This window comes from Apostichopus japonicus, chromosome 14 (assembly GCF_037975245.1).
Source record: "Apostichopus japonicus isolate 1M-3 chromosome 14, ASM3797524v1, whole genome shotgun sequence".
Lineage (NCBI taxonomy): Eukaryota > Metazoa > Echinodermata > Holothuroidea > Aspidochirotida > Stichopodidae > Apostichopus > Apostichopus japonicus.
In genome coordinates, this window is record NC_092574.1 from 20,086,213 (window position 1) to 20,207,167 (window position 120,955).

The following is a 120,955-nucleotide window of genomic DNA, read 5'->3' on the forward strand; positions in this document are numbered from 1 at the left end:
ACATTTTTAGTAATTTTTGTCTTCTTTTTGTGATGAATTCCTTGATAAATATTCAAGGGCCCCTTATTCTGTATAATTACAATATGGTATATAATGTACTTGACATGATAAATAATGATCAAAAGTTAAGTTGTTATTGCCTAAAATAGGTGATGGAAAGGAATATGTTAGAAATGCTCCACCAAGTTTGCACAGTGTGGAATTAGAGCAAAGAGAGAATACTCAACGCCTGTAGGTTTTAAAGCGTTCCAACGCAAAATCTGCCATATGGCACGATACCTATACTGTGGGCCTATCTGTTTATTATTATTATTATTATTATTATTATTATTATTATTATTATTATTATTATTATTATTATTATTATTATTATTATTATTATTATTATTATTATTATTATTATTATTATTATTATTATTATTATTATTATTATTATTATTATTATTATTATTATTATTATTATTATTATTATTATTATTATTATTATTATTATTATTATTATTATTATTATTATTATTATTATTATTATTATTATTATTATTATTATTATTATTATTATTATGATTATGATTATGATTATGATTATGATTATTATTATTATTATTATTATTGTATGCTGTTCATAACACTATGAATATAGTTATTTTGTTGTGATCGCCGAGGAGCTTTAGTTCAAATATTTGATATGACTAACTTTTCTGTACACCTTATTTGGTCCGATCAAATAATCATATTCAATATCCTTCTTTTTTCAAAGCCTAAAATCGTGAATATTTGGATAAGGTGTGAGGTTGATACATTATAATTCTTCTTCTTCTTATTATTATTATTTTTATTTGATAGATAAATATTAATTAGGCAAACCCAAAATAGCAAATCCAGAAACAACTAATTGGCTCGAATGAGATTCGAAAGCAGCGACGTCAGAAAAGAAAAAAAACCCCAAACAACAACAAATCTTGCAAAGATCTATGAAACAACGGAACTATAGCCAAACTCTTAAAAAATCAATCTGTGGTGATTAAATAAGTATCCTACGAGCTAATCGATACTACTTGGAAGAAAAACCTCTTTGATTTGATTATCGAAGATAGATGGTGAACATTCTTTTACCTAATCAGTCGATGATACTAGAGTTTCCTAATCAGTCGATTATACTCGAGTTTCCTCATAATCTCATTTGAAAGTGATCCTTTAATCCATCTGAGGTACCGTAACCGTCATATAGACGCCAGAAAAAACTTAATTGTCTTGTATTTAACTATATTACAGCATGGAGTTGTTACGGGGGACTATAAGAGTAACCCCCACCCCATCCCCCCCCAAAAAAAACCAAAAAAAAAAACAGGGGGATCATTTCCTGGGTCTTAAAAGTCAGACGGAAGACTGCCTTGCTTATAGTGTTTATCAAATATATAGGTTTGTGATACCTCGGTTAGCAGGCCAACTATTTGTCTGTATGTATATGACTTTTTTCTTTCTTTGAGACCATGGGTGAAAATACAGCTGGCTTCAAACTGGTTCCAGGGCTATAGAATTCACATTATTCAAGACACCAACATTGTTTTTGCTTCTTATGCCAAACGAAATTCACCCATCCTTTCACTTTAATAAAAACCTGCTAGCTAATAATTAATAATTATAATATTTACCTAATATAGGCCTACTAATTCTGGAACCTGGCCTTTCCTGGAAGGTCTTCAGTATTGGCCCAACATTTTATCACGTTACAAATTTGCTAGCATTTTTTTCAAAAGGATTTTCCTTGATTTTCTGGCTCAACTAATTATTCCCAAACATTGAGGAGTATTGAAATAAACAATGAAATATGTTCGTGTGTGGGTAACTACGTTTACGGTGTCAGTAAAAAACAAAACAATTATTGTTGAAAATTTGAACATGGGTGACCATTTTCTGCATGGGGTTTTGGGGGAAGAAATTTAAAGTCCATTTCAGTCCTTTTCAGTCCTTTAAAGTCCTTTAAAGTCCCTTTAAGTCCATCAAAGTCCTAACTTTTAAAAGTCATTTTCTTCAACACGTGTTTCTCAGTTGTTAATTCTATCTAACCGAGTAGGTCTATAAACCATTGACCTAGTCTCTAAGAAAGGCAAGTTCCAGCCCCCTCCCCCTTCCCGCGACCTCTCCATCACGAACCTTCACCTCCACATTCCGAGTGCAGTAAACGTCAGTCACCCCCTATTGACCCCCTTTTGTTGGCACTGTTCTCTTCGCATCGCTTTTTTAATTGCCTGGCAACAAAAAGCTGAGAATGCTGCCGCTAAGAAATGTCTGAGAATCCGACCCACATCTTCAGGGAGAAAGCCTTACATAATAATCTTACACAACATAAACAGAGATCTTTGTTGAAACGAGAAATATTTCAAGTCAAGGAAGTGAGAAGACAAGTACTTAGATTGGTGAATAGATGGTTTATGCGAGTAATGGAAAGTAATGAAGCGACAAATTACGTTACCACGATCATTCACTTCATCCTCGCTCTCCACTTCTTTTTTTTTATATTTTCATTTTAAAGAAAAGGAAAAGAATAATTTCGTGGAACTGCAGCGGAAGAGAATAGCGAAAAAGATGACGATCAGAACGAAGGGAGAAAACAGAAAGATCGACTGGTTGTAAAACTGAGTTGTGTGACTGTGGTTATACTGACACACGCCAAAGATGTGTTGTGCATGATCTATTATGTCAGTTTGATGGTATAGTAACTGTGATCATTGATATTAGATGATAGAATATATATATATATATTATGATATATATATATATATATATTATGATATATATATATATATATTATGATATATATATATATTGAATATATATATATATATATATATGGAATATATATATATACCGTACAACGAATCATCTGAAATCAGGGCTATTTCTGTATGCAGCTGTAGACAGGGTGTATATTTGTGTGACGAGAACAAATCAATGGTAAGATTCATTGATGACTTATTGAACAGAACCAAGAATCAATCACTAAGCCGCCAAGCATAACGGTGAGAGCCCCATCCCTCCCCCACCCCCACCCCCAAATATCTATCTATTTATATAAATAAATAAAAAATAGCCAACTTCTGTCAAATATATTTACCTTTCTAACTCGGCCAAGTTGCAACAACTTTCTATTCATGATACTGTTTGGACCGTACTCCATTTCTGTGAATAAATTAAATGTTGATCGTTTAAGTCCGTCGCCAACTACCTCTAAAGTCTTGCAGTAAATCTAATCAGGTTTCCATTTGAGGGCAAAAGTTGTACCTTTCATTTTTCGCTGTGATACTTTACTATTGTTCATTTGTAAAATTTTAAAGCTTCTTTCCGTTCATCGTTGTCAGAAATAGTGTTAAGCAGGTCTTACATATTTAGGCTCATCTCTGTTAATGAACTGATGAGAGGAGAGGAGAGGAGAGGAGAGGAGAGGAGAGGAGAGGAGAGGAGAGGAGAGGAGAGGAGAGGAGAGGAGAGGAGAGGAGAGGAGAGGAGAGGAGAGGAGAGGAGAGGAGAGGAGAGGAGAGGAGAGGAGAGGAGAGGAGAGGAGAGGAGAGGAGAGGAGAGGAGAGGAGAGGAGAGGAGAGGAGAGGAGAGGAGAGGAGAGGAGAGGAGAGGAGAGGAGAGGAGAGGAGAGGAGAGGAGAGGAGAGGAGAGGAGAGGAGAGGAGAGGAGAGGAGAGGAGAGGAGAGGAGAGGAGAGGAGAGGAGAGGAGAGGAGAGGAGAGGAGAGGAGAGGAGAGGAGAGGAGAGGAGAGGAGAGGAGAGGAGAGGAGAGGAGAGGAGAGGAGAGGAGAGGAGAGGAGAGGAGAGGAGAGGAGAGGAGAGGAGAGGAGAGGAGAGGAGAGGAGAGGAGAGGAGAGGAGAGGAGAGGAGAGGAGAGGAGAGGAGAGGAGAGGAGAGGAGAGGAGAGGAGAGGAGAGGAGAGGAGAGGAGAGGAGAGGAGAGGAGAGGAGAGGAGAGGAGAGGAGAGGAGAGGAGAGGAGAGGAGAGGAGAGGAGAGGAGAGGAGAGGAGAGGAGAGGAGAGGAGAGGAGAGGAGAGGAGAGGAGAGGAGAGGAGAGGAGAGGAGAGGAGAGGAGAGGAGAGGAGAGGAGAGGAGAGGAGAGGAGAGGAGAGGAGAGGAGAGGAGAGGAGAGGAGAGGAGAGGAGAGGAGAGGAGAGGAGAGGAGAGGAGAGGAGAGGAGAGGAGAGGAGAGGAGAGGAGAGGAAGAAGTCTCTCTCTTTCCATTTCATGAATATCCAGTAGAAATCGTTAGAGGAATGGGAATGGGAAATGTTGCCATGGTAACACTTTATGCTGCCTGAGGCTTATCTAGTGCTTCAATTTCTTTCTCGATTTGAAATCCAGTCAAAATTGGATAGAGATCCTCATGAAGTTGACTTGCTCTAGCCAATTTCAGGCTAAAGCCCGTTTATTGTTTTCTTCAGGACTCATTCGGTTGATCTCCTCTGTTTCTGTAACGGCTATGTGGACTGGGGTCATCTGATCCTCTATAAGTGTTAATTTTAAAGTAGTCTTTTATCGGGGTAAATTAATGTTTTAGGCAATGATCAGGGTTAATTCACTAATAAATATAGTATTGCATGCAGGGGCGTATCCAGGATTTTCCAATAGGGGGGGCGCCAGGCATGAATGATCGCCGTCCTGGGGGTGGGTCTAAGGGGAGGGGTGTACAATTTTTGCTTTCAAAGAAGGGCTGAAATGCAAAATGGTGTTATATGCATTGGCGGCGATCCGTACTTCTGAGTGGGGGGGGGGGGGGGATATGACCTTGTTGACTATCTAAGCGTAGCGCCACCATGAGTTGGCGCGAAGCGTACAAGAAAATTTTGGGATTAACAAACCCTCTAGATGGCCGGAAACGGCACTTCCCGACGTTTCCAAGCGGCATATACCCAACTTTAAAATAGGGATGTCATGTCCGAAATATCTCATAATCAGGATCCAAAATACTTTTTTTTAAATTTCGGGTGTTATTTTGGGAAAATTGCAACGTTAGAATGTTCGAGAGCTCTGTTATATTATTCGATGAAGAAAATGGCCTCATGCAGGCTATTATAGGCCTATATGTCACCCACAAAAAGAATGCAAGTGGCAATGCGACACATTCGCCTAGCGGCTATCCAAAATCAAAATGCAATGTAAAAAAGAAATACTCCAACCAACTAATGATGCAGAACAAGTTTTATAAATTCAACTTCTTAAGTGAATAGGTATTTATTGAGGAGGAACTTTCTCCTTAAAATAATAAAAAAAAGGAACATGCAAAATAAAGGTTACAGCGTCCTGTAATACTGCTTAGGAACACGTAGGACTCCTGAATACTTAGAGATAACAGATTGCTTTGGCGCAATCTTTACCAGAGGATAACATATACTAGATTTAGCTTAACTACTGAAAAGGTTAAGACTTTCCAAAGTTTTGATACCCCTGGATCTTTTTCAATTGCGAGAGAGCAAACTGGCACGTATAAATTTAGTCTTAATATGTATTAATTGGATATTCTTTTCTCTATAAAAGAATGAGATTACCTCTTCTAGTCTGAAGAGCTTTCCCCCCTTTACATCATGAAATTCTGATTTAACATTTATCTTAAAAAAAAAATGAGTTCTGAGTTGTCACTATGACGAATATTGCCTAAAGGTGTTGACAATACTTGTTGACACGTGGTTGCTGATATCAGGTTGTGGTAGGTGTTATAGTCGGTGATAAAACTATCCTCAGAAGCTTCCGGTCTTCGACCCAATGTGAGAGGAAAGTGGCACTGTATCGGAACAAAATACACAATCAGATTCTCTGATAATACTTTGTCCAAATACAATATACTAAATATGTTGCATAAATTTATAATACAAAATTTGTAACAATAAGCCATATATGAATCTTGAACAAAGTTTAGTTTGTTCCACATACAAACAAAAAATTGGTTAAACTCAAACATATATACATTCCTACTCCAAAGCTATGGTGAGCACATCATAACTCTCCTTTATGCACACTAACCTCATGTTCACTCCACTAAACATATAACCCCTCTCTGCCAAAATCACTTGAATTAATTTGTAATGCTATAAAAGTTACCATCACTATTACAATCATAGCAAACATCCACTTTCTTAAGGAAAGTCAATTAAGGCGTGACTTTTACTATCCAACACAATGAAAAATTACTACACAAAATTAAACTGACTTTTGTATGCATATTCACCTCCAAAAGTATACAAACTTTAAAGTGATTGCATCCTAAATATTACATATACAGAACAGATTAATATAACAAGTTTCTACTTACAATGGTTCCAGTTCTTAAACTGTCAGACGAGCTCTGCAATACAGCTTTACTTTATCCGGTCAGGTGATGTACTTCCATCCCAACTCTGCCGACAAGCTGCCCTATCCAGAACACTAAATATTGTGTGATACTGGAATCTCCAGGGAAAAATTGTGTTTCAAGCTTTCACAGTTAAATGCCAGATATTAATTAAAGTATGCCAGCCCAGGCTTCAATACAGGTATCCTATATATAGGATCCTGTGCCCCATGATATGAAAATCACAATATTGTAGCTCCGTCTTTTTCAGCTAAGAGATATAGCAGGACTCAATCCGATGATGGTATTTTGGAGAGTGAATAAAAATCTTATCCAACACTCACTTCACTGGCTGGATGTGATGTCACACATAATTACTAGTGTATCAATTTGCATAACTTGGCAATACAATACATTGTCATCTTGACTATGTCCTGCCCTGGTAGGTTTCTTTTGTGTGCACTAGCTATGCTATGCTACCCTGTACCTTTGTATTATTATACTATGCCCTGACCTGGTGATGTTTCTTTTGTATACATACTCAATTATGCTACCTTGTATTTTTGTAGTGAATAGAGGGATTAGGGTTTATGTAAATTGTCCTACATCCTTGGATACTACTTTCCAACATCAACAACAACCAGCATTGACTAAAGTAAAAGTTATTAAAAAAAAACTTTCTAAAATAAACAGCTGACAGATTGACTTCTTCTGTCATACAAATACAAATTAACTAAATTATACTATTCTAATGTGACAATTAACTCCCTCCTTTAATAAAATGTGTCTAACACATTTATACACATCTCACATTAGGATATTTGTTTCAGCCTATCCTGCACTGAAATCTCCTTCAATTTCCTCTGCTTCTCCCTAAGCTCCCTGAAATCACACATTTCCATACACTATTGGAAATGAATTTCTTACAGCTCTTTGCTGATGAAGGATAAGAAATTGGCTTGCATTATTTCTGTACTTCTACTCAAGTAGTCAGCCCCTACATTATTGGCTCCCTTTATCACTTGGATGCGGTAACGATATGGCTGTAATGCCAGTGCCCACCTCATTATCCTTCCATTTGCCACTTTCGACTTCCGAATGCATGTCAATGGCTGATGGTCTGTCTCTATTACAAATTCCTTGCCATAGAGATATGGCTCAAACTTGAGTACAGCCCAGACTACGGCCAAGCATTCTCTCTCCATCACTGAGTATCTCATTTGACTCTTGTTCAGCTTTTTGCTAGCATAGGCTACTGGAAATTTTTCACCTGCAAACTCCTGAAGAAGGATCGCACCAACTCCTGTATCCGAAGCGTCTGTCCGAAGTGTGAATTCCCTGTGGAGGTCGGGGAGCTGAAGAATCGGTGAGCTTGCAAGCTTACTCTTCAGTGTTTGGAACGCCTGTTCCTGGCTCTCGCCCCATCTAATCACGTTTGGTTCCCCTTTCTTCGTACAGTTAGTCAGTGGTACTGCCACGGCTGCGAAGTTTGGTACAAACTTCCTGTAGTAACCTACCAACCCTAAGAATGATCTCACTTGAGTCTTTGTAGTTGGTCTCTCTGCTTGCTGAATGGCTTTAATTTTGTCAGGTTTGGGTTTTACTCTACCTTCTCCTATAATATGTCCTAAAAATTCCACCTCATTGTACCCAATGAAACATTTTGTAGGTCTAGCCGTCAAGTTGGCTTTCTTGATTCTTGTGAAGACTTCTTTTACTCTCTGGAGATGTTCCTCCCATGTCTGAGTGTGTATCAGGATATCATCTACATAACTATGGACATTCTCAATTCCTTTAAGAAGCTTCCTCATCACTCTGTTGAATGTAGCACCAGAATTCACAAGACCAAATGGCATCATATTGAACTCGTATAACCCATCATGAGTCACAAATGCTGTTAATGGCTTCGACTCTTTTGCCATTGGGATTTGCCAGTAACCTTTGCTCAGATCGATTTTACTGAAGTAGCAATCCTTGGATAACTTTGCAAAAATCTCTTCCTGGTCTGGAACAGGCTCAGCATCAAACTCCGTGATCATGTTAATTTTGCGTGTGTCGCAACAGGCCCTCAAAGATCCATCCGGCTTCTTTAATGCTACCAACGGACAAGCGTATGGACTTTTGCTGTGCGATATTACGCCCATCCTCAGCATACTTTGGATCTCCTTGCGGATATCATCTCGAAGAGCATGTGGTATTGGATAAGGTTTACTCCTTATAGGTGTTGTATCGCTGACTTTGATGACATGTTCACCGAGCTTTGTCTTCCCCGGTAGGTCAGTCAAACTGTCTTCAAACTCTGTCAATATTTGTTGTACCTGTTGAGTTTTTGTTTTTCCTAATTGTCCGCTGATATTCACATCAGTACTTCGCTCCTTCTGAAACATAGGTGGAAGATGTATAAGATCATCTGTGGAAAATGATTTGAGTTCAGATATACCAGATTCCTCTTGTGGTTCATCTTCTAGAACCGATGTGCAGACAACTTCATACATACTTTGTATTGGCATCTCGAACATAGTAGCTGCCACTTCACGTCTGTTATATTTCTTTAGCAGGTTGGCGTGAAATGTTTTGACCCTATGGCCAAAGTCTATTTTGTAGTTCATTGTACCAACTTTCTCCACTATTGGAAATGGTCCCTTCCACTGCATAAGTAGCTTGTTCTTATCAGTGGGGAGAAGGAGGAGGACTTCTTCTCCTACTTTCATGTTTCTTACTCTTGCTTTCTTGTTGTAGTACGTTTTGTACCTTTGTCTAGACTTCTTGAGCTCCTCACGTGCTAGTTGACATGTTTGCTCCAAACGTTCCTGTAAGTCCAACACGTACTGGTACACAGTCTTCGTCTCACTTACTTCTGATTCGCCGGTCCATAATTCCTTAAGAATCCGCATAGGACCACGCACGGTCCGCCCATATAGCAGTTCAAATGGCGAGAAGCCTGTGCTTTCCTGTGGCGTTTCCCTGTACGCAAACAGTAGGGGATCTATATATCTGTCCCAATCTTTAGGCCTTTCATCGCACATCTTCTTTAACATTGCTTTCAATGTGCCATTAAATTTCTCTACCAACCCATTGCACATGGCATGGTACGGAGTCGTGGTTAATCGGCGAATTGACAATAATCGGCTAACTTCTTTCATGACGCCAGAGACAAACTGAGATCCTTGGTCAGTTAATACTTCTTTTGGGAAGCCTAATCTTGAATAAATTCCAAGGAGTTCCTCAGCTACTGACTCAGCTTCAATGGTTTTCATTGGTACTGCTTCTGGGTATCTAGTTGCGTAGTCAACTAAAACCAATATGTATCGATGTCCACGCTCTGTGGCTGGCTTGATCGGTCCTACTAAGTCTACTGCTACCCTTTGAAATGGTTCTTCAATCAGCGGCATACTTCCTAATGGTACTTTAGTAACACGACCTTTAGGGAGGGTTCTTTGGCATACATCACACGACTGACAATACCTGGTAACGTCTGCTTGCATTCCAGGCCATGTAAAGTCACTCATTACTTTATCACGCGTCTTTTTGGATCCTTGATGACCCCCTAGAATCGATTCGTGTGCTACCTTTAATACATGATCTCTGTAGTCAACTGGAACTACCACCTGCCTAAATCTGTTTCCAAATTCCACTCGAGGAGAACTAAATTCTCTGTAGAGAATGCCACTGGACTTCACATATTTATGAGTACTCCCATTTTTACTCACTTTATCATCTCCTGTTTCGGCTAACTGTCTGATTTTTTCCAAGGTGGGGTCCTGTTGTTGCTTTTCACGTAGCATGTCTGCAGTAACCTCTTCACCAATCGGGGACGATACCTTTAACTTTTTAAAGGGCTTCTCTTTTGCTTTGCTCTGACTCCTTGTCTGTGCTGCGGCAACTGTATTTGGGTCATCATCATTCCTTATTGCCATAGGCTTGGTTACATTTGGTGGTGGTTGTACTGGTTGATCCTGTGTCTGTGACTCTTCCCAATTCGGGTCTGGATTGGTAGGTTCTCGTACACCTGGGACATTCCCTAGAATTAAATCATAGACTGGATCATTCATACACAAGGCCGAAACTGAACCTGAGAAGTATGGAGTATCCACGAGTATGTTGGCAACGGGATATTGTCGTACCGTACCGTCAATCAGGATGCAAGTTTTAACGTCACCTGTCATTTGGCTGGGCTTGACGTACTGAGATCTTACAACTACACCACTGCATCCACTGTCCCGTAATACTTTAACACTTTGATTCCCTATCTTACCCATTTGAACAGGCATCGACGATAAATTCTGATCTTTACATGCGGCTGTAACTTGAGTCAATACAGTTAACTTGTGACCACAATCTAATGTGAAGAATCCCTTCTTACTTGCTTGGAATAGATGAGGATCTGGCTTTACCATCATGAATGCCCCAATGTCTGTACATGCACCGCCAGTTTCCTTTTTGTCTGGAAGGTTCTGTTCGGTCAAAGTTGAGGCGCGTTTCTCCATCATGTCACTAAATACATCTGTCATAAGAGCCATGGTTTGCATTCGCTTTGTCCTACAGTCTCTTGCAAAGTGGCCTGGTTTATCACAAATATAGCATTTCCTGGGTTCACTTCTCTGCCCAGAATACGTTTTCCCTTTCTGATTTTGTTGCTGGAACTTCTGATTGTGATTGTGGAATCTTCCGTTGTTACGATTCTGGTTCCTCGTGGAATTACTGTTTTGAGTACTTCTACTATTCTTGGAGTGACCAGGATACCAACCTCCATGTGCTTCTACATATTGATCGGTAAATTCACCCATTGTTGTGATGTTCTTCGGCTTTCTTTCTTTCAGAAATGTTTCCAAATCTTTGCTACATGAGTTCAAGAACTGCTCTCTCAATATTATGTCTTGGAGTTGTTCATAAGTAGTTACTTCCTCTAATTCCATCCATCTATGGAGATAATTCTTTAATTTTGTGACATACTTGGTTCCTGTATCTTCATGTGCAGGTCTAATATCACGAAATTTCTTCCTAAAACCATCGGCTGTAAGGTGGTATGCACGTAATAAGGCTTGCTTTACCTTGTCGTAATCTTTGGAATCCTCAAGTGAAAGTGATGAATATTCAAACAATCCACAACCTTGAATAAGTGCTGAAAGACTTGTGGCCCATACAGTATCCCTATCCCAACCTTGCAATGTGGCATAACGTTCAAATCTATTGATATATGCATCAATGTCGTCTTTCTCTTGGTTGAATGGTGGCAGTTTAGGTGGTCTACTTCTTGCTGCACTACCATTACCATGATAACCTCCATTGCCTATCTGTGCTTGTGCCTCAGCTTGGGCTTGCTTTGCTTCTTCTATCTTGAGTTGTATTTCTAACTGCTTTGCCTTTTCTCTTTCTATCTTTTCTTGTCTCTGCCTATCTTCTTCTTGTTCGTGTGCATCAATCGCCCTTTGCTTAGCTCTTCGATCTCTTTCTTCATCTCGTTCTTGCTTAAGCTTGTCCCTTTCATCATCTAAGAATTGTTTTAGTTCTACACCTTTGAGACCTAACTTTTCTCCGATTGACACAAGTTTTTCTAACTCTAGTTGACTAGTCATGACTAATGTATAACAATGACAATGTATTGAAACCAATTACTGATGCCTGCAGTTTAGTTTAGAGTGCGCGCAATTTATAGTTACATCCGACAACAATGTAATTTCATATCATAGGTAACACAGTTGTACGATTAAACAACAATGATACACTAATTGTGTAAGTGGATTTCACGTCTGGCATAAAACATGTAAAATACAAAACACAATTAACTACTTGCCAACCAACATTACATTAGATGTTGCTTCAGTTCTTGTCGGGACCGCCAGTAAGACGCTAGAATGGAAGTACACGGGTAGACCGACCAAATAAGAGCTGCTCTTGCGGAATTCGTCTGCGAATACAAGTAAATACAAACAATTAATATACATATAATTCACAGGTTGAATTTTATGACACCAACCAGTTATGTATTTTTCACTTCTGTCAAAGAAAATGCTTATGCTTAAATCTTGGATAGAATTCCCGGATAGGCCCCCATTTAATTGTCACCCACAAAAAGAATGCAAGTGGCAATGCGACACATTCGCCTAGCGGCTATCCAAAATCAAAATGCAATGTAAAAAAGAAATACTCCAACCAACTAATGATGCAGAACAAGTTTTATAAATTCAACTTCTTAAGTGAATAGGTATTTATTGAGGAGGAACTTTCTCCTTAAAATAATAAAAAAAAGGAACATGCAAAATAAAGGTTACAGCGTCCTGTAATACTGCTTAGGAACACGTAGGACTCCTGAATACTTAGAGATAACAGATTGCTTTGGCGCAATCTTTACCAGAGGATAACATATACTAGATTTAGCTTAACTACTGAAAAGGTTAAGACTTTCCAAAGTTTTGATACCCCTGGATCTTTTTCAATTGCGAGAGAGCAAACTGGCACGTATAAATTTAGTCTTAATATGTATTAATTGGATATTCTTTTCTCTATAAAAGAATGAGATTACCTCTTCTAGTCTGAAGAGCTTTCCCCCCTTTACATCATGAAATTCTGATTTAACATTTATCTTAAAAAAAAAATGAGTTCTGAGTTGTCACTATGACGAATATTGCCTAAAGGTGTTGACAATACTTGTTGACACGTGGTTGCTGATATCAGGTTGTGGTAGGTGTTATAGTCGGTGATAAAACTATCCTCAGAAGCTTCCGGTCTTCGACCCAATGTGAGAGGAAAGTGGCACTGTATCGGAACAAAATACACAATCAGATTCTCTGATAATACTTTGTCCAAATACAATATACTAAATATGTTGCATAAATTTATAATACAAAATTTGTAACAATAAGCCATATATGAATCTTGAACAAAGTTTAGTTTGTTCCACATACAAACAAAAAATTGGTTAAACTCAAACATATATACATTCCTACTCCAAAGCTATGGTGAGCACATCATAACTCTCCTTTATGCACACTAACCTCATGTTCACTCCACTAAACATATAACCCCTCTCTGCCAAAATCACTTGAATTAATTTGTAATGCTATAAAAGTTACCATCACTATTACAATCATAGCAAACATCCACTTTCTTAAGGAAAGTCAATTAAGGCGTGACTTTTACTATCCAACACAATGAAAAATTACTACACAAAATTAAACTGACTTTTGTATGCATATTCACCTCCAAAAGTATACAAACTTTAAAGTGATTGCATCCTAAATATTACATATACAGAACAGATTAATATAACAAGTTTCTACTTACAATGGTTCCAGTTCTTAAACTGTCAGACGAGCTCTGCAATACAGCTTTACTTTATCCGGTCAGGTGATGTACTTCCATCCCAACTCTGCCGACAAGCTGCCCTATCCAGAACACTAAATATTGTGTGATACTGGAATCTCCAGGGAAAAATTGTGTTTCAAGCTTTCACAGTTAAATGCCAGATATTAATTAAAGTATGCCAGCCCAGGCTTCAATACAGGTATCCTATATATAGGATCCTGTGCCCCATGATATGAAAATCACAATATTGTAGCTCCGTCTTTTTCAGCTAAGAGATATAGCAGGACTCAATCCGATGATGGTATTTTGGAGAGTGAATAAAAATCTTATCCAACACTCACTTCACTGGCTGGATGTGATGTCACACATAATTACTAGTGTATCAATTTGCATAACTTGGCAATACAATACATTGTCATCTTGACTATGTCCTGCCCTGGTAGGTTTCTTTTGTGTGCACTAGCTATGCTATGCTACCCTGTACCTTTGTATTATTATACTATGCCCTGACCTGGTGATGTTTCTTTTGTATACATACTCAATTATGCTACCTTGTATTTTTGTAGTGAATAGAGGGATTAGGGTTTATGTAAATTGTCCTACATCCTTGGATACTACTTTCCAACATCAACAACAACCAGCATTGACTAAAGTAAAAGTTATTAAAAAAAAACTTTCTAAAATAAACAGCTGACAGATTGACTTCTTCTGTCATACAAATACAAATTAACTAAATTATACTATTCTAATGTGACACTATACACATGCAATACACAATTACACATAGTTACATTCCTAGGTACCGATTGCTAGGGCATCCAGGTGAAACGTGTATTAAGCATTACCCTGGTTACATGAGATTCTCAGCTGTTCGAAGGAACATGGTGTGTAGGCCTACTATAGGGCCTATATGAATACTATGAGGGTGCATATATGTACTATATCAATACCGTGGGCGCAATAATACATTTTGTTGTTATAGGGCCAATGAAGCCTACAGTCAACTATTTTTGCTTTATAAAGACGCTTTATTTGAAAAGATCGCACTGCGTTTATGGTAGGCGAGAAATGAAGCTAAAAAAGAGCCGTACATTAACGAAGATGCATAAATGTAGGCATGAAAATATTCTTATCCCTGACATTTGGTGGGTGGGGGTGGGATATGGTGCATTACATCCCCTCCACCCATTTTCATGGGGGGATATATCCCCCCTCCACCCAGGATCGCCGCCCATGGCCATATGTGATCCATTTTTCGACCTTAATAATAAGCAACATTTCCAGTAAATATGGACACAAAATGCACAATTTAGTATGGCTGGCATGTCATTTAGTGTTTATAGTGATAATACAAACACAATTACCATCTATGTTTCTAAAACTATTATGCCGCCGAACTTCGCCAGAACCTTTTTTTGGCAAACAAAAACTAAAGCATACGGGGGGGGGGGGGGGGGGGAGTTGAGCGATCACCGACATCTCACATAAAGGTCGTCATCAATTTTTTTTTTTTTTTTTTTTTTGCTAAACATTTTTTTTTTGGTGACGGCCAAAAGGGGGGGCGCGCGCCTGTTGCGCCCCCCCCTGGATACGCCCCTGGCATGTATATATACTTTTCCTTCTTTTCTTTTCCTTTCCTTTTCTATATATCAGGGATTTTTTTCTTTATACCTCTGTCAGATATTGAAATTTTGTTTCAAAATGTAAATTCGTTTGTCAAAACTAATAATATCGCCATCTCTGCTTCATTTGGACGACCATGTTTTTCAGCAGGAAATTTGTTTTCCCAAATTAAATAAAAATGCAAAGAGTATACGGTACGTTTTAAGTTCGTATTATAAGAGAACGAAACTTTGGCAAAGAGAAAGGGTTTGTAGTTTTTTAGTATAAGAAGCATATCCAAATATATTAAATAAGTTAAATCCTAGCAACCCACACGTAGATCAGGTGTGAGATAGAGAGAGGTGGAGATAGAGAGAGAAGGTATGTGTGTGTGTGTGGGAGGTGGGGTGGGGGGGGGAGTGAGTGGACATCCCTAAATTCAAGTGCTCTCAACTGAATTTTTACTTCTATAATGTTCAAGCTGATTAAGCAATTACTATTGTAAACATTCACTCTTGCAGAAGTATCCTTCTCTTTGTCGTTTGGAAGTATTTTACAAATAAAGCTTGTCGAGAAAATTATACAAACTGTGATATATATTGTTCATATTTGAAAACACCGTTCATAGCTTGTCCCCCCTCCTCCTCCCCCCTATAATCAATTAATTGACGCTTCCATTCGACTTGCCTTTTCGATGCTGTTTCATAACTTATCGAACTGATTAAGTAGCCATTTGCTATAGGTGTTCTATAAAAAAAAAATGCAATAATAAGAAAACATAAAACGATACTCCCTCAAAAAATGGCATTTCGTTTGACGATCTTCACATCCAGGAATGATTAGGTCTCCCTCTTCCTCCCCCTCCTCCGTACCCCCTGTCGCCTCCGTTTTCTAAGGCTAAACGAAGGTATTATAACATATTTTATTGAATAAAGTGAGGTATAAAGTATTCGTCTTCTATTCCTTTTTGAATTAATATTTTAGTATAGAGGTAAGGATTTCCTTATTGTAATTTTTTCTCCTGTAGTGAGATAAACTGTTTTATTGGAGGTCGATATGAAGATAAATTATATATATAAAATCACTCTGAAGACTATCAATACTCTTGAAAAATGAATTCATGGAAAATAAGAAACAAGAGGCCACATAAGTATCAACTTTTATTCGGCTGGTAAAAGCCATATCTATACCGTTTAACTAATCTTTGTAATTATCAAGGTTTATTGCAAAAATCCCCTCATGCATTTTATAACAATTTAAATGATATTTTAATCAAAATAATGATGTGAAAATAATATATTTATCAATAAAGTCATTTAATCTGAGGAACAAAGAGGTACCATATGTCATGTAATATTCCTCAAGGACTTCGTCCTGTCTTCAGATTGATAGAGCGGCCCGAATGAAGACTAATTGGATTTATCGATTGAAATATTCTGAGAGACGAATTTCAGGAGAATTTGTTACAAAAATAAGAGGTTCGAAATTCAATGCGGTTATGGATGCATGAAAAGAAGGCGAAAGAAATGCTGACTTGGCGAACTGGTCAGTATTACTAAAAACAGACAAGTGGAGAGGGATGAAGGTAGGGTGGACTGGGGGGTGGGTGGAGGTAGGAGGGTGGGGAAGCAGGGGTGGGGGAAAAGCCAGATCAATGTCTTAATTGTTACTCACACCCACTGATGGGTTTAAGGACAAACAAGAGGAACTCCATGAATATGATGGGAACGATTCTCCGCTAAAGAGGGGAGTGGGAGGGGAAGAGGGAAATGGAGGGGTGGGTGGTGGCGGTGGGGTGGATTAGGGCATCAATGTCACAAAATAGTTACCCATACCGAGTGAGACGGTTTAGAAGGTGAAGCAAGACTATCATATTAACACTTCTTAAAAGATTTCCGTGGTTTAGTTAATTTGTAGTACTCTTAATTATACTAGAAAGAAGCATGTAAATTGGTCAGCTAGTGACAAACTTTGTGTCTTTTCGGATTACATCAAACCTACTAGTGACGTGCACATGGTTCCATAGGTGGTTAGGACACATTATAAACTAGACTGATTAGGTATGAACCGTTATGGATTGGCGTCCTATAGGACCGGAGCCCCGAGGAACTGTTCAATTCTTCTCCTGCTGAAGTCAAAAGTCCTCTGACTGAACGACTTTAGCCCAACTGGCCGCGATAGATGTGTGCATGGGGGACGTTTTACTACATATAGTATATAAAATGTCCGGAAGATCCATTTTGACGTGAAATTTGCGGTTAACTTCTCAAATCAAATCAAATAGAAGCCACTGCCCTTGGAAGTGTGTGCTCTTTCTGATTTCCCCATTCACAGTCGAGGTGTTAGTTAAAGGGTAGAATTATCGGAGGAGAGTGGAGGGGGGGGGGAGGGGCCGGGGAGAGGCGTAGGTATTTTGCAGGAACTTGAAAACTGTTGAGTATGTTGGAGGCAATTACGGATATCATTTTAGCCTTTATTATTAGATAAAACGTTTTTCATCTTTAGAAATTTTAATTATTGATCAAATTTTGAATGTCAAATGGCCCTTGCTTTATATAGGAACAGTGGTTTTCATAAAACAGTAATGATAAAAGAAAAAACATGACAAGAGAGATAATTACATTAATTCATAGTATTTGTTTCCTCAAGCATTAATAATGAATTGCCGCCAAATAACAGAAATTTTTACTTAATCAGTCCGGGGCCTTTTTTTGTAAATTTATTTGTAATCGCCGGAACAGCTCAACCATGAAAATACGTTCATACAAGTAATGAATGCGTCACCTTACGTTAAGCGTTAGACACAAACTAACACTGCACAATGTTCGACTAATTCTATACTGATGTTCTCCATAAGATGATATAAATCTTCATTTGTGATTATGTAATTTTGATCTTAATGTAAATTAAAGTGGATGCTTCCTTATGTATACCGGCACTGTAATTGATTTTCATTATTTGAAATAGCCATATCATATAACATACCCGTACCAAAAAATTACGTAATCATATTAACATCATTACATAACCCACATTAAAGTTACATTATCATAGTAACATTACATATACCACATTTAAATTTACATGATCGTAGTAATGTTTCATATCCATATTTAATTATATAATGATCTTAATATTACATAACCATATTTGGTTATGTAATGATATTAATATTACATAACCATATTGAAATTACATAACTCTTTGCCACTTCGTGCCATTGTCCGTCCGCATAGCCTGAAGACCATGCATTTATTAACGTAGTATTTCGTCTATATGTTATCTACTATTCGTTTTATCCTCCTCATCAGTCATGACCAAAACAACTTGAGACCCAATTTTAATATGCAAAGAAGGGGCGTTATCAATATGTCGTGAAAGTGGTGAAAACCGACATTAAATTAACCTATTCCATCAGAACTTATGAAGATTTTATACCATGATGTTCCTGCATCAAGTATATATCGTTGAATCGTATTACTTTATCTAGAGGGGTGCACTCGCTTAATACCCCCTCCCCCTCCCCTCCCCCTCCACCGCCCGATGTCCTCGAAGTTTGACTGGGCAACTCCAAGGGTGAATGGTGTTGCCCATATCATAATATCTGAACAGAAAGTACTTTGATTGAGTTATTACAATTAATAAAAAAATAATGGATGAAACTTTAACATTTAAACCGGTACTAAGCAAGAAAACTTCATAGTCACTTTAACATTAATGAAGCAGTCCAGAAATTTAACATACTTATAATCCGAATGTCTTGAAAACAGAAATAGCTTATATAGATGGACATATAATACTTGAAGCAATGTAAATGTATCTCCTTTCTTTGACGATGATATTTCAAGACTAAACATCTACCTGAGGTCATCCTTTAACATACCATTTGATATTACTTATTCCAAGGCAAACCAGTTGATTGGTCGACACTAAAGAGAACATTTTTACATGTCTATTTGATTAAACAAAACATCGTCTCCACCCACCCCCCACCCCCCCAAAAAAATTAAAACGACAACTAAAAAACACGTGACCCTGGTAGTTTTCAAAAATGTCTTCAGCAAAACATGTGATTCAACTTTTATAGGGTGACGTGAAAGTTAAGTCTCTTCATTAAAAATGCCATTAAAAAACCCATCACCACAGGTACTGAAAAAAAAATACGAATATTCTTTACCATAAATATGTTGTTATTTATGTCTTTGTATTTGTTATTAACAACCTCCATCAGACGTTTTGCTATACTTTATACAATTTATGCAATATATGAAGCAGAAGAATAGTGACACACCGCAAGGCAGACATAAAAAACTAAATGTGTATAAATGGTGAATGCAATTTTGTATCCACGTACATTTCTTCGGCAAAAAATAACTGAAAACAATATAAAACAACAAATATATATCGGTTCGCTGACTTTTGACCTACATTGTATATAACTATAGAGCAGGGGTTCCCTAACTGGGGTGCATGAACCCCCAGGGGGTGCGTGAGTCTTTCCCAGGGGGTTCGTGAGACGTTTCTGAAAGTCAAAACTAGAGTACTTTTTGCTGAACTAAAATCTGATATATCATATAATTTAGTAAGTACAAAAGTCGACAAACCCTTTTCGCGTTCCATAAGCATATGTTGCCATAGTAGTACCGTACCGTGCAAGTAATAAATAACTGAATTAAGAAATATTTGTTCATCTCTTGTTTTTTTCCATTACAATATTACACTATGAACTTGATCTTTAACGAAGCACTGGTATGTGTATTATAGTATAATAATGACTCAGATCGTGTCTCAAAAAGTTTGGGGTTCGTGAACAGCTCTGACATCCACAGGGGGTTCGGGGGGGGGGGGATAAAGTTAGGGAAACCCTGCTATAGAGATAGAGATTCACCAGACCTCAAAATATTTTTTAAACTGATAGCGACGTTGACTTGCAGGTATCTGACTGATGGTGGTACGGTTTATTCGTAAAACTTTGAAACGATGTTTGAATTTCTCTCTTTTTTTTCTTCTTACAGAACGCTCTTCTCAGATTTTGTCTATATCGAGAACCGAGCAGGTAAATCGACAAGGGATCAGTGCAGGTGTTGAGGGTGTATATGAGGGACCGGAAGTATCCCAAGAAGAACATCAGATTAGGCACGTGATCTTTAGCACCTGTATCCCAAAGCACTAGGAAAAGATAGAACGGTAACCAACAGACTGCAAAGGAGACTACAAGTCCGCAGACGATCCATGAGACACGATTTCTTCTGGCTTGGACGTGTCTGTTATGGTCGCCTTCCTGAAGAGACCGTGCAGAACGGAGAAGCGTAACGGCCATACATAGATAAAGAACCGCGATTAAAAGCAGTGGACACACATAAAGAGTCACAGTGGTGAAGTAGATGGCGAATCGAAACACGTCCGGGTTGGGTTGGTTCTCAGCACCGTCGTATTCGTAGACGAACCAAAATGGCGCCGACAGCAGGCAAGCGAGAATGATGACTAATACAACCTTAGCGAAAGTCGTTTTGAGGTTGTCTCCGCGTGAACTCATCGGTCTAGTGACAGCGCAACATCTCTCGTAACTCAAGACTACCAAGGACAAAATCGAGAGAGCGCAGAAATATACATTAATGGTTTGAATCAGCCGGCAAAAGAATAAATCCATGTCGTGAACGTTCTGTTCAGAAAGTTCAAGAGGGACAAACACTATAAGGAATACAGTATTGGCTGTGCATAATATCCCGATAAATACATCAGAGACGTTACGGAAGCCGTAGACGACCATAAGTATGACGATACTTGAATTAGTCAGGACACCAACAACCAATATAACGCAGAGAACAATCTTGAGCATTAACAGCAGAAGAAGTGGCTCTTCATAAAATTCTTCGGTTGGGATGGAACTTTCCATCACGTTAGTGACACCTTCAAACGCATCCATCTTGTATAGATAAGCAGGAGCTTCTATTTGAGAAGTCGAAAAGATAGGAGAAAAATGAATGAATTAATTCAAGCAAATCATTTATTTTAATATTTATATGAATGTTGCAATTATATTAAGTTTTGTTGTTGTATTTATCACACACACACACGCACCCACGCACACACACACACATATATATATACATATATATATATATATATATACCATCGCTTCCTTCAATAACCTTTCTTTGAAACTTTCATATGAAAGCAGTGAAGTGATGACATTACCATAACGCTTTGTAAAGGAGGTAAATCGTACTGACATAGGATGTTACATACCCAGAGGCATGCTGGTTAAAGTGTGTCTATACGATACATCCATATGCGTAATGACTTTAGCACACCGCGACATTTGCATGAGAAAGTATGAGTGAGGCGACGAATAACATCTAACATGACATTTATATGCGGATGTAGGTTATATAAGTATTTGCCTTTTTCCAGTTTATAAACTGTGAAGTTGTCTAGTAAAAGTTCCTTCAAATAATAAATATGAGAGGGACATCCCGGGGACTTCAGTAATTCCCCCAAGTATGCTAAAAATCAGATAATGGTCATCCATGCTCAAATTATATTCCCAGCAACATTTTACCGCCCACTGTAGAAAGTGCTTACCCACATGTATATATACTGATGTATTTTCATTGTCTAATTTTAATGATTCTTAATAATAGCTGGCAGTAATTTGGAGGATCAAAGCTTGTAGGGAAGGACATTTAAAAGATTTCTCTTGCAGCCAATACTGAAATATTTTAAAAGTCAAACCGCATCTTTCTACGCGTCTTTTGCCATCAGAAATGTCTAGTCTGGAGTTTTCGTTTTCATTAAGGGTTAGGATATATTGGCATCGAACTGAATACTTTTAAAGGGTGGGTATTGGGGTGGAGGGGGGGTGGGGTGACATTAAGCGGAAGAAGAATGAAAGCAGGAACACTTCAACAATGCTTTTAAGAAAGATTACACAAACATCTTGTGAGTATATGCTACAAATAAAGTTTTTCTAAAAGGCAATCAGGTATACTAGACTTATTCAGAGATGTAATTGTATCGTGAAATTGACATGCGAATTCTGAGAATTGAAATGCAGAGGTATAAATGCAATGACACTTTGAAATGGAAGGTTGCAAATTGTGATATCTTTTGCTAGATTAACCAAGGCTTTGTTTCTGCTTACTGCATGATTTAACGTGTACCATTGATTGACCTTCCTAAGCTATTAAGACATGCGTAAGGAACCAAACTTTGTTACAATATTTGCAACATCTGTCTTTATAAGCATCCATATGTGAAATGAGGCATAGAGCAAAATACGAAAGTGCTTTTCAGAATTCCAAAATGTCTTATTGGAAGAATAATCATCTTCGGACTCGTCTAGCCACTTACTAACTCAACTTACACCATTTAAGAGTGTGTGTATATATATATATAAATATATATATATATATATATATATATATATATATATATATATATATATATATATATATATATATATATATATATATATATACATATGTTATATATACTTTTACATTGGGAAGTTTACTTGTCTCATTTATTTAGAACAACATTTATGACCCTCACCCAAACCCACGACATATGAATAAATTGCTGCCAACTTGTGAATATTACTATTATTTCTTTTGTTTTTACGATAACCTTGTATCTACCAATCCACATTATCTTACTTACCATATATCCATCATACATACACCCCATTAACACAACATTAATCAAAACTAACCTATACATAGGTTATAAGTTTACCTACATCAAGTCGTACTTACCTAATATACAAGATATACCTAGCTATATGTAAACCTCCCTCTTACCTAAATGTTTCCACTCCATCGAGGCCATCTGATCAACCATTCAGTTTAACCTCTTTGCCCACTATCATTTTGTATTTTAAGTTAATTATGACGGAAAAAAAGGAATAAAACAAACACTAAGCAACTGAATAGATAATATTGGTGAAAAAATGAAAGTGTAAAGTAGGTCGTATCTGCAGCAGTGTCTTAACATTAGTGACAAAAACAAAGACAAAGCATTTATGCATATATACATATACATATATTCTTGGAATACTTGATGTGGTTGAAGTTTGAATACGTAAATGGTTAAATTTTTCCCACTCATTTTAGTTTCATAGAAACAACACCCTATTGGGATAAAAATGATGTCAAACTTTCATATGGAAAGTAAAACAAAGTTTTAAAGCAGATATGTTGAACTTTTTAAAAGAGAAAGCCATTTGCAAATGTGTTGTTGGTCATATATGAATATATATGTTATTATTTTAATTCATTTTCTTAAATTTTGTTTCAGTTACCAATTCTGACCAAGCTACTTTGCCACAATATCTAATACGACGTCAAAACTAAGTTCTATCACGACATCTTTCTCACTTCATTACTAAAAGTACAACAATGAAATTTCATGACAGACTTATCGTTTCATTTTTACTAAAAAACAAGAACGGAAATGAGGGTACAAAGGTCCCACCCCCCAAAAAATATGTCATTCTTTTGATGGATATTTGTTTTCTTTCACTCCCCCCCCCTCTTCTTATGGTTTCTAATCATCACTCATGTTTATACATGGAAAGAAATCTAAAGCGTTCCTTTCAGAAATGAATTCGAAGCCCGCGAATGCTGAACATTATTTTCGAATTCATTCCCATGAGATATATACTGCAACTCATAATTCTGTTGAAAAGAAAAGCAGAATTCTCCAGGGATGTCTTACGGAATATGACGTGAACAATGTACACTCTCTATTATACAAAAGAGGTCATTATACGAAGCAGAAATAGATCACCATTTTGCTTTAGTCTGCATTATTGATCTTATTTCTCTCTCTATCTCTCTCTCTTTCATACATTTCACTTGGAAGGATGAACGGCGTTGTTATTTCGTTTATATCAATATTTTAGGCCTTGAAGGTAGACAAAATCCTTTCGCCTTGTGTATAGACATCGACAGGATGTCCATACAGGTGTGGCCGGTTGAAACTTTAAACTTTATTCATCTTAAGTAGACATGCTTGCCTTCGGAAGAACTTTGTTTAATTCACCGTCATGTGACAAATTTTCTTTTTCTTTGAGACTTTTGAAATTTCAAATAAAGAATGAAAACATAATTTGTTTTGTCACACCAAGTTAGTCTGATGATCAATGATGGCGTCACATCCGTGCGGGAACGCTTTTGCTGTGAATCCTGAGAATTTCGCACTAAAAGTACAATATTTTGGTACATAAGATTATGTGACCGGAATGAGGTGATAAAAAATATTTCAAGCAGTCAAGCGAGGCTTCACAAAAGTGTTTTTTTTTTTGTGGCCGTTTTGACAATATAACTTGAGGTAACCAGATGTGTTTAATTTAAAAGCTATCAGAGAAAGTGTGATGTGACGAACGTCTGAGCGATCGTCAAACTTTCAAATATAGGCTATGTATAGGAATAACATAAATAAATGTAACCTAGCAACTAATATGAAGTTATCAAAAAAAGTGTCTTGCATCTTGTATAGTAGGAAAGCATCATTTACAGATGAGAAAGTATTAAACATTTCCGAAACACAAAATATTGACAGATCGGTTAAAGTGTCGGCTTGTGTGATCAGTTTTAGGATAATACATCTCGACTTCAAACAAGCTAGGTTTGAAATGATAAAGTTTCATTTCGTAGATCTCACACGAGATGCTAAATGTATTCACAATGTATGCAAATTTACCGCAAAGCGAACGTCGATCCTTAGTCAAAACCTACCACAATATCATAGCAGATTTACCTAGCCTTACCCATTTTGTGTAGAGAAAAATGGTGGCTCAATAGGGACCTCAGAGGGTGATTAAATCTGAGAGAGTGAACTCAAGTCGGGCACGCAAGTCAAAAGCTGAGTCGGGAATTTGTGTTTGTGGGGGTGGGCTAACTCAGAGGAAAATCTCAAAACTTCTTTACAAATCTAATCTTCTATATGCATAGAGTACCAACCATACCTGTGCGATTGAGTATTTGAATGTAAAATTCATGTGAGAAGGCATTTTACGTTTATTGAAGATGTGGTTCTTTTTTGTTGTTGAGAGTCGTCCTGGGAAGGAGGGGGGCTGGGGAGGGGGAGGGGGTCTGGAAGAGCTCGATGTGTTAAGATATAAGATCGTATCATATGTTACAACTATATCAATTTGTTTTTGTGAGATTATATCCAGTTATGGGGACGAAAGACGAAAGACCATTCTCTGCCCAGGAAAAGTGAAACTCTGAAGATAGCAGAAGAGGGGGGAAGAGAGGGGATGGAGGGAAGGGAGGGAGGGGGTAGTACAAAGATTTACAAAAAAAATGATAACATTGACAGAAATAATCAAATACGGAATGTCGTTAAACAGTAGCTTACATAAATAACTCTGTACAGTATACAGACTTTGTGTCTTACAACATGGAGCTGATCCTTAGTCCAAGTAGTAGACCTCTGCTGACAATGATGGTGGCCTTCTCATGGAGCCATTTCAGATCTTGTTCGCGAATCCTAAAATTACATATTCTCTTTTAGAGTAAACAATCCATCGTTACATTAACAAGAGAAGCAAACTTAACAATCAGCTATTACCCATGTTCTAGAGGTAATATTTTGTACAACATCTCCACAAAAAAAAAAAAAACTCAAAATAATTTGCAACTTCGTCACGTCTAAGGTGCCTGAGGTGTCTTCCTCGTTCCCTCGCGATCATTAAACACAGGTATCAAACCAAATTTCAAAATCTAGGCTAAATTTAACTTCTTTTCGTTTCAGTGTCTCTGTGCAAATGGATCGAAGCCTCGACCGAATTACATTATCCCGAATCCTATTAAAAACATCCGTTGCTTTCACGATACGACAGAAGACACAGTGTAGGACCTGAAGAAGTAGTATTGGAAGAGACTGATATGTCTGTGCATACTGACCTGTTGACATGTGACGCATTATGTATATAGGGCTATATAGGCGTTTATAAAGAAAACTTTCGGATAGAATTTTAGGACACCTATCACGATGTAGCTAGGAATTCTGAGTTGGTTTTTTTTTTGTACAAATGGTGGTGGCACATAATTATATTATACGTATCACAGAATTTAGAAAATGACGTTATAAACTTTCGTACAAGGAAAAGAACAATTCATCCGTTTCAACAATTTCATTTGGATAAAGACACAGCTATACGGATAGAATTTAAAGTTTAGCAAACAAAAGCGCAATATTGTATTATTTCTTTGTTGTCTATACAACTTGTAACCTGTTTTAATGAGTTTTAATGAATGTAGATCTCTTAAATGAAACATATAGCTACCAACTTATCGTTTGCTTGATTGTATGTTTATGGCGAGACAAACTATGCTGCATAGGCAACCAGTTGCTGCTTTAAATGTCGCACTTGTCATCAGTTTGTCATCAGTAATCTTGCAATGTTCTTCACAAGCCATACATGTAATTTCCACACAGAATCGGATACCGCTTTATCTGTAAAAGAGCGCGTTGTAATGTCAGCCAGAATAGCTGTTCCTTATTACCAATTAATGAACGATTTACGTCATTGCAACAACAAAAACAAGAAGAAGAGGAGGAAACAAAGGTATGAAATGTTTCTCCTTATGTTGTTATTTGTGTGTAAATTGTATTATTGTAAATTGTGATATTTACACCTGATTCCATTGTACCTGATGTAATCTAGGTCAGGTGCCAGGTGAGTTAATATATGTATTTTTGTATTTTTTGTTTAATAGATCCTCCTACAAGCAGGAACTCGCGAAGATGCCACATTGGCCTATATATATATATATATATATATATATATATATATATATATATATATATATATATATATATGACTTATATATATGATTTTAGTTACCAAATTTGGAACAATTTAAAAAAAAAATCTTAACTTTACCGTGTGTTTTGGGTTCACTTTCGCAATAGGCTTGTGTTTTTTTTTGAACTGTAAGTATGTTTATCTATAATAATATTTTATGTATAATATTCTAGCTATAATAATTTATCTATAATAATACAGTGGTATTCATTTTTTTAATTTTCCCTACAAGCCTCTTGACAAGAATTCCATACACGCTGAAATCGTGATTTTGATTTGATCTAGAATTGTTTGTGTCCGGAAATAACCAGAGAACACCCTAAAGACAAGGACATTAAAAGCTAAACACTATCACGTGATGCAGGGATTTTTAAATCTTTCTCCCCGTTGAACACGGATCATCGAGCGAAACTGACCATTTCTTGGACAAGGAATATAGAAAAAAAAAACTATACTTTACCATCAGAGAGGTGCCATGGTATCATGTAGACATTTTCCAGACAATATTGATCTTTCACATAGAGGTCCGTGCTCTATTTAGAGGTTCGTGCTCTATTTCTTTCAAACAGATTTGTAAACCCGCCTCCGCCTCCGTCTCTGACTTCCCACTCCCCCCCCCCCACCACCGACACATCTCAACACTTTTACTTTTAAAGAAGACAGCAGTATGCTTTATTACTTGGGAATTCGTATCAACTTCTAACTTTTCCAAATTGTCAATATACTCACTCTCAAATATTCATGCAAGACAGATTTTGTTTTCTCCGGATATAGCCTTAGTTTTGTACCTAACTATATGAGTAATTAGGTGTTAAAGGTCATGATCTAATGAATATTCACATATTTAACGTGTGTACTCTGAAGAAGGGATCGCAATTATCAAGACTAGTACATCAGAAAGATGAAGTTAGTAGCCTACGTACGGCACACTGTAATGTAATTTCCATGGTGCGCCATTCGTGTAAGATTTCAGGCAGTAACACTCAGGGAGTAAGCCAGGGAATTAAATGTGACCATTACTGCCGAGAACTCTATCAGAAAAAGTAAAAATATTAGTATGGCATCATAACTGCATGTAGTACATCACACATATATATGTAGGCCCATTGCATTCCCACCAATACTCTTTGTCATTTCCCACATTATTGTTAACATTTTTCTACCCGGATCCTAGTTACTTTCCAATGTTGTCCTATATTAGAAATTATCCCATTAATTACACTGCTGTGGCAATACTCGTTAATTTTCAGGACTACTTTAGGAACTAAATGTCACCTGTTAGCTGACGGGGTTATGGGTTGAATCCATAAATAATGAAATGATATTTAAGTAAAAAGCATAACATATCATATTCCCGATCTTGAATTATAAAAAGAAGAATAAAATATCAACATTTTATAAAGAATTTTATAAACACGCTGAAATGCCAAATCAATGTTGTTTCTTATTAAAGCTTTTTACGATAGTAAGCTTTCATTTCAAATAATTACACAAATTTGAAGCTTTCGATTTAATTTTCCTATGTGATAAACTGTAATAACAATAAACGTAAATGGGTAACTTACTGTTGAGAATAGAATAAAATAAAAATATAATTGAATAATTAATCATTCGGTTAAAACGAAACAAAGTCGAAATAAGTATTAGTTTGTACTATTGAAATATTAGTTTTAGTAAATTCCTGTAGGTTTGGTATTTGTTTGTATAACGAACTCTGTTGTTTTAAGACGTATACGATTCTTAAGCCTATAAATGCCTAGAACAAACTTAAAGACTATAGCTATAACCATGAACAATCTATATATCTCAACTTTCTATTGCTATAATATACCTCTTTAACTTTACCTTGTAAATATTGTTGCTATGGAGATGGAATCCTTAGGTGTGAGCCAGTGAAAGTCTGAAAGTTGGTGCTCAGAGAGGTCAGGCAGGTTGAAGGATAGATAAGGGGAGATGGGGGTCAAGAGGGGTTAGAGATGTATGTGTGTGTGTTTCTACAGTGTATACTATATTTAGACTACTTATGACATTGTATGAGAAGAAGGGAGTTCACTGTTCACTTTTACTTGGAATTGGCCTTGTGTTGTTGTGCTGGCTGTTGGGAAAATGAAGGGTGTGGCTGAGTGAAGTGACTGCAAACTGATGGAGACCTGAGAGATTGAGTGAAGGAGTTGGGACTGGAGTAGTGAAGGAATAAAAGTCACAGAACATTATAAAAATTCTCCATCTTATCTTTGGAGTTCCACGCTTCCGCAAGAAACTTTGCAGCTTTGTCGGGACTAAACAAATACATCGATCCTCTACTCGACATAAATCGTTTACCAAATGGCAACAAATTCCGGTCATCGACACTATAGAGGTCAAACAATGCCTTAGTGCTTTGCTTTTGTGGACTTATTAATCAAGACAATCTGTTTTGCAAAACATTAATAGAAATACATAAGCTCTCTAGATCTCTCTTAGACTTAACAGAAATAGTTTCATCCTGTCTCTGCGATATTTTCAAGATTTATGACTCTTCCACCGCCTTTAATCCCAGATACAACCGAAATCTCCAAATGTTTGGCGGATTTAAAAAGAAGTTTGTCCGAAATCTCATAGATTTAAAAGTACGTCCGCACAAGACACTGACATTAATTCTGAAGGCGTACAATGCCTAACAAACACTATAGTAGAAAAAAAATAAATGTGATACTATATAGGGTGTACAACATAGCGCAATTTGTTATGATGTCAGGCTGACAGAAAGAAGACGCCAACTTTAATTCTGGAAGCGTTTAATATACAAACAACCACATAGTAGAAAATATAAATGAGATACTATAGGGTGTACAAATATAGCGCAATTTGTTATGATGTCAAGCTGACAGAAAGAAGATGCCGACTTTAATTATGAAAGTGTATAATAACAAACAAATACATAGTAGAAAATATAAATGTGATAGGTGTACAATATAGCGCAATTTGTTATGATGTCAGGCTGACAGAAAGAGTATACGTTTTTGAATTTGTGTTATATACGGTGTCCTTCAATTACACAATATTTACTCTGACAACAATATAACAGACTATGATTTAGATGTCCATGTTCCAAGAGAAGTCAAAATAGTGTTGGCATGTAAAAGGAAACACAGAAAAATTCATACAGTTTATGTCCATATTGTTTTTGTTCTCTTTTCCGGTGTGTTTTTTATGTTAAAATCAAAGATGTTTTGTATTGAATTGCTTCAAGTTTTATCAAATGTTGGAACAGCGCAAATTGTTGACGTTTCTACGTTTTTTCCCTTTACCTTATTCCACATTCCGGAAAATAGAATTATTCCACATTCCTTTGAAAATAGAAATAATCTTTCATATTGCTTTTCCTATTCTGGTGACGGTTTCTTCTGTTTATGCTTCTTCCTTCTGTTTGTTTATAAAGTCACTAAAAGTATCGTGTTCTTTCCTCTTTGTGATTTTATTTCCCTGAGCTATTACGATAGTCTAGAATACAGAGGAGTATTTCGCCTAACATTGCCTCCGTCTGTTTTGTTTACCTTAAGCTAACGGTAGCGTAGATATTCTGCATTTGTAAACGAAATTATTAAAATACAACCAACTATTTCTATGGGCAGATTTTTTCACGTTTATATAGATCTTGTTACATAACAACAATGAACATATAACGATGTGTAAGGTATATCTGTATTAATTTTAATATTCACAATTTCCACCATTAAACTATGTTAAATATGTTGAAAGCCTCTACTGCGAAACAGAATGATGATGACGTCATCTAAGTGTTCTGATCTCATTGTTAGTGATGCATTTATGCGGAAAGTAAGTTACATGTCATTATTTTTTTTTAAAACAAAGAAAAAGGAAAGCGTAAATATATGGGTTAATGTATCTATATCTATTCTGCTATATTCAGGATATTGACCTTTTTATATCTTAAGTATTCGGGATGTTCGTGTATACCGAACAACTCACATGCCGGCTCTTCTGTCAATACCAATTTGTTAATGTTAATCCATTGTTTTAGAATTTGTGTTTACTATGGCAGACAAAAAAATCGTTAATTAAATTAAGACAGAATTGTTCCTGTAGCTTAAAATAAGCAACAGAGCATCAATTGGAGAAGTCGATGATGATTGTGTTTGATAACAGTTGAAAGCCTAATGTGTGGCTATATTGAGTTTTGTGTAGATTTTCGAGAGGCTGACCAAACGGTATATTTGCTATGCATGAGATATATTGAACCGCTTGCAATTATATAGGACCTGCTTCCCTAAAAAAAAGAGAAAAAAATGCAGCCTATAATCGAAATGTACCTATAGCAATGCTGTAAGTAATTTGATTGTTTTAAAACTGAATACATTGACCCGTTTTTCATCCTTTTAATTAGTGTTCATGTTTTTTTTTATAACATCTTTATTATCGAATGATTTCAACGAAGAGCTCCATTGGCTTCTTGTAATGTATGGCTCCCAAATGGAGTAATACAGTTCATTTGTAATACAGGACATGACGAAATTTATGTTACTCATAAAGCAAGTGACCGCTGTGATTTAACAATATCAGACATTTGTAACTTTCTTGTTGTTGATGTGAACATCAAGATTGTTTCAAATTCCGTTATCGATGTAATTTAAATAGCGCTCGAAACTGTTAAAATCATATGTTAAGTGTATTTGATGAAAGTTATCTGTTTTTTTTTTTAAAGCTTGTCATTTTATCATATCTAACAATCTGCCAGTTGTCGCAATTTAGTCTTTAAATGGTGAGTTATTTGACGCAAACTGTCTAATATCCTGATTTAAAATAAAATTTGCTTTCAAGTTCTCTGTTTGTTTTTTGAGTTTTCCATTTGATCATATCTACCTTTTTTTTCAGTTATCGCAATTTAAGTATTAAATATTAATTTGATTTGATTCAAACATTTTAGGGGGTGGTTAAGTTTCGACAATTTGCTATCTAGTTTGCAAATTATCTTACAAAATTAGAACAATCGTAACATATTTACATAAATATTAATCGAATGTGTGGGCTAATTTTCGTATCAGGGTAGAGTTATAACTTTCTAAACACGATCACTTCATGTCGTGACTTTGTTCTGACAACTGGATTACAGTGCGGATTACTGACAATATTAAGTTGGATAAGCTAATAATCCTTCACTTATTAGCACGATTGGATTAGATTGTCTTATATTACGATATAAATTGGATCAGTTAATTCACGGAATTTGCTTACACCATTAAATATACTTTGGATACTGATTTTCCAGTATATTTACCACACTAAAATAGGCCCTATAGATTATAAACGATATAAATTAAACGAGCGAGTTAGCAACGTCTAGATTTTTGACGATATTTACACATTTGATTAGTTTTGTTTTGCTAAATTCTAAATTCTAAATAAAACGTCACAATGTCGTACTGCATAGAAGAAAGACTAAACAAATTGACCATATGAACAACACTCTCAGTATCGACGTAATAAAGAGAGAGAGAAAACTACACCATCGGGCAAATGATTATAAATGAAAGACACTTGGACGAGGAACCGACACATTCACATCGATTTTGATGCAAATTTGATTTGTACCGCCATCGCCTGACAATGCTAATAAAAGCCACATGTGTAGTACATATCACGGAGAAAGAACGAAAAAAAATGAAAAAGACAAGCAAGTTTAAACATTGGCCGCGAGGTGGAATGACGAAAAGACGCGTGACATTAACACTTTGTTTTCAAATACGAGAACATAACAAGCAACAAGAAAATTGAACAGCGAAAGATTACAGACATTACAATTACAAAAATGGAATAATCAAAGATTATTTAATTTACCAAACTGAAAACAAAATAATGATAATAATCACTAATGCAGAATTGATGGTTTAAATGCAGTAAAAAAATGGCAATAAAAGATACGCAAATGGCAAAGACGAATACAATATTGCAAAGTACAATGAAAATGTCACAATAGTAACAATGGATGGACATTTGAAAGAACTACAAAGGAGAGAAGGAAACAATGAAAGCGGACAACTTTACAAAGACGATGAATACAAAAGAAACGTAAACAACAGGCAGAAATCATGGATTGAATTGAGTTGGAAAATAACAACGAGCTTACACAATGACGGAGACAAGAAATAGATAAACAATCGATTGAATGAAGGGGGAAAATACAATAGAGAGATTGTGCAAATGACAATGACGAATACGACATTGAAAAGAAAGATGACTATGAGGAGAGAAAATATCATAACAATAACAATGGATTGATCAGGGCAATTCAAACAAAGGAGAGAAAGAAACAATGGAAAAGGAATTATCTTATACAAGCGATAAACAAAATGAAACGAAAGCAACATGCAGAAAAAAGAAAGAATTGAATAAAATAAAATAAAATAAAAGATAATTGAGAGATTGTTTGAATGACAATCACGAACAAACATTGACAAGTAAGATGACAATGAAAATATCACAATAGTAAAAATATGATCTGACTCGGTAAAAAGAAAGAAACTTTAAGGGACAATGGAAGTACTTAACACGAAATAACAGTATCACACTATAATAAATATGGGGATATAAATGGACGTTTCTTATTGTCGATACGTAAGTCGATTTGTAATTTAGTGGCGACACTGAATTAAGCAATATCACCAAAAAACAAAAGGTGTTGAGTTACAGTATAAAACAAAGCAACAAGAACAATCGCAACACTCGAAATCAGTAAGCAGTTGATATCTAATAAAAGCCGAATCTTAATTATGCAGTTATTATTACTATTAATTAAAAAAATTGGACTATGATGATTTGTGTATCAAAATTATACAATACTGCTTATAATATGTGCACTAAACAACACTATTAGGTAAGTATTTAGACATTTGTACTTTTATACATTAGCACGTCACACAACATAAAACGAAATGAAATGAAAAGTGTAATTTCTGTACAGTTCATATAGAGTTTAATGGAATAAGCTGTCACACACACACCTATGATGTTTTGATGAGGTTCTCAGGCTGATCAATAAAAGTTTAACAAAGAATAAAGAAGTTAACATCCCCAACAATTAATCCATGAATGATATATGTTATGAAGTGATCATACCATACTAAAAGTAACGTTATCAAGTTTCATAAGTTTCTGTGTTGTTGAATGTTCAAAATCAAATATAGCAAATATGATATGATATTGTAGTATGGATTTTACCGCTTGCGTTTTTTCATTTTTGTTAACATTTTTGCTGTAGATGTACAAACATATCTTTACTTTTGAATTAATATTGCAAGACAATAACATCATATTGGTAGTCTTTGCAACTGCTTACAGAAAGAGAGAAAGGTAAAACAATAAGAAGTTTTTATATCAGAGCCGAATCTAACATTAAAGTAAAATAAAAATAAACAAACTAGCTAAAGATGATAATAATAAAAAAAGTATACAAAATGTATAGCACATAGAACATTGATGACTTTGAATTTGCAGCCTAACCAATAACATATCGATATATGAGCTCCACCTCCCCCATCCTCCTCCCGATAGAGAGATGAATTACATGTCTTACCTGGAACAGTTGAAAACTATATTATTGAAGAATAGATGACAGAGACCAAATTTAGTTTCTCGAGAGACAAACAGGAAAACGTTAGCCGTTGCTTGTTGATAAATGTCGATTGATCCCTATATCAAGCCATTTTTCATCTAAGCGACCAGTTTCCAATGAATTAAACCTTTAGTAGCAAATATCCGCGGATAGTTTCACTTGAGCCAATGAAAATACGAGAATATATGGCATCCAGTCAAGCGTGTGTCTGTCTGAAGACAAATTGCCCGAATGGAGCAGTGAAATGACATCTACAAGTATTCTCACATCGCAATTTAATGCAATTCCGGCTTGTTCATCTACGGTAGACGAACTTAGTTTCTGCAGCAGTTTTTTTTCTTTTTCTTCTTGCATATTGTGAACAGTAAAACTGTATATTTCGTTACCTTGGTACCTTGCAATCTAGGTTCTTAGTTTTGACATAGACAAGGTAGATAAAAAAATGAACAAACAAAACCACATAACAAAAAAGGTCATCCTTATCAGTACGGGCTATACCTATATATATACAAGGCTGTTAACATCACATGCTACAACACATTATTTCTTTCTCGTTTTACGTGTCAAATACGTCACAAATTTATCGACTTTATCCTAAGGGTGATTAGACATCAAACAATAAAATATCCAACTTTCGGAGAACTCTAAATGGTTTGTTGAGAATTATTTCGGTCCATTTCATGACGAACAGCTGAACTCCATCAGATTGTTAAGAACAATCCAAATTTCTTTCACCAAATATCACGTAAAGTTTTTAAGAAATATTTCAGAAAATTTGCCATTTTAAGCTTTTATCGGGAGGGAAAATGAAATGAAAAATGTAAAAAGAAAATTAAAAAGTAGGAGCAAAGAATATTTTGCTGCAAATTCAGACCAGTGACCTTAGGATCCCAATCCACAATAGGAATTCGTCAGTTTAATTATAAATATATAAATAATTGATAAAGAGGAATAGATAAAGACATTGTAAGAAATATCAAAGGGCAAATACATGGCCAACTAAAGGCTAAGCTAGATCGCAATTCGAACCCTTATTATTATTATTATTATTATTAATATTATTATTATTATTATTATTATTATTATTATTATTATTATTATCATTATTATTATTATTATCATTATTGTTATATGATAAGACAAAGCCATCGAAAGCTGGAGTTGTGATTTCGGTCATTTTAGCACGTGTTTAAACCATCAACATCTGACCATTGACCTATGATGTCATCAAGATGTTCATCAGCCCCTGCCCTTACACCTTTGACATTTAGATTAGCAATTAGTTTCGCAGACTCGTATATATACATTCGCTTAACGTTTTGACCTCTAACCCACAAAGGGTAATTCCGTCCATGTTATATGTTTTACCTAATAGTATCCCGTCCCTTCTATCGCATACTAACCCTGAATATTTCGGTCCAGGGCCTCAAAGGGGCGTGTAACAATTTGAGTAGCATTCTTGCACAAGTTGTTGATAGCGTACACAATATCCCCATGCCCCCAGTCCTTAACATAGGAAAGAGATAGAAATTCACACGAGCTTGTCATCTTAGCTATAACCTGACACCGAACGATTTTGGCATACACCCTCGGGCATTTCAAACACATTTAGGGATTTGCTTTTTGTCCTTTTGCATTCTTATAGTTTTCTTCTTGTAAATTTTATTTTGTTGAAAATAGTTGTTGAAATACGTTTTTTTTTTCTACGGTGGCAAATTTGCTTGCACCAATGATAATGTCGTCCTTGGACCTCATCGGATGTTAACAGTACTTCAGCAGACATTTAATCCAAAGTAAACTAGCCTCTCTTTCTGTAGAAGATATTCTTTCCACAATTTGAATGGTTCACAAAATTCTAAAATATCAAATCCAAGGCTATCACTTCGCCAAAACATGATAAAAGAGGAGGAGGAGAGGGAATTATCATATTTCCCAATCTTCGACAGATATATATTTGTTAATGCTGTCCTTGTTTTTAAAACCCCAGGTACCTAGATCTGCATAATTGATCTCAATGCAGAAGAAAACCTTGCCCCTTTTGTATGATACAAATTAATATGGAAGGTGAGGAGGGAGGCGGGCTAGTTGGGGGGGGGGAGTATTGTGGTGAAGCTGTATAGACGATTTGAAAAAGTTATGTAAGACATGTTTGATAAATATAATATGATACATCGGGTCATTAATTATACGGTCTACATACAACCAAAAACATATTCGGCTTTGTTCCAGTTTATTATAAATAGTATATCTAGTGTCTTGGGGAGTTACTGGATCAAACATGGTGTTGTTATAACAACATTCCAAATGAATGAAATTGCAGTCTAGAAAGATTTGGAATTGCTAGGTGGGAATAATTTATTGACCTTGAAAACGAGCAAAGCGAACGAAAACTGTTTGAACGTATGGAAAGTTCTTATACTTGATCTTGATATATACTTGACGAAGAACCATTGAAATTCGAGTGATATAACATAAAGGACTCACTGCCCATTGGATGTATATAACGTCAATCTAACAAGTATACGTGTTCAGGAAGCTTGTCTTCGAAATTAACGTAGGTCCACAAATTATGAGACACTACCCAGACAAAATTTCGCGCGAAAACTTCTCAGTTGAGTCCCAGAATTTCTGTTCTGTGCGGTTTTTTTCGGAGCTTTACCGTCGGAGATCGATAAAGTTATCTTTTTTTTTATACCATTCCAATAGTCCAAGTTATCTTTCATGCATGTTTCTGACCTTCGATTCTGAAGGGGGGGTGGGGGGGGGCTCCGGGCCCATAGCCACGAGGGTTGGCATTCTGGGCATTACCCCAAAATTTCGAATATGTCCCCTCCAATTTCGTTTCAAATTTGTGTTATCAGTAATGGACCCTTATGGTGGATCCATGCAAACGCCCCACTGAGACAAACATTATGCCCCTCCAAACAAACACTCCTTCCAACCAAATTTGACAAGCTGGCTAAGAGCCCGCGTGGCACAGTACTCATAGAAGAAACTGTGTCGTGGACCAAATTGCCTTCACTTCAGTCTAAAGCTGGGGTGGGCAACCTAAAGTCCGCGTGCCACATGCGGCTCGCCAGCGACTTTTTGCGGCCCGTGAGATGTCTCAAGAAAAAAAAAATCAATCTATTTTACATCATCACCTTTAATTTTAAACTGTACTGTATTGACATTATGTTTTTGTGAATACAGATTAAGTACACACACGTATTGCTTGAAAGTCATCGGAATCAAACGTTTGAAATCAACAGCAGGTACTTGGTAATGTGCGGCCCAGACAATTTTTCACTCCTTTTATCTGGCCCATTCATTCAAAAAGGTTGCCCATCCCTGGTCTAAAGAGATATTTCAGGATATACTCATAGGGCTGCAAGTTTATGCATCATTCACTACAGTACCGAAACATTTGTGTTCAACGCATTTGTAATAGCCTATAATGAAAATATTGTGATTTTTTTGCAGTTGGAAAAGTCTATTCATGACATTATAGATACAGTTATTTAATTCACTCGCCCTAACAAACAGAGTGAATTCCAACGGTTTTTATCTCAGAACATGCTATGCAATTTTAACCTGGACATCTTTGCTGCGTTCTGTATAAGTCCGTTTTAGTAAACATCTTGAATCTCGACGTTGCACCGTTCTTGTTTCCATTTTGCAAGGTTTGTGATAATCTTATTGTTACTTATCTTGTATCGCCCCTAAGTCACATATTTAAATCGCCTTTTAAGCATTGCTTGCATTATACGCATGGCTGCTCTCTGCTGTCCGGTAACACTGACCTCTCTAGTAATTGCCGAATGAAACCTTTTTCGATATCTTTTGATAATTTCGTTCTATAAACTGACTCAAGTGAAAACGATATTGTTTCTTATAGCTTTGTTTTGGTTTTCACTTGGTTACCTGAATGTGCGTCAAATCTTCACAATCTTTAATTTGCCATTTTGCTTTCCTTGTAATAAAATAATTGTTGTGATGCTGAAACCTTGGATTGGAGAGAATGGCCTGCAGTCACGACAGAGCGAAACGTGACAAACATATATATATACTACTAAAGTAAATTGACGTGGAATCCTTGAATACAAATTTTTATCGTGTCTAACGTTCTGTTTTCACATAAAAAAAGAAGATAATTCACAGTTTCTGGTGTGAAAAGGTCGAGGTATGAAGTATTTGGGGTCAGCTAAGGTATCAATATACTGTAATTCCTTTCCTGATCACATTTGTTCCAAATGATTTACTAAACAGTAAATAAAAGTGCAAACTGTTGTTTATAGATGGCCACGACTTGCAATTCATACGAATAACATTGAAATCACTTTAATGGGTTTTTTCTTCTTCTTTAAATATTTCATATTTTAATATATAGATAATTTAAATTTACCTGTTTAGATGTAAATTGTGCAAAAAGAAACATTTGCTTACATTGGACATATTAACACTATATAGAAAATTCAAAAAAATATCTCAGTGAAGATTTCATTTTTTTCAACACTGTAGCGGAAAGAAATCTTTATAGCGTTGGATAGTTATTTTCGAACATTCGTCGTCGGTTGAAACCACGACGAATATCAGGCAAAATCAAAGCAGGTCTTCTTTGAAATTACAAAATACAAAATGTTTCACCTTTGAAAACGTCGATCATAATTTTTCCCTGGATAAGCCCCTTTAAATTTTCAACCAATTGGCGTTGCAATGGGAATCAAAATACTATTAGAAGCAGTTGCAATGGATGGTTATTTAATGCAAAATCCTTAGGATGTGTTGAACATTTCCTCTCTCCATCTCCATCTCTCCACTTCTCTCTCTCTCTGTCTGTCTCTTCCAGCTTTAAATATTTTCACTTGACTTAATCTTTTGCAGGACGATTATATCATTATGACACTAAACAAAATAATAATTGATCGTGTATAGCTTTCAGCATTTTTCTTAATTAACTGTCAAAATCCTTTTTTTTTTTGTTGCTTTCTCTTCCCCGTTTTATTTATTACTATAATTTATTGTTTTATTACATTTGTGAGTTATATAGAATCGAACGAACAAGAATAATTATTCGGGGCATATTGTCCTAGAGCGAGAAGTTAAAAGTCACTTAACACTCAGAATTACAGTTCGGTGACGTTTTACCCGTTGAACTTTTACTCTAAATGTCAAGTAACCAGGGGAAAAAGCTACATGGGAAACATCTCGATTAATAGTTGTTAAAGTAAAAATCGCGCTCGCGTCAGTTTTACTTCATTCTTGTTTTTTGTTTTTTCCCTGTCCGTAGGCTTTAAAATTTAAAGCATGGACTAAACGGCACTAATCATATTCATTGTTCTTTTCGTTCTTTTTCTTTTCCAATTTTTATAAAACAGACAAAAAAGCAACTGTAATACAACGCCATATAGAACTACTCTTTTAGAGGAATTGATTTCGGTATTTTAAATTCTGCAGACCCAACCACACGTGTTTAACTACGTGATACATACAATAGCGCAATAGCAAGCTGTGTGGTAATTGTCATGGTTACAGCAGTCTGTATAGGAGTGGTCGTCGGGGAGAAGAAAGCTCTCGTTTACCATGTCATTAACTGTAGTTGAAAACAAAAGGCCACAATTTAATAAGACTATTAAACGGAAAATATCCCATTCCTAATTCGATCCCCACCTCCCGCCCCTACACCCCTCCCCCTCCCCCTCCCCGCCAACACTCATCACTTGCTATCATGATATGTTAATGATTCGAAGGTGTCGCGTTTTCATATGCTCCTTATATTCATGATGGGTGATTTGGAAGAAAGTATGATATATTAATATATTTGTAAGAAAAGAGACAATGGAAAAGACTGATCTTACTGCTTCATACATCTTTTAATAAAACTCTTATCTGGAATAATGGATTTAAAAATATAATACAGGAAACTGTAAACTATCATGTAGTGTCCGTACAATGCATTCTCAAATAGATCATGTGGCATAAAACAACCTAAGTAGATCAGACGCAATCATATAATCATACATACACACATACACACACACATATATATATATATATATATATATATATATATATATATATATATATATATATATATATATATATATATATATATATATGGCCATTAGTAAAAAACGTCATTAATGATGATATTTTTGCCTTTACTATTATATAATGATACACAAAAGACGAATCGGAAATTTTCCTTTTACCTTTTCCCAAGTAAAATAAGAGTTGTAAATCAGTGGAGTGGGTTTTTGTCACAAACATGCGTCAAAAATAATTATTTCAAACAGCTGTGAATTCCGAAATTACTTCACGTCGAAGTCTGTGACTGATAATCATCATAAACTTTGCCGTTAAATGGTAAAGAATTGTGCCCCTCAGCAAATGACAGTATGATCCCTTTGTTTCCCCAATACAATATCCCATGACATGGAAGGCAATTTGACCATTTCTTCCTAGAGTCTCATTTTATGCCTTCATCAGATAAAGAAGACGTTTAAAGAAGCTATCTACCCTACTTTGAGCCGCCATGAGTGGGTCATTTTCAGTGATAAATTACACTTTTGTCCACTTATGTGTGCTATAATTGGTCACAAACGATCACACCTCAAACTCAGAGAATATCGTTTGTTGTTTGGTAAACCGAAAATAAGCTTGAAAGTGAATTTTGTGATGTAAATAGAATGTAGAAGACACATAAACAGATGGCAAAAAAAGGGCTTATTCTTATTTGACTGAAACCTGAAGCGCCAGTTTTAACTTTTCTTGAAAAGACTATAAAAGGTAAGTCAAAATTACTGAATCTTTAAGCGGTCCATTGCACCAGGTGTGGCATTTATCTCTTCTAAACATAATTGGCATAGTTTTGGAGAATTTATGCCCAGATGTCCTTGGTTATGTCTGAGATTGTAAACAATAAATAATGCCATGTTATATAAAGCTTAACTCACGTCCATTTTAAATTATTCTCCTGATCGATGGGAAAGTAGAGTAATTAACATAAGATTACCATCTGCAAAATGTTCGCCTTTTTTCTTTAACAAGATATAAAAGTCAATGTCACCTTCGACATATGGAGAGGGAGAAAGGTTTCTTTATATCCAACAACCAAACACAATAACAATATACAACCTCAATTGAATTTAAAGACGGAACGAGTGACCACTGTCAACATTTGTTACTGATTTAATCTAACATGCATATAACCTGAAAGTTTACAACTCTATATCTTTGCGTACTTTTATCTCATTTTATATTCACCTCAAGATGCAAACGAGATTTGAATTCCAGACAAGCTTACTCATTTAACATACTCTTAGTTCGAAATACGGTTAACGAAAAGGACCAAAAAGTGTGTAAAATCAATGAAAATAAGCATATAGTTCCTTTCATCAATTTTGTATCTGTTTGAATATTTCCCTCTGTACCGCAACAAAGATCGTGCACTTACATATTCAATTACATGGGGAAGTAGTATCATCATAACTGTAACTTTACGTACTACCCGGAATCTACATTGCTGGCGTTGAGATGTTGAGAGTGGGCGAGGTGAGAAGGGCTCTTCAAAAAAAAAGTGAAGATTCCTGGGCACAGCTTTGAATGTCTGCTTGTCAAATTGGCTAGAAACATAGTTTTGTGTTCTAACTGGAAATCGCCAATATCATATCATATCATATTTCTATGCAATATATATCTCTATTTTATCTATACTTGTCATTTACTTCATTCATCATTTAGAAACGTTGAATAAATCTCAAACAGCAAAGATGGTGAAGAAATAATCCTTATACAAAAACTTGTTATCCTTTCTTTATCTTATTATCTTAATGTATTATTCTTGTCATATAGACATTTTTAAGATCAATGAAACTGTACATGTATGTCTCTCTCTCTCTGTTATAACCAATCACTTTAATTTAAATTATTTTTGGAGTCATTGCACGTCGATGAATCACTGATAATCTCATGATGTCAGTGGATGGGAACATATCACATATTGTTAATCTTCATTCGAGATCGGCAGATTGGCTTGATTTTCTTGGACTAGGTACAGGCCGTCCCTGACGTGGAAGGAATACCGGTGGGTATGTTTCCAGGTCATCTCCAGCAACCGTATCTGTTGGTGTGACAGAGGTCGTCTCCTTAGACGGATCATCGGCAAAGGTACTCGCAGAAGCCTCAGAAGGTCCTGCTTTACCTTTCACTTGCATCGCTCCAATTAAATGATTTATAAGCGACTTCCCAGCCGACCAGATAAACATGTGCTTACCTGTGACTACGATCTTCTCAAATTGGTAGTGGCATGAAATTTCTTTGCTCCAGGCATCCATCAGTGCAGGGCCGACAAAAGGGTCATTCTTACCAGCAAAACTAGTTAAGTGGCACGGTAGTTTGTCTTTGTGTCGATATTTGTACTTTTTACAGAGAAATATTGCTGCTTTAATACTTGGAGTCATTTTGAGGAGTAGTTGTGGTGAATTTAACAAAGATTGGTCCAAAAAGCTGAACTTGACAGGGAGACACTCTGGTGTTAGTCGGTTGTGGCCGATATAACTTGTCAAGGTCCTATTAAATTGGCGATAAACGTCGTCTGAAAATTGAAGTTCTTGTGGATGAGGATAAGGCTCACTAGGAGGATACCATCCGCCTACAAAAATATGATTGGGGCAAAGATCATGATTTCGACGAAGGAAGTGACTCAACTCAAAGCTTATTAAAGCACCCAGACTATGACCAAATATGTAAAATGGACCATTCACCAAGCATGGAAGAAGGCTATCTGCCAATCGGTTAACCAACTCTTGAATATTACTCATAGGTTGTTCACGTTCCCTGCTCTCCCAACCTGGAATCTTTACTACCGAAACCTGTATCGAATTAGCTGTCAGTTCTGGAATCCACGGAGCAAACAAAGATGGACCAGATCCCACGGAGGGAATACAAACTAGTTGAGCGACAGGGGAATCGATCGTATTCATTACTTTATACCACAGATTGTTTTGTCTGAATGGTGGTACGACATTTAGACTAGCGTCTTGAGTGTCAGTACTTTCTTCTACTAGAACCTTCTGATGTATCATTGAGCAGAGAGACTTGAGCGTTAGGGAATCATTAAGAAGATCCATTGCCGTCACTGACACGGAGAACTTGTCATAAATAAGAGTACTGAGCTCGGATGACATGTGAGAATCCAGACCAAGAGATATCAAGGATGAATCAATATTAACATCTCCATTTATCCCAAGCCGCTGTTTTAATGTATCGGAAAGAGTCGCGATTATCATATCCAGAGCTTCATCACGTGGAAGAAGTTTTACTTTCATCCTAAGACTACTCTCTGACTCAATGAATGACTCCGGGGATGGATACAAGTTTTTCAGAAGCGAGAAAATTCCCGTTTTATCACTAAAATGATGGGCAAGCATCATACTGTTAGATTTTGCATATATTTGTCTGTCTACAGCTCCAGTAATGGCCAGATGTGGAAAATCGGTCGCTAGAATGCATCCGAGACCTTTCAAAACCTCTGATGGTGAAAGGCTCGATAAACCAACTGTTTCCCATTGTTTATCAAGGCCTTCACGGGCTGCATACCCGCTGGTATGAATGACACCAGGGGCAATGACAGTCGCAGGAAGTCCGAGCTTTCTCCTAGCAATTGACAGACCTGTTAGGAAAGCATTTGCTGCAAGGTAATTACCTTGTCCCCCATTACCAATGACCTCGACAATGGAAGAGAGCATAACAAAATAGCGAATGTGAAAGCCGAAACTGACACTAATCTTGTGAAGAAGCAGCGCGCCAAATGCTTTTGTCATCATCACGTCATTCCAGGATTCGTTGGAGACATTATGCAGAAAAGCATCATCGTAGCATACTGCACAATGAAATATACCTTCAAGTGGCAAGTCTTCATTATCCCTAATTGACGTAAGTGCTTTTTCAACATCCTTCTCTTTGCTCATATCAACCTTTAAATGTGTAATTCTTGCACCAGTGTCTCTGAATTCCTTGAACTTCAGAATCGCTTCCTCTTCCGGTGTTTTTCTGGATATGACGTAAATGTGCTTGGCTCCTTTCTCTACTAGCCATTCAACAAGATGTAGACCAAATCCTTTCGAACCCCCTGTAACCAGATAGGCAGATTTTTCATTCACAGAAAAATTTATGTCATCAAAGTTCAAGGTAGCCGGTACACTATCTTCGTCGATGCAAACCGTAACTTCGTCAATGTGCGCATGAGGTGATCGAGACAGCTTTGATATCGGAACTGTTGGAATGGCCAAAGACTTCAACGCTTGGAAACCGTTGTGGACACTAAAGAGCTGAAGCAGACGTGACATGGCATCTTGCATCGCAGATTTCATGTGTCGAAAACGATCTAGCGCCATATCGATTGACAAGTAGTATATGTTTGATGGCAAAGAGTTGAGCTTGGTTTCACTGTTGCTGCCTCGTCCGTGAATCTGAACAATATTTCCAAATGGTTTAATTTTGGCTAACAATTTCTTTAAGCTACTTGAGTCCTGCATGATCTCCCCTGCAAACAGAAGGACATCCACTGAAGTATCGTTAATCATGGTATCAAAGTTATCATTGCTAGTGAGGACAACCCTTGAGTCACCAAGAATACCAAGAAGTTTCTCCACCGGCAAAATGTTGCCATCGTCACTATCAATGTAAAGGAAAACGCTCGCCCCTTGCTCCAAGGCGATATGTGTAGTTGCAAGACCGATTCTGTCTCTCAATGAAGAGAGACTTATTATTACAGATCCATTCTGTGTCAGCCTCAATGAATCATGAAACGCTACGAAAGCAGGAAGATAGTCACGTACGATGTTAACAGCCTCCACGCAAGTGATGTTTGACGGTATTGCTATCAAGTCTTCAGTCTTAACTCTCAGTGTTGAACCAACTTCCGCTTCATTCCTAAATCCTAAGACATTGCTTCGCATTCGGAAAAGTGCCTGAACTTCTTCGTTACATGTTACAATCCTACCTGCAAACAAAAATCCAATACCTACATCCGAGACTGGTGTTTGCTTTGGTTGTTGCATTGCAAAGGCAGATACTTTGACAGAGATTTCTTCATTCTGAAAGGCATGAGTTGATTCGTCGTGTCTCTGCTTTACCCGCAATCGCTTCTGTTTGATGGTTTCGTTCAAGTCTACAAGCCAACTTGATGAAAGCGTTGGTGCAGAAAAGGTTGACTGGGGTTGTATGACTATGCGTGGAGAATACACTTCGAATGCAAACTCCCTGGGATCATCTTCACTCGGTGTTGGAACCCGCCTCCTTAAAGCGACATAATTCTCATTATTTGGAGCAGATTTCATGTACTGATGTAGCCATTCTGCCGACTCCTTGACATCTTGGTTACTTGGGATATCCACCGTGACGACCGGAAACTCGGGATCTTCATGCATAAGTGTGGTACCGAACGTGCCAGTTGCTGTCATCATAGGATCAACAGAGTCCACGTCAAGGACAGACTGGCATCCTTGGGTAATCAACCATAAACGGGGTTTTGACTTTGTGTAATACGTTCTTATTGCCCGGTACAAGTATATTGGTGTGAGAGAAGTTACCTTTTGAGCCTCATTAAAGTCAGATTTAGAGATTTCATTCAACTTGGGAAGCCCTTGAACATCCAGGGAAGAGAGTAGGATGACGTCTGTCACTTGCCCAAGGGACCGTAGGACTCGTCGGAATCTCTCGTCGCTGTCAAACAAAATGCGTGAGTCTAACACACTCACAACATTCTCTATTTCCATTCTCTTTCTTAAATCAGCAGCAATACCACGTTTGTCTTTGATGATGATTACTGCTCCAGGATTCTCTGCACCAATTGCACTCAGTGGCCGTGTCAATTTTGGACGCTTTGCGCGTGACACCATAGATTCGTCAGGACTTAAATGAATCAGACTCCAATCTCGCCTCCAAAGTTGAACTTTCTCCTGCTGTTCATTCGAGTTAACGTTTTGGAATACTATGCTTTCCCATTGGGCGAAAACTCTCTGACTTGTCGTGTCTGCTGCAACAACGTTTCCGATTGATCCACTCGGAGTTGATTGTACTTGAACATGAAAAACTACACTTTTGGGAGCTTTGCCTTCCATCCTGACCTTTTTGACGGATCTAGGGACCTGAAACCATGTCCTGAATAATTTTTTCGAATTTCTTGCTTTCTCAGTTTGTCTGAACATTTCACAAATTCCAAAGCCTTGAAAAGCTACGTCAAGTAATGCTGGATGAAAGTTATACCTCTTGAATTCTTGGTCAAGTTGATCAGTAATGGAAGCGTAAATCAGTGCTTCACCATAATCTTGACTGAAGTATGCAACCTTCGTACATTTAAACATTTCACCGAGATGGAATCCACCTTTCCAAAGTCTCTTGTAAAAGTCATGTTTACCAACGTCATGGGGGCATCTCCTACGTATATCGTCAGTACCTAATTTATAAGTATCCATTCCATCTTCAAGTTTATGGAAGGAATCTCGAGAACTCCCGACTGTATCAAGAGACGCTTTACAGTTAGTAGTCCAGATTCGTTCTGTTTCATTAAAGCTCTTTATGGTAAGATCAGCATCTCTTGGTCGCCCCTCAATTGTTGTTTCGAGGCTACCTGACAATTCTGACGCAAAGACAAACCTTTCAAACTTAACATCTCGTAGGGTAGTAGCGCTTTTATTTGTAAGATATTTCCCTGATGCTTCCAGTAGTGCCTCCGTGAAGGCTGCGGCAGGTAAGACTATGCTCCCTTGCAGTTTGTGGTCTTGAAGCCAGGGAAGAGTATCTTCCGAAAACGTTGTTGTCCAAATGCTTGGAGAATTATCTGCCGATAGATGAGAAAGAACAGTTCGCTTACCAAGCAGTGGGTGGTTTTTTGCTGGAAATCTGAACAATTCCGCACTCACGTCAGTTGAAGCAGAACATAACACTCGTTGCCATGGGTACGTCGGAAGCGAAACAACCCTCTGACTTCGAAGCTTTCGAAATAAAGGTCTTAAGTCAAATTCGTAACCTTCGACGTGTAGTCTTGCCAGTGAGCGCATAAGGAACATCCGGTCGTCAGCAATTTCTCGTGTGTCAGTAGATCTGCGTAGTGTTGACGTAACGACTACCTTTGATGGTTTGGGATCCATGGAAGATATGGTGTCCCGTACAGCAGATGAAAGAGAAGGGTGAGGGCTAACCTCCAGAAAACACGTGTAACCATCAATTGTCAGTTTCTCAATGGCATCTTTGAACAACACTGGATTCCGGATATTTCTCCACCAATAATCGGCCGTAAGAGCTTCCTCTCTCCCTAGGTAGTCTCCACTGACCGTTGACACTATCGGCATCTGTGGAATCATAGCTGACGATTCCTTGGTGCTCTTTGCATCAAAGAACTTTGCCCGTTTCATGAAATCCCTGTGTATCTCCTCTTGTTGGTAACTGTGATAAGCGTTATTAACTTTAAGTGTAACACATCTGATACCGTCCTTCCGCAGAATGTCAATAAACTGATTCAAAGACTCCTTTTCTCCTGACAATACAACTTGCTTTGGACTATTGATGCAAGCTATATCAATGACACTTACATACTCACTACTCTCTAACTTCGTACGAACTTCGTCAGGTGAGTGTAAAACAGCTACCATAGCTCCACTACCACTAGTCTTCCGTAGCTGTCTTCCCCTAGTGTATATCAACTTGATGGCAGTTTCCAGTGACAATAAACCCGCGACGTGAGCTGCAGCGACTTCCCCGACACTTGCACCAACAACAGCATCCGGCACGATACCCCACATACCGTAAAGCTCCGATAGAGCGATTTGAGTAGCAACGATTGCGGGTTGAGCAATATCTGTGGAAACAAAAATTAAACCATCACATGATAATCGAAATAAGTTTCCTTAAACAAATCTTGGGTATTCATGTCATTTAAAGATATTTATTTATTTTTATTTTGTAAAACGTGATCCTCATTTACATGAGATATTCGGGTAATATTTTATATACGCAAGATGCTTCGGTATAATGAATGTTTCACATTCCCAATGAAACAAAACGATGATGTTTCGCATGTAAATCTTTCCCAGTGATTTATTTACTTCCGCAAAACTATATTCAGTTCGATCTCAGATGTGCACAAGATTGCACATACGCTGGAGATCAATAAAATGTTTCCATATTAGCACAAGAGCCGTAGCAAAATGACGCAGAAACCTTAATGTTTGTGTATCTTGTTACGAATTCAAAATTCATTTACATAGATCGAATGAATGTAAATGAAAACCGCAAGCGCCACTTCATTTTCGATTCAAAGTAGTTAATCAACTCAAATTGTGCCACTGGCGAAATACCACTCTAAGATAATAAAAAAAAGAGGTGCGTGACTGATACCAGAGGCTGCCTTTCATGTTAGAGATAATGCCGTTCAATAAAATAGATTGTAGAACTGGAACGGGAATCCACAATCATTACTACTTTTTTGATCCTGTTGAATTGCAATAAATCTTCAACTCTTTTTTTGTTCTGTTTTCTGGTCAAATATGCATTCTACCATTACAATTGCTTAGAGTATAATACTCAACGCTCAAAAGAGTGCAGTTCGTTAGTAAGATAAACATTAATGTAAGGTCGATGATTGGGTTGTTATCTTGTAATGATTGAAAAACGTTGCCAAAGTTAAAACATATTGTCAGACGTCCTACTTCGCATGCACTACTGCCTATATCAGCGAAAGACAACACTACATGTTATAAGTGTGACGCAAAAGGGTAAGTGGACGCCTCGACTACAATGTTCCCTCTTCGAATACTTGAACTGTCACCCAAATAAAATTAGGCCATATTCATCACTGTGTAGCGTGAAGCTGACGATGGTACATATCGATGCCGAACCTGATTGATTATCACAATATATCTTGGATCACTGTCTTTTTATCAGGATATGGCATTAGGACCTTGTCCATACAATCTAGGACAACAACCCCCAAAATGAACAAATGCGACATTGCGCCTAGGTGGTAATCGAAGTACTGGCAAAGGCGAACAATACAGCGAAGAAAATCTTGAGGGGTGGGGGAGGGATGTTTTTATATTCAGTTTATTCCAAACATTCCATAGGAAGAGGAATCAGACTCTAAACAATGGCATTTTACAATACTATGACATTATAATAAAATTAATAAAGATACCATCGACTACAGAAGCTTATTGAAATGAAACAGAGGTCGTAAAGAAAATAATACCAGCAACTGAATAACAACACTATAACGATATGAAACATGAAAAGCAAAATGTGCTCTAAACTGAAATCAAAATCCACATGTAAGAAAATAGACTGATAAAAATTGCTATGGGATAAAGGGGTTCCACTATGAATGAGAACTACCGTTGACGACTTTTTTAGGCTTGAGGGAATTCACATGTCCAGTCAACCTTAATTTTTTGCAATATATCACAAGTCACTTTGGTGCATTGGAAACTTTCCCACAAACCACATGCTTCAAAGTAGCATAATGTTATTATGAAATTACTTTATTTTCTACTGTCCTTTTTATTTATAAACTTACCAGAAAAATGAATTTTCTCTTTGTCTCCTTCATCGGTAAGTAAAGACAGTAATGACCATTTCGCTCCGCATTTCCGCAAGATTTTGTCAATACGCTGCGAGAGATAAAGAAAGAAGAAAAATAGGGCGGGTTAAGGTTGGCTTCGAATCCGTACTAGATTGGAATATCGATTTTAACTGAAAGAAGAATTAAGTTTGTTAACTATCATTATTACCCGAGAGTATCGTTGGTTTTATCGCTTGCATTGTCAAATCGATTTTAAAGGTGACAGGTCGGCCAGAAAGAAGAGGTCAGAGTTTATGTTACATAAATGTTACATGTTGCTTGCCATAAATTGTTTTGCTCTAATGTGATTAAAATGGTTGCAGTCTCAAGGTAAGGGGACTGTGAGTGAGGAGGGATCAAGCTCTCTGTTTTTTCGTGCCCAGGAATTATCGGATGACCTTTCTTTAAGAAAAAAGAGTATATTATGTGTTGTATGATCTCAGAATATTGCACGTAGTTAGGCTACAGGTTACCTTTTAGATATTTTGTTTCAGACCGCTTTGACTTTATTTTTGTAATATCATACTACATCAATAATACCATCAACCCACCATATTTAAACACGTTTGACATCAACTTGAGCAAATACCTGTGTCAAGAACACTAACACTTTGAAAGTCAAATGTAGGAGAGAGCAGTTCTCGCCACAGATGGACCACTTATATCTGTCATCTTAATTTGAAATAAAATGACTGCTTACTAGAGATCGTGACACAAAGTGTAAATGAGGATTATCTACTATTTCTTCCTGAACTAAAAGGGTATTTCAGGAGGACAAAAAGGTAACCCTCGCTTATAAAAAGGACGATTAAAATCGCAGGTCAGTCGTACACTCATAAAAGTAATTGCATAGCATAAACGTGGGTGGTTTTTATAATGAAATATTTGAAGGCAGAAAAAAAAACTTTATGCGCTATACAAGAAAGCATGAGGATATTGTAATAGCTAATTCCTTAAATATTCAAGTTTCGATAAATGTATTGAAATTTGCTACTAAGAACTGAATAACAGGTTATTACGGACTAACCAGGGATCAACTAACCACGTACGTACGTAAGAAGTAAGTAATACTTATAGTTATTTCCCAAATACCATCTTGAGATTCACACCTTTGTAACGTGTATAGTCTTGAGTAGTCTTGAAGTATTTTACTTATGGTAGGAGAAAAATGAATTGTGACAAGGATTCAATATAATAACATCCCGTTCGTTTTTAATTATGTATATTCTAAATTGACCGGTTTTATCATATATAATAATTGTGTTTATTTCAGTGTCAGTTCTATTATGTCCAACCCGTTATATCACTGTAGCATAGCACTGCATATTCTTATATACGTAAATCAAGTTCTTAACACTTGGTTCTATCAAGTTTTACACCTTTATCAAATATTTTGGAAGATTCTCCAACGCCGCTTTCTATCAATGTCGTCAGGACTTTCTTTGATCCAGGCGGTTACGCCTGAAGTTTAGAACGTTTATACCAACCTTTATGACACTGCTAAATCTCGGTTCATCCAGTGCGAGTTGTCTGGCCATTCCCCACCACTGTGTTCCCATACCGGAAAACACGAACACAAGTCGTTGAGTACCCGTTCCGATACCGCTAAGAGACTTCCCCTCGATAACATTGTACGCCACACGTGGATCATGTTCTATTTTAAGTCTCAATTGTTCTGCTGTCTCTCTTGGTGACCTAGCAAGAACACAGAGCCTGTACTCTTGATGTTGCCGTCGAATCGCTGCCGTCGTAAGAACATCACTGAAGTAACGTCCGTCATTGCCCACGACATCCGTCAAGAACTTGTGCCAGTCAGACACTGCTTGTTTCAAAGCACTTTCTGTTGTAGCAGAAAGGAATAAGATCGCTGGCGAGCCACTGTCGGGTTCACTTGAACAATGCGAAGGGGACCTGGAGAGTGATCTTTGGAGTGGCATGCGTTCAGATACTTGCTCGAATCCCTCCATTACGATGTGGGCGTTTGCACCACCAAACCCAAAGGAACTACATCCCGCGAATCGCTTCGCACCCTTTGGCCAGCGAGTAAGCTCGGTAGGAACTCGCATATTCAATTCGGTCCATTCAACTTGCTCATTTCCTTTGCTAAAGTGAACGACACGAGGAATTTGGCCATGGTATAAGGTTAGAGCTGTTTTAATGATGCCAGCGATACCAGCTGCTCCCTCACTGTGTCCGAAGTTAGATTTAACGGATCCTATATACAACGGAGGATGCTCATGCCCTCTCGTCAATCCTAGGGCTTCTCCGATGGCCGATGCCTCCGTACGATCACCAGCCTGTGTACCTGTGCCGTGTGCTTCAATATACACGACTTCATCTGTTTGGACATTTGCGACGTTGTAAGTTTTCTCTAAAAGTGACATCTGAGCATCGAGGCTTGGATTAGCGATTCCTGCGGTCCTACCGTCGTTACTGAGAGCACTACCACGAATAACTGCATAAATTCTGTCGTCATCTTCCAATGCACGTTTGAGCGGTTTAAGAATGACTGCTCCAACACCTTCCCCTCTTGCATACCCATCCGCACGTTGATCAAAACTTTTGCACTTTCCGTCAGGCGCCAGCATCCCAGCTTGACAAAATCCGATACTGGTAACGGGGAGTAAGGAAATATTTGCTCCACCTGCTATGGCCATCTCACACTGCCCACGTTTGATAGCTTCGCATGCAAGATGAATGGCATACAATGATGACGAACAAGCGGTATCGACGGTGAAACTTGGTCCTCTGAGATCGTATTCGTAAGAGATACGATTCGACGACATGCATGAGTTGGTTCCCGAGTTAGTGTATTGGTTAATATTGCTATTAGGCATGCTAAGAAGTACACCATATTCACTGGCTGTCACTCCAACATAGACTCCAGTGTTAGATCCCCGAATTGTTGGAGGGGGCATTCCAGCGTCTTCCAGGGACTCCCATACCACTTCTAAGAGCAGTCGAACTTGTGGATCAAGGTGACTAGCTTCCTCTGCAAAAATCAAAAGTCAAAACATATAAAGAGGTTGCCCACATAAACAATATACTTTACTCAAATCTGCATAGATCATATATGATTGTTTTAAGTCCCAACTTAAATCTCATCTTTTTTTGTTATGTACTTTAATAAATGATTTTGTATTTATTTGTCTTAACCTTTTGTATATTAGTTTCATTAAGTGATTTATTGATTAACTGATTTTGCTTGTTAACTTTATTCCTTTTATTACTTTGTATGTATCTTATATTTGTACTTCTCATGGAAAGTGCTATGAGATATACTTCTATGTAAAGCGCTATATAAATATAAATTATAACCATTATTTTTATTATTCGAAACCTTTATAAAATCGCCAGAACCGAGCGAGTCGATCATGGCCCATGTCTGATGCTCTCTACCCACCATCTGATTGGTAAATAATAACGTCTTTTGTTCCTAAATCTGTAATGTTCTATTGATAGTTCCATAAGCTACCTATTGAACCGTTTTTGTTCTGCATGTGGTATTTACAAAAACTTATTCATAAGTTTTGATCATGAAACATTTTCTGTTCCGAGAACCAGTCAATTTGCTTTATGGTATCGACCTCCCTCCCCCATCCCCTCCCTCGACCTCTCTATAAATGTCCGCATCACAAGATAGGGAAGAGCTAGTATCGAGAGGGTAAATGTGGTGTACGTTTGTCGTAAACGAATGGTGGCGAAGTCTACAGTTGATTGAACGTTATACTGCTAGTATTTTCAGCCTCACCTGGTGATATTTTGAAGAATTGTCTATCGAAGTGTTCTGGGTGCTGCTTGAGGTATCCCGCTGTGAGGTTGTACATCTTTCCAGGTAGTTTATTACCAGGATACAGATAATGAGATGCGTCGAATCTTTCTGGTGGCGGTGGTGTGGTACAGTCCAGCCCTCTGGCCAGCATGTCCCAGAAGTCATAGACACTATCAATGCCGTCAGCATATCTGCATCCAATTCCAATTATCGCAACTTTCTCTTCTATAGGCATTGTCGGATCATCCGTGACCACCTGAGATGTACCACGACCTTGCTTCAAAATCGTATTCTTAGAGGACGCAACCTTTGACCTTCGGTGAAAGGTCGACAGTCGTTTCCGGATACTCATAGCCCTTGATCTTGGGCCTTCAGATTCAGCCATGATGTTTGTCGAATCCTGGTGTGAGAGAAATATAATATAAATTATAGATTTTGTTAATTCAGAAATAACCTTATTTTATTTTAAATATAATGCATTTTGAAATCCTAGAAGAACTAACAACAATGTTGTTCATATTCATATATGAATGTGTTCTTTCTACTATAAGCATAGGTCTCACACTCGTGTTTATTGGCCTAATTTCATACCTAGTTAGCCCAATTGGAATCCAGACTTGGATAATAATGCCATATAAACAATAAAAAATATATGCGGTAAACACTGAGGAGACATACTCAGGCATTTACCAGAACTGTAATGTGTGTTGGCTGGTTGTTAATATAACTTTGTTCATGATTGCGATAATTAAGAAGTGTAAGGAGAAGATCTCACATCTAAGTAACAACGAATCTGTTATATAATATGTTAGAAATCTTAGATGCGCAAAGAACTAGGCTGTAAAATAATGGTACTTTTAAGAATCATTCTCCTTTCTCTTGCCATTCTGGGAACATTTGCGACGATCAGTCTCCAATCTTGTGCTTGAAAAAACAACAACATTTGATACTCCTGTAGAATGCTTGCCAACATATGTGTAACAGATCATGAATCAACAGTTCCGTTAGTGTTTCTTATCTTGTTGATCCTGTTCATCGTTTCTCTCTCTCTTAACCATTAAAGGATCGTTCTTAAATTAAAAATTACATCAGCCTGATAGAACCGGGAATTATCCTCAAAGGTAACCACATGTGACGTCATAATAGTGAAATAGTGAAGAATAGAACTGAACAGTAATCGCTTAAATAGTCCATCTAATGTCGCTTCATGTCATGATCAACAAACAACTGTTAATTGGCTGTATTGAAGCATCCTGTACACATCAGTGGTATATTCGACTTCACCGGAGGGTGAACCCTGACAATCATCGTGTTGGAATAAAAGTATATTGCGGTTTTACCGCAAAATATACCAGAGAGAAAGAAAATGGTCACATTTATATGTTCACTATATAACACAGCTTTAAATAAGCACATACATCGAATTTCATCACCTAAAGACTCAATGGAATGGTTTTGGTTCTCCTTAAGTTTGACTTTATTTGAGAGTTACAACATGCAGGCACTTTTTCTTTCTTTGTAGAACAAGACTACAATTTGGTGGCAGCATTAACGAACTTTAAATATTAGGCAACAAGTTTAAAGAAAAGAAATTAAAGCAGGCAGTAATAATCAGCAGCTGTATACCTTCCAAGTTTCCAAAAGGGCTTGCCTAAAAAGTTTTGTCTATGAAATTTCAAAATATATCTTAGAAACAGTATAGTGTAGCGGGTAGGAGGAATGATGGAGGTGGTGGGGTGGGGTGGGGAGGGGGAATGCAGATGAAAAGAGCATCCCTGTCAAACTATTTAGTCACCAAGGGTTTGTATCTCTCTCTCTCTTTAGTAAGGTGGGAAATTTTAAAAATGATGACGATGATCACTAACTATTCTAGTAATCCCATCGTTGGTGAGAAGAGTGAACCTCACTGAATGACCTTTGAAAATCCAACAACATAAGCGTATCTAGACTAGGGTTAGAGAGAAGTATGAGACTAATGAGAGACGGTGCATTGGATGGTGATACACATGGTGTTCGATAACGATACATTCACAACCGACATAAGCAAAAGCATAATTCCCTCTGATCCAGGTCTACCCCCATTCCCTCGCCCCAACCAACACCCTCTCCCATACACCCATCCTCGCCCCTACCAACACCCTCTCTTCTACCCGCATCCTCGCTCCTTCCGCACCACCCCCTACCTTACCCTCCCCTACCCCCACCCACTTCTATCTGCAGTCGTTATGATAATATACATGTTACGTCATTCATTAGACCGGTCTTTGAGCATTTAACTCATTTTGTTGAAATTTAGGCTCAGTTGGTTCGGCGTTAACTACTTTGGTAGAGGTCACAGTAATCTCATAACAGCTATGAAAACTCTCCGAGAGTTTTAAACGAGATAAAATACACAAAAGAAACACACAATGTGGGTAGTTTCAATAATGAAAACATAATTTATAGTCGAATAAAGTAAATTTATTTTGCCAATCATATCGCCATCGCCGTTTCAAACCTGGAATTGATTAATTTACTTCTTTTTCACGCAACTCTTGTCGTGCTAAGCGTATACGCGTACATGCGTCCGAGCAAACACTTCAAGTAACTTTACAGTTCGATGCATCAAGGAAACGAAATAAAAACCCTAATTGCCGGATGTTTTTGGAAAGGAACAATTAATTCAGTCCATTAAATTAAATTGCCAAAACCCGTGACAGGTTAGTCCTTAACAGTAGGCTTCTGTATCATTTCTAACCGTTTTGAAACAAGTTGACGTCTATCCTCTCCACTATGGACAGAAACAAAATCCGAGTAAATCCCTTCATCCGCAGTCACTTATAGAACCTTCAGTAAGGTTAAGGTCTAAGGGAAATATAATTTGTAGGAGGGACGTTCCCTTGAAACAACTATATTTATTTTTTCCGGTAATTTTGGTAATCCAATATAACCCAGTATTAGTCCAATTAAATCACAACAGTGACATGCATCCTTCAAACCCTTGTTTTCCAAAAGTAAAATAATTACAATTTGTCTATAATTAATAGATCTAATTGAAATATGTCGTAGCACATACTCTAATTATACATACACAAAGGTAAGATGGATATTTCCCGACTTTTCCCCCCTCATTTATAATGAATCTATCAAGACTTTGATCAAAAATGAATTCAACCTATGTATGTACGTGCTACCTACGGTAGTCCATAAGGGACGAGCTCTACACTAACTGTGATAGTATAACACGAAACACACGTCGAAACTCCGATACTTGTCGAGTTGACAAGTAACGTTAACATGATAAGATACCACGGTACTTGTCAACTCGACAAATACCCCCACCCCACACTCCCACTCCTTCCCCTTTACTTGTTGTTCGAAGTTACGCGCAACGCATGCCTAAAACTAGACAATTTGGCAATTTTCGTCAAGATGTAACGTAAGCGTAACTAAATCGCCCAAAAAACATTACACATTTATGTCATGTTATCAAGTTAATTGCAACATAGCAACAGGACAATTTGATAAGTTTTGTCGAAATGTAACGAAAGGGTACACGATATAAAAATATATAAATTTTGTCGAGATGTCGCGTTATACTAAAATGCTAAGCCTATTCAACTGTCCAAGAAAAACCACTGCGGCTATCTGTATAATAAAATAATTTCCACGAGAAAATCGATAACATTAACTAACTTTAGTATCTTATTCCAAATGAGGATGGAGTACGGGTGGGGGGGGGGGGGCTGGCTGGGCGGGTAGACCCTCTTGTGGCCCTTTTGGGGTACCCTATAATCACTAAGGCATGGGATGTGAACTAAATGGGTAGTTCATAATATTTATATATTATCAGCAGCAGTGTCATCTAAAATAACCGATGATCGTATGTGCGGCGTGCTAATGTTTTTAACTGACAACAAACCAAGGATTGTGCCTACAAATCGGGCAAAGATCAAATTCAGTGTGGATGGATCACCCCGACAAAATTGTTATTTTCCCGACAGCTGAGAAAATGTTCCGGTCAAACAACAAGACTTTCTCCTCAAACCACAAAAGGTTGCCCCGTGAATCGTCGCTCTAATGACCCTACCACATGCATTCCTCATATTTTTGAAAACAACCGTCCGTATTCATACTTTAGGAAAGACATTTTTTAGAATATAATTTCCGGGCTAGGTTGGGTGGTAGGGGGGGGGGGGGGGGTGAAGGTCGATACGGTACTATAAGCTTCGTTCATACGGACGCCCCTGATTATGAACCACTGTGTCAGTCTTACGTGTATCTATTTGACAAAATTTGCGAATGTCAAATTTTCACAAAATTGTCAGAAAAGTTTGTGATTTGATCTTGATCTGTCTTAATCGATTGAAATGATCACACCGGGCTCAGAAAACAAGACATAACATGATAAAATTCATGCTATTTAACAAACCCTACCAAGTGCTATACGAAATAAAGAGGATAAACGCAGGTGGTTAAATTAAGGCATCCTTCCCCCTGCCCGAGTAATTCTTTGTTTCTTTTCTAATTATGGTCGTTCAGTCTCTTTTATTTACTCTATGATTCATTACTTACAAAAAAAAACCTCGGAATTATATCTGTTTTGTTCCAAGTATTAAACATAACGTTGTTTATCAAGCTTTAAGAATCACCGAAATTGCATGATCACGGAGGGAGGGGGAAGGGGGAGTGGGAGGGGTGCGGTAGGACTCCTCGCACCTTAACCCTTCTGTTCTCTTTAACCGTTTGGGAGAATGGCGTGTGCTATTTTGGGTGACATTTTGTATACATCGTGATATAAATATAGTGTAGTATAACAGAAACTGGTCTCATCGCAGTTGTAAAATGCCACCATCAATATATTGTGAATAATTGGTAATTCAGCTATAAGGGACGGAATACTTAAACGGGCAACAAGGGACATTATTGACAAATAAAACGTGCCTTGAACAAACACAACCTATACGTAACCACATAAGAAGAATAACAAAGGTGACATTTTCCTAAACACTATCTTTTTTCTTTCCTTTTTTTTTGTGCGACCCGACCGAGAATTGTTCACCTTTTGGAGAACTCCCTACTTTGAAATAGGACAAACAAAACAAAAACTTCCCTTCACAAAAAGAAACGTCACGATTTGTTTGAAAGTTCAACCCTGAAGGTGGTAACATGCACCAACATGACCACATTAGGGATATATTTACTTTCATGTTCTACTTTCGAAGTCAGTGATCACGTCAAAACAAGTTTAAATTAAAGAAGTTGGTGGAGTTTACAATGTAAACGGTTTTGGTAATGCAAAGTTCTTGAGAGATCAGGGATTAAATGTCCTGTCAGGAGGACCGCCATTTTGTCAAATCTTTAACAGACCATATGGTAGCTCGATATGAACATGAATATAATTATATAATTACATATTCATGCTCGAATATATTTATTATTATTATATATATATATATATATATATATATATATATATATATATATATATATATATATATATATATATATTCGAGTATATATACTTTCGAAACGAATTAAACTTTGCATTTCTGTGCATATTAACTGAAATTGAAGGCTACCATCTATGGAGACGTACTTTGCCAGCATGCCGAAATTCAGCATTTCGAAAATTAAAAAGTAACATCAAGATAAGCAAAACAACAACAACAACAAGTTTTTTAAAACATGCATGGGTTGAGATTTACAAATTTAGAAAAGATTTTTGAATTTTTACCGCGTCTGTAATTCATTGACGTCATAAACTCTTGTACGGTCGGCATGCTTTGTTTTGTAAGACCCTAAAAAAAACTCCTAATTTGAAATAACACATGACGTATTTATAAGCACATTTTCCGGTAAGTCTGTAAAGCATTCCCAAAGAGACAGTGTATACTAAATTTAATAAAGATATATGGAATTATTCCCAAAATGGTTGTAATTGAAACTCTCTTTAATAAATAATGATCTCGAGATCAAACACATTATTTCGACATGCTTGAACAGTTCAAAGAAACAGAAATATAGAATAAATAAGGACTCAGAAGCAAATTAGAATGAAGGTTTGCTGACATTTAGATGTCATCAATATTGATATTCCGTTTTTTTAATCAACATATTGAACTGGATTAAAGCGTTCACACTCTTTTCATACTCTATCATTCATGATTTACAAAAAGCAATCGGAATTATTCTGTCTTTGTATTGAATTGCTTAAAAGAGGAACAAAACGTTTGATGTTCTCAGTATAAAACATAATGTCGTTTATCAGCTTATGAGTCACCGAAATGTAATAATCAAGAAGGGAGGGAAGGGGGGAGGGGTGAGGGGTATACTTAGTGTATACTATATTAATAAAAATGTATGGAATATGTTTCCAAAATTGTTGTAATGAAAGTAACAGAAATATAGAATAAATACGGACTCAGAAGTAAATCAGAATGAATGTTTGCTGACATTTAGATGTCATGAACATTTAGATTCTGTCGTTTTCCTATCAACATATTGAACATGATTAAAGCGATGTAGTTTTTATCAAAACCGAAAACAAGAACAAAAACAACACAACATAACTTACCTCCGTTACAAAGACATAGTAAAATCCAGTTGTTCTTCTTTAACACGGACCACCAGCCTCTGTCAACGTCAGTGGGAGAAGTAACGTCAAGGAATCAAGAAATCACCTGCCTTCTGTCGTAATACTGTCCAAGCGGATGTTCTTCATTATTAGGAGAGCAAGTATAAAGTATAGGCTGTTATGTAATTACGTATTATTCCCCTATTATAGATATGGGATATGTTTGTGTGTGCAGGATATGATAGGATAACTTTGTCCACGTTGTAGATGTCTAATTAAACTTCCCGCTGACTCATTCACACACACCTTCCTCTATATGATCTTATAACTCAAGAATTACAAGATGTAACAACATACAGCAAAAATTAAATATCATTTAAATATGGTAATGTGCTCTCGCAGATCTTTCCAGGGTAAGGGTAGACTACAAACAGGAAATTAAAAATAACACTCATTTTCATATTGATAGGGCGTATAGGTCAGTGCATATATGTATATATATATATATATGTATATATATATGTATATATATATATATTTATGTATATATATATATATATATATATATATATATATATATATATATATATATATATATATATATATATATATATATATATATATATATATATATATATATATATATATATATATATATATATATATATATATATATACATTTATATATATTCCGTGTGTTTATCGAATGTGATGGTGAGTCAAAATGATTACCCACGACAAAACCTGTTACTTAGAAGTGATATTTGACATATTAGCAGACATTAAGCAACTATTATATCAACTTTTCTAGATCATGTTCTTAAAAAGATAATTGTATAATTTTAACACAAATGTTGGGACGCAGACGATTTCAGGGATGCATGTCTGGCCGCTCAGTCATCTATGTATTCACAACATAACAACGTGGCATTTACGCCATTACCAACAGAATTACAACTGACAGAAGTTACCAATTTTCTTACACAACAGAGTTAATATCAATAAGCTCATCGTGTCACATTAATATGATGAAAAAAGGGAAAAGGACGAATAAGTTTAGGAGGGGATGAAAAGAACAAAATACTCTACTGAACGCGGCAATTATGTCATGTTTAAGACTGTAGAAGAAAGTAGGTTGTCAGTTATACTATACTATAACGTGTACGTTATCGTTTGCTTAGTTTCCTGTGCGTCCATATCATTACTCCGGGGACACTCATTGTAACGCTGTAGATACAGGAACGGTGCCGACAATTTTAATTTACAAACAGGAACGTTGAGCAATAGACGAATGAGATTGTTCTCAGACAGATTAATTCACAGTGACATGTTTACCATCAACTGCGTACATAGTCTTTTGTTTCAGCTGAGTTCTGATTAATAAGTAGGAAATGCCAAAGGTAACATATTACTTCATTAGCACCACAAGATCCCCCTCCCCCCCCCCCCCCCCCACACACACAAATCTTCTTCTTCATGTCCAGGCAAGTCTAGATAAAGATAACATCTGCTTATATATGCCCTTTGTACGCTAGAAACCCTGGTGTACATCGTCGTTTTCTTTGGTCATTTGGCGTATATACTATATAGTGGCATGTAGGTATAGAAGTCTATGATATCATTGTGTTGCACATATCTTTAGCCGCGGTTCTGCGAGACAAATTTGTCATTCTTGAGCAATAGCGTAGCTATGGTTACAGGGGCCCCAGCTCAAGAGTGAGAGTTGCATGAGTCCCTTCACCTTTACTTCATGTTAACTGCACTTGAAAAAACTATAAATGTCAAAAACACAAGTTTTCCCGGACTATCTTATACTTTGAAAGGCAGTTGTGATCCGTTAACTATAACAATTTCGGAACTAACCCTTCCCTGGTTTTTGGAGGCCCTGGTTGAGTGTCAAATTTTGGAGGAGGCCCACCCGGTATGTTGTCTGCTTCAAAGAAAAGTCTCCACACTCAAGGAAACACGAAACTTGACAATAAATAAATTAATGATCATATTTGAAATTTTGAAACATAGAATTCCTTATTTAAACTTCATTGCTGTTAGTAGCAAATAATTAATTTATAGCACGTTCCATCACAATAATTCAATTTTCATCACTGACCCACTCAGATTGATTCATATAAGAAGTATCAACTGACCAGACAGTATCTGGTAATTATGTATTTGTTTCTGACATTAACAGCTTCAGTCCCAATCACTATATGCAAATCAGACTGAGCTATACGCACATCTGCTACGAAATTGTGGTAGGTCTAATTCTTAGTTGATCTTTGCATTTAAAATTAAAACTGATTTCTCAAAGTTTTAAGCATTTGTTGTCACATTAATGTAATGAACAACAGATGTAAGAAATCATGAGGTATATAGAACCTGTTGCTTAAAACAATACAGGCAGTGTTGACGGGGAGAGATGGGGGGGGGGGGTCGGTGTGCTACAACCCTGGTACGCGGGCTCAATAAGGGGCCGGGGGATGTGTATGATAAGGAGTTATGTATTCTCATTTAATAACGTACTAAATGAAATAACAAAAGAGAGTAGGCTGAAATAGTGTTCCCGGGTAGCGACCTTCATGACCGTCCTCGAAACCCCTGCATTCATGCTAGCTACACCTAATTACGTTGTTATTCATAAGTGAAGTAATCTATGTATCCAAGATTAACTTGACGATCGGTGTCCGGTCAATGAGGTCAAGGGGGTTTGAATTAAGACCTTCATTTTGTGACTTCCTATAGTGGATCTAATGAATGTAATTAAAACGTCTATTGAGGTTTTCCTCTGGCATGTATCCATTTATCAAGACACCAAGAGAACGTTATAATGAACAGGCCCACCGACTACGAAAGTATTCTGCATATAGTTCTTGCAATTGCATATAGATATAACCAGCAAGTATTGTACCAATATAACTTAACAACGACGAGAACAAGAGAATCCCTTAAACCATGTACATCCATGGAAACCACTTCACAGCTGTAGCAGACGACGAAAGAATCTATCCGATTTATATTGCTATGTTGCATAACAGTAGTTTCGAACAATACCAGGATTACAGGCGTTATAACAATACACACACATGACTGACAATTAGCCGCAATACTTCGTTGTGTGTCCCTTTCTAACGCCGAGTTCCTGATTCAATCAAGGAGATTGGAGGGGGCGACCAGATAAAATGAAGAGGATGAGGATGGTAAAGGGGCATATGAATACCATATAAATTATTAATTAAAGAATAAATAATATAAGAAGTCCGTCCTTAATTTACAATACTGCATGTAATGGCATATAAAATGTACAGTTATTTCTACAGTATAGGATAAGATATACTACGTACCAAATATTTAACTACACGTTATCCAAAGATTGTAACATCCATGTTCTCTGCATTGACCATTTCAAATCAATTCTGGACAGTTTTGATTAACTGTGGGGTGCGGGGGAGTGGCGATGGCAAAAAAAGAGCAGATTTATTAGCATAAAGGTCTGGTTACGTATATATAAACTTGATTAAAGGTTTGTGTGTTCATTTGGTTACGGTATGGTTGTTTATAATGTCTGCAGAAATTATGCTGTTTTGTTTAGCCTGATCAACTCAGGCCAACTGATCAGGCCGATCAGGACATCTGATCAACTCATGCCTATGTAATAATCTTTACTTTGTAACCTTTTTAACTCTTTCTTAAACCATGTTTTTGTGAGGGAGAGATTGGGGGGGAGGGGGTAGTTTTCAACAGTAATCGATACTAAGATCCCGTGTAACAATTCTGTTCACCATATCTATATATATTGTTCTTAATTTTGAAAAATAACAGACGATTATAAAATTATGAAAGCGTGTATCATCTGGTGTCATTTGTTTGTTTTGTTTTGTTTTGTTTTGTATTGTATTGTATTGTACAGTATTTTATTGTGTTTTTTTCTTTTCTTATTTTCTTCTTATAATTTTTTTTGGGGGGGGGGTGGGGTGAGGGTTGAACGGAATCCTTAAGTTTTCACTTGAATTAACGCTGAATTCAGTGTATGAAATACCAGAGTGTGAAATTTCTTCTGATTACTACTCGATATGTTTGCTATAAACAGGATAAAATTTTCAACCAAAAGCAATAATGACAGTTTAAAGAGACGTACTGTCTCTCACATTAAACACAACTTATCTATAATCGACCCCTTTTGTCGCTATATGCAGATGTCAATCTTGCCTCGTTATTTAATTGCCAAAATTATCAAATTCACGTACGATATACAGTTCCGTGCAGTATATGCAGTAGTTGCCTCTTTAAACCCTTTTTTTACAATGTGTTCCTTTTTAAGAAGGAGACACAACATACCTCTTCGAATAGAAGATACTAAAGATAGATAAAACAGAGGCATAGCATATATTGAGTTCAGAAATTTGTGGTAAATAATACTGACAAGCCAGCAATCAGATGATGACAGTCAATACACAAGTGTCAAATGTAATTATTCTTCTCGGACATTAATACAGTTTACAATTCGATTCGATGACATAACAGTCACCCACACCCAAACGCAGACAAAAAACAGGTATAAAGGCACTGAATGAAACATATTATCATTCTAAATCAAAACTTGATATAATTTGCTGCATGACATCTTGACAGAAATCTAATGATGCTAAGCAAATGCCATCATAAAACAAGAGTGGATACTGCCTGTAAGCTGCACGGCTTTCATATATCCAACATGTAAATAGGTGACACGTGTTCCAAGACAATCGTTACACACCTATACTGTCTTATCCTGAACGCAGAAAACCATATTTCTTAGCTTGTCTTGAGAGGTGTTCATCACTGAGATAATTAATTATCATATAAGTTAAAGTTGATAGTTGGGTATATGTGTCATCTGTAATACCTCGACCAAAGAACGGTGTGAAGCTGAAACGAGAATAATCCAGTACTTGAACGCCTATCCTATAGCCCAATATATAACACTAGGTGATGTACATATACGTGAAGTAATCATTTCGTTTTCAGGATGGGGAGGGGGAGGGATAGGGAGGGGGACTCTTATCGATACACGCTCTCCAAAAGGGGAAGGGAGGATGAGGTCTCTTGGAAGCGTAACGTTCCAAATCTTGAATATTCATGAACGCAACTTGAGATGGTGTGCACATGGTCACATAGCCATGGCCTATTGATTATTCACCGATTCGTGCAAAGGCCAAGAATCCCCCCCCCCCCCCTTGGACTCTTAGTCTATCCTAATTTGCATATAATAATCGTGTATGAGTTGAATTTTTAATGAATTATTAAGACCAACATTCGGCTGCTTTATTTGCACCCCCTTGGGCGATACTTGGAAGCGTCGGGAATCGGAACATTTTACTACAACGAATCTCCGTAGAAAAGTCAGTTCTTAACCATAGTTACATGTCAGCTTGGTTATAAAATTGGTCCGGCCATCATGTTGCGTGATTCTGCACCTATATTCGTTTCAGGATTGATCGATATAGGGATAGTATTTTTAATATACATAACCGTATTTAAAGTCTCATTGCAAGTTAATTCGAAACACACCGCGTAAATGACGGGTCTACCCTTTTGGGGATCCCCTCCATTTTCTACCTATTACTGATTCTTTTTGCCGTAGGGCGAAATAATCTTTAGGTTCTGTGATATGTTTATATGTTGCGAAAACCGAATTATAACTAGAGATTAAACTGAATTATTGTACAGGCCGACGGCTCTCAACCCCCCCCCCCCTCTCCTCCACTCGAAAATAGACTAAGTGGTGTTGAAACATATAGAGTAAATGCGTTCAAGAATGCTTAAATTTAGACCGTGATTGTTAAAGCACTCGGGGTTTCTAGGTTAAGGTTCTCAGTATAAGGTCCTTGATGGGGACTTCTTTTTTATCTGGCCGAGTTTTCTGTCTTTCTACTCAGGTGCGTAGCCAGGAATTTGCCAAGGGAGGGGCAAAACTGTAGATTTGCAAACTATCTAAGCGTAGCGCCACCATGAGTTGGCGCGAAGCGTACAACAAAATTTTGGCTGTAAATGCCTCCCAGATCGCTGGAAATGGCACTTCCCAGGCCTTGTAAGTTGCATCTAAGCATTTTCTCTTTTGAAAATACTAGCGATGTCATAAAACCATTATTTTTTTTTAAATATGCTCAAGGGGGGGGGGGGGCGGCTGCCCCTTCGCCCCCCCCCCTTGGCTACGCGCCTGTTTCTACTATACACTGAACTGGAACCGATGCCATGGATATGCCTGCAATGACGTGTACTAACCTCAACAGAACTGTTTCCGCCACGGGGAGCAACATCCTTTGCTGTACTGGAGTGGAGGGTGGAGGTGATGGGGGTAGAATGTTACGTCGTCACCCCAGTTAAGAAAATATTTGTAGAGTGTGCTGAGATGTAAAATGGTCTCTATTTTGCACCTTTTTAAAAAATGTTGAAATATTTTTTTATATAAAATTTAATTTTGTGTGTGTGTGCATATTCTGTCTGCCAGTTCGGGAGGGGGAGGTGGGGGGGTTGTTGCTGGGTTTTTATGAAGAGGTACACTTGGTGCGCCCCTAATTTACTCCCTAATTTACTCCTAACATACTCCATTGATATATCGTGTCGTCTAGTTTACGTTATTGTTGACTTTATAGTAACCAAATTAATTTGGATGTTTTAGACCTTTAAACACTTTTAAGCCATAATTTATCACTCCAGGTGTACTTGTATATCACTTTAAACTTCTATAAGTGACCCTTAAAAACATTCGTCTGAGACTTATCATTAATGTTGGCTGGACTTCATAGATCTGTGCCTCAAAAGGAAAGCAAATACATCTATAAACCTCAAATAACACGTTTATATAAGTCATTCCATATGGTGTCGGTTATATGCATTTAGAAGTACATTTTGTGATTGAGTTCTTAGAATTTATAACACAACGGATTAATATTAACAGTAAGACCTGCACTGATGAGTTGACGTCATCATTATCTTGCCTTAAAGGAGCATTCCAGAGATTCAGAACCTTTAAAAGCTGAATATCCTGAAAACATCTATAGAAAATTAATAGGGCCTATCGCTCAATTTTATACAAGGGGCCATCTGTCCACAGCGTGCTAAGGTACACCACAGTGTACTGAGGCATACAGGGGGCCACCTGTCCACAGTACGTGTAATGAAGCATACAGGGGGCCACCTGCTGAGCACCTCATGTTTAGAGTAATAACAAATCCTGTTTAGGGTAGTAGCACCTCATGTTTAGGGTATTATCGCCACCTTTTTACGGTAGCAACGCCACCTCTGGTCCTTTTTGCGTTCCATACTGTTTAGGATGGCAACGCCACCTGAAGTCCTTTTGGCGTTTCGTAATACTTTTGGCGTTCAATGCACCAATTTCTTGTAGAACCACAGTGCGATGTACGCGTTTTCGATCGTTATGTTACTGAGGTAATTTTCGATTAAATCATTAACTGTTAAATTCTTTATTTAATTCCACATTACTCTATTACTGACAAAGCAATCAAATAACTATTTCTTTTCACAAATTTTCATTGGTTTAATCAAACTTGTATTCTCGCCGCAATTAAAAATACTGGTACCAGTTCTGCGAAACTAAATTAACGTAGGCCTAGGGCCTACTGTAAGTATGTTGCAAGTTAGGCTCAGAATAAATTGTGAACCGGTTAATGTTAGGTTACCAGCATTCATGAGAGAAACGCATTGTGACCGGCAGCTGGGTTTGGTGCCTTCAATGTTTTTCTGCATGCCAGGCGAATATGGACTAGCACATCCTGTGTAATCTAACAGTAACAGCTGGACAAAGATGGAATTGCTTGTTGAAGAGCTGTATTTTCTGTGTTTAGTTAGAATGAAAACTATAATATACAGTACAGTACGTAGAATTGTAAACCTGTTATTTTATGTTCGGATAAAGAGCTAGTGGAGAGAGATGGTTATCGAAATGGCACCAAAAAATGTACGAGAGTCGTATTGTCATCACCATAATTTTTTGAATTGTGGATGTGGTATTTAGTCTTGAGATGTAATATAATTATAGGCGTAGTGATATAATTTTAGTTTATTTTCGAGTTGAAAAAGGATTTAACTCCCTAGAACGGAAGATTTTTCCTTTTATTTTAGAGAAGGAATCACAGAGGTGTGTGTAATTTCTGTCGCTTCATTTTTTTTTTTAAATTGCAGATAGAACATGGCCACATAAATTAAGGGGATTTTAGCACAGTAGAGTGTTCAGACATAAACATTAAATGTTTAAATTCAAAACTTTGTGAACTATGTTAATCATGTACCAACAGCTGAGCCGGTTTCACGGTTTGTACCCTCTAGAATTCTTTATTTTTCATTAAGCCATGTCTTTGTTTCCTAGCCAGATTTTGATAGAAATATAAGGGAAAGTTATCAGCATCATTCTTTTTGTTTTGTTGTAAGTATATTAGTCCCTATTTCATTTATCATAATCTTGACCAAATTTATACAAAGAATTACTGTCACTTTATCAAGATGGACACTGCTTCATCAAATATGTCTTTGCTTTCTTATGATAGACCTGTCTATTTTATTAATTCTTTTTATCTCTGTTTATGAACAGGTCCATGGCAGCATGAGTTACTGATGCAATTTTGAAGTCTTAGAAGGGATATCTGGGTATTTTGCCTCTTTATTAGTAATGTTTAGTTTGGACCAGCATAGCAACTAAGTCATCAGTTCCTGGCACAGATGGTGATATAAGGTACAGTACTCCCTCTTGGAGCTTCTTCACATTTATATTTAATGACTTGAAATAGTATTGGGCAGGTCCAAGCTATTTGCACTGTGACGTACGGGACATTTCAGAGACTTAAATGTGTCTAAAAGTTATAAAAAATCTATTTTCCAGAAACTTTTTCAGGTTTTCATATTTGTTATTGCTGCTACTTTATTACAAACTTATGAAGATTTCCTACACTTGCTTTAATTAGGTCCCATCTTAATTAATGTACAGTGTGACGTACGGGACCAGAGAATTTTGTGTTTTTTTGGCTAAAGAGCAAAGCTGAAATCGATCTGAAATTAGGAGGGCAGTGATCAAGCTGTTATAACTAGTGAATAGCCTAACCTTCCAAGGGCTAAGCTGTAACATATTAGAAAAAAATATGAAGCCATTCCAGTTCAGTGATTACACAAATGAAAATTGTCCTGTGACGTACGGGACATGTGACGTACGGGACAATTTGTCCAAATAAAAATTGACTATGAAAACTCATATTTTTATTCCTGAATATACCATAACAAGCTGATTTCTACATAAAAACATTAATTTGGATATGCCAGAACAATGTCATTGATAATTTCATGCCATATTTCCTTCTTTCTGGGATAGAAAAGAGCAGTGACTGTACTTGTGAGATCATTCCACTACATAAAACATGGAATACGTAAAGTATAAATCTACTCTACACATTCATCAAATACTCATAACATCAATTCTAGCTTTGTTAGACCACAAATAATTCAAGATGCAAAGTTTTGGTGCAAAACTGTTTCTGTATATATACTGTACAACACTGTATCACACTCCCCACTATTGACCCTCAAGTTGAAATATGATCCATCCCATTCAAAACATATCAAAATGTCCACAGTAACGTCCACATAATGTCCATCTATGAAACTAGTACAACAAAGAAAACTCTATAGACCTGATACTGGTTACCAGACCAAATACTCATAACATCAATTCTAGCTTTGTTAGACCACAAATGATTCAAGATGCAAGTTTTGGTGCAAAACTGTTTCCGGTGTATACTGTACAGCACTGTATCATACTCCCCACTGTTGACCCTGAAGTTGAAATATGATCCATCATATTCTACCAAAATGTCCACAGTAACGTCCACATAATGTCCATCTATGAAACTAGTACAACAAAGAAAACTCTATAGACCTATAATACTGGTTACCAGACCAAATACTCATAACATCAATTCTAGCTTTGTTAGACCACAAATGATTCAAGATGCAAAGTTTTGGTGCAAAACTGTTTTGGTATATACTGTACAACACTGTATCATACTCCCCACTATTGACCCTCAAGTTGAAATATGATCCATCCCATTCAAAACATATCAAAATGTCCACAGTAACGTCCACATAATGTCCATCTATGAAACTAGTACAACAAAGAAAACTCTATAGACCTGATACTGGTTACAAGACCAAATAGTTATAACATCAATTCTAGCTTTGTTAGACCACAAATGATTCAAGATGCAAAGTTTTGGTGCAAAGCTGTTTCCGGTATATACTGTACAACACTGTATCATATTCCCCACTATTAACCCTCAAGTTGAAATATGATCCATCCCATTCAAAACATATCAAAATGTCCACAGTAACGTCAATGTAATGTCCATCTATGAAACTAGTACAACAAAGAAAACTCTATACAGGTAGATCTAATACTGATTATTGAACAAACTCATGAGTGTTTGTCCTCTGCAAAAATTGGGCGAGCAAAACTCTACACTTGTAACTAAAAATCTCAATGTCTACTATCTAAGTTCAGGACACAAGAACATTGTTGCACAGTCATGATAGTCACACTTCACAATAGGCCTACGTAATGTTGAAATGCAAACTCAACATTCTTGAAGTTGTCCTCATTCAATGTCAATGTTGAATAGCATTGTAGATGATTCTGTATCCCACACACACACACAGTTGACTTCCCGATAGTATATTGAACAACACCTGGGCTGTTGGTGGTCATCAGTCAATGGTTTATTTGAAGCCATGTTGTTCTCTTCAGGCATGCAGGGATTATAAGTTGCAACTACCATCTTTCAACAAAATAGATTTGCAAGCATTGAAAGGTTTCCAGTAGAGGTCCCCATTGGAGCCCATGCATGTTTATTATGTATAAATACAGGGTTTCCCCCACACTATGTCCCGTACGTCACATTTTGTCCCGTACGTCACATTTTTAATTTTGATAATTAGATTTGCTGTGAATATTTTTTCAATTTTTTTGGGATGGATTTTGTTGAACAATGTTCTTAATTAGAACTTTACAGAATATCACCAAAAAAAATTGTTCGTCCATATCAAAACTTGAAAAAAAGTGCTGAAAATTGTGACGTACGGGACATCAGTATTTGGACACTAGCTAATTAGCATATTTAATTGATGAACCCCCAAACATAATATGTCAAAATTATTGGAAGGAAGGGTGTATCATGTCCCACATAAGTTATATTCAATAAGTTCATGTTGCTGGCAGGGAAATAGAATTCCAAATGTCCCGTACGTCACGCTGCAATTTGAATTTATGCAAATTAGCCGGCTGTAATTGTTCAAATAGGCAAAACAATTAAAAAAAATTATGAAAATCTGAAACTTCAATAATTCAGCTTTAACATGACACCACATTTAGGGTGCTTCAGTAAAGTTTGAAATTTGGCTTCTAGGGATACAATAGCTTGGACCTGCCCTATTCAAGTAATCTCCAAAATTCTTAAAAACGAATTAATGAAGGTTTCCTTATATTGTCTGGTTTAATATTTATGTGTTAATTTCTTGCATTGTTTTCTTTGAAATGCCCTACAAATTATTTTTGGGAAACCTCATACATATTGGCCATGTTCTGAGTATCCATATGTGCTACTGTAGACCTGTCACATATGGTCAAAATTTTAATGTTTTTAATTTCTCAGGCATTTGATTATCTATATTTGCAAAAACGTTCAGTTTGGCTGAAATTGGACTGGAGCCCCAGGAAAAAAAAGTTGGTGTGCAATGTCACTGATGTCCGTAAGTGCTCTTCTAGAGCTCATACAGTGACAATTTGTTTTGATGTTTCCATTACTCAGTTTCTTACAATTATGGGGTTATCTATGATGGATCTTACTCAGATATATTTACCAGTGGATCCTAATTGAAATCAATAAAAAAATTCAACTTACTATATGAAAATTCATTCTGAAAATTCTGCTTTTTTTAATATTTCACATTATTTTGAAGTTTTGCTTTCGACTTGTGGTAATATGGTACAATTCTTACGATGATAGGATGAAAATTCTCAAGTTATGTCAGTCAGTAAAATTTAGTAGAAAGAATATCAAACAAGACACATATCATGTTACCTACTTGTTACATTATTCAATACTCTGATCTTCTTCATTGTTTTCTTAATTATTTTAGGTAGTAAATAATGTAACAAAATGATATAGAAAAATGATAAGAAAACAAGAAAGCAATTTCATTCTTTGAAATCATTTGCCTAGATGCTCTTTGCTGTTCAATATTAAAAGTAAAATGCTTTTTCTTGCCTTGTGCATATATAGAGATTCAATGGAATATGCTTGATGTTTTTACTCATTTTTGTTTATTTTCATTTCTTATTAAAAGAGTCATGGAGAGCTCTCCGCTTACATCTGCCGAAGGTAGTCCTCAACATGTGCAGGACGCAGAGACAGTTGTGTTCAGGGGCTGTCGGTCTGGGCTAGGTGGGTTTAAGAGCACAAAGAAGTGTTGCTTGCTGCTAATGTCAATAGACTTTGTAACATTGAAGGTATTCTCTGAAGGTTTTATGCTACTGGGTTGTGGCTAACCTTCTATCATCTTACCTTCCTGTACGCACATTACGTTCGACAAGCAAACCACACCTCTGTGTACCTAAACCTTGTGTGATGGCTTACTGATTCAGAAGTTTTACTTACTCTGCCACAAGTCTTTGGAATCAGTTACCAGACCATCTTCGAACTTGTTCTAAATCTATCCACATTTAAGAGTTTACTGAAGACTCCTTTTTTCTGTTGTGCATTTTAGTGTTGATGCTTTCCACTTGTTTCCTGAAGTGGCGCTATATAAATCTACATTATTATTATGATTATTTGATTGTTTGGAGGCTGTTAGGTAGTTAATAAGTAACATGTAATTAGTGATGATATTAGTTTGATATTAAATGATTTGTATTAGGTCATGACTATTACATAATGTGTCCTGTAGTGTTATTTAGATAGATGTCTTCTGGCAAGTCCTGTGTGTACATGACGTGTACATTGTCATTGGTGTCTGAGCTGGTTCAAGTTAAAAGTATAAGAGTTCTATTGTTGCTACTGTTGGTATGTATAGAAAGTACACTAAAGAAGCCATCTGGCTCATGTGCCCTCAGTGCAAATCATTTTTTACCTTGACTTGTTGAAGCAGAAAGTACAATGGACCAGCACAGAAAATGTGTGGTAAAGTTACAGTGTGCTTAGGAATGTGTGTTGACTCAATTAGTATTAGGTCATATAACTAATGTACATAGGTAATGGTTCATGTTGTGTAATGAGTGTTAGGTTTGCAGGTAACATGCCAAGTTGTTTCAAATTAGCTTAGTTCCCATTTGGGTATATAATATGGACAAATGGCTCGCCCTCTCTTTGTTGTTTGGAAGACCCCACAACTTCAGCCTTGCCTTTGATGGAAAGAACTGTTTCACATGGCTTTATATCACCATGATATCTCCCCCCCCCCCATCCCCACCTTCTTCCACTCTGTTAATGGTAATCTGCATTATGTTTGCTATCATATATATTTATATGTAGTTAGTTACTAGTCTTTCCAACATTAGTATAAGAATCTAATATTTGAGTCAGGACCAAATCTGTGTTTGTCCAAAATTGTTTACAAGAAATGGAAAATAAGAACTTTGAGTGGTTTCAGCAAACAAATACTTGAATTCTCCAAAATTTTAACAAACTGCTGGGTAGGTTTATGAATATAGAATTTCCCTTTGTCTGTGTTCTCAGGGATAAAGATTATCGGAGGCATCAACGAGGAAGAAGATGATGGTAAAGACCACGGGGTCTTCGTCAAGAGGATCATAGCAGGAGGAAGAGCCGCTGAAAAGGGTAAATAGTGAGGCATTTAGGTTTAGGGATTTAGGTTTCTCATTGTGGATAGCATAATTTATTTTAGTTTATTAATTTCATTGAGTTTCTCAAAATAATTTGAAAAATACTATTATTCTCTGTACATGTGTAAAAGTAAGTTGGCCTGACGTTTCGATCCTAGCAGGATCTTCTTCAGAGGCCTCTGAAGAAGATCCTGCTAGGATCGAAACGTCAGGCCAACTTACTTTTACACATTCTATTACACAGGCTCTCTAGTGGATAAGCAGTTTGCTAACAGTTTTATTTCATTTTGATTCTCTGTACATGACGGTTGTACATCTTTGCAATTTGTTTAGCAATATGCCGGCTCTTTGTTAAACAGCTGATAATATCTGCTGTAAATGAATGTATTCGTTAAATCAGCGGTGGAGTTTGTAAGCTAACTCTTTGCAACCTTGCAACAGTGAAGTAAATAAGAATAGTTTAATTGTTGACTCAGGTAATATGTCATTCACTACTACTGTACTAACCTTGCAAGCAATTTGTGAGTACAAGTTACAGCACATTTCACGAGAGATCTTTATAGTACCTAAAGAAAGTGTGTCTCTATTCAAGATAAATCTGAAGTGTACCATGGGCCTACCACTAATTTGCATAAGACCTTGTGGTGAAGTTTTCATCGTGATTGATAGATAAAGCTAAATACTGATTGATGACACCATTATAGCAGGAAAGATATATTTATATAATTATGTACTTTTTTCTTGTAAGAATTCACAAATTTTGTGAATTATTAACTCTCAGAGCAGCATCATCACAGGACACATTTAAAAGTGTCTCATAATATGATGCTAACAGATTCTCAGACAGTTGGGATGATTTCCTAATGGTAATACCACTCTGTACTGTCCTCCTATATCATGCTTCAAAGCACTCTTACTGAGAGTACAAACAGTTCCTTTACTTTATCTGACTGACCATGATTATCCGAACTGCTCATACTTTCAGTAGGAGTACTTTGAAGCTTGATATGAAAGTACAGTTCAGAAAAAAATTGTCCCCACTGGGTACATGTTCTGAGATACTCTTTAAATTATTCATGTGTCAATAAATAGTCAACAAAACAATGCCTGTAATTCTCTTTTGAGAATGTATGTCACGTTAAAACATAATGCTTCCCCACGATTCCATACAACATTAAAAAAAAAAAATCAGTTGATCAAGGAACCATAAAGAATGTTTTCTTTCAGGTTCCTTGAAGGAAGGAGATCAGCTGTTGAGTGTAAATGGAAAGTCTCTCACGGGAGTATCCAACCAGCAGTAAGTCATTTGTCTCTTTCAGAACTCTGCATTACAAAATTCAGAGTAAAAACAAGAGCTTTACTTTTGTAAGATGAAAAGGGAGAGAAGGAAAGGATTTAAAAGAGGTATTTCCTGTGAGATATCAATATAGATAGATAGACAGACACACAGACAGACAGATAGATACACATTTATACATATATATACATTAAAGCTGACCCCAAGTGATTTTGATGACATGACTAAAAAATATTGTAGTAATAAGTATTGTCACATTGTAATTAATCAAATATGAAGTTTGTATCACCTTATATTATGTAAAAATCAGTTGTTGAATTACAAAATTACGGACTGGTTTTATATTTATGTATTATAGCACTTTGTATATTAGTCACTGCTTGTGTTTGGAAAAGTGTGTCTTTAAGAAAGTTGTTAAAGTTACTGTACAAAACAGAAACAGACCGGAATAGAGTAGAAAATGTTTTGCTTACAACATTCTTTTCTTTTCTTTTCGGGATGAATATTTTATGCTTCGATTTTAATGGCTTTGTAGGAATGATCAGAGATGAAAACATTGGCGAATTGTTATCATCATATGTGACAAAAAATATGTAAAAAGCAATTAGTCAGATGCCAGCAAAGGTTTTCAAAGTTTGTCTTCATTATTTTAAGTGGGAAAGTAAGACTTGATCCTTTGGTTTTATATTATGTGGTGAGTTTTTTATTAAAATAACTGGTCATTTAAAACATAAAAATGCGGTAATTGATCTTGCTTTATGATATCTATATATATATCTTTGTTTTCTCATGATATCTTCTGTTACTCATAACCCACACCGTTTATCTTTGACAATGTAGAGCAGTTGAGTACTTGCGGTCAGCTTCTGCGACAAACCTGGTTACCTTGGCGATATTGAGAAGCAGTGTTGTCAAGTAAGAATATGTTGTTTTGTTCCCCTTCTTTTGTCTCATTGATGTAACCATTCTTAAACCTGTCATGATGCATTCAGTGTGTTCAAAAGGAAATAGGATGAGAGAGAAAGAATTGCTTTATTTCTGTAATAACTGGTCACTTTAAATTGTTGAAAAAGACATTCCTCCAAGTTCTAGCTGAAGTTCTAGCTGAAGTGTCACCTTCACCCCCAACCTCCCCCCCCCCCCCTCATCCTTTCTTCAATTTTCATTAACAATCTCCTTTTTGTTTATATTCCAGTGAAAGATACAATGCTCTTCTTGATAGTAAGTTAGCTGAGATGTCGGGTGGAAGCCCTTTAACCTCCGATCATGACAATAGTAGCTCAGAAAATGTTTCCACAGGTTTGTTTAAATCTTTGTTTCATAGTTAGCATTAGCACCAGATTAATGTATTGTATCACCGATGAAACTTAAAGGTCAAGCGACACGTAAACTTGACTTTGCATAATATTAAACTTAACAATTCTTACATTAACAAAAACCCAACACCGCGATTTTTTTCCGTCTCCAAAGGGGTAGAAATCGGTAAAAAGTACTATTACGTAATAGATTCAGTGACGTCACGGGGGGGAGCGCAGAAGAGTGCAAACTGTATATGTTCTGCGCAGTGCATTGGGTATGGAGAAATCTCAAACTTCTCGAAAATATTACCTTTTTCAGCAGTCTGTTACAAGAAAGTTAAGATTGGGATTAAGATGAAAAATCACAAATTGATACATAAGACATCGAACAAAACATCCATTGACTTCTTTTTTCATAAATTCCTTGCATTTTCTTCCTATCAAGCAACAAAAAACTCCGCAAAAATCGGCTAGATTGACTCGTTCAGGGAAAGCCGAAAACAAATGACGTCATTTGTTTACCAAGTCGAAAGTGAATGATATCGTCGCATACGATATTGCTACCACATACAGTTTCTATACACGCACTGTAGTACGCATATATACACAGCACAGCATAGCTTATACATATCGCGAAATGGCTGCTGGTGGCATTGACACACAGTATTTAGATAGCAACGGCGAAGAAGTAAGGGAAATGGAGGACATGGTGGACGATCGTGGGGAAGTTTTTCCCTATATGTTCGAACCGGAGACCAGCGAAGAGGAAGCGGGATCGGACAGCGATGTCGAAATTGATCGTCTTGACGGAATATAACGGTAACGTTACGCCAAGCGTACTAGGCTATACTTTATATAGGATAGTTGTGTCACTACCTAGTTAGGCCTAGAACCGATAAATGTTTCCTAACTTTGCTCATACACTTAGCTAGCCAATTTGTTGATGGGGCAGCAAAATTAACATGAATGTGCGGTCGAGTAAAGTTAAGGAAGTTACTATTTTCCTTAAAAGTTGTGGCAGCACATGCCCCAGGAACATGTCACACAGACATGTTTCATTTGGTTAGTAGATTGAAGGAGCCAATTGGAAGAGTGCACAACAAATTCAGAGGTGGCCTATTATTAATTTCCTAGCAGTTGTAGGCCTAGTGGCAAATTAGTGAAGTTACCACAAATCAGGGAAAGGGTTGGGGGGGGGGGAGGGAGAAGGTGGCACCTCACACCAGCTTTTTGTCATTTCTGCTTGAGCTAATTTCATAACCAGATTTTCTCAATCTAGGGAATGGATTCAGAAGCGGGAAAGAGTTGGAAACGAGGCAATATCGGCCTGTTTTATTTTCCTTTGCAGCATTGTCCCAACAGAGGCAAGACTTCTAAGAAGAGGCTACCCCTTCCTTACTAGTGATGTTACTTGTAAGGAGCTTCAACAGTAGATTGCCCTTCAGAGGTGCCCCTTTTCTATTTTGACATGTTAGTACAGTATGCCCCAATAATTGAGGTTGGTATGAAGTCATTGAATTGGCTCTTTATTATTTGAACTGGTTTGTATTGTTTACAGGTGTCATTGTAGCCAATGTGCTGTGATGCCTACAGCAAGGGAGTGTAGATGCTGCAGCGAAATAGATAAGGACTGTGATGGATGAAGAAGGTGCTGCATGCATCACCTTACACCCAGGTTTTGAAGCTATGTGCCTGAACCCATTGTTTCTTCAGACAGCCTACTACATGTACCGTCAACAGTATGGTGGACGTGCACAGGAAAACAGGATCCAAGAGTAAGTATAGAATACATTATTTTTGTTGTATACCTTTATTCATTGCTCTGACCTGCTGTTGAAAGATGTAACAATACAGAGGGTGTATTCATAGTTTAGTTTTGTTTTGTTGTGAAAGGAATAACATTAAGATATAGATTTGATCAAGAAAATTTGTGCACCATGTTCCAAACCTGCTTCTGATTAGGTCATTTTGACCAAAAACTGGTGTAATGCCCTTGAGGTTAACCCTTATCATGCTGACTGACATAGTAATCATTAACACTGAGCCATGGAACCAAATGCCACAAAAAAATGTCCACCATGCTTGTGCACGATCCATTTACAAATTTTAGTCCCCGAGATGATGACAATGATCAGTTTGTATAAATGGCATAGCTAGGCTTACTTTAGGGGAGGCAGATTTAGGGGCCAAGCAAATTCTGGAAATCATATAGAAATTTATTTTAAAATTGACGTCCCCAGATGGCTACCAAGCTTTTGTGTGTCTTCATCTTTTATAGCTGGTTTTCATATGATTATTTTACAGGAAATACAGACACAGAGCATACAGACAACTTGCACGGATGAGCTAGCAATATTTAGGGAAGGATATTGTGTTGTTCTCCCATCCTATGCAGTAAGGAGGATTAGAGAAGCTTTACCATCTGAACAGCATGAAGGATTTAAATTATCAAGACTGTGAGAATGTGGACTGTTTATGCCAAGTCATAGTATCATTTCTGCAAAGTTTTATAGAAACAGGGTTCAGTCCTGTCTGTTTTGTGGCTGAATGGTGAACATTTTGGAATTCCAGCTTACATTTTTCTGGTTCATGGTATTAACTACATTCTTGGATGAAATTTTACATTTTCAAGTTTGGGAAGTACATAACAGTAATAAATAATAAAAACCCAAGTTAATTTTTTGTATGTATTCTCTCTTGTAAGCAAAGCTGTCACTTCTAGTAGCCTGCCAACAAAATCTGGATGATTGAAACCTCAAATATACTAGGTTAAAATAGAAGAATAGTTTGAATAAAGTACCCTAAACCACTATGTCAATGGGATCTGGAGAGCTTAGGCTTTCATTTTAATAAAAGTGTAATGAGAATCAATCTGAAATTGTTCATTAATCCATGGAATATCAAGGTTACTTGATCATAAATGGGATAAAAGAAATCACATTTTATCCCATGTGGGGAACAAACAGCAAATTTCTGTCAATTCTTTTTGAGAAAAACAAAAAATTGGCAATATGTTTGAAACACCAAAGTTGCATACAAATAGTAAGTCAGCATGAAATTTATATTTATGAAGTCTAAGCTCTCTAGAGAGGAATACTTGTCATTGGAACTTTTTTTTTAAATATGATGTTATCATCTAGTTAGTTAGAATGGAAACCAGATGTAAGTAAAGCTTTAATGTAAACTTTTAGCAACTTCCCTAAAGGCTGGTAGCGACCTGTTAATTAACACTGCTCTGCAGCTGTGCCAAAACATCATGTGAACAGACGATTCACAGAGTCGATTGCTCCCCACTACAATGAAACAAAATTAGAAATTGGGAGGCCATCAACTACAGTACTTCAGCAAAGCTTTTGAAATCTGCTTCTGTGTTTTATTATGGCATCCTGTTCGGATGAATATAGGAGCTTGCAAATGGTGGGAGCTCTTTTCTGACAGGAACAGGACACTCCTCTCCCAGAGTTCCACTTCTGCAGAAGTTGTTGCAAGCAGTCAAGAAGTTCCCATACATAATCTGTAGAATAGTAAAGATATGAAGAATAATATAATAATAGTTCATAAAAACATACCATTTAGATAGAGGCATTCCAATCACTCCATTTTGGTCAATAGGCATGGCACAGTTGTCAGTCAAGTCTTTGGATGCCCAACTAAGGCGACAGCTGAGTACACCTCAATTGGTGTGGATACATGGGTCAGGTGTAACCTGACAACTTGTGCCTGAACAATTCCAATATATTTTTTACTGATTACAACAAAAACCCTTCACCTGTTTGTGCACCTAATATTATGGATTATGTAATCTTCAGCAGGATGTGTGGTCATTGTCTCAGTAGCTTAACCACTGATTATGTAGTAAAGTAAACATGTGGACAGAGTAACATCCTGTCCCATCCCCTTGTAATCCATGGTAAAAGAGTGTATAAGATGCTACTTTCACCAATTGTATTCAGTAGCAGATATCCAGCCAAGTGAAGATATAATATACTCTGTTAAATCCAACTACTTGTTTGTGCCTTTATTTCTTGTTCACATACAGCTGTGACAACTCTACCAGATACAGTATGTATATGCTAATTGAAGTAAAGACTGATGGCCTCACCACACATTCCAGACTACCCCACAGTGTTGGTGTCAAAATTAATAATGATCCTCTTTCCAGAAAGTTATGGCACCAATTAATTTTCCAGACTAGTCTACTATCAATCTTGAAAATTACCTTGAAGCGTCATCTTTGTCATGTTCAGATGAGTTAACTGATGGAGTGTAGTCCGGACTACCTGGCGGTTTTTCGGTGTATCCCGATGTGGATGCCACAGCAGCAGACGGACCATCATCGCCACTGTGAGATGGCCCTGGTTGCTTTGATGGTGTTCTTGTCTCTGTTGGTCCAGTCAGCAACTTCAATGGTGGTAGGGGGACCAGTGAACACTGGACTTCTACATGTGTTACATTCACTGAAAATTAGAATAAACGCTTATTATACCACACACATACAGTAGGCTGCTCTTGGACAGGGGTCAGCTGCCTAGATGGTTCACTTATCTTTTCTGAAGGAGAGCATATCCTCCTGCTTTATGTGGCTGCAAAAATATGGGCCACTCACACCATGAGCATTGCAGATGACTTCAGCTTGGTTTCATATAGTATATATAACTACAATGTAATCTCCCTTCTCTCAGTAACTATAGATGTAGCCTTTATATTTTCCTGTGAAGCCATCAGGTATAGCCTCCTCAACCACTCTCGTCAGGCAGGCGGATATGATGGATAAAATACAATGTATATTATCCCCTAGTCAGCCTGCCCAATGTGCAGTTTTAATTGCTATTTTGCTTTCAACGAGTACTGTTTCTAAAATTTTGGCCCCTGTACTCACTTCTGCTATAGAATACTCTATAGATGTATGAAAGTTTTCCATTCTTCCTTGTATTACCCTAGCTTACACTTCTGTACCACATTTTCTTCCCCCCCCCCCTCCCCATTCATCACTCTATTAAAACCTATTTATGGGGACCTTTTGGCCGTAATACTGCTGCCTCCTTTTTGTCTGGTAGCTTGCCCCCCATATACATGCCTCGATGTTTTACTGGTGGAGATTCCTTTATCCCGTTCAAAACTGACTACTTAAATCTTTAATGCCTGTCACCACCCTCCCCTCCCCCATTTCCCAACTGCTTTTTGGTAATATCAAGCACATGTCTATAAGATCATGCTACCTTTAGATGGAGATGTACATTCTGCAGAATCCTGCCTTTATTTTCACTGCAGTTGGTTGGGGAACAGCTTCTAGATTAATCTAAGTATTGAAAATTGGGAAAGAAAATAAGAAGGAAGTTATGAAAGTTCATTTAAGAAAGCAGTTTGATATGTTTGAACTACCTGTCACAAGCGTTTTCTCTTGTAACAAAAATTGCAGCCCTACCAACAAAAATGGCAAAATATAAGGATGTCATTTACTGTGAAACATATGAGCTATGACTCTGAGTATATAGATAGGTGGGAGCACATTATAATATTGGGCAAAATGACATGTAAACATCTTATGCTTGTTATTCTGGATTTTTCATGATGTACCACAGATAAAAGTTAATATAGCCCTAGCCTACACCTAACTTTATCGTCGCCGTACCTAATTTAGGGCCTAACTAACTGAACGAAATTATAAGAATTGGCCTACTGTAAGTTAGTAATAATACCAAGTTAGTCCTTGTTGTAGTAGGCCTAGGCCAGAAAATACACTTACTCTTTTCCGATCCAGCTTCGCAACTACTGGTCTACTTGTTTCTATATCACCTGGAGATTTGAAGATACTTTCTCCAAATAGAGAAGGAACGGCATTGTCTTGTAGACGGCAATTCGTTCGAAGGTCCAAGCCAATCTGTACTTAGACAGCTACAGTAGGCTGGCTGAGTGCACTGGTACTAAGCTATCGCTGTGTACAGTGTTTGACGAACACGAAACTTTCTTGTACTGTTGTGCACCCATTCTCATCTGATATTTTGTTTACTGTCCGTGACGTATTGTTTACGGCTTTGATCTCGGTTAGCATATTAGGCATATCTAGCTTTGGTAACATTGGCGGTTCCCCCCGTGACGTCATTATCTTACGGAATTAGCTTGGTTATTAACTTAATTAAAACAGCAAAGAAACAATTGTGGAACTCCAAATTTGGAATATAGGGTTTTGATATGTAGCTTCTCAATTTGTGCAAGTTTGAAGGAAATCTGTTACGTGTCACTTGACCTTTAAAACAGTTTACTTAAGTACTTTTGGAATCTCTAAATTCTTCTACTTTGCTCCATATTGTTTGTAGAACACTTGCAGATTATTTCTTGATGGACAGTAGGTTTAAGTTAAATTATTTATTGTAACTGATTATCACGTCTCACCACATGAAGGATCAGAGGAGCCTTGGGTGACACATAAGCCATGTAATACTTTCAGCTCCTTGTGAGACTTAACACATCTTCATGAATAAACATGTAAACTGTGCCCTAATGCACACGATTGGCACATTTCTTTCTATACTGTACTTTCATTGCCTGCATCAAAGCACTTGTACTGTTAGTATGAGCAGTATGTTACTATCAGGTTAGGAACTGTTCATACTGTCACTTCATGTGCTTTGAAGCATGGTATTAGAGGACAGTACAGAGTGGTATTATTATTAGAATTAGATACAGATTAGGAACTGTTCATACTGTCAGTTCCAGTGTTTTGAAACATGATATGAGAGGACAGTATAGAGTGGTATTAGCATTAGAATCATAGATAGGCTAGGAACTGTTCATACTGTCAGTATGAGTGCTATGAAGCATGATATGATAGGACAGTACAGGGTGGTATTAGCATTAGAATCAGACAGATTAGGAACTGTTCATACTGTCAGTTCAAGTGCTTTGAAGCATCATTTTAGAGGGCAGTAGGGAGTGGTACCTAACTAGCCTTATATATTTCTTTAAACATGAGACCTCGCATTATCATAGTTAGGTACAAATTTGGGGTTAAATCCAAAGAAAAATGCATAAATTTCCAAGAACTAAATGAACTCATTTCCTTCGCATGTATCCGTCACAAACAAGAACATTTTTCTATGGATATTTGCGAGAGAAGGTTTGGATAACCGGTGGCGTGTGTGAGGATACTGTAGTTTCATGCATATTCAGTAGCCCCTTGACGATATCAGTGCCCCTTGTGTCATGAACTGTGGTATCAACTCTTGAGTGTTATTAATTTCAGAAATAAAAACGTAAAACTTTTTTACACTTCCAACCAATGCAGGATCGACTACTCCAAGAAACGAAGGTACGACCACCGATGGGTCTTCTCCAAGGCCATCGAGGTATGTGAGTTCACGAGAATACACTCCCAGGGACTAATTTATCCATCGCAAAATGCCGTAAAAAAATAGTCAAATTGGTATACAAATTGCAAAGTTGTATTATTAGTATTATACTCAGGAACCATAGTCATTTATACGTGACCAGATTCAGAGCCTTCAAAACTGCTAGACAAAATTTCAAAGCTAAATTTATTCCCTGACACCTGCTGTAGAATGATGACTGGAAATGTCTTGCAAAGTATGTTGTTGTTTGTCGTAATTCCAACTTGTTTGGCATGATAATAATTGCACTTACAGCAGGAAATACGGTCTTGAAACAACTTCTAGAATGATGTTTAGGATATCAATTCAAAACAATGACAGTATCAATTGAGAGAAACATATTTTATATTTAATACAGAGAGGGAACTTAGGCCAAGACATTGCAGTGTCTGACTTTAAAAAACAATTTTGTGAGACAAAAACAAAATCAAAGGTATATACAGATTTTGCACATAGAATGATGACATATTTTGTCACTGCATTGTTGTACTTAAAGATATTTACTTATGCAAACAAGACAGCTGGCTTTTGGGTGGAAGGTAGCAAAGGCCATTAAACAAGGTTTATAATATTCGTTTTCAAATAAAATTGAATTGGATGTGCAGAGTGAATGAGTTAAGGTCATTTGTCATATTTTGTTGCAAGACTGAGATTCTCACAGGAGTAATTAACATTCTTAATCTGATCAAACTTTAATCAAATTGTTCTCCATTATTACCTCAGTCCACATGAAATTATCTTGAGCAAGTCTGCTGGGCTAGGTATAGCAATAGCTGGTGGTACCAACAGGAGAGGAGAGGGAAGAATCACCATCACAGATATGATACCAGGTGGTGACTGCCATAAGGTAAATAAAGGCTCAAGTTACATTGACCTGCCAGTCTTGATGTTGAACTCTTTAGTTGACACAGTTTGAGTGCTTGGTTGGAGAAAATTGCCCAAAGTTTCAGTTTCTTGGCGACTTTTGAATGGAAAATGAAAAAAAAAAAATAGTTGGTGCTGCTGGGGTAGAGAATACACAGAGGGTCCAAGAGTTTTGAGTTCATTTTGCAGTTTGCTCCATGAAATCAGTGTGAGATGTCCCACTACCTTGCAATGTTTATGCTCCATCCCCCCTCCCCCCTCCCCACCCAGATTGAATCCTCTTCTACCGCATCTAGTATTCATTTCCATGATGTGTGTGTGCACTAGAGTTTAAGCAATGAAACACAAACAGGTCTGAAATAACCAGATAGATGGAACTATTACTCCAACATCTTTACACCAAGAAGCTAAGAAGTAAGTATATATTGCGATATTGACTCCTAGCGGGTGATACATCAGAGTCATTTTGACTTTATCCGATCATATTTTCATGTAGGACAGTCGTCTCTCTCAAGGAGACATCTTGCTCTCAATCAATGGAGAGTCTTTACAGGGAGTCAATCATGAGATGGCTAAAAACATCTTGACCAGGATAAGCTTGAAGTGAGTTCCAATTTCTTCTTGTTCGTTGCCATACTTGCAAAATTCATTGTATCATCTGCCCACCTACCCCAACACACCCCCTCCCCCCCCCCACCAGCTATATACTCTATCCAAATTTAACCTGTTATTTAATATTTCCACTCACTTAACTGTTACCACACAACTATTGCACCAGGAGTTTCACAAAATCATAAATATAAATCTCAGTTTAAGCTCATATAAAGGTCATTATAAATTTATGATTGCAAATAGGTGTAAGTATTCCAATGTATAGAATAGTAAGGGAGGCAGTCCCACCTCTCTCCCACCTCTCACCAATGGTCAAATGGCTTCACAGCCCATCAGACTGTGAGTCTTATTTGTAGTGTAAACAATTTTTCAAACTTACATAAAAAGGAATTGTTTTCCTTTGCAGCCGAGATATCAAAACTGTTGTGTTAAGATACATACCTTCAGGAAGGGGTGCAAGAAAGACACCTGTCGATGAATCAACAGGTTCCTATGGTTACCCCACCGGTACTTCACACAGTTCCTCTGCAGGAACTGTCAACACTCCACCTTCTACTGGTAAGAGAGAGCTACCAAACCCTCCTAGGAATTCTCAGCGAGCCTCAGATGTGAAAAGTGGCAATAATACTACTGGTGATGGTAACAGCATCTATGATCATAGTAGACACGCTGGTCAAAGTCCAGATTATCCTGGAATCAACAGAGCTTCAACTCTTCCTCCTCCACCTCCTCCTCCTGTCATCTCACAAACAATGAACAATAACATTGGAACAAGAACTCTACCACTCCCTGGCTCCAGGGGCGGTCGACTAGACAACAACAGAGTTGAAGCCAGTAACAGGTCACCGGGTGATGGAGGAAGTTTGCTGAATGGAAGAGCAGGGCCTGTAAAGCAACCACTTCCGGGAAGAGTTTCTCCTCAAGTACAAACGCAAATGTTGCCTGCTTCCGTCTTAGGCCAACAGAATCCTGGTAGGTTGAAAAAATGTACCTAGCTAAATACAGCTGACACATTTTAACTGTGAAATATACTTCAAGTATATTAGTGGGTTTTCATCTTACAGGGCCTCCTTCAATAGCTATTAATAGCAGACAGAGATTTCTTCGAATAATAGATGCAGAATATACATGGAGTAGACCTTTGGTAAGGTGATTGTGGGAGGGTAACAAATGACATGTAGGTTTAATAAGACAATGGTGTCCAATAAAGACTCCTTTATGTGGTTTCAAGGAAACTAGATTCAGATGGGTTACCATGCTCACTGGGCATGGAAAAGGAAACTTGTTTCCTAGGAAACACAAAATCCTTTGATCTGATATCTATGGTAAGTGAACATATGCTGTGTGCACCTACAAAATAGATACTGCAAAAAATGTAAACTTAATACTGCTTTGGTATTCATTTAAGGGAAACAGCAAGTAGGATTTTAATTTTAAGCAGTAGATTTCATAGAGCACTTGCAATTTTTTAGCAAGTGGCTTTATATAGTAAAATTCTAGGCATTTACATTTTAAAAGTAAGAAGAAGGCCTGATTCATAAATGTGTTATTCTTCAATCAACAGTTTCATCTCTCCCTCCTCACATGCAGAGGTTGGCGTTTCCAGAACCCGCTTTGCATTCGACACCTCAGAATGCCTCCGGAGGTAATGTTTGGTATTTCCATTATATAGCAGTAGTTATACCCCGCATGAAAAGTCATGTGGGTTCGGATGTGCCAGAAAGGGTACTGTTTATAAGTACATTTTGTTGTAATCATTTCTAAGTTATTAATTTATATGTGGTCCAAAGATACTGACTCGATCAAGGTTTGACTAAACTGCAATGGTTATAACTCTCTGACAGTCTTGCTATGATATGAACCTTCATATCTTTGGAGCCCAAAATTGAAGGCTAAGCAAAATGATAGAAATGTTGGCCTCTTTGTCGCTGTGTAATTATTAATTTTTAATGATCATTTTTTTTTATTGATTATCAATGTTTAATTCCCTCAGTGCCATCCCTGCCAACCTACCAACAACTTGACTTTTTGAGACCCACGTTGCATTCTACTCCTCAGAATTTTGCTCAGAATGGTAAGCACCATTGTAAGCCTTAACATATAATATAACACAGAGATTTCATCGCAAAACAAACAGTTTGAAATTCCCATCATCTCGTGCTTTAACTGTGTTTATATTTTCTTCCAAGATATTTATCACATTACCACATTGTTTTTTCTCTCTATATGTTTTCACATTGCTTGCCACTGAAGTCATATCCACACTGTCAATGAGATAATTTGCCCTCAGCTGTTGATTTAGTAGACTGTTTGATTTCTCCTCTGGTCGCAGGTACGCAGGGCTATCTTCCTCCACCACAGTCCTTTCTCTCGCCGGTGTTTTCAGAACACCATCATCATCATCCCGAACGTCCTCCCGAATTTGACCCGCACTCATCCTTGTCCTCCTTCTCGGCTGCTCATTCACCTCAACCTCGGCGACTTTCCATCGACCCTAGCCTGAAGTTGAAAGTGGAGAAGTTACAAGTGGTGAGCTACGAATGGAACATTTTTGCATGTGAAGTTCCCAAGTAGCGGCTTAATTACATCCTTAGATGCCACGAGATGGTTTACCTCGAAAAAATGTAGCAAATGTTTCACATTTCTAAGACTCAACAAGACTTTATACTCCAGTTAAAATCAGGGCAACTCAGAAACAGTCTGGTGTACTATTTTAAGCTGTTTAAACTCACACTAATTTTATACTCAAGATTAAAATACAGAAGCAAAAGAAGACGTACAAAGGCACGACGTCTGAACTTTGTGAATCCAGAACTTTTGATGATAGATGACATATGATAGCTTATATATTCCATAAATATCAGCATTTATATGTGTCATGTCACAGAAGTTCCATACAGTCCAACAAATTGCTGTTGCTTTTCTTTAGAAATGAAAAGGTTTTGTAATTTTCGAAGTTTGACAATTACATTGAGACTTATGTTTTATTTGTGGCCAGGAATGATCAGGTCACTTTGTGAGAACTTAACCCTGAATACAGCCCCCACCCCCAATTGCATTTGGAGGGTGGGGGAACAAACACTCAGACACCAGCACAGGTACCAGTAATCTATCACTTACACATTCTAAGTCATTTAACTCAAATTTCATAAACATTTCTATGACAATAAAATACAAGATCAGGTATGATCAGTGTGGAGACTTGGGAAGGCGGAGAACAAAAACAAGACAAACAAGATAGTGTGATATGTTCAAACTGACCTCTCACAGACAGTATACATATTTAGGGGTCAACTGATTATACAATCAAATGTGTGCCAGTGGTGGCGACATACAAGATTAACACGTTAACAATGTGAGTGCTTCACAACAAGACTTCACAACAACCAGGGGCCTTCAATTGCTTTCAAAACAACAGGACAAAAACACACACAGATATTCACACAAACAAATGCGATTTAAAGATCAGCTTTATTGGCTCCAAATATAGCACGCTATAGCTAGGAAAGTTTCTTGATTATGTAATCGACCTGCCACAGTCGTAAATCGACCTCTGGCTGTACAATTAGCCTGCATAGCTTATTAACACCATTAGGCTCTTTGTGTAAACACTGTGTGGAAATATGTTCATGTCTAGAGTTTAGTTAAGCATACAGCGTTCACACAAAGACCCTCATACAAGAAAAAATAAGTGGCAGGCGTTGCAGACTAATCGGTAAAAAGAGACCTTCAAGGTTTTCAGTACCATGCATTTTTGAAGATACCATGCATGGTTAAGTTTGAACAGGTCACTTCAATTTCAAGTGAACCCTAATTACAACTCTTTTTAGCATTCAAAAAGAAGAAAGGAAAAAATCATAACAATACGTTTTCTAATATAACATTCATGAACTCAGTAACAGAAAAGCTTTATGGCATAGAGCTGACCCAAGAGTTGGAAAAACTTTGGTGAATTTCTTGCAAACCATGTTTGGGTAGTACCACCGAGTTTTCCCTCTATTGATCGCGAAGGTGGACAACAGAGCACTTTGGTGCATAAGTGTACTTAATTTACGTTGAAAAAGAAAGAAATTTCTAACACTCCGCTGACAATTTTGGTTTTGATGTAATACCGCTGGCTGTTTTCACTTTTTTATATTTTTACATGCTATATCTTATTTCCTTTGTTTTGTTAAGTTTTTTGTTCAAGTTTACTTTGAATTTGTTGACTGTTACTATGCATTGGTTTCCAAGGAAACGAGATTTGGAAGATTTGCATGGTTTTTCAAACCTGGCTGAATCAACGAGTTTCTTTCTACATTATAAAATATTATATATTGTTTGTTTTTCTCTGCACTATTGTCCTCCTTCAACTATTTCAACCCATATTTTGCTAAGGATAAGGAAGTACTAGGAAAGGTCCAGAGGAGGGCTACTAGGATGATTAGTTCCTTAAAGAGTGTTCCTTATTATAGGAGGTTACAACTGTTGAATCTCACCACACTGGAGCTTAAAAGGTCACGTGGGGACTTGATTCAGGTTTTCAAGATTGTGTATGGTTTTGACAATTTATTCTTTACCGACTTTTCATGTTTGCTAATAATAGTTGTACCAGAGGTCATTGTCTTAAACTCCAAAAGACACAAAGTAGGATTAATATTAGGCATAACTTTTTTTCTAATAGGATTGTGAATGAGTGGAACGGTTTGCCTGAGAAAGTTGTACTTGCAAGTAGTGTCAATGGGTTTAAGAATGGACAAACACTTTAAGCATTGAAAGCGGGTCTGAGTGTATGTGCCTTCAGTTTTTTTTCTCTCCTATATGGTACTTGATAGGGACTTGAGTGTCCCTCCTTTCTACTAAACTATACTAAACTAAACTACCTAGGAATCAATTCCAATGATAGCATTTCGTACTCTTATCTTGTAATTTCACACTTTTTATCGTGCAGGCTCTGGAGTATCTTGGCCTGCAGTTAAATGACGAACAAAAGCAACACCTGAGGAATCATTTGAACGTTGATAGTGATGGCATGGTACAGTATGGAGGTATGCTCGTTAGTCACTTGAATTTTGGCTGATATGTTACTATAGCAACTAGTTTGCTACTTTTGTAGTAAAAACACTTCAAAGTTTAGCGAATATATGCATCGTCAAAATTGTTTCAAAACATTGTCATATCTTGAGAGCCATTTGGTGATTGATAATATCAGATGTTATCCTTTGTATGCTTCAAAAACTACTTTTCTCTTTCTTTTTGCAGAATTTGTTGCTGTTGCTAAGCAACTATTTAAGATGACCCTAAATGAGACTAACCTGGGAAGCTTGTCAATGAAGAGCCACGATGCAGTAGACTTTGCCACATCTCCGACAATTAACCAGCAGGTGCGGTCTTGAGAAAATTCTAGCTTTCAGAAGTTTTCATTTTGTTTTTTATTCCCCTTTTATCATTGGGATAGAAGGGACATCAACATTTTTCAAAAAGGTATTCAAATTATGGTAAATTAATCTTCCTTAATTTCAAACTTTGGGCTCTTGATTTTAAGTTTTTTCATGACTTGGTGATGTTTGTGGTGATGTATTAATTCGTATAGTACAAACAAGAATAAAGAACATTGCATTCTTTCATTTAATCTCAAGGGTCTTATTTCTGAGACTTGAGATAACGACCTAAACACAATTTCGATTTATTGCCAAATTGTTCCCCAGCCGCATTGTTACGTACTGTAAACATCAAGCCTTGATGGATCAAGTTTTTTAAATTTATTTTGTCGCATCGAAAAAAATAGAGAGAGCAAAAACTGTCAACAAACTGCGAAAGGCATGTGTGGGTTAAATGTTTAAAAAGTTAAGAGGTCCTGACATTTTTATCATGATAACAGGATCTTCTTCCTGTGGCTATAACTGAGAGGTAAACACATGGATAAAACATGTAGGGTATGTAAACAGAAAAGACAGACACTTCAATTAGAATCTGATCAATTTCAGATCTTTCTTATACAAGATAACAATTGTATAAATATACAAATTGCAATTTATCACAGATTTTGCTGATAATGTATGCTCGGTTCATGACCGGTTATAAACTGAAAGCTAACAGGCAGTGGCGGCGGAACCGGGGGGGCTTGGGGGGGCTCAGCCCCCCCAATGAAAAAGTTGAGGGGGCAAATGCATGATAAGCCCCCCCAATATTTACCAAGACTCCGAAACGTGCATCTGCCCATTTTTCAATGCATACTTGTCAATCTGTTCGATGCACACGTATACTATATAGGTGTAATAATTTTAGTAATTGCTGGGGGACCCTCGGCCCGTCCCCTGGCTATAGGCCACATTGTCACCCCAACCGCGTCTTCACGCCCCGTGAAAAGTGGAAGCAGTGAGTGTGAGTACCAGTAAGCGTAACACAACTTCGTCTTAGGCCAATGACTTGCCTCATTTCAGCCAGTTCTCCAACATCCCCTTGCTTAGTGGCGGAGCGTCCATATATACAGTCAGGGGGCGGATGCCCCCCCCCCCTGACAGACTCAAATGGACCGCTGGTCCGACAAAATGGCGACGACACCTATTTATTCTCCGTTTATCTGCACATTAGCAAGGCCTGGAAAGGGTCATTTCCTGCAATCTAGGGAGTATCTTTACTCAAAATTTTTCTGTACGCTCCGCGCCAACCTGTGGTGGCGCTCCGCTTAGATAGTGTCGAAAGCGCCCCTACAGACCATTCTTGCCCCCCCGACCAATACCCCTAGCTCCGCCACTGTCCTTACTACACTCAAAAACGTCTTTGCGAGTACACTACGAGTATAATAGCTACTCTCTTAAAACACCATCGAATATACAAATTACAATGTTTTTACAGACTTTTACGTGCAATCTGAGAAATTGCAGACTTGAGACCCATATTTTAGGGCTAGGTATTCACAGCATAAAACACACGGGAAGTGCCGTTTCCGGCCATCTGGGGGTTTGAAATAACCCAAAATTTTCTTGTACGCTCCGCGCCAACCGATGGTGGCGCTCCGCTTAGATATTCTCCACACATTAGCCCCCCCAATAATTTTTCCGTTCCGCCGCGCCTGCTAACAGGCAGTGTTTAGTATCTCATGCAACAGCAAGTAATACATACAGTTTATCTGTTTCTTTACGAAAAGGTTGTGTTAGATCATGGGTGGGCATGGAATTCAACTGGTGGGCTACAGTGAAATTTTTGTATCTACTCCTGTGACATAATGGGCACTAAATGAACAGACTGCTCCACATGTTGTTTAATGTGTTATGTGGAGATATCCTGTCGCGTGTAGGTCCTATAAACATACTCCCCATAGGATACACTTTTCATGTTTTCCTTGCTGTTAGGTTCAGTGGGCGGCGTAGATAAGATCTTTCGAACCCTCTCAAAGGCGGCAAATAATTTGCCGACGGGCCACACCTTATCCACCCTTAGTCGTAGGGGGTACAGTGAGAAGCAATTGAGATAAAATCTGTTTGTTGTAAGCAAATCATGAAACAGTTTCTTTCGTTTAAAAATAAAACATGCTAAACTGTGACTTCCTTTTAATCCTATCAGATGCCTTACATGTCAGGAGTAGTAACCATACCCGTAGCAGAATTAGAATCTCTGAAGCGAGAGAGAGATAATGCCGTACTAGATGCCAGGAAGTGTAGGGTATGATTTTTCACTTTCAAGGAATCGTTTGAGTTCACATATGTAATTGGAAAAGATGACTCAAGTACACTACCACTTCATAGCAACATCTCTTTGTGGAGAAGTAATTTACCTTTTAGTTTTAGCCAGTTTGATCATCTTCTGGTCGTTACCACCAGATATATGAAAACCGAACAAACACCTAGATTCTGTCCATATCTAGCTGTGTTGAGGACGGCAACAGTTACACAATTATGGCCATTTGCTGCAAAATGCTATTTGCTCAAAACCCTACTCACAAGAATCAAGTTTTCACTGGCATTTACCTGAATAACAACACACATCAGTTTACTGTTCAGGCTTTTGAGAGCAACGCAATAGTATTTGCTGATAATAAGCAGTAATACAGGGCTTATGTTAGGTACAGATATCATGTTGATTTTTAACCAACTTATCTTGTTATTTATCTTCTTAATGTCTCTTGGCAAATTTGGCAGAAGATTTTGAGTGCCTTATATTCTTTCCTACTGGCAAATGGCACACTCCAATGGCATTTAGCGATTAAATGAACCACATTACAAGGCCTGATCGATTTCACTAATAATTTTCTCAAAATTTCTATTCGCGTCGTGGTCAGGGGGCATTGTGGTCAAGTGGGTAAGGCAGTAGACTTGTGATCTAAGGATTGCTGGTTCGAGTCCTGACCAGATCATTACGTTGTGTCCTTGGGCAAGGTACTTTATCTCCATTGCCTCTCTTCACCCAGGTGTATAAATGGGGACTTGCGAGGTAACTTGTAAATATAGTTGTGTGCACCGGTTTGTGGCTGCACCTAATGGGAAGTACCCGGGAGACACATGGTTGTGATGCACTGTGGTGCCCCAGGAGAGATTGATTGAATTGTCATGCACTTTGGTGTGTGGGTGTGACAAGTTACCAATGACCAAGGTTAAGTTATAAAGTCATGTGAGAGGGCCTTGGCCTTGAACAAGACTGTAAACCTTCAACTTATAACTCATGTTCTGTTGTGGTTCGTTGTTTGATATCAAACAAGTGACATCAAGTTAAACCAAAGAGATCAGCTAGGGTTTTCTATCAGTCATCATCATCAAACTTGTTGTCCCGATTGAGGCCCACTGTACACTCTCTTGTGCCCAAGACGGCATCAGGTCCCACCATTCTCAATTTTCTGGTATGACTGGCGAGTGTCCCAACAAATTTAACATATTAGGAAACAAAAATTGTACTCATGGGTGAGTTGTAGGTAGAGGATATTATTTAAGTCATCATTAAGTGGAACTGTTGGCATTTTAGTTGTGAATTTATTTGTTTGAAATAAACAGAGCATTCTACAGGAAAGAGAAAGGTCATTCAATAGAGCTGAGGAGGAACTCCTGAGAGTCAGAAAGGTGAGCTTCTTTACAAACATCACGATAGTCGATACTGTCTGCTAATTTCTAGATTGCTCGGTAGACAGCTATCGTTGAGTTGCTTCACGGGGTTTTGCATTGTTCTAAAAGACAAACAGGTTCAAAATAAAAATAAAATAAAACTGTTAGCAAACTGCTTATCCACTAGAGAGCCTGTGTAGGAGAATGTGTAAAAGTAAGTTGGCCTGATCCTAGCAGGATCTTCTTCAAAGGCTAAATGACAAGTAACAGTAACAGACGGGACAAAAACACGCACAGAATACAGACAGGTTAATGAGCATGGTAAAACACAAAGAGATAGATGTAAGGGGATTAGTAGACAAGGGATGGAGAGAAGAAAGAAAGAAACCGACATGGAAAGAGGAGAGGTAGGAGATAAACAGTGGAGGGACAAAAAGGTTGGCAGAAGTGAGGAGGGTGAGGGAGAGGTGACAATGTATTGGCCAAAGTTATTTCCTTTTACCCACTCGCATGAGTGCAAGAGCAACTCTTTGAACAGGTCGACTCTGACAAAAAACAATAATGTAGCGAAATTTCGCTGATGTAGTTGTTTGGTTTATCTTGATTGCTTCCTATGTTTATACTTTTAATAGTTCATGACCGAAGCAAGTTTGCAACGATTTATATGAGCTGGAAAAGAAAATAAACATAAAAAACGGGTGGATCATTGCCGAGATTGTAATCCATCCTATAAAAAGGAAGGAACCATAGATAATTTTAGGGTTTCATTTAGCCTTCAGAATCATGTTGAGAGGTTTTTCCTAGCTACAGATCTTCTTTCATTCTGATGTGAGCAAATAAAAAGCAAGGTACTGTGCCAATGTATGCAATGTTATTGTGGTTTGCGACATCATGGTGATGTTACTGCAACTGTCAAACACGACAGACCCCTTGTATGAAATACTGCCGAAGGTAAACGAGAGGTTAACGAAACTCAGACCTTCACTTTCAATTTATTGTTAGGACAAACATGTTTATTATTACTAGTGCAATTTGGTTTCGATTCTTCAGATATTTCATAAATAAGCCGTTTTATATAAAGCAAAATCATTTAATCCCAGTTGTAGTATAAATTATGTCAAGTACCAGCTCAAACAAAATTGAGTTGTGAAATATTTCCGGAGATGTATTTTAAGCCATCTGTTAAGTTTCATCAATGCTTCAAAGTCGTCATTTAAACAGTTGACATTGCTCGTTAAGATAATTAAAAATTATTTGTTGTTATAAATTTGTCAATTTAATGATTGTGGATACCTGAACTGCCACTAGAGCCTGAACCACTAGATGTAATGACATGTTTATATCCCAATTGTTTCTTTAAATAGTCGATCCGATAGATACAAATTATACCTCGTTCACTAGATATTTGCAGTTTTTTCTTCTTTTTTTTGTTAGTTTCTCTTGATTATTTCAATGAACATTGTAATCAGTAGTGCATGAGAATGACTAAAATGGGTGGAGTAAAATAATGATTTCAACTTATAATCCTCCTTTTACATGATTACGAATGTATTGAACGGCAGTCACTTTCTAATCTACAATTTTCATAACGGAGAGAGGTGATGTTGATATTCCGATTGTTATTTCTAAGGATGCCCAGGGTGCCATACATGAAAGTAGAGCCTTAAAGAGCAGAGTGCATCTCGCAGAGGCCGCTCAAAAAGAGGCCAGAAATATGGAAATGGATTATGAGGAGGTGATGCGTCTGTTAGAGGGGGAAGTCGCAGACCTGAGGGAGCAGTTGAAAGAGAGACCTCTACCAAAGAAGGTAAGTCATATAGGTTAGCCTGGTATCACCCTTAATCTAAGTTTAGGAACCTCTGGTTCTGGAAAAAAAATATACTACTACTGTATGACATGATGGAAACTCCTAGCTACACTGCCATACACCGTACTGTTGAGGATGTAGAATTAATGGTGTGAAGATTAGTTACATTTCCTTGCTTTGGAAGTCCTTTAACTAAGTTTAAAAAATAAATTTCCCCCCTCATGACCCTTCCTTTCAAAATCTGATTTGTTATTCAGAGCTTGGTTTGCTGCTTTAAGCCATGCAGTACCTGGTTTGCTGCTCTGAGCAACTCAGTATCTGGTTTGCTGCTCTGAGCAATTCAGTATCTGGTTTGCTGTTCTGAGCAATTCAGTATCTGGTTTGCTGCTCTGAGCAATTCAGTATCTGGTTTGCTGCCCTGCGCCATACAGTGAATAGCTGATTGTTAATAGTGTTTCTTCTCCCTTTGACTAGTGTTCCAAAGAATTGTAGAGCAGAAGTGATAAGGGTTTCCATCATTCCTGCTCACATGACTACCACCAATCTATATGACACAACTACTCCTGACATCTGATCATGTATTTGCAAGAAACTGATTCCATCATTAGACACAATATGAGATATCCACACTTTTATACTCAGCTAAAAGCCAACAAGTCAACACGTATTTCTCACTAAGAAACATCTTTCCATGTCGAACCCCATTGGAAGGGTTGAATTTCAGCATTGTCTTTCTCTTGGATGTGGTAGTCAGGGCAACTGTGATGCTATCAGTAACATAACACTCATTTCATCCGTGTCCATACAGGAGCCAACTGAGAGCATAGAGGATCTTCGAAAGAGACTAGCAGTATTGGGAGGGGAACTCCGGAAGTCAGACACAAGCAAGAAAACCTTTGAAGTAGCTACCGAGAGATTACTTCAGTTTGCAGAGGTAAAGACAGCACCTTTGTCATCGTATCCATGTTTTTATCCCGGCTTTTTCGTTGATCTTTGTAAATTTTGGATTCTATTTAACGCTACTAAACTTCTAGGACAAAGTTGCTCATGTGCTGCACTAGACTGTCAGGTTTCATTTCAAATAATCAAAAAAGGTAAAAAACTTTGAAACATTCCAATTCCTTTCTGCGTGTGACTTCTATTGAACAGAAAAGTGTATGGGTGACAAAGGTTGTAAAATTGAGTAGGTGTGGGAGGAGGAGGAGGAGGAGGAGGAGGAGGAGGAGGAGGAGGAGGGGGGCTTGAAAAGAGTTTTAATATGGTGGCTAGTTAACTGTGGACTTGAAGGCAAGAAGTGGATAATTAGTTTGAATAATTACAATCTAAGTTGAGTATTATTTGTTAAATTTGCTGGATCAGCAGACCAGATACATAATAGCAGCATAATTTGTTTAATTGGAATAGTTTTATACCACATTTTCAGTTGATAGTATATTTTTCAACATGAACTCGCTCTGCTAAAGTTTCCATCTGCAAATGGCAAAAAAAGGAGAGAAAAAAAGATAAACATTTTCACATTTGAAATGTACAAAAAGGTTCATATTTAGCACATTTTATTCAAAGCTTGTTGAATTCTTTAGAAACATTACATTGGACAAGCTTTGTCAAACAGCTATTATGAATTGTTTTCACAGGTATTTTTTGAGTAGTTATAAGAAAATTCATCGCAGCAAAATATTGTCAGGCAGCTCATATTGTTTTTGCTTTTATTTCAAAATACTTTAATAAGAAGTTTAGCAACTTTTTGAGATACTGCTGTCTTGTTTCCACTTCAGTTTATCCATGACTATGCTGTAGATGGTCTCCATGGTTACCACCAAGGGTAAGTGTGCACTTAGAAATGTAATATAAATATGATTAAATTGTAACCTCCAAGTTAAAATGATCAATGACAAGAAAAACTGACAAGAAACTGTTCACTTCCAAACATTAATGTTGTGTGAATTTGTTCTTCGGTGTTTGACGAGAGTTGTGTTTCACAAAGATCTCTGTTATACAAGCCAAGGAAAAGTAACTGGTAGGTGCAATCTTGGCACTGCTCCCTGCAGTGTGTTAGGTTGCATTCTGGGTAACCAATTATGCACTTCTTCCAATACAGGGCCAAAGGAGAGACAGCTCGCCGAGGACAGAATGGGGTTTACTATCCTCCTAGTTATCTTGCCAGACACCGGAAGAAAGGACAGGTAGACCTCTCGGCTGAGGCCAAGGATGTCGTGAAAGCAGTCAAGGCTCTGATTGAAGTGGAACGTAAGCATGCCGTAACACTGACACTAAAAACATATACAATGACACCCCATCAAAGCAGACACATGACGAGTGTAATTCATCGTGAGGTTAATGGTACAACTGTGTACTGCAGTCTATATGAAAGTTGCAGTTTCATTTATTCAGCTATTCATTTTGCTGATCATCAAGATATCCGGGGTTGATGGCACCGTAATAAGCACTTAATGTTTTATCTGAATTTTGTTTATAAAAATAAAAAAAAAACATTTCATTTAAAGGCGGGGTCTTCTTCAGAGCTTTAATAAAATTGAACTCTGCAGTTCAAAGGAAAATTTGTTAATGTTTATGTAAAAGATGAACTTGATAGCTGTGAAGTTAGAAGAATTCAGTTTCCTACTTGTTAGATGCATTTTTCAGAATATCCATATGCACATGTTCATTGTGATGTAACAAACCCAAAGTGACATGTGGAACTGTATGTAATCCAATGTCAAAACAATAAATGTAAACTTTTGTGTTTTCAATATTCATTTATGACATCACTCCTGCTTCTTTCAAGTTGACTTTTGGCACGAAACATATCAATTTGAAATGAAGATGTCCCAAAAGACATGTAAAACTTAAATCAAATTTGTCACTAAGATGTGTAAATTTGATTCTTCTCTTACAGGAAACATTCCATTAATGGAAACTCAAGCTTTGTAGCTATTATTTTAAATCATTTTACACTGTCTTTGCAGCTTTACCTTATGGCTGGGAGGAGACTTACACAAAGGATGGATCAAGATTTTTTACAAAGTGAGTTTGAATTTTTTATTTTTAACAAATAGCACCCATTTTTTGTGTCAATTTGTTATTTTGCCACCACGATACTAATTACCATTCCATATATGAAAAAGTTTGTTGACCAGGAAAATGGAAATTGTCCATCAATCCACATTCAACTTTGAAATTTTAACACCCTCATATTAACCATGGGGCATGTCATTCAGAGCTAATTTCATATTGAGTATGCCTACTTCTCTTTATACAGGGAACAGTTTAATGTTCATATTTTGTGTAGCAATTTGCAGGTTTATGGAGTTTGTTACTCATAAAATACTGAAAATTGTAAATGCCTCAGTGTACAAACACTGTGTTTAATACATATTTGTAGTTTGTGTAGTAATTAGCCCATTTTGCATAGTATTTTGCAATTTGATACTGGATACCAGTTTTACAATCACCAATTCATTAGATAAAAAATTACATATTTATTAGACATTTTGCAACTATGCACTCTTTTCCACCATAAATCAAAACTTTTGACAATTACTCTGAATAAATTTGAAAATATTGACATATTTCCTATTCTTAAGATTTGATATAGTTTTTTTGTCATTCTAGGAGAGTACAAACGGGACGACCCAGGATAAAAAAAATGGAGGAAGTGTAGCTCTGGGGTTGTTAAAGTTGACTCCCATGTAGGGAGAGGCTGGGAGGGGGGTGTCATCCTCTTGAAAAAAAATTTAGATGTGAAATGGTGGTGCTTTCTGAGGTCTATTTAGGCAAAAGGTTAGGTCTATGCTTACGTCTAGATGCAAGGTTGTGCTAAATAACTACTTTCATTTTTTTTTCTCCGTTGGTTGGTTTGTCAGTCTGTTTCTTGTCATGTTTTTACATTTTCTGTTCTTTCTTTTTCTCATTGTATCTAGTCATGTAACACAGACCACCACATGGGTACATCCAGTATCCAACATCAACCATTCATCTGCAATTGGGATGACATTGCAAGATCTTCCGGAAACGGTCACATGACAGGTCAGGTGACCATTCTGCTGAAAACTGGTAGCAGAACTGTTCAAATTCTCTTTCTGAATTTGTCAACTTAAAGATGATGGACATAGCCTCAAGCCTTCAAAGATGATGGTCGGAACACTATGGTTGGTTGTAAAGAAGTTTATTTGAGGATGCAAAAACTCTGGAGTGCAAGATGCAATATTTACATCCTAACCTAGTCATTTCTGACAAACTTATTGATATGTAGAAAACAGTATTTCAACAATGACTTATCCTTTGGCTACTGTGGCACTGAATTTCTGTTTAAAGGAAGTAAACCCATTTTGTGCTGCAAGGGATGAAGGGAGGGAATGGGAGGAGGAGGGGGCAAGTGGAATAGGGGCAAATATGGAATGAAAAATAAGGAAGTTAAGTTGATGAAAGATGTGCATATTCTAGAGATAAAAGTCGTATGTAAGTTCTTCTGTAAGATAGCTATCATGTTATTAACATGTTCATGAGAAAGTTACACATTTTGAAATCAGAATTATATTGTTTACTTTTAATTTATATAGATATCTTCTAGGTCATCCTGTAGTATGTGTATTTTTTTTTTGTTTTTTTTGTAAATGTTGTAAATGAAGTGATAGTCCAAGAATATTGGGATGATTTTGCTGACAGGTAGCAGAGTACTAAAACAGATACTGTTCGATCAAGTGTGAACAATAAGGTAAACTGGATATCACAACAGGGAAACACATAATAATTGAGGATATTGCTTTCTGTAACTGATGACTTTAGTCAAAATTTAAAGAAGGAAAACTTGGATCCTGAATCATCCTGGTCATGTTTCTTTACTGTTATTCAGGTTTCCAAGATATTCACATGTGAGATATGCTACAAATTTTTGGAATGAACCGTTTTAAGGCCAAGTAAGATGATGATATTGGCACTTCACTTCAAGTCCAAATGTTCATGTTTAACCTTTTTTTTTTTTAAAGAAATTTTAAATATTTTTCTTTAATATATTAATGAATTATGGTATTTGAATCCATAAAAATTAGGGTTTCCATCCACTTTTGTTGTGGTTATAAAGATGGTTATAAAGATGGTTATAATGAGTTGAAGTTTTGAGCTGTAGTGTGCTAATCTTAGAAGGCAGAACATTCTGATTGAAGAGTCTCTGCTATTTATATGAAAATGAATAAAAGTTGTTTAACAACACAACCGATACTGATAGCAATGGATTTTGTTGGTGAAATTTCAAAGTTTGAGAGTTATTGCTTGTCGCTTGTGAAAGGTTTGAATTATAACTGCTTGGAATATCCAGTTTTGCCAGTCTTTTCCTTGTTGTTATATAATAGGGGGATATTTTTTTGGGGTAATATTGTAAAATAATTGTAACTTGATTACTGTACAAATACAGTTTCTCATGATCTTTTTCAAACATTTTATTAGCTTCAGCCACTTTTGATATGATTTGTTATAGAAATGTTGAGTACAGGTATTCTTTTTGTATCTTCCTTTCTTATTTGCATAATATAAAAATGTATTTTATGCCTGTTATAATCCTTTAAGACAGAGTTTAATGAATATGTGATCTTCAAGGTATTGTATTGAATGGAATGAGAGTTTTACACATGGGGATACAACTGCAATATTGCACCTATGATACAGGCACCTCAGATTTCATATTGTATTCACAATATTTTCTTCCTAAGTTCAGTCATTATATAATTTGCTTTGTCATTGAAAGAAGCCTTGATTGTTGAGTTATTACGTACCAACTGAATTGTAACCACCTTGAAGAACGTTACTGAAATATTTTTTAAATTTTTTGTGTGCTCCATTTGTAGTCTTTGTTTGGGTAATGTTCTCCTTGAATTATTTGAAGTATCACCTTGAAAAGATGTCAAAGAAAACAAAAGTAAAATTTCTCATTTTCCTTTGCATTCATTGTGTTGCTATGCATTTTAACTCCTTGCGACTATTCTACCACGTATCTTCTTGCGAGTATTGAAGTACCTAGCTGAGGAATTCTGGTGAGGGTCTCAACTGTGGATATCATGTTGTGTAATTTGATGGAATAAACTCCAACTTCAGTATAACAGAAATATTTGGAGATGGGACTGGGGACAGTGGAGAGATATGGGTGTCATGTAGATATGGGATAAATGAAACACATGCCTCATGGATTCTTGTCTAAACCAGTTTCCTCTCTCGCCTATAAACAACAATTAATGTAAAAGGTACCAAAATATTGGTGCCAACTAGCTAACCCCTCCCACTTTAGTAAGGGGTCTTGTCTTTCTTTCTGTAGAAAGATATCTGCTATAGTTAAAGACAATTTATTCCGTTAAGACAATGCACATCATATGTGGGCCCACCATCCATCTTTTTGTTCAAGTCTGAAGTAGGAATTTCAAGTGGTACTTATTTCACAAACCATGGTATTAACTTAAATCCACCATTAGTTGTATGAACATGCTTGTATGGTTTATCTACCATTTAAAAAGTTATCTGAAGTGTCTTATCAACGGACGTGTATAGCAATAAAACCACAAAAGGTTTTGAGTTTTTTATCTGACAATTAAAAAACACTAGTGGTGATGGCACACCCTTCTCCGCGGGGTCAGTTGAGTTACAAAAACAGCCAGCGCGTAGCAGACTACAGTAATTATATATTGGTTACATACTCTGTGTGTGCCTTTAAATGCAGTACAACCTACAGGTACGGTATGTAAACTTAGACTGTAGGCCCCGGCGCTGATGTACGTAAGCTAAACTGACGTTTGACAGCATAATTTACACGGAAACAATTGTAAGTGAAGGTTAAATGTAACAATTACATATGATAATCACCCGAATATTAATTCTAACGACCGATTAGCATCTTGTCGAAGTGACGATCTAGGGAACAGTAGCCTACCACAAGGCCTTAATACTTACCTGCTGTTGAGGCGCGATGCAAGTCTTACTCTTAGTAATAGTAGTACTTACAGTAGGCTAGCTTGTTGCATATTCAATTCCGAACATAGTTTACAGTGTAACTAGGCCTAAGCCCTAAAACAGTTTTTCTTAGCTCGGAGAGTAGTTTAAGTAAATAAAGCTCAAACTATTAGTGTTAACTAAACACATGCACCTCATAATAATTGTGGCTAGTCATTATTTTAGACCAGTGTTGTGGTTTAAAGTCGTATAGCATTTTCCTACAGTATGCTACTTGCTAGTACAAAAGAGGGACCATATTAATAAAGTGTGACCTTGTATAAAGTATGACCTTACACAAAGTGGGCAACTTGCATGTGGAATTGAGCCCTATACTAAAGCCAGAGCAATCGCATTCATTTACCCTCTTGTAGGCTTAGCCAAACTTCAGTTAATTTTCAGTTGACATTCCCTGCTCTGGGTCCAAACTGTTGAGGTCTCTATTACCATAACCATTCGTAATTTGCAGGCTGCATTTTGTTCTTCTTTCTAGTTTTTAGTTGTATGTTTGCATCTTCTGTTTATTACATACTTCTATTATTGTCCATCAATTGTATCGGTGGGGTCATGGAGGGCCCATGCTTATCCCCACCCCTTTTTCTAACTTAGGGTGCATTCCACCAAGTTGCCAGGCTAGATCATTGAGCTGGATCCTCTCAGCATAAGTCCTATGCCCAAAATAGACTACATCTACCAAGCATGATTGTTTGCAAACTAAATTTATGATAGACATGCTAGATTACCTTTTGATGATCACACCAAAATGAATATCACTTTTCTGTTTTAACATTTTCTTGTCGTAGGAAAGCCAACAGTGTGGACCTTTTATGGATGAAAGATGTTGGATTTACTTTCAAACAAATGCAAACTGTAGATTTCAGGCTGAAGATCAAGTAACAGAAGTATTGAATGTTGTCACTCCAGAAGAGACAGCTGTGTTGGTAGAGTTGTGTTCATGACTATCAAGTTGGAAGCCAAAGCTACAGTACCTGGATGAAAGTAAGCCTAAGAGGTCAGTCATAAGAGGTCAGACAGAGGTCAGACATAAAACAGCACTGTGTGCAATGGCTTCTAAAATATGCTGAGTTTGCTTCATCATCAAGAGTGAATTAGCATTATTATTTCTTAATATTGTGTGAGAATATTTAACATATATTGCAAAATTTGTGATCCGATGAAGATACAAAGAAAAGCACACACACACAGGAAGTGACCAAATCGTATCCCAGTATTGCAAGGAGCCACAGGTTGGGAGTGTACATTGAATCAGGATTCGGAACAGAAAAGACAGTGGAACGAGTGCAATAGGGAGAGAGGCTTACTGATGGAGGGATCAAAAAATACAACTGGTACAATATTAGAAGAAGGAGAGTCATCGACCGCCTCTCAGGAGTCTCCATCTCAACGGAGGATCTTCAAGGTCATCGTTCTCGGCGACTCCAACGTGGGGAAGACCTGTTTGACGATCAGATTCTGTGGAGGAGATTTTCCTCAGAAACCAGAGGCTACTATAGGAGTTGACTTCAGGGATAAAGATGTAACGGTTGATGGAGAGTCCATCAAGGTAAGATATTAAATTTAATACCAATCTTGAAAAAAAAATCGTTTCTGAAATTATGGATGTAACTTGGTACTGTAAGGTCATGTACTAGCAGACTTATTTTATTTTTCTGTTCCTTATCTGCAGTATATACTTAAATAAATGATACTATATAGGCCTGTTGCATACTGTCTTTAGGAAGGGAACAACTGGGAGTCAATATAGGAACATCAAGGAGGAGAATAATTCTTACTAGAACTGAAATTGAATTTTTAAAAGATGCGTACAGTGTCAGTTTTTGAACATTACATAACCTAGAATCGCAATTTTTACTTCATGAAAAAGCAAAAGTCATGATGAATCCTCAAGACCTCTACCCAATTTTAGGTATACATGTGATCACTACTGTAAGCAACATTTATGCCCTGTTTGTGAGAACAAGGACATATTGAATGATGTTTAATAGAGCTCTATTAGTACTGGCAATGGCCTTCATATTAAAAGTTCAAACCGTAATTAATTGTTTTTTAGCATTGAGTTACATCTCATTGTTCGTAGGCCTACAGTATAGTATATTGTGCCTTGTATTTGAGTCGCTACACAGTTAGTAGATTTTAGGACTGCCTGGTGTTGTTAACAATAGCATTATTTTTGTTGGCACCAGTAATGCAACATTGGTATTTTCAACCTTCATGTTTATTTGATAAAAATTATGAATTGTATGCTTGGCAATATAAAGGGCTTCTAATTAATAATAATAATAAATAAATAAGTTGAAGGTTTGTACTATAGTCTTGTTCAAGGCCAAGGCCCTCTCACACAACTTTACAACCCTTGAAGAAGTACTGTCAACTGACACAACATTGTCATTGCTACCCGTCCCACAAGTGTCTTTTCGAGATCCTCACTCTCTCCAACCCTTTCCTTGTTCTTTCCCCCTCTCCTCCCCTTCCTCACTCCCCACACTAGCTCATTTTGTAGGTTGTCGTCCTGCAATTGGCTCATTCTGTTGTGCATATTGTTAAGGTCTACAGTATATACTGTAGCTCTGGAGCCTTACAGTCTACAGTAGGTATACAGAAGTTTGAAACATGTTTGTCATTCTTGTACATCCTGTTTATATTTGCAATACAGAAACATTGCCATGGAGACAGAATTAGGACATACAAACTACAAAGCCAGACTAGGTAATATTGTTTGTATAAATAGTCTGTCTGAGCAGTGCATTGTATTCTGCAGGTTACAGAAATTCAGTCTTTAACAGTTACTGTACGGTACTAAGTTGTGTCATTCATACAACCTACTCAGATAGCAAACTCAAGCCTAAGACTTTCTACCAACAGAAAGGTGAATGGTGATATTTGCTTCAGTTTGCCTAGCTTTATTGTACTTTGTGAGTTTGAACTTTTAGTTCTTCTTGCATGGTGAAACAACAAAGCCCAAAAAATTAACAAATACTGTATACTCTGTGTTTCTGAAGCGTGTACTGCAGTAATAGAGATCTTTGTGATCTAACCAATTGTTTCTTAATTTTAATGGTTCCATTCATCTGTTGGATTATAACAGTTTATGACCCATTGTTTCATGCTATTTTATAAGGCCTGTTGTTTCTGGTTGTAGGATATACTGTATATGTACTTTACTGGGATGAATAATCTGACTAATATTGTTGAAGTGGGTATATTAACTGGAGTGTCAAGGTTTTAAGTCCGAGCTGTTTAAATTCCTTCAGTGATCATGAAATATATGAGCATGCATACATGTGTGTACTCCCATTGTCATGCATGATCATCTCGATGTGAGGGGACTGGGGCTGAGAGTGGATCAGTTTAGGTACGCTTGGTTTTCATGCCTGGGCCTATCTTGGATGACTTTTCTCCAGAAAGTTACAGTACATGTAGGTAAAGAATTAGATCATTTAAGCCAGTTTACACTTACAGTAAATACGGGTACTAAAAGGAGGGCATGAAAAGGAGGGGATGGGGAGGGTACAGTCTACTTAGGAATGACCAAATGAACTTATATGGCAATCAATTGCAGTCATTTTGTGAAATTTGATTCAATGTACTTAGCGTTCCAACTTCCAAGATAAGTTGTATTGTACCAGTGGACCAGTCGCAAAAGTCCAAACATCACTGATTGCATCAATGCATGCTTGTACTGTAGTCTGGATTGGTCAAATCTTTCAGGAGCTATAGTAAGTACTGCAGTGCATAGTAACCAAGTTGGCCATCTGAAACAATATTATCTAGTGTCTTTTTAAATCACAACAATGACAATTGACCTTCACCAATTAGCTAAGCTACAGTATTGTGTAGACCTGGCTTTATAACCATGTGCAGCAAATGACCATTGACCTTCACCAATTCCTACAGAAGGCAACAGTAATACTGTAACAGTATTGTATCTAGATGTGAATTTAAATGTGACCACATTCAATACAGAGAATACAGAACAAGATCTGCTTAAATCTTGTTATTGAAATGAGATCTCTCAAGCTGCTTTTTGTGAGATTGCATTGTTTTTATAAGACTTTTATGATTCACTGAGAGCTCAGCTCTGTGTTTTAAATCCTGGACTAAGGCTCTGATCTGGAACAAAATCTCTGAGTATAAAACTACAAGAATTTAATTTGGAGCTGATTGTTTTAATATGAAGCTCTGTGTTCTGATTATGTGTAAACAAAGACTTACTTTCAAACAAATAAACACAACTTAAATGTGATGTGCAAACTTGGTCACCCTTACAGTACTCCCATGTACTGTAGGAGCAGTACATTCACAATTTCACAGTGGTGTTACAGTATGTGGATACACTATTTACAGACAAGAGTCCACCCCAATTGTGACAGTAAACTAAACCTGAGTGAGATGCAGGCAGTACTGGACTGTAGTGTAGTACATACCCTGTACATGAATTCTTACAAATACACAGTGGATCCATCACTCGGTACTGTACATTGCAGTGCCATCCGTTTTACTGTGCGCCTCTTCACAGTGCAAGTCAGCTGAATACATGTAGGTTGTCAGTATCAGATGTGCCATACATGTAATTCTTTACCAGCACTTTATACATATTTTTCCCTTTCGGGGCAATTTTAATAATCAGTGGGTGTAGTCAGTCTCGAGTGGTGGCGGTGTCTAACACAAGTATATACATACACTGAGTGTACTCACTGTCGCTTTGTGAGGGTCACTAATTTTTATTTTTGTTAGGGCCTACAAGTTGTTCCTACAAGTTGTACAGCAATCTTTTTATTAATGGAGATACAAACACAACCATCATCAATCATTGATATTGTAAATTATATGCAATGAAGATAACAGCTGTCATGATTATCTTCCACAAACAACTAAGAAATGTTACAGTATGTTCTATTTGGCAGATATCACAAATTAAATATTCCTTTGCACACAAGACTTTCATCATATATATTTCTTCACTACTGTATTTGGGAGAGTAGTGGATCTCTCTTTCATTTTGAAGCTGTTTAAGGTGGTGGTGGTTAGGTTGGGTCGCCTTTAAGTACAGTATATAAGTGTATAGGTCTACAGTTCTTCTGGTTCAACACACTGTCCTGTACCTCTCTATGTACAGTACTGACATTGTACATATGCATGCCCTACATTCATCAATTTACAGGGACTGTGTATCTTACATTCCTAATTTTTATACATTTGAGCTACGGGGAAAAAAAATCAAGGTATTTGTACATGTACAAGTGCAACTACTATACTGTGTATGTACACACAATTTATGTAGTATAAATTATAACCTTCAGTACAGAATGTACAGGTACCTTTGTGTTAATGCAACAACTCAGCGAGTCCATATAATATGTCGTAGAGTACTGTAAGTCATGACGTATACAGGTACAGTACTGTATATTTACCAAACAATATTTAGTGCTACCACAGGGTACCATGTAGCTATTACCCATTGATGTTTAATGGTTTGATATGTTATTCATTAAGTGTTGCACAAGTTTCAAAGTGTATTCATATGGTACAAATAATAATTACTATTATGATTACCACAAACATTCTGTGGATATAATTTAAATTTTTGTGGTTTTTCTTTTACAAAGTTCTACCTTAGATATGCATACATGTACATAAACAGTACATGTTCTTACGGTTTACTTAGAAATTCTAATGAACAGTACATAACCCCAGGCTGTGGTGAGCTGTGCATACATACAGTACTTAAAAGAATAAATAGGCTCTGCTTTGAACCTAAACAACTCTCAGGTCTGATCTTGAACCTGAAGTACTTACACTAATGACCTGTTCAGATTGGTATGGATAAAAATACTGTACATACACTAGGGACTAATGGTAAGGTGCATTGTGTACATGTATGTGGGTACAATAGATTGATGTTGATACTTTTCCCTCGTGTTGCAAGACTGGCACTTTTGGTGCCTTGGGATGGTACAGTACCAAGCTATGTATGCATTGTGGTGACATTGTGTTTACAATTTTCTTAAAAGGCCCTCAGCATACTGTACATTTTACAGCTACTATAATATTGTAGGCTATGGTTTGAACCTAAAACACTCTCATCTGATCTTGAACCTACTGTACTGTAAAGTGCTTACTGTACATTGATGACTTGACTAAGGTTGGTATAAAACACACTTGAAAGAATGTTACAGGTAAAAATTTTTTTTTGATATGTTACAGAGGAACCTAAAATCTAAAATTCTTAGCATTCTTGTGAAATTTGCATTCAATTCCCATGTACCCTGTTTGAGATATTGACAGTTGAAGCTATAGATCTGATCATCGAGGTAACACTTTTACCTCCATGATCTGATATGCTACCAAATATAGTTGCACACTGACAAATAATGTTTGTTTTTTCTTCATTTTTCAGTCTATTGATTTGACCTTGGATTGGATAGGGTTACTAGTTTGTCTAAAGGGGATGTGAAGTTTATAAAATACCAATACCTATAGATGGTATATTCACATTATGGATGCATCCAATTGTGGAGTATAAAATTAGACGTAAATTTCAAAGGAAAACAAAACATTATTTATCAGTGTGCAACAATGACGTCACACCTGTTTGCTCCAAGTTCTATTTTGGTACGAAAGGTGGCAAATTTACTGGCAATTTCAACTGTCAATATCTCAAAAAGGGTACATGTGAATTGAATGCAAAATTCACCAGAATGCTTATATTATGTTCCCCTTTAACATATCAAAGAGAAATTTTGACCTGGCCTGTTCTTTTAAGAGCCAAATTATACACTGTGGGCTAATGCTACAGTGAATTGTGTACTGTACATGTATGCCGTAGTTTGATGCCTGGCACATTCCCCATGCAGGACTGTCAAGTTGGGTTCCTGGTGAAATTGAATTACGCATGATACGTATGCATTGAAGCACTGACAGTGTGTTTCCAATTTTCTTAAAAGGCTTTGTGCATACAGAGTAGAACTTGGAATTTGCAAAACAAAAGACTGGAGGTTTCTTAATGAGGCTGCCTTGTTTTAGTTAAGGTTGATGGAGTTAATGCTACTGTATCATTAGTATTAACATAAAATTTTCCAGGGTCGAACAAGTTTATTGTACAGTTTAACTTGTATGGTACTACTGTAGGTCTAGCATTTAACAAGGTTGGCCACTTGCTAAAAATTGCACATTTGGGCAGAAAAATCTACTTTCTGACTATCAAATTCCCACTGGCATTTTCCCTTGAATTAATACAAAAGAAACATACACATGTGTGTATATTAGCTGGCAGAGAAAAGCCAGTGCTTTTATTATTTTTTAAGTGGCAAATCTCATTTAGCCAGTAAATAGCCTAAATTCCAAGGTCTGCTACCATACTACAATTTAGAAGACTTCCCTGTATTCTCTGTTCTCGACTTAATATCACACAATGTAATAAAAACTAATACCTAGCCTGCATCATATAGGTTAGAGACCTTCTACATGTGAACAAGATAAATAGATAAGGAGGATCCTTAAACAGTACTTGATAAAGGGTTTAAAGTGAATACTCCCTTAAATCTTATCTTGTTCAAATTGTGTTACAAGTGGATTTAACTTCTTGAGAATGAGCTAGTCGATCAACATTGTGAATTGGAAGTTAAAATCTTGCACTGTAGAGGTCTACTGTATTATATACTGTACAGTATGTATGCTTGAAAGCAAAATACTTGGAATAAGTGTACATATTTTATGAGTCTCTGGTGAAAGGGTTGCACATCCTTCTGTTCTGTGTATACTGTAGTCCGCTAGCATCTGTTGGGAAACAAGTTGCAATTTATGATAGCCGACTCGTGCATCATTAACAGACTAATATATTCTGTTGATTGACCCTCAAGCCTAAAAGCTTGCTGTATCCCTTAAATTAAAAATATACTGTAATCCATGAGTTATATTTAAAATTATTAAACTGATGAAAAGATGCATTGTAAGCAGCCTAGAGAAATTAACAGCTGACATCTACCAAACCACATCACACAGGTCTGTTTGATAAATGTCAAATTCATCAAAATAGATACAAATTGAATGTCATTCGCTCAGAATGTGTTGTCAAATTTGATCGCAGATCAGCGGCTGTAAATATTGTGATGTGGACCTCTCAAGTCACATGAAGAGAATGAATTTGCAATTGACTAAGTCATGAATGAAGCAGTTGGTCACATTATATATACTACATACAGTATATGCCTTCACTATAGAGTGTGTGCCTACAGTATATATATTGTTGCTGCTACTGGCTGTTCAGCACAGCGGTATCTTCAGTGCATGTTAAATTTTCATTTCACTTTGATGGAGGAACTGAAAGTGTTTCAGCTCAAGATCTCTGAATCCTTTTTTCACCGGAAATATAGGTTTGAGTATGTACTGATGTACTAATAACTGTACAGTAAGCTATGCATGGGAATGGTTGTATATATATAAAGCTGTACAGGGATGGTACAGGCAGACTTGTGTGGTAATGTGATCCACGCCCTGGGGGCAGTGTCTCAGGGGTGAGGGTCACCCTTCCCTTTGGAAAAAAAATTTGCAAATGAAGTATGCCTACATAGATGGCAAATGGTGCTACCTTTTTCCTATTTCTGGTGCTTACATCTGTGCCAAGTAATAAGTTAATAACCCATGTTTAGGTAATGGTAATCTTTGTTAAATTAACCATCAAAAGAAGTGCTGGGCAGAATTGTTTTAAATACTGTTTGTGCTGGGCGGCATTCAGAACTGCCGGGTTGTAGTTTGTACTGTAAATATACACACAATTGAAATACTGCCGAAGAATACTACTGTGCTAACTCAACCGACATTTCTTGTCATTTCGTGCTGTGCTCTTCTAAAGATGTAGTCTAGATAACAAATGAAACCAAACATCTTACATAATGACCCTTGGAAAATAAATAAACTTTGTGTTTCCTGTCTCTTTCAACATGTTAAAAACCAGTTTATGTTGCTGAATAGGGTTTGACCAGCCCTTCTCTGAAAATGCATTATATGTAATTGGTTTCAATGTATGATCAAAGGTGGGCCTAGTTATTATTTAGGGACAATTAACTGTGGTTCAAGTTTTAGCAAATTATGATTTGTAGGTATAACCATTCCATCTATGGAATAAACAATTCTTTTGATGTATACTGTATGCCACTATACATATATTTGTAACATAAGCTGATACAGTATTGCATGTATGCTGTATCTGCCAGAGTAATGTATATTTAATTTCTTTTTATATTTTTAAAATAATAAATTTGATTCCCCATCCTAAAGACCCTTGTAAACAGCATCGACATGATACTTTTTTTTTATAAAACTGAGCTTGTACTGTCTACTGGGAATTATAAATGGGACATACTATATGAGCAGGATGGTATTTTTGTTCATAATTTATGTATCCTTCCCAGTATCATAAATAACTATGTAATATACTGACTCTATCATAACTCACACCATGCTAGTGGATGGCAGATAAAATTTAGATATCTGTTTTACTCTGGTATGTATGAGCTATTTACAGTACTGCAGTGCTACAAGTACTGAAAGTCAGGTCTACAATGTCTAGCTCTCCAGAAATTTTCATGAATCTAGATGTTCTGTATTTTAGTTCAGGGTCAGAAGGACATTGCCAGTTAGGGGCGGGGGGGGGGGGCAGGCAGGGGAGAGTAAGGTGCTAAATGTAAATCTCTCTTTTTTTCTGGTTCAGTAAATGGGAAAGGGCATCCACGTGTGTTATGGAGAAAAGTGTGATTGTTCCTAAATAAACTGCTAAGTTTATGTGGTAATTCCATTTACGCTGAACTATTCAGTGATATACATACATATATGTTATTGCTATTTTTACTTATAAAGACCGCTTTTTCTTCTTTTTTTTCTTGTGTTTGTCTCTGTACAGCTTCAACTGTGGGATACTGCTGGACAGGAACGTTTCCGCAAGAGCATGGTCCAGCACTACTACCGGAACGTCCACGCGGTCATCTTCGTCTACGATGTCACAAAGCTGAGCTCGTTTGAGAATCTTCCAACGTGGGTGGACGAGTGTGACCGGCATTCCCTGTCTTCCAACGTACCCCGAGTGTTGGTAGCTAACAAGTGCGATATCACGGACAGGAGGGTGGTCTCTACCAACATGGGTCAAAAGTTTGCCGAGCACAATGACATGCCTTTCTTTGAAACGTCAGCAAAGTCTTCGGAAGTTGGAGAATCGGTATCTAACATTTTCCTATACATTGCCAAAAAACTGAAAGCTCAGCGGCCGCACCTTCACCTACGCGCCGGCTTAGGAGGCATTTCCGGAAGCGGCCGGACTTCCGTAAGGAAGTTGCGACTCAAGTCGAGTGGACTGCGCGGATTTGAACCGGAAAAGACACCAAAGTCGAAATGTGCCGGCGGGTGTTTTTCTTGAGAAAGATTCCCTTTAGGTTTTAATTGCTCAATTTGATTGAATTTAAAGTGATTTTCTTCTTCTTCTTCAAGTTCTCTTTTGTCAGGGTTTCCAGTTGTTTGTGTCATAGGTGAGTGTACTGTACATAAGATCTTAATGACCTATTCTTTGTAAAAGTTGAAAAGTTTTTGAAATTGTACAGTGTGCTTTTCTGATCATCATGTGTACATCATTTAGCAAACACAATAAGTTCAGTGAGCTGAGCATTTTCAGTAGCATTCCTAGATTATGAGTTACCAGAGCAGAAAACCACAAATATGTACATGCTCTAGGTCTGCGGTTTCAAAATTCCCTTCCGTTACCAAGGAAAGGAAAAACTGCCAGACATTGTGGGTTATAATATAGTTACTGTAGCTGTTGGTAGAGTGTCTGTACTATGCATGACCTTAAGACCTAATGGGTTGGTTATAATACAGTTACTGTTGGTAGAGTGTCTCTACTATGCATGACCTTAAGACCTGATGGGTGGGTTATAATACAGTAATACTGTTACTGTTGGTAGAGTGTCTCTACTATGCATGACCTTAAGACCTGATGGGTGGGTTATAATACAGTTACTGTTGGTAGAGTGTCTGTACTATGCATGACCTTAAGACCTGATGGGTGGGTTGTAATACAGTTACTGTTGGTAGAGTGTCTCTACTATGCATGACCTTAAGACCTGATGGGTGGGTTATAATACAGTTACTGTTGGTAGGGAGTCTCTACTATGCATGACCTTAAGACCTGATGGGTTGGTTATAATACAGTTACTGTTGGTAGAGTGTCTCTACTATGCATGACCTTAAGACCTGATGGGTGGGTTATAATACAGTTACTGTTGGTAGGGAGTCTCTACTATGCATGACCTTAAGACCTGATGGGTGGGTTATAATACAGTTACTGTTGGTAGAGTGTCTCTACTATGCATGACTTTAAGACCTGATGGGTGGGTTATAATACAGTTTCTGTTGGTAGGGAGTCTCTACTATGCATGACCTTAAGACCTGATGGGTGGGTTATAATACAGTTACTGTTGGTAGAGTGTCTCTACTATGCATGACCTTAAGACCTGATGGGTGGGTTATAATACAGTTTCTGTTGGTAGGGAGTCTCTACTATGCATGACCTTAAGACCTGATGGGTGGGTTATAATACAGTTACTGTTGGTAGAGTGTCTCTACTATGCATGACCTTAAGACCTGATGGGTCGGTTATAATACAGTTACTGTTGGTAGAGTGTCTCTACTATGCATGACCTTAAGACCTGATGGGTGGGTTATAATACAGTTTCTGTTGGTAGGGAGTCTCTACTATGCATGACCTTAAGACCTGATGGGTGGGTTATAATACAGTTACTGTTGGTAGAGTGTCTCTACTATGCATGACCTTAAGACCTGATGGGTGGGTTATAATACAGTTACTGTTGGTAGGGAGTCTCTACTATGCATGACCTTAAGACCTGATGGGTGGGTTATAATACAGTTACTGTTGGTAGAGTGTCTCTACTATGCATGACCTTAAGACCTGATGGGTCGGTTATAATACAGTTACTGTTGGTAGGGTGTCTCTACTATGCATGACCTTAAGACGTGATGGGTGGGTTATAATACAGTTACTGTTGGTAGAGTGTCTCTACTATGCATGACCTTAAGACCTGATGGGTCGGTTATAATGCAGTTACTGTTGGTAGAGTGTCTCTACTACTGTATGCATGACCTTAAGACCTGATGGGTGGGTTATAATACAGTTACTGTTGGTAGGGAGTCTCTACTATGCATGACCTTAAGACCTGATGGATGGGTTATAATACAGTTACTGTTGGTAGGGAGTCTCTACTATGCATGACCTTAAGACCTGATGGGTGGGTTATAATAAAGTTACTGTTGGTAGAGTGTCTCTACTATGCATGACCTTAAGACCTGATGGGTCGGTTACAATGCAGTTACTGTTGGTAGAGTGTCTCTACTATGCATGACCTTAAGACCTGATGGGTGGGTTATAATACAGTTACTGTTGGTAGAGTGTCTCTACTATGCATGACCTTAAGACCTGATGGGTCGGTTACAATACAGTTACTGTTGGTAGAGTGTCTCTACTATGCATGACCTTAAGACCTGATGGGTGGGTTATAATGTAGTTACTGTTGGTGGAGTGTCTCTACTATGCATGACCTTTAAAAGACCTGCTGGGTCGGTTATAATGCGGATACCGTTGCTGTTGGTAGGGAGTCTCTACTATGCATGACCTTAGGACCTGATGGGTTGGTTATAATGCAGTTACTGTTACTGTTGGTAGGGTGTCTCTACTATGCATGACCTTAAGACTACTAGGTGGAAGGTGTGCAATACTCTTACATTATCTCCTTCAGGTATAAGGATTTGCATTGGAATTATGTAGTCTTACAAAGTGAGTGATGGTGATAAGAGAACATTTTTTTTTTTTGGGGGGGGGGGTGATGGTTTAGGGTGTAATTTTATCATCAGTACTCACTGTTACCCATTTTGTCGTTATGATTTAGGAGGTAAGTCATCCATAGAAGTATCAGCATATAATGTGCACATTGGATGATGAGGCTGCTATTGTATTTGTATGGTGTTAAGTTAGACTGACGTTATGCACACTGTGTATATCCTTTATACAGCAGGGAACTGCTACTAAAGTACGTACAGTAATATGCATGCCACTGGAACAAGACTTACTGTACAAAAAAACCACCATGGTGTGGGGTCCAGGAGGTCATCATAGGGCCCCTAGTCAATGGAAGCTTAGCAGTTTCCTTCATTTCAAAACTTATATCTGGTTCAAATCAGCCAAATTTTTGAACTTTTAGTATGGAGTAGATGTCAAAGTGTTCTGTATCTTCCTGCATAATTTTCTTGAGCGTGGCAAATTTCATTGGAAGTGGGTACATGCTTCCTCCCCCCTCCCCCCCTCACTGATGCAATTGAGGTGTCCTGTGATTAATCAAGTCAAGTTTACATTTGGAATTTGTGCACAGCTTTTACCAAACATGCTTGATGTTGTCGTGTTAGAAATATCTCAGAGGTGCTGTCCAAGAAACGTGTCACTCATTAAAGAGGAACACTTTCTAAAAAATTCAAGCCGATGTTTAATCAATTTGAAAAGTTTTCCATTTTATATCATGGGTGCTCTATTGGTTGGTTACATTACTAAATGTAATACATTTGCAAAATGTTTGATCTCTATGTTCACTTACCTGTCTGTCCAGAACTGCTGCACTCTGATCTGCACCGTTATTTCAACAATTGACATAAATTGTATTCTTCTGATGCAAGTATTATAGCTTCAGTATTAAGTCAGAATGTTTTTAGTCGTTAGACATTTGCGAAACAAGGCTTCACATGGTTTCGTGTTTGCAAAGTTGTTTACACCAATCCTGATTGATCACAATGAATAAGATTCCCAGGTTCTATTATTACATTTATTTTGGATATATATTGCAGCTTTTTCGGGCCAAATGTTTGTTGTATATAGTAGCAGTACAGAAGGCTCTGTACATGCCATGCTGTATCATTCCATACTGCATGAAAGGTCTGCTAATGGTGCTGTAATCTAATGGATCAAATGAATGGTACTTTAATAATCATATTCCATAATTTACAAAAATTCCATTATTTTCCTCTCTTTTGAATTTGACAGGTACTGTATGTAGTATGCGTTTGTTAAGGTTGTTAAAGATATGGAAATCAGAACTACTTGTCATCAAACCTGAAAGTTTCACCTGGACAGGTGATAATGCATTATAATAGCACTGACCAGTGAAACATGTACAAGTTTATGAAGACAGTATGGAAGGGGGGGGGGGACCAGTTGACCGGGACTGGATTTTCTCTTTTGTTTTGTTACAGAGACAGACATGTCTCTAGGGTGTTATCATTTTTGCCATCTTTTTCTATTGTATTTTATGTTTTACTACATATGTTACCATTATATATATAATAACTGTATATATAAATATATATATATACTGTAATTGTTTTTTCTTTTCATAGAGCCATCTTCTATATATATCCTTCTATGCTTCCTCCTAATGCCATGATCTATGTATACGTAGCAAACTTACTTGTTTGCTGAGTAAAATCCCACCGAAACAGTGAACCTTGCTCAGAGTGAAAATTATGCTCTAAATAATGCAGTGAATTTAAGAACCACTTACTGTACAGTGAAAGATACAAAAACCTACCTGTAGCTTCCCTTAGAATATTAGTTGCACTATTTTGTAGTCATCAATCAAATTTTAGTATAGAATGTAGAGCTTGTCAGTCTTGCCAATACTTGAGAGCACACACTCAAACCTGGGCATGGGAGAGTTGGGAAGGGGGGGGGGGGATGGGGTGGTGTAGGGTGCAGATTGAGAGAGTTTGGGGCTGGACAGTGTAGAGGAATGAAATGACAGGGAAATTGGGAGGGGAGGGGGGGGGGAGATGGTGTTTTGTATTTCATTATATAATGTTTTGTCCATGGTTAGAATTGCTAGAATTAATCCTCCAAACCTAATCCCCTGTTTCACCACATCCATGAACTTTGCTGTTCTTTGGAAGATGATTCTTGGTTGGAAATTCTGGATATTCTTTAGTCCAACTTTGTTGCCTACATTTTCTAATTCATTCAAGACTATTTGGACTCCGCTATTTTGCACTTTTGAGATAAAATTGGTTAAATTTGTGTTTCTCAGTGAGCTTTAATACTGCACTCATTTCAAATTAAATTTACTCATTAATTAACTGAAGGTGCAGCTTTCTTGATATCTGCCGGTAGTCCTATTTGACAGTGTTACATTGTTGTCATCACAGAGTTTCCCACAGAAGATACAGTAGATTGGTCTCCGTTAACCACCTTTCCTCTCCCAGTGTTTCATTAATATAGTCTCTTGATAAATCTCTCCTCCAGTTGATGAAGTGAAATTGATTGGTATTGTCTCTCAAGGGCATGTTGTTCAGAGATGCAAATTAATTCGTAGATTGTTGTGGATTTTGTATCAAATTTATGATTCTGCACCGAAACAGGTTATACTAGCTTTAGAATAGACTTTTGCATTCTGTGCCATGTAAGGGTGGTTATTGTACTGAATCTGTATTTAGAATGTACATCTGCTTTGTCTCTAGACAAAGGGTAATCTTAAGGAGCAGTGGTGAAATCATGCTATAGATGGACAGTAATCATATACATATGTGTTTCAACACAAGTTTAGCTCGATGCCTGAATTCTACAAACGTTTGTCATTTTGAGTAAGTGGGAGGATTATAAATGGACAGTTTTAAACTGTGAATCGGATAAAACTAAAGGCAGTATAGTCTCCATTTGTCGAAGCATACTAGTTATGTAGACATACTTCTTTCTCTGTGACAAAGGGCAATTGAATACAAAGTACATTTCAAGAGATATAGTCTGAGGGAAAGTGTGAGGGTTGATATAAACATGCATTCACACAGGTGTGTTTTACAGGCAGACTGAGGACCCCATTGTTTTTTCGAGTCCACGTACCTTCACATTAACAACACCCATGAACAATGGAATTCTTCTGAGGACATAGTGATGCTTTTGAAATGATGTCTGAGGACTTTGAATTTCTTTGTACAAGTCCTCCGACAGATTACATAGCAAGTACACACACGCATGGATACAGGAACCACTTCTTGAAATTGAATAAAAAATGGTCAATTAAATAAACAGTTGATCAGGCACGTACACATTCAAAGCACAATTGCTTGTACTCGTGTTTTACAACTGTAGCTCATACCACAGGTCTGCAGATGAAATCTCGAACTACGTTATCATAAAACCTTTCTACTTGGCCGGTAATTTAGCACAGTATGTGGTCTAACAAGTAATATATTCTCTTTCTACCTTGTGTGTCGATTCTGAAAACAACATGAAGTCTGTTTGATTGCAGCTTGCTGACAGTTACCACTCGCTAATAAACATTCATGCACCATTAGTCAGACTGTGGTGATGTGCTAATGAATATGCATGAGTTTATAATTAAAGCAATGTGGTGCTCACCTATAGTTCTAGTAGATAACAGTTATGTCATTGATTTACTTTGCTCCTCGCTTACCTTTCTCCCCACAACCATAGCACTCTCGTTGTACTGTGCCTAGAATGAACCGGTACGTAGTTGTTCTAGATTTGTGTTATAATTATTTCAGGTCTCTAAGCAATTCAGGTGCTGTACTGTCTTATGGTGAAAACTTGTTCAGTTTTTAAACAAGTTTATAATATTTATGATCTTTTTGGCTGTTGTCTGTGATTTCAGATAACATTGTTCAGTTATGCTATATATAACAGATATATGTTGTATAGTGACCAAAATCATTACACCTACTAGGATAATCTGAGGTTATTGTATGATTTTCAATGCTACGTAGGCTGTTTTTGTTCTCTGTTGGTGTTATTCTGGCCATTGGCATTGTTCAGTAGTCTCCCTTACCATAGAATAATAGAAAAATAAGGGAGTAGGGTGGGAGGGGGGGTGTGGGGGAAGGAAGGGAGTGGAACAATGGTTAGGAAGCATCTCCTCAATTGTGAAAGATTAACTATGTGATTAGAAGTAAATTTAACTATAAGTATGTCCAAAAACTTATTGTTTTGTTTACAAGATGAGGTAGAAGTAAATAACATCTTGGTTTATAGTGATGTAGACTTTCACCATATTTCTAAAGTTGTCTGAAATGTCAATCAGACCTTGAAGCCAAATCTGTTGCAACGAATAGTGGAAGTTGTAAGTACAGTATGTGCTACCCTCAAACCATGTGACTTTGCTAGGTGC

General features: G+C 37.2%; 5 protein-coding genes and 2 long non-coding RNA genes across 9 annotated transcripts; 3 read left to right on the top strand and 4 right to left on the bottom strand.

Annotated features, from left to right (window-relative positions):
- Positions 1-6,356: 6,356 nt before the first annotated feature.
- Positions 6,357-14,370, bottom strand: LOC139979748 (uncharacterized). Its single transcript, XM_071990826.1, has 2 exons — positions 13,609-14,370; positions 6,357-13,080 (listed from the first exon to the last, which is right to left on the bottom strand). Exon 2 carries the CDS (start codon positions 11,898-11,900, stop codon positions 7,248-7,250), a length of 4,653 nt encoding a protein of 1,550 aa, XP_071846927.1. The 5' UTR covers positions 11,901-13,080; positions 13,609-14,370; the 3' UTR covers positions 6,357-7,247.
- Positions 14,371-17,879: 3,509 nt separating this feature from the next.
- LOC139979743 (phe13-bombesin receptor-like) lies at positions 17,880-35,026 on the bottom strand. Of its 2 annotated transcripts, none has more exons than XM_071990815.1 (2): positions 34,623-35,026; positions 17,880-21,177 (listed from the first exon to the last, which is right to left on the bottom strand). In XM_071990815.1, the coding sequence occupies exon 2, from the start codon at positions 21,155-21,157 to the stop codon at positions 20,138-20,140; it is 1,020 nt and encodes a 339-aa protein (XP_071846916.1). In that variant the 5' UTR covers positions 21,158-21,177; positions 34,623-35,026; the 3' UTR covers positions 17,880-20,137. The 2 variants fall into 2 exon arrangements, with proteins under 2 accessions (XP_071846916.1, XP_071846914.1); XM_071990813.1 differs by having other exon boundaries at positions 17,880-21,180; positions 34,623-35,024.
- A 5,480-nt stretch (positions 35,027-40,506) lies between these two features.
- On the bottom strand, positions 40,507-60,707 carry LOC139979846 (phenolphthiocerol/phthiocerol polyketide synthase subunit C-like). The gene is made up of 5 exons (XM_071991000.1): positions 60,588-60,707; positions 54,011-54,431; positions 51,747-53,251; positions 50,215-50,308; positions 40,507-48,501 (listed from the first exon to the last, which is right to left on the bottom strand). Exons 2-5 carry the CDS (start codon positions 54,414-54,416, stop codon positions 42,653-42,655), a joined length of 7,854 nt encoding a protein of 2,617 aa, XP_071847101.1. The 5' UTR covers positions 54,417-54,431; positions 60,588-60,707; the 3' UTR covers positions 40,507-42,652.
- Positions 60,708-67,869: 7,162 nt separating this feature from the next.
- LOC139980343 (syntaxin-binding protein 4-like) lies at positions 67,870-101,722 on the top strand. 2 transcript variants are annotated; one of them, XM_071991951.1, is made up of 24 exons: positions 67,870-68,012; positions 69,172-69,312; positions 72,969-73,066; positions 74,357-74,458; positions 75,691-75,760; positions 76,601-76,675; positions 76,956-77,059; positions 84,344-84,404; positions 85,170-85,293; positions 85,807-85,913; positions 86,329-86,894; positions 87,487-87,567; positions 87,916-87,996; positions 88,255-88,451; positions 90,853-90,949; positions 91,164-91,285; positions 93,468-93,566; positions 94,889-94,954; positions 96,567-96,743; positions 97,552-97,677; positions 98,519-98,565; positions 98,842-98,990; positions 99,710-99,767; positions 100,664-101,722. In XM_071991951.1, exons 3-24 carry the CDS (start codon positions 72,973-72,975, stop codon positions 100,764-100,766), a joined length of 2,706 nt encoding a protein of 901 aa, XP_071848052.1. In that variant the 5' UTR covers positions 67,870-68,012; positions 69,172-69,312; positions 72,969-72,972; the 3' UTR covers positions 100,767-101,722. The 2 variants fall into 2 exon arrangements, with proteins under 2 accessions (XP_071848052.1, XP_071848053.1); XM_071991952.1 differs by lacking the exon at positions 87,916-87,996.
- On the top strand, positions 77,695-80,179 carry LOC139980348 (uncharacterized). Its single transcript, XR_011797546.1, has 3 exons — positions 77,695-77,877; positions 78,617-78,833; positions 79,363-80,179. It is a non-coding gene; the product is annotated as an uncharacterized lncRNA (long non-coding RNA).
- Positions 80,445-82,863, bottom strand: LOC139980347 (uncharacterized). Its single transcript, XR_011797545.1, has 4 exons — positions 82,805-82,863; positions 82,278-82,357; positions 81,278-81,515; positions 80,445-80,572 (listed from the first exon to the last, which is right to left on the bottom strand). It is a non-coding gene; the product is annotated as an uncharacterized lncRNA (long non-coding RNA).
- Positions 101,723-103,389: 1,667 nt separating the features above from the next.
- Positions 103,390-114,733, top strand: LOC139980346 (putative Ras-related protein Rab-33). The gene is made up of 3 exons (XM_071991962.1): positions 103,390-103,548; positions 104,519-105,279; positions 113,635-114,733. Exons 2-3 carry the CDS (start codon positions 105,040-105,042, stop codon positions 114,142-114,144), a joined length of 750 nt encoding a protein of 249 aa, XP_071848063.1. The 5' UTR covers positions 103,390-103,548; positions 104,519-105,039; the 3' UTR covers positions 114,145-114,733.
- Positions 114,734-120,955: the final 6,222 nt, after the last annotated feature.

Bases quoted from the DNA above. Each gene is read 5' to 3' on its own strand.
- LOC139979748 (XM_071990826.1), bottom strand. From the start codon at position 11,900: ATGACTAGTCAACTAGAGTTAGAAAAACTTGTGTCAATCGGAGAAAAG.
- LOC139979743 (XM_071990815.1), bottom strand. From the start codon at position 21,157: ATGGATGCGTTTGAAGGTGTCACTAACGTGATGGAAAGTTCCATCCCA.
- LOC139979846 (XM_071991000.1), bottom strand. From the start codon at position 54,416: ATGGCTGAATCTGAAGGCCCAAGATCAAGGGCTATGAGTATCCGGAAA. The intron at 53,252-54,010 runs GTGAGGCTGAAA...TGATTTTTGCAG, and splicing joins ATTCTTCAAAATATCACCAG to AGGAAGCTAGTCACCTTGAT. The intron at 50,309-51,746 runs GTTGGTATAAAC...TATCTCTCGCAG, and splicing joins GATTTAGCAGTGTCATAAAG to CGTATTGACAAAATCTTGCG.
- LOC139980343 (XM_071991951.1), top strand. From the start codon at position 72,973: ATGGAGAGCTCTCCGCTTACATCTGCCGAAGGTAGTCCTCAACATGTG. The intron at 88,452-90,852 runs GTGAGCTACGAA...TTTATCGTGCAG, and splicing joins AAGTGGAGAAGTTACAAGTG to GCTCTGGAGTATCTTGGCCT. The intron at 94,955-96,566 runs GTGAGCTTCTTT...GTTATTTCTAAG, and splicing joins AACTCCTGAGAGTCAGAAAG to GATGCCCAGGGTGCCATACA.
- LOC139980346 (XM_071991962.1), top strand. From the start codon at position 105,040: ATGGAGGGATCAAAAAATACAACTGGTACAATATTAGAAGAAGGAGAG. The intron at 105,280-113,634 runs GTAAGATATTAA...GTCTCTGTACAG, and splicing joins TTGATGGAGAGTCCATCAAG to CTTCAACTGTGGGATACTGC.